Source organism: Mya arenaria, chromosome 3 (assembly GCF_026914265.1).
Source record: "Mya arenaria isolate MELC-2E11 chromosome 3, ASM2691426v1".
Taxonomy (NCBI): Eukaryota; Metazoa; Mollusca; class Bivalvia; order Myida; family Myidae; genus Mya; species Mya arenaria.
In genome coordinates this window covers 89,344,426-89,488,604 of record NC_069124.1, presented here as the reverse complement: position 1 = coordinate 89,488,604, position 144,179 = coordinate 89,344,426, and the positions used below count along the sequence as shown (strand labels likewise).

Sequence of the window (144,179 nt, the reverse complement as noted above, 5' to 3'; positions counted from 1 at the left end):
ATAAAAACTAAATCGAACGATTTCATTGTAATTACATAATCTAGTAGTGTGTAACACATCAATATGATATATTTTGTTGTTACGAAGATATTCATACCTTTTGATGCCCTGACAGTGTACTGGGGATAGATGAAGCAAATAAATAACTGCACAGGGGATAGCTATTAAGTCGGTGCGGGGTGATACAGGAATCCAGTGGATTTCACGTGAAATCCACTCAAAACGTGAAATCCACTCAGAACTCAGTTATTTTAATTAATAATTATTATTTTTTTCTATACATATTGGAAAGTGCCTCATGAAGGGTTTATATTTCAAATTTTATTGAAATTGGTCAAAAAATAAAGAAGTTAGAGCAATTTTTCATTTTTTTCTATTAAGTGGACTGAGGATTGTAACGAAGTATTTATAATAACGAGACTGTGATAATGATAACGGCTATTTACCTATACGCGAGCTCGAGGGAAATTGTTCGATGTTGTCCATATCGAGGGATGGGAGCAAAAACTTGTTGTTGTTTTTTGTATCTGTATGCACTTAAAACTGTTTCATTCATACATATTAGTTAATCATGATGTGTTTTTCACAAGCATCAATATCTTAATATTTGAAATACGCCAGTAATCTGATTTATTGAGTAACACAACACATATGGCCGTAGAATTTATGTGGTGTTTGCTATTCATATATATATAGTATTGCTTTGTAGATCAAGTAGGTACGTTTTTGCACACAGAAAGTCACCAGTAGGGAATGAGATATTGTGATCAAATTTGGAACACGTAAAGCTTTTTTCAAAGCTTGGGTCGATATTGGTATTACTTAGAACAGAATAATGGTCTCTGCTCGTTCACTTCACTGAGAAAGAATGTATTGTGACCAACCCTGATATTTACGCAGCTTGCATATATACGTTCATTTAGGAGGGCATGGATCAAACTCATTGTTAACTAAAGTTTGCTCAATAATTTCTTATCAAATTGTACTCTCACTTTTTGAAGATTATTTGAAAGTTCGAAATAGATATTTACATGTATATTGTATATTAACAGTGTTACTATAATTTTTGGTCCCATTTTACATGATATCACCAGGACACACATTTCTCAACTTTGAAACTATCCCCAGTACATAATACGGCTATCCCCAGTACAGTACTGTGAACATTTCTAAGGGCATGTCTTTAACAGTTTAAAAGTTACATTGCCATTTCTTACAATAAAAATAGTTTAGCTTATGCTTGTGAAATCCTTTGATTCAGATTTTTTATTTATTCGATATATTTCCTAAAAATAACAATACTTGTCGAAACTCTTTAAGTTTTGAGTTGATTATATCAGGTATTTATCATTTTCCGTTATTATTATTATTATTATTATTATTATTATTATTATTATTATTATTATTATTATTAAAAAGTCTTTAAAATAGTCCATCACGGCGGCGCTAATAACAGAAATGTATCCTACATGTATTTTCAACAGTCAAGGACATATATATATAATTAATGTTTAAGGGAGGAGAAGTAGTGACCTTATACCGGTCTCAGATTTCTCCGAAGCGTAATTAAGATTCGAATCAAACTCATTTTATTCAGTACAGTGTTTAGGTTATCAAATGTGTTGACTTAGCGTAATCATAAATAAGTTTGTCGACGGCGGCCTCATTACATTTTCGTATATATTGAAGCCTATTAACGAGGCTTATCCCGAAGATTGCCGGAGATGGCCTAGATTTTACGATTGGAGGACATTCTAGTTTAAACATATTTCGTGTACAACGATTGTGAAACAACAGTATATTAATCACTCTCGTTGGCACGATTTCACACAAGAGTGTGGTCTTGTGTTGTGTGGGAAACCGGAGAACAGACAGACAGACAGACAGACAATTTATTTTGACTTGTACAATGTACATCGTCAACAACACATACATTTGTAATGATATAACATATAATGTCAACGTGTATGTAAAGTAACAGATAATGCAAACAAATGAGCATATTTGTATATATATGCACATTTGTTTGCATTATCTGTTACACACATATATATATATATATATATATATATATATATATATATATATATATATATATATATATATATATATATATATATATATATATATATATTAGTTTATTTAATTTAATTTAATATATATATCAGAGGATCAACATTAAATAGAATTATGTTCTAACATTAATCAAAGCGGATCTTTCTTTGAGAGCATTTTTAACAAACAGACATAATTTAATCAGTTCAGCTCTATTGTTAGATTTCAACAGCTGCATATATTTAAATGCAGAAGGTCTTATAAAGTAACACTTATTGATATATTTTATTCTTAAATTGCTAAAGGATTTACAAACACAAATAAAATGATATTCATCTTCGATGTCATTAGAGTTACAACACAAACAATATCTTTGGTTGCGTACAACTTTATTTCTATTGTATCTACCAGTTTGAATATGGAGTGGGTGCACTGACAGCCGTAGTCTACACAAGAAAAAAACGTAAACTCTTTGGTAAAATATCTAAATAAGGTTCATATTCCAGACAGGTTTTAAAATGTCTATACACATCTAACACCGTGCTATTTTCTATAGTACTATACCAATCTTGTTTAAAAGTATCGTGAATTCTACATTTGAAATTTTCTATGAATGATTTAACATCAATATTGTAAATATCATCAAACACATAACTAAAACCATAATCATTTAATATCTTTTTAACATTATACACCCAATTACGGCAACCTTTATCACTATCACTCTTAGCCTGTTTGTATACAGATTTTATGATAATATTATCACTGTTAGCAACCATAAACCAATAAGACAATATAAGCACATACCTATGAATATATAATGGATATCTACCCAACTCTCCGTAAACAGTGGCAATGTAAGTGTTTGTTTTAACGTTCAATAATCTTTTACAAAATTTCAAATGAATTCTTACTAATTCCTTTGATTTAGTATAACCCCAAACCGAATAATTTAAAATAGAACCAACAAATGCGTCAAATAACTGACACATAATTTTGGGTTTTAAGTCATAATCTTGACATTTACAAAATAATACGTTCATTGCCTTAAGTGCTTTGCCATTTAAATGTTCTTGGTTCAGGTGAAAATTTCCAGTATAATTAAAAACAACACCCAAATAATTAAAATCATCAACAACTTGTATATCATGGCCATTGTAAGTCCATTTTTCATTGGGAACCCGGAGGAAACCTACTTGTCCGGCTTGGTGACCACAAACCAAACTCAAATGCGCCCAAGCCGGGAATCGAACCCGGGTCGCCTAGGTGAGAAGCGAGTGCGCTAACCACTGCGCTAACTGGACATGCTCAGAGCCAAGAAGAGAATTATGCAACCAAACATCCATTTTGACAAGAGAATAATGCCGTTTTAAACAGGAATTTTAGCTCTTAAGAGAAGTGAAATCCACTGGTGCAACCTGTGTCACACTAACTAGCGCATGCGGTCAACCTGTGTCATACTAACTAGCGCAAGCGGTCAACCTGTGTCACACTAACTAGCGCATGCGGTCAACCTGTTCACACTAACTAGCGCATTCGGTCAACCTGTGTCACACTAACTAGCCCATGCGGTCAACCTGTGTCACACTAACTAGCCTATGCGGTCAATCTGTGTCACACTAACTAGCGCATGCGGTCAACCTGTTCACACTAACTAGCGCATTCGGTCAACCTGTGTCACACTAACTAGCCTATGCGGTCAACCTGTGTCACACTAACTAGCCTATGCGGTCAACCTGTGTCACACTAACTAGCGCATGCGGTCAACCTGTGTCACACTAACTAGCGCATTCGGTCAACCTGTGTCACACTAACTAGCGCATGCGGTCAACCTGTGTCACACTAACTGCGGTCAACCTGTGTCACACTAACTAGCGCATGCAGTCAACCTGTGTCACACTGACTAGCCTATGCGGTCAACCTGTGTCACACTAACTAGCCTATGCGGTCAACCTATGACACAATAACTATAGTCTATGCAGTCAGCCTGTGTCACACTAACTAGCCCATGCGGTCAAAATGTGTCACACTAACTAGCCCATGCGGTCAACCTGTGTAACACTAACTAGCGCATGCGGTCAACCTGTTCACACTAACTAGCCTATGCGGTCAATCTGTGTCACACTAACTATAGCGCATGCGGTCAACCTGTGTCACACTGACTAGCCTATGCGGTCAACCTGTGTCACACTAACTAGCCTATGCGGTCAATCTGTGTCACACTGACTAGCCTATGCGGTCAACCTGTGACACACTAACTATAGCCTATGCGGTCAGCCTGTGTCACACTAACTAGCCCATGCGGTCAAAATGTGTCACATTAACTAGCCCATGCGGTCAACCTGTGTCACACTAACTAGACTATGCGGTCAACCTGTGTCACACTAACTAGCCAATGCGGTCAACCTGTGTCACACTAACTAGCCAAAATGCGGTCAACCTATGTCACACTAACTAGCCAATGCGGTCAACCTGTGTCACACTGACTAGCCAATGCGGTCAACCTGTGTCACACTGACTAGCCCATGCGGTCAACCTGTGTCAAACGTACTAGCCCATGCGGTCAACTTGCTAGTCCAAAACCGAGATTACTAGCCAAATGTTCAAAATTACAGCAGTGTCTTGAGCCGATGGACTCAAGTCCAAGTACTTTATCAATTATAACAAGATATGGCGTTGATTTGCGTTATTTAAAGGAAATAAAGCATTTTTGCAGCCGTCGTTTTATTTACGGTCGCATTTTTTTTCTCGCGTTTATGCTGTATACTGTCCAAAGATTTGTATCAACATAATATATGAGACTAGAAGCGCGACAATGCGTCGAAACCAGGTTATTCATACGGGCAATTAGAAATTAATCAATGGACATCCAGATGTTGTCTTTTTATTTCCTTCCCTAACCATGAATCCAATGATGTAGTTGCACGACATATATATGATATCGATAATCGAATTGTTTATTAAAATTCTTCATACCGTTTAACGTGATTTTTGAACAGGGTTGTTTTCAACCCTATTCAGTGTAGCCACAAACTCGACACTCACAACAGAAAAATCCTATTAATAGTAACAAATGTCGCCAGCCGATTTACCACCAAACATATAGTTTGAGAAAGTGCAGACTATTTTAATTGCAAGCTATGTTTCAAATAACCGAGGTAGATTTGACCAAGCAAGAAGCTATCATAACGCAATATCTATTTAAATAATTTAATCTGTTGAACTTAAATAAAGATAACATTAAAGTAGTATCCCTGCACCAAAAGATGAATGAACATCGAAATGTAAACAAAGAATTACTATCCACTTTAAGCGCATCATTCAATCACGTGACCCAATGATGAAGCCAAGTGAATTTACATTCGAAGAGAGATAATCCTGTTATGAGATAATGCAGTAAGTTAATCAGATTTCTCTGCCTTGCCTTTGTAAAGAAGAAGCGGGAAATCCAAGCTTGATTGATTGTCGTGCACATTTGAAGTCTACAGAGATGTTTGTTTTACTTTGTTTTAGAAAACTTGATTGTTTTACTTGGAATCTGATGTTCTGATGGTTAGTATCGATTTGCATTTGTAGTCTTTTGTGTTTGTCTTGGGTTAGCAATGGATTGGAATGATCATTATTTCATTCAGCTGCATTTATTTAGTTTTGTCATGTATGTTTACGACATCAGCAGATTTTGTATTTAAACCGAGAATGGCAGTTCCGTGATATTCTTTTAGCCTCTTTCCATATACTAATATATGTGGGTTTGGTTACTGATGATAACATGCATGGATAACAGAAGTCACCATGGGAGTACGAGGGAGTAGGAGTGTTTGATTCCATAAGTCAGTAAGTTGCATGTCAATGATGTACTGTATTGTTGTTGTTGTAACTGCTTGTATTTTATGTGTGTTTTATATGCTTTAGCCATTTAATTTAATCTGCCACTGCACACGATTAAATCATACCTGGTATAAGACATAAGACTGTTTACGATGTTAACTTATAAACATGTTATTATTCATTATCTTATGGTTGTTTATATTTATATTTTCATGACGCTCCGATATTATATCTACATTCGATAATGTTGAATATAGAGATATTGAAGAACACTGTGTTTGTTGTTTGAATTTTAACTGCTACATATGGTAACCTGGACAAATAGACCCACCCTCGCTTAGGAATTACAAATGTATTCTCATCTTAAAACCTGGAATGACCTAGAAAGCAACAATGGTCTCATTGATCTCAATTATCACACAGTTTCCCTGCTTAAAACATCACGTGATAGCCCACGTGAGAATAACAAACATGCTAAAATGCTGACGACTTACCTGATGATATAGAAATAGAAGAGAGTCGCTGACCATATAGACAATGAAGGAAAAAAAGTTTTGAAATTAAAGATTTTATGCTAACTTTATATGATGTATATATATATCTACAATTGTTTGAAATCAATTATTTAATTTTTCATCATTTTAATTAAGAAACCATTTCTCTTATTCTGTTTTAAAGTTGTTTTGTGAATAACAAGGCAAACATAGGCAAATTCTTTCTAATGAGTAAAGTTTGATTAGTATATATATACTCATATGTAACACCATATGATGGAGTTCTGCTCGGATTGGTTACGTTCTCCATCATTGTTTGCCTTCTTACACAGCGACATTAATTTTATTGTCAATAAAATATTAATTTTTCATTTACCATCATGCTTCAATAAACCTGGGGTTGTTTTACACGCGGACTCTTAGATTCACTGTGCGACATATCAGCACCTTATTAATACACACATGCTCGTAAATCATAATGGTGAAAACCCGTATACAGTCATGATCGTAAATCATAATGGTGAAAACCCGTATACACACATGATCGTAAATCATAATGGTGAAAACCCGTATACACACATGATCGTAAATCATAATGGTGAAAACCCGTATACACACATGATCGTAAATCATAATGGTGAAAACCCGTATAAAACCCTGTTCATACAGCGCTATCAGCGCTTTGATATTCAATGCCACGGCATGTATTTTTAATAACATACTAAGTATGTACAAGTGCATTGGAAGGCACGCAGTATCGCATTCCATTTAGGTGACAGTTCAAGGTTTTAAAACCAGTCTTTGTATATTATTCACGGATTGTGACAAATGGCACGGTACCACCAGATTACCGCAAATTCATATTATGAGGCTGGTAAATCTCTCGTAAGTAATATGTTTTGTACTATTGTAAGAAAAAAGAATATACACACACATGGAAAACGAATATATTCTGAAAAATCGGTCATCCCAGTTGTTCGAAAATGATTTCACTCGTTAAAACGACATGAAGTGAATTTAATATTTTAACATTAATTATAATGCAGTGAAACGTTCATTAGGTGGCATTGTTTCATTGACTTTTTTTAAATTACACAATGTTTACATTTGGACAAAAGTTTACCAGTTAATATTGGTTAACATTTGGTTCGGGTTACCCGACCCTACCTACGGAATAGGCGCCGACCCTACCGTTTTTATAGTCAGTTTGAAAAAAAATAATTTTTTAATTGCTTTTCAATATGTAGTTTAAACCTTAAACGCTTATACAGAAGATAGCTTTAACACCATTCTCCTATGATGAAAATGATATTCTTATATAAAGCCTAATAAAAAAATAAAATAAAAAAAAGCCTACCTACCCTACCTATTTTTGAAAAGGATGTAACCCTAACCAAACAATTTTTTTTTTAGGCCTTAGATAGATAGATTTATTCGTGCATATATATGTCATAGTAACAAACCAAATATCTTATAAAGTTATAACACAGAATATCAAAGCGCTGATAGCGCTGTATGAACAGGGTTAATATCTATTGGTTTAGATATGCATTTTGTATTTCAAATATGGCACAATATAATAGTGCATAGTAGGTCATTTTGTCGTTGCTTATATATGTATTGAATGTTGATAGTACAGCTAATTTAAAGATTAAAGAAGTATGATATGAAATATTTGAATTAACAGTAGTTAATTTGGTATATTAATAAAACAAAAAAACAAATATGTCATAATTGATAATATCATACTTATTTCTATTGACCATGTTATCGTTGTACATGTGGATATGTTTTTATTGGAAAACAACTTATAATGTATGGATACTATGGAATGAGGAGCTCATATGCGTTCAAATTACTTAATGAATGTGTTGATTTTTTAATCTTTTAAAACCGTTCTCAACATGAGTTTGAAACTGAACCCTTTAATAATTTATGTTGCCAGTGCAATTAGATAAGGCTGGTAAGTATTCACTTTTGTCACAAGTAACATGCTTGCAACATTGAGATTCCTGCTGCTTGTTTTGATTGGTTTATGTAAGAGCAAGCCAGTACATAGCACACATAAAAAAGCACATCTGTTCGTTAACCAAGACTGATTGATTGGTGACATTCAGATTTTTATATTCATCACTTGTCGATATTTGTTTTCGTCCGTGTAAATGGCGATATATATTTTTATTTATTCATTCGGGCATCTGACTGAGATATCGTAGCAATTTCAGGGTTCATTAAAAGCCAGCGAAATAAAGCGTGTGCTTGGAGACTACAAATCGTCCGACTTCCGTTGCGCAGTGCTCCGCTATCTCGCCACTGAAGAGGGCCAACGTCAGTACAAAGAGTTAAACAACACAGTGCGCATGCGCTGTGCAGAGTACGTAGACGAGCTTCAGGGAGTGGCCGACGGTTCCGACTGTGACTACAATGATGTACGGCTTCTATGTTTGCCATTACGCTTTGTTGTGATATAAAGACTTTGTGTACATAATTTAAAGAACAAGTGCGCCCTTGTCACGTGTCACTCACTGTATCTTATCACCCGATTATGCGAAATGTATATTCTTCCTGTCTTGTAGCTGTTCGAGATGAACGTCGATTGCGAGATGACGGCCGCCATTGAGCTGGTCCCGGTCGCCAGTCACGGCGTCAGCTACTTGGCTTACATGGACGGCTGTACAAACGTATCCATACAGACCCCGGGTGGCAACGTATGTTATCACATGATTAAGACGTATTTAGATGATAATACCTCTACACTGTTGGTTACGCCACCTAGTGTTACTTTGTATTTCCACGGATTATCTTTATTGGGGTATCTCTTATTCTAAACTTATGTAGAAAACAATTGTCACGTGTCGTCATCCATATTCTCTGTTCAGGTCTACTTTGGGCATACAGAAGATATTTCGCCTCAAATAAAAGACCTATCCTGCATGGTTACCATGGAAATAAGAGACGGAAACAACCAGGTCATCGAGCACTGGACGGACTTCGTGGTGCCAGGTCCACATTTATATCGTTTCAAAGTACATTTCGGTCATCTCATATTAGTTAAACAGACATTTCCAATAAAACAGTTTATGTTAATTAGCATGTTTAATAGTATTATAGTGGGAAGCAATTAATTCCATATAATAATTGGCAGGTCTGTTGCCGGGATCCAAGTTCGGTTTCAACAAACACGGCGTGATGTTTGGCCATAACAACGTCTACCAGCAGGGATTGAATGCGGCGGGCATACGTACGTCCTATTAATATTTACATTCACACTTCGTTCCTTAACGATGGTTGTTGTTTATCAATTGCACTTTATTTCTGTATAAAGTGCAATGGCATTTCCCATCGATATCACGTGCGTTTGTTCGATACTTCTGTCCTGTCATTGGGCGCAATAATACCAAGGGGCGGGGCATATTTACTACGGAACTATTTTTTTTAATGAAATCGTAGTACAATTATTGGCAACATGCAAAATTGAAATCTGCAGTAAAGCAGTTAAAACAAAATAAGCAACGATTATTTGATTGATTTTAATGTAGATAATTTCATGATGGATGGAACAGTTGAAGAAACGTTTATGTTTAAAAATGCTGTTAAATGTCACGAAAATGCAAAAACAGTTAGTTCAAAATAATCTCTTTAACGGGTGCTTGTATGACGTCATGGGTGATGTCATTGAAAAAGTTTTACATTAAGCTCGATTCGGGCCGCAACATAACTCGGCAGCTGCATTTTGTTTCGACGCCATTTTTTGCAGTGTTCATTCGTTTTGAAAGTGTTGTTTTTCGAAAATTGACTGGATTACTGGGATTATTTACACACAATACCTATTGGGTAATCAATTAATTACCTATTCAGTCCTACTTTAACCATTATTTGTTTTGATAACTAATTCAAGCCTGAAAATTTTGTAAACATGTTCTTGATAAAATGTACAGCATCTTCAGCATCAGAGAAAAAAAATATTTGAAATTTCTTTGTTTATTGCATACGACATAGTGGAATCATGTCCATATAAGTCGTATGTTCTGAATAAAATCGACAGAAATAACTAAAAGTTCGGAGGAGTTAGTCGTTTTAGACATAATTTAGTGCTTTTAATAGTCAAAACAACTGCAGAAAAAAACTATTTTGGTAAACACATCAGCTTGCCATGAAAAGACAACTCAGCAGAAAATATGTAAGTTATATGACTTTTGTGGTTTATTTCCTGTTTTGGTATTTGTATGCAGCTACATTATATATTCTAAAATATGTTTTTGTGCAAAAGTTTGCATCGTTGACCAACTTTCGGTCAGAAACCAGGTCGCTCAGCCTTCATTGTTATGATGCGGGCCCTGAAAGCGCATATGTAAAACAAAAAAACGGCACGTGAATTTACTGAATAATGACCGTTTTCTACCGATAACGCCCGGGTTTTTGCGTTTTAATACACCACGATAACGGACCGAAAACACACATTGTATGCAAAAATACGTATTCATAATATTCTTGACCTTGAAAAGATAGAAAATAAACATATAAATAAGGAACTATTTTATCTGTGCATTCATTGTCGTATACAATTAGGTTACGATAGCTGTTCTAATTTACCCACCGTTGAGAACAACGAGAGAAAGAAAAGAGAAAATGCTCTTGAATAATCAATTTATTTTAGCAGAAATGTAGATTTAAATGAACGTAAATATAAGTATTAAAATTCGACATGTTGCATTTTATCGGGGTATGGTATGCAATGGGGCTGTTCAAAATGGGTGGAGTCCGAAGGACTCCACCAACATTTTGAACTGCGCCATTGCATACCATACCCCGATAAAATGCAACATGTCGAATTTTAATCCTTAAATGTATCGTGTAAATCATATGACTTGGATGACGTTAGGACGTCGTTTTTTAAATTCTCAATTCGTTTATTAGTAGAATCATGGTCAGAAATGTAAGCAGTAAACCAGAGTATAGTTATATATACTAATGGCCAAAAGTCTTGTCCGGTCTACAAAAACTACAATATCTGTTTTGTTTTATATCGCACGCTCATAAATTTGGTATCGATGGAAAGAGGACATTAATATGCATTTCATGAAAAATGAATTTTGGAATTTGAGCCAGTACTGTCGGTACAGTAATGTGATGAAAATTGACATTGAGGATTTGCAAGGCACAACTGATTGCGTTGAGTGTGTTTTAAATTCAACGGCGTTTTCAATAGTGTGTATGACCCCCATTAATCCGAGTGAGTTCAGTGCACCTTTTACGCATTGACGCTACAAGTCTGTGCAGGAATCTAGCCGGAAGTAGGCCCCATTCCTGAGCAATGGCGTACGTAATTGATGGACGTTGTACACGTTACGTGCCCTAATCCTCCGTTTCATGTAGTCCCAAACGTGTTCGATTGGATTCATATCCGGCGATAATGCCGGCCATGGCAACGTTTGGACATTGTTTGCCGCCAGGAAGTTTTGAGTCAGCCTTGCAGCATGGGGCCGGGCGTTGTCCTGCTGTAGGACAGTACCTGGATGGGCAGTAAGGAATGGGAGAACCATCGGCTGCAACACCTGGTCTACGTAACGTTGTGCAGTTAAGCCATTACCGCGTCCTCGACCATATTCGAGGAATACAAGTTGGGTTTTATGATGGTGTGTAAACCCTGCCCAAACCATAACGCTCGGCCCACCCCAGCGGTCATTCTCAATGACACAGGCGTTCGTAAACCTCTCACCAGAGCGTCGATAGACATGTTGACGTCGGTCGTTTGAATCAACGTTAAATTTACATTCATCCGTAAACAGAACGGTTTGCCATTGATTCAAGCGCCATCTTCGATGACGTAACGCCCATGCTACCCACAGACGCCTGTGATTGGGAGTTAATCTTGCTCCACGATATGGCCGTCGGCAACGTAACCCGACTGCCTTGAGACGTCGCCGTACCGTTCTGGCACTTATGCGAGGTCGATGACGAGCAAGTGTGTTTCGTGCCGTGTCATTTGGAGCGGCAAAACGATGACGTAAGTGTGTCAGCTGAATATGCCTATCCTGACGTAACGTCGTTTCACGCGGCCGTCCGGAACGTGGGAGATCTGCCACGGTGCCATGCCTTGCGAATTTTGTACGTAATCGACGAATGGTTTTCTCATTAACCCCGAAATGACGGGCTACATTTGCGGCAGTTGCACCAGCCTCAAGTTGGCCTATAGCGCGCGCACGCTGCTCATTTGAAAGCTTCATTTTATAATGAAAATCAATATTTTCTTTAAATATTCTGAAGTCTTCCGACCCGGATATCGTTAGACAAGAGGATAAGGTAAATCATTTTATCCAATTGGTCACAATTCTGTATACATGAGGGAGCACGTGAAAAACGTCGCCGGTAGTTTATCTCCATTGTTAGAGCGCAGACGACTATCAAAACTCAGAAACCGGTTTGAAATACACGCGGTATAAAGTAGGCAAAATTTCAAGGTCTTAACTTCACGCGTTTAAAAGATATTATGGAAACCCATACCGGACACGACTTTTGGCTATTAGTATATATATGTCCCTTCCCTAGCATCAAATATGTATGAATGTAAATAATTCTAAATTCTAAAACACGTAAGTACTGAAGATGTAAAAAGTTAAAAACATTATCTTGACATGTTGTTAAACCCACTGTCACACATACCGCGTTGCCACTGCGATTGCACGGCGTTGTTAAATTTCCTAGAGCGCCGTGAAATCGCTGGAATAATTAATATCTTTCATGAAGATGGCGATATCCCGGCGTTCTCACGGTGACCTTGGCGTTTCTACGGAATTGTATGGCTTTCTACTGCGTTCCTTATGGAGTTCTAGTTGGCGGTTGTCTGCGCTCTCTAGGCGCTCTCACGGCGTTATCTCTGCGTGCATTGAACTGTTACGACGCGCACTGCGTGTGCAATGCGCTTTCACAGCGCACAAACTGCGCTGTCAGCGTGTTATTTTGCAGTGCCTACAAAACGATATCTCCATCAATTCTCCATTCTTCCATTTGCTCTTGAACAATTTGAGACCATGCTGCAACCGTCTGCATTCGTACAGCCATGGTCGAACCAAAAGCGTCCTACGCCTTGGGGCCCTTCTCCATCGTCATCTCAGAATGAGATCCAAATCGTCTGCATCATACTGGATCTGCTGGAACTGCATATAGGCAAGCAGTAGCTCTGCTTGCTGTTGCAGATCAATCATGTGAAATGAATGTTTATTTGCAAATAAACACTATTGGGTTGGTTCATAGTCATGCAAACGCCGATTTTGGAGCGCAATGATCGCCTTAGCGGCTCCGTACAATTGTCCAAGAGCGCAGTATGAAAAATAAAACTCATTGTAAGCGCCGTAGACGCGCCATATTAGCGAGATAGGGACGCAGTGTCATCTCAGAGAACGCCGAACGATCGGCGGGCAAGCGCCACCGATAACCATTGTGTTCGCACTGCGACCTCTGTCCGCACCCGTTGCGTTGTTTGGGACCTAACTGCGTTGCTATGGCAACCACACGGCGATCTCACTGCGCCATACCAGAGCGCCGAGCGACGGCGTATGTTTTGGGCATGCTGCACGTGTGAGCCGTCGCTCGCCGTTCTGTGTGATAAACCCGCCTTCACTGGCGATGCCACTGTGTTTCCACGGCGATGCTTGCGATTCCACTGCGCGCAGATCGGCGTCCTGTTTTTTCTTGAACGCCGTGGGAACGCGGTCGTAGTGTGACAGGAGTTTAATCTGCACCGTTTCAGCCCGCAAGTTTATGGGCCGCTCACTGCTGAAGGCTCGGAGCACGGAAGACGCTATTGCGATTTTGAAGACTCCCCCGGGTAAAATACACATTAAGAGCACTATTTAATAATATTTATGTTATCATATAATGTATGTCACTGACAAACACCACATATTTAATATATTAGCAGCATTTCCACGAAACATATTAATATTTGCATAAGAATCAACTATTAAATTGTATTGCAATTTATCGGCAATATGAAGCGGACACGAACGGTTGGCCAGAACAAATTGTGACATTGACATGGCGATGTTTGAACGTCGATTATGCCCATGTTCTTGATGAGTTGAATAAGGCCAAATGTAAATCCCTCAATTCATGTTCAAGGTAACAAACATGATATGAAAGGACTCATGATTGGCGGAAAGTGAATAACATTCTTAAACCCTCCTCTTACCTAGTAGATGCGGGGATATCAATAAAAACGCGATAGTTCTGTTTCTTCTCAGAAAAAAATAGATCGCATTATTTACATATTGGTATCATATTACAGCTAACATCCCTTTGAATATTTTTTTTCACTTTGACAGGTATTGCAAGTGCCTACAGCTTTAACTTTCTGGAACGAACAACAAACGGCTTTCATGTCAAAAACACTTTAATTGAGGCAGCGGGATGTTCCTCCACTGAACCAATGGTGGCCGTGTTTAAACCACGGGGCTTCTATCACCACTGTAACATGTAAGCTTAAAGGCCTAGTTTAAGCCTTCTATAAGTTACCCCCCCCCCCAAAAAAAAAAAACAAAAAAAAAACAACAACAACAACAACAACAAAAACCTATGTTAATTGATCTTAACCTAATTGCCTATTTGTCCTATTAGATGTCTGATGTGAGTACCCTGCGGTGCAGTTTGGGATGTTTTATGATTAAAAATGGACCTGGCCCTGAGCCAATAAACGAATACACAGGAAATTGGCCCCTACTGTGACACCAGTGCAATTACCAGGAGATGCACAACGGGGGATTATCCAATCGGAACCCCTCGGCCATTTTTATCGAAAGCAACCGAGGTTGTTTCGATAAAAATGGCCGAGAAGCTCCGAATGGGGATTATCATGCCAAACATTCCTAAAACCAGGCCTTCAACCAAATCAGGACCACCCGATTATCGTTTATCACTATCTGATTAGAGAAAAGTAATACTAATAACAGCATAGGGGATATTATGATTGACGAGACCGCAGGTCGAGACGGATACATGATTACTTACCGAACGAGACAGATCACCAGAGAAGCGTTTTATCGTTATATTCCTTTTATTGTAAACCTGCCGATTTAATTATTCCTTTTTATTTTTCGTTTTCAATTTGATTTAAATTTACCGCCATCTGTCAAATTCGCCTATAAATTCGAATGTGTTACGAAGTTTTGTGTATTAAATGAAGTCAAGGGATGCTACTACAGCGAATCGAAGTCAGAAGTGACAGAATTAACTTAATTGAACAATATAAGAACAAAATAGTTTGTGTTTTAGCAAAATTAACAAATTGCTAATACGAGAACAATTATTGAATGTCACAGCACACAAAAACAACAACAAAAAACGGTACTTATTTTACGAGTATACACTAATCGTCATTTCCTGTAGACGTAACGCGGCCATTTTTAACAACGTAAATATTCGTGGGATTTTTTGACGATCATAATATGCATAATTGAGGGAAGTTCATGAGTCAATCGCTATTTCTATCGATGACGCGAATTCGCCTTTTTCTCTGTATTGCCGAGTTGCTCATATTTATGATAATAAACATGGATAATGCAACTTCAACTTCGAAATGGCAAACAACTAGTTCACTTAAGTAGCTGTCTAGATAGATTGGAAGACTTTAGTGTTCTCTGCTTAATTCTTGCTTATCCTCATGGTTCTTTGAAGTACATGAGAACCATGTTCCTGAATATTTACATGCTTCTGTGGCGTGAGTAAAGTTAGATAATTTAATGTATTTAAAAGTTGACAGGTTTTACCAGTTTTTTGGTCACGCTATTTCTAGCAACGCGAAAGTAGCTTCGAGATTACACATGGTACTCGCATGATACGGAATCAGAAAACGACAGTTTCATGATACGGATTTTTCAATACGGCGTGCTGTATTTTCGCTGTTGGATATGGGAAAGGAATTGGATATGTCTATAATAAATAGGGGATATTATGATAGGACGCTTTTCTGGTGACCTGTATCACGTCGAGTTCGGTGTGTAAACACGTATCCGTCGAGACCGCAGGTCGAGACGGATACATGTTTACTCACCGAACGAGACGTGATGCAGGTCACCAGAAAAGCGTTTTATCGTTATATTCCATTTATTATATACCTGCCTAATTACTTATTCCTTTTTATTTTTCGGTTTCAATTTGATTTAATTTTACCGCCATCTGTCAAATGCGCGTATGAACTCGAATGTGTTACGTAGTTTTCTGTGATGAAGTCAAGGGAGGCTTTTACTGCGAAACAAAGTCAGAAGTAACAGAATTCACTTTATTGAGCAAAATAAAAACAAAATAATTTGTGTTTTAGAAAAATTAATAAGTTGCTAATAAGAAAACAATAATTAAATATCACTGCCCAAAATACAGAACAACAAAAAAAGCGGTACTTATTTTACGAGTATACACTTATCGTCATTTTCTGTAGACGTAACGCGGCCATTTTAAACAAAGTAAATATTCGTGTGATTTTTTAACTATCATAATATGCAGAATTGAGGGTATTTCGTGAGTCAGTCGCTATTTCTATTTCGATGACGCGAATTCTCCTTCTTCGTAGTATTGGTTCGAAATGACAAACAACTTGTTCACTGAAGCATGTGTGAAGTAGCTGTCTAGATAGATCGGAAGTGTTTTCTGCTTCGTGCTTATCCTATGGTTCTTTGAAGATCATAAGAACAATGTTCCTGAATATATACATTCTTATTGAGCGTGAGTAATGTACTTAAAAGTTGACAGGTTTTACCGGCTTTTTTGGTCACGCTATTTTTAGCAATGCGGAAGTAGTTCCAAGATTACACAAGGTACTCGCATGATACGGAATCAGAAAACGACAGTATGGTGATACGGATTTTTCAATACGGCGTGCTGTATTTTCATTGTTGGATATTGAAAAGGAATTTGATAGGCATATAATAAAATGAAATATCTCTGATCAACAGGTTTCAGCATCTCGATTTCCCCTGTCACCCGGAAGAGAGCTCCATTCACCGAGCTGCCACGCTCGCGAACTATGTCAACGTGTTCCAGGTCAACCACCTCGATCCCGACAGAGACGCTTGGGAGAAGAGGTCACCGGGCACTGCCACCACACAGAACTCAGGAGGCGGTCTTAATGACCTGCTACGGCAGATCCTGTCTGACACGCACGATGTCAAGTTTCCGGTGTACAGAAGTGGACTGGAACCGGATTATCTTGCGACGGCCGGCACCGGTTAGTCATGACAATGCAAAAGTTTACCTTTTGTATTGTTTGAATTTCACTGCACACCACCTGGAAGCAGTCTTCTACTACATGTTCGTATGTTTTCAGGTGTATACAACGTAGCTGCTGGATCGTGCGACGTATATTTCAATATGGCGTCTGACGGACCGCCGGATTTCTCATTTACTGTTCCGAAGTCGACTGTTTGTGTGCCAAACTAATGTCTTTTGAGCTCCTCATAGGAATGGACATCGCAGCACTCTATTGGAAAATCATTTACAGTACAAATAATAGAGTACATTACAATTTGTGATATTGCTATCCAATAACTTGTTAAAAATTAAAAGTATTTTTTTTTAGTTTCATGCCAGAGAATAAAAGCAAATTACCCGTTTTCATATCCATAACTGCTCTCAAAGGAGAAATGATGCTACTTTAATTGGTTTTATTTGATTTACTTTAATCTAACCCTAACCCTTTGATTGGACGAAAGGTGTCAATTGAATGTCACAGATACGAACAAAAAACACACTCCGTCATAATGTGATAACAAACGTGTACATGTTGTGAGAAAACGTACAAAAAGTATATATTGAAATACATTGTACTATGGTTTGGCAGCAAAATGTAGCGCTTCGAAAATTAACGCATAAGCGGAACTATGTCGCAATATGAGTTCACAAACGTTTGCAGGTGTAACAATAAAATTTGACACCATGCCATTTTTTTGCAGTAATTGGGTCATGTTTAAACAGTTAACATACTTTAAGGTAATCCTCAGAGATCAATCGTCCATAGGAGACAAAAACCCAGATTACGTTGAAAAGTTCCAGCGACTTGCTAGCTTCTCTTCATGAACTCGCAATGCCAAGCGCGAACTCGAACCTAAAGCTTTCTAAATTGCGGTTGATACAAAAACCTCATGAAGTTAAATGTCAAAGGCAAGAAACCCTAGCATTTAATCTTTGTAGACAGGGAGCGACGGATGATACAGCGGACATTTGACTATACATGAGTCAGGTAAGGAGATTTTAACAGGCACGTCGTGTACTGAGTTTTCAGTTTCACAAATCGAAAATATTTTTATGCCAATATCGAAGAATAAAAAGTTATAAAGCACGCTAAAAACGCACCATTTTAGACAAGATTTGTTAAAATATACCATTAAACATCATACTCACAGAGTTAAGTCTACTCCAAAAAATGACGGTTTGTGCATCTTATTGTTTCATATGTCCCAAATGTCCCTTGTCCTAACAACTGTAAGAACTATAACCGGATTCCCTTCCATCGATTGGAGGACATGCTCAGAGACAAGAAGAGAACTATGTAACCCAACATCCGTTTTGACAAGAGAATAATGCCGTTTTAAACAGGTATTTTAGCTCTTAAGAGAAATGAAATCCACTGGTGCAACCTGTGTCACACTAATTAGCCCATGATGTCAACCTGTGTCACACTAACTAGCCTATGCGGTCAACCTGTGTCACACTAGACCATGCACTCAACCTGTGTCACACTAAAGGGGCCCATGCGGTCAACCTGTGTCACACTAACTAGCCCATGCAGTCAACCTGTGTCACACTAACTAGCGCATGCGGTCAACCTGTGTCACACTGACTAGCCAATGCAGTCAACCTGTGTCACACTAACTAGCCCATGCGGTCAACCTGTGTCACACTAACTAGCCAATGCAGTCAACCTGTGTCACACTAACTAGCGCATGCGGTCAACCTGTGTCACACTAACTAGCCCATGCAGTCAATTTTTGTCACACTAACTAGCCAATGCAGTCAACCTGTGTCACACTAACTAGCGCATGCGGTCAACCTGTGTCACACTAACTAGCGCATGCGGTCAACCTGTGTCACACTAACTAGCCCATGCAGTCAATCTTTGTCACACTAACTAGCCTATGCGGTCATTTGCTAGCCCGAAACCAAGAATACTAGCCAAATGTTCAAAATTAGAGCCGTGTCTTGAGCCGATTGACGCAAGTCCAAGTACTATTTCAATAGTAACAAAACGTGGCATTGCTTTGTGTTGTCGAAAGGAAATTAGTAAAGTCGTTTCAATCAAGGTCGCATTGTTTTAATTTGATGCTGTATACAGTATTGTAAAAGAGTTTTATCAACATAATATATATGTGACAAGACCATGAACCATGAATCCAATTATGTAGGTGCACGACATGATATCGACAACCGAAATGTTTATTTAAATTCTTCATACCGTATAATGTGAGTTCATTTAATGCCACAATCTAATCTCTACTTTTATCAAACTATGAAATTTAGTGGAATAAGCTTATCGTAGGAATAAAAGTGACTGTTTACCAAGACAGTTTGCACGTAAGATATTTAAATACAATAAAGCAATTCACGGATTTTGACAAATGGCACGGTACCACCAGATAACCGCAAATTCATATTATGAGGCTGGTAAAACTCTCGTAAGTAATATGTTTTGTACTATTGTAAGAAAAAAAGTATAAACACACAAATGGAAAACGATTATATTCTGAAAAAATCGGTCATCCCAGTTGTTTGAAAATGATTTCACTCGTTAAAACGACATGAAGTGAATTTAATATTTTAATATTAATTATAATGCAGTGAAAAGTTGGTGACATTGTTTCATTGTTTTTTTTTTAATTACACAATGTTTACATTTGGTACAAATAGAAGAAGCCGTCTCCTAAGAAGAGCTCGTTCCATAGTTCATTGAGTATCTTTTTTTTACAGTTAATATCTATTGATCTAGGTATGCATTTCTTATTTAAATATGGCATAATATAATAGTGTATAGTGTATAGTAGGGCATTTTGTCGTTGCTTATATATGCATTGACTGTTGATAATACACCTAATTTACATTTATATGAAATATCTAAATTAAGAGTTGTTCATTTGGTAGCTTAATTAACTATAACAAATAATATGTTATAATTGATAATAACATACTTATTTCTGTTGACCATGTAATCGTTGTACCATAACATACTATGTATGTCAATACTGTAGAACAACTTATAATGTATGATTATCAGGAGCTCATATGCGTTCAAATTACTTAATGCATGTATTGATCTTTAATCTTTCAAAATCGTTCTCAACATGAGTCTGAAATTGATCCCTTTAATAATTTATGTTGTGCAACAAGATAAGGCTGGTAAGTATTCCCTTTTGTCACATGTAACATGATTGCAACATTGGAGATTCCTGTTACTTTTTATTGTTATAAGTGAAGAGCAAGATACTTTAAACATTTTCCAATACAGCCAGTACATAGCACAGCTAGAAACACACATCTGTGCGTTAACCAAGACAGATTGATTGGTGACATTCAGCTTTTTATATTCATCACTCGTCGATATTTGTTCTCGTCTGTGTAAATAGCGTTTTATTTTTTTATTTTTTTTATTTATTTACTCGGGCACCTGACTGACATATCGTAGCAATTTCAGGGTTCATTAAAAGCCAGCGAAATAAAGCGTGTGCTTGGAGACTACAAATCGTCCGACTTCCGGCGCGCAGTGCTCCGCTTTCTCGCCACTGAAGAGGGCCATCGCCAGTACAAAGAGTTAAACAACACAGTGCGCATGCGCTGTGCTGAGTACGTAGACGAGCTTCAGGGAGTGGCCGACGGTTCCGACTGTGACTACAATGATGTAGGACTTCTACGTTTGCCATAATGCTCTTTCGTGATATAATTAAGACTATGTGTACATACTTACAAGAACCTGTGCGCCCTTTCGAATATCACGTGTCACTCACTGTATCTCATCACCCGAGTATGCTAAATGTATATTCTTCCTGTCTTGTAGCTGTTCGAGATGAACGTCGATTGTGAGATGACTGCCGCAATTGCGCTGGTCCCGGTCGCCAGTCACGGCGTCAGCTACTGGGCTTACATGGACGGCTGTACAAACGTATCCATACAGACCCCGGGTGGCAACGTATGTTACCAAATGATTTAGACTTATTTAGATGATAATACCTCTACACTGTTGGTTACGCCACCTAGTGTTACTTTTTATTTCCACGGATTATCTTTATTGGGGTATCTCTTATTCTAAACTTATGTAGAAAACAATTGTCACGTGTCGTCATCCATATTCTCTGTTCAGGTCTACTTTGGGCATACAGAAGATATTTCGCCTCAAATGAAAGACCTATCCTGCATGGTTACCATGGAAATAAGAGACGGAAACAACCAGGTCATCGAGCACTGGACGGACTTCGTGGTGCCAGGTCCACATTTATATCGTTTCAAAGTACATTTCGGTCATTTCATATTAATTAAACAGACATTTCCAATAAAACAGTTTATGTTAGATAACATGTTTAATAGTATTAATTCCATATAATAATTGGCAGGTCTGTTGCCGGGATCCAAGTTCGGTTTCAACAAACACGGTGTGATGTTTGGCCATAACAACGTCTACCAGCAGGGATTGAATGCGGCGGGCATACGTACTTCCTATTAATGTATCGTGTAAATCATATGACTTGGATGACGTTAGGACGTCGTTTTTTAAATTCTCAATTCGTATATTACTAAAATCATGGTAAAAAATGTAAGCAGTAAACCAGAATATATTAACGGTGTGCCTTCCCTAGCATCAAATATGTATGAATGTAAATAATTCTAAATTCTAAAACACGTTAGTACTGAAGATGTAAAATCATTGTCTTCACAGGTTGTTAAAACCCCTGTCACACATAGCCGCGTTGCCAATGCGATTGCACGGCGTTGTTAAATTTCCTAGGGCGCCGTGAAATCGCTGGAATAATTGATATTTTTCATGAAGATGGCGATATCCCGGTGTTTTCACGGTGAACTTGGCATTTCTACAGAGTTGTATGGCTTTCTTCTGCGTTCCTACTGAGTTCTAGTTGGCGGTTGTCTGCGCTCTCTAGGCGCTCTCACGGCGTTATCACTGTGTGCATTGAGTTGTTACGATATGCACTGCGTGTGCACTGCGTTTTAACAGCGCACAAACTGCGCTGTCGGTGTGTTATTTTGCACTGCCTACAAAACGATATCTCCATCAATTCTCCATTCTTCCATTTGCTCTTGAACAATTTGAGACCATGCAGCAACCGTCTGCATTCGTACAGCCATGGTCGAACCAAAAGTGTCCTACGCCTTTGGGCCCTTCTCCGTCGTCATCTCAGAATGAGATCCAAGGCGTCTGCATCATACTGGATCTGCTGGACCTGCATATAGGCAAGCAGTATCCCTGTTTGCTGTTGCACATCAGTCATGGTGAAATGAATGTTTATTTGCAAATAAACACTATTGGGTTGGTATATTGTCATGCAAACGACGATTGACGCGGTAGAAGAACATTGGGAGTTCAATGCTCACCGTAGCGGCTCCGTAATATCGAAGAAGAGCGCAGTAAGAAAAATAAAACTCATTGCGAGCCGTCGCTCGGCGTTCTAGCGATACAATCGCCTTAACTGGCTATGCCACTGTGTTGCAACGGCGATGCTTGCGATTCCACTGCGCGCAGATCGGTGTTCTTGTTTTTCTTGAACGCCGTTGGAACGCGGTCCTAGTGTGACAAGAGTTTAATCTGCGCCGTTTCAGCCCGCAAGTTTATGGGCCGCTCACTGCTGAAGGCTCGGAGCACGGAAGACGCTATTGCGATTTTGAAGACTCCTCCGGGTAAAAATACACATTATGAACACCATTTTTGTTATCATATAATGTATGTCACTGACACATATTTAATATATTAGCAGCATTTCCATGAAGCATATTAATATTTGCATGAGAATAAACTTTTAAATAGTTTTGCAATATATCGGCAATATGGAGCGGACACGAACAAACGGCCAGAACAAATTGTGACATTGACCTGGCGATGTTTGAACGTCGGTTATGCCCATGTTATTGATGGGATAAATATGACCAAATGTAAATCCCTCAATCCATGATCAAGGTAACAAACATGATTTGAAAGGACTCATGATTGGCGGAAAGTAAATAACATTCTTAAACCCGCCTCTTACCTAGTAGATGCGGGGATATCAATAAAAACGCGATAGTTCTGTTTCTTCTCAGAACAAAAAGATCGCATTATTTACATATTGGTATCATCTTACAGCTAACATCCCTTTGAATAATTGAACTTTTTTCAATTTGACAGGTATTGCAAGTGCCTTCAGCTTTAACTTTCTGGAGCGAACAACAAAAGGCTTTCATGTCAAAAACACTTTGATTGAGGCGGCGGGATGTTCCTCCACTAAACCAATGGTGGCCGTGTTTAAACCACGGGGCTTCTATCATCACTGTAACATGTAAGCTAAACCAAATCAGGCCATTGTAGTACAGTGGTAACTCACATAGCCTTTTTAATGACCACCCGATTATCGTTTATCACTATCTGATTAGAGAAAAGTAATACTAATAACAGCATAGGGGATATTATGATAGACGAGACCGCAGGTCGGGACGGATACATGATTACTTACCGAACGAGACGTGATACGGATCAACAGAGAAGCGTTTTATCGTAATATTCCATTTTTATATACCTGCCTATTTAATTATTCCTTTTTATTTTTTGTTTTCATTTTCAATTAAATTTACCGCCATCCGTCAAATTCCCGTATAAATTCGAATGTGTTACGTAGTTTTGTGTTATGAAGTCAAGGGGGCTTCTACAGCGAATAGAATTCAGAAATGACAGAATTAACTTAATTGAGCAATGTAAGAACAAAATAGTTTGTGTTTTAGCAAAATTAACAAATTGCTAATACGAGAACAATTATGCTATGTCACAGCACACAAAAACAACATCAACGAACGGTACTTATTTTACGAGTATACACTAATCGTAATTTCTTGTAAACGTAACGCGCCCATTTTTAACAAAGTAAATATTCGTGGGATTTTTGACGATCATAATATGCATAATTGAGGGAAGTTCGTGAGTCAATCGCTATTTCTATCGATGATGCGAATTCGCCTTCTTCATTGTATTGGCGAGCTGCTCATATCTATGATAATAAACATGGATAATGCAACAATTCTTCAACTTAGAAATGGCAAACAACTAGTTCACTGAAGCAGCTGTCTAGATAGATTGGAAGAGTGTTCTTTGCTTAATTCATGCTTATCCTCATGGTTCTTTGAAGAACATGAGAACAAAGTTCCTGAATATTTTATATATGCATGCTTCTGGAGCGTGAGTAAAGTTAAATACTTTAATGTATTTAAAAGTTGACAGGTTTTACCAGTTTTTTTGGTCACGCTATTTCTAGCAACGCGGAAGTAGCTTCGAGATTACACATGGTACTCGCATGATACGGAATCAGAAATCAGACAGTTTCATGATACGGATTTTTCAATACGGCGTGCTGTATTTTCACTGTTGGATATTGAAAAGGAATTTGATAGATATATAATAAAAAGAAATATTTCTGATCAACAGGTTTCAGCATCTCGACTTCCCCTGTCACCCGGAAGAGAGCTCCATTCACCGAGCTGCCACACTCGCGAACTATGTCAACGTGTTCCAGGCCGACCACCTCGATCCCGACAGAGACCCTTGGGAGGAGAGGTCACCGGGCACTGCCACCACACAGAACTCAGGAGGCGGTCTTAATGACCTGCTACGGCAGATCCTGTCTGACACGCACGATGTCAAGTTTCCGGTGTACAGAAGTGGACTGGAACCGGATTACCTTGCGACGGCCGGCACCGGTTAGTCATGACAATGTCAATGATTACCTTTTGTATTGTTTGAATTTCACTGCACACCACCTGGAAGCAGTCTTCTACTACATGTTCGTATGTTTTCAGGTGTATACAACGTAGCTGCTGGATCGTGCGACGTATATTTCAATATGGCGTCTGACGGACCGCCGGATTTCTCATTTATTGTTCCGAAGTCGACTAAGAACGTTTGAGCTGCTTATAGGAATGGACGTCGCAACACTTTTTTGGCGTGCAGGGTAGTTAAGAAGACGCAATTAAGCGGCATGCACAGTGCAGACGCTACGACTCGTGCATAAACAGATTATTCTACGTTTAAATTTTAATAAATACTTGATTTTATATGGCATTGGTACATTTCAGTTTGCGTGTAAATGATACATCGAAGGACAATATTTTATAGTGAAAGTAAAACAGCACATTACGTATTGTGGCATTGCTGTCCAATAACTTGATAACATTTAAGATCCATTCCAGAAAATAAAAGCAACTTACCCGTCCTCAAATACCCATAACTGCTCTGAAATAATATGATGCTAGTTGAATTGGACGAGTTGAAAAAGTGTCCATTGAATGTCAGAGATACGAAGAAGATACGATAGCAACCATGTACTGTAACAGGTCATAAGAAAACGTTCAAATATATGATACTTAAAGGTTAGTATTGAAATGCTATGCCTGACTTGGCAGCAAAATTTTGTGCATCGAGAATTCGTTTAGAGTTCAAAGTTAATCAACATCAAAGGTGTTATTTTTATCTTGGACTAGTATCATAGATTTATGGCCCTTGTTTTTGAATTTTCAAGTATTTTCAGCTTCTGCCACACCTAACATTTAATAGTTATAAGTTATACAAACTGTCTATCAATTCTAATTTGTACTACTAGTATATGGTAATAAGTAACTTTGATGTCAGTTGTCAACGTTTAAAAATGGCCCGGCAACAGTTGTGGTTTTCAATATAGGCCTTATTTGGAATATTGATGTAGCTAACCGGATTGCGTGATATAAATAACCAACATGTACAATGAACAAAGTCAATGATGTAAGGCCATAGGAATGACTTAGTTTCATATTAAATAACGACCTATAAGCAGTTTTCAACTAGGGTCAACGTTCACGCGATGAAGGGTCGTTAATTAAAGCTCGAATTCATTTTTCAGCGTTAAACATCTAGAAGCCATATGTGTTACGAGCCAGACGTAACAAGAAAAACAAAGCCAGCAACAAACTTTACAAAATTTATTATGTTAAAGTTACAATGTTGAAATACAATTTAAATACCTGTTTTGCATTTCCAAATAGCTTAAATAATTCCAATCCTGGTTTATGTCCTTTTTCCAATTTTAAAGTCCAAAAAGCTGAATGTTTTTGAGCACTTATAATTTAAATAGTCCACACAGTAAACTTCCAAAGAATAATCCAAATGTAAATTTGTATTTTTGAATTTATGAATGTCACAACAGATAACCAAAGTTCCCCCTCTAACTCTGCTATACCTTATATATATATATATAGTCAAAGATCTTTCTAGAATAATCTTCTTCTAGAATATACTTAATAAGTAACAAACATTCCAGAAGTTTCCATACTATTCTATAACTTTATTAAAGCACAATGTTCCAGAAGGTTCCAAATGTAAAAACATGTATAATTTGTAACAATAAACATCATTCTAAAATTAAAGTACAAAGCAAGTGCATAATACATAGATAAGCCGCCTACATAACATATGTTGAATAATTACCTCTTACCTACGGTATTTATTAATAAACAAAATCTTATTTCAAGATCAACAGATTATAAATAGTGTGTTTTGTCGTTGCAAATGATATAAACAATGTGACAAACATGGTACGTACAATAAATACAGAAAAAGGTTATACATGTGATAGGGATTGTTGAACCAGTACTATTTTCAAGCAGGGCTTTGCCGAGACAAAACATAAGGCTATGATTTATACAGATTTAATTGGAATCATGCACAGAGAAAGTTTGGCATTTTTTATTTTATGACAGCGCCATGGCTAAAACGTTTACTGACAAGTTGGTGTATGAAACGATCACTTGACATGCAAGTTGTTCGAAAATAACACCGCGATATTTTTCACCGGTGAAATTCAGCATAGACAGCGTGTGGCGATTTTTCTATAAATCATGTAAAATTATGTTTTATCGAACACATACTAGCTCGTATTGAAAATTCTGGGCTTATTTTGAGGAAATATTGTATTTGCCGATTTGACACCATCTGGTGTCTAATCCCTTCAAATCATTGAGAGTTTTACTTTATTTTTCCAAGACTGCTTGGAAGGCAGGAAAGGTTCCGTTAAGTAACTAATACGGTACTTGTGTAGGATGGCAAATACATCTGGCACAAAACCTAACTGTACCAGCATTTTGTCGGACAGGAATAAGATATATTATTTTATGAATATAAAGTTTGTCCGTAGACGATCTGGGATAATATTTTTTATATGAACATTAACTCCCGAGCTATGCATGTGAACTCATAGCATAGATACAGCTCTACTGTACCCGACCGTGTTGAGAAAGACAAACATTGAATACGTTCACTTTAAGGTTCGATTGCTGCAGTTTTCCTTGAGGAACGGTCACGGATAATACTGTCATATAAATCAATTATAAGATTTATTCGGGTATTAACATGCATTATGAAAAAATGATTTAATTAAAAGCATATTCATATATTTTATATGTGATCGTAATTTAGATTACCCGACATTGCATTCCCTAGACTAAAACATAAGTATATTCCATGGCCAAGAGTGTAAGATAGGTTCATTCCGACCCGAGCGTACTGTGTTTTGCCGAACCTCGTTTCCGCATAACACACTGCGCGAGGGTTGGGATGAACCTATCTTACGAGCGGCTATGGTAGATGCTTTTTCTCCCACCTCAGTTAAACAAATTTTAGTAAAAATGTATTTTTTTTTGCTGGAACTCTTTTGTGCGTTAAAATAAATGCGTATGGATATGTGATAATTCGTGGTGGTCATGGATATGCGCGCAGTGGTTCAGATTATGTTAATACTGAAATCGGTCTTTAAATAGTTCTGCGGAGAGTGAAGCATTATTTCTTGAATGGTGCGTGACAACTTTTTTATGGTGACATTTGAAGCGAGAAATAATTAAAAAGCATTCTAAATTTTGCAACAAGACAAGGTTTCTATGATGCTATAAACGACAGGTAATTACAATGTGATGAGCATTAAAAAGGAGTTTCATACGGGCGTTTTATTTTAGCCCGTGGGCAAGATAAGAATTTCTAGCAGGTTAAATTTTTCGATCTACTTATCTGAGGTGGGAGAATATAAGTATCTTCCATGGCCGAGAGTGTAAGATAGGTTCATTCCGACCCGAGCGTAGGGTGTTTTGCGGAAACGAGGTTTACCGAGTTTCCGCAAAACACCCTGCGCGAGGGTCGGGATGAACCTATCTTGCACGAGCGGCTACGGTAGATGCCTTTTCTTCCACCTCAGTTAAACAAAATTAAGTAAAAATGTATTTTTTGCTGGAACTCTTTTGTGCTTAGTGAAAATAATTGCGTATGGATATGCGATAATTCCTGGTTGTCATGGATATGCGCGCAGTGATTCATATTATGTTAATAGTCAAATCGGTGTCAAAAAGTTCTAAGGAGAGTGAAGCATTATTTCTTAAAAGGTGCGTGCAAACTGTTTTATGGTGACACTTGAAGCGAGATATAATTAATTAGCGTTCTAAATATTGCCACAAGACAATATTTCCATGATGCTACAGACGACAATTTTTTAAAAGGGAGATAATTACAATGTGCTGACCATTAAAGAGTTCCATACTGGCATTTTATCTTCGCCCGTGGGTAAGATAAGAATTTCTAGCATGGTAAAATTATTGGATCTACTTATCTGAGGTGGAAGAAAACGTTTTTCTAATACATGTATAGTGTTTTTTTCTGAATTTAATTAACATAGACCTTGACCTTGATCTGGGTGCTTCATATTCAAACTTAATATAGAGGCCTAGTTTAAGGAATGTTCGGCATGATAATCCCCTGCTGTCCATATCCTGCTAATAGCACTGGTGTCACAGTAGGGGCCAATTTCATGTGTATTCGTTTATTAGCTCAGGGCCTTTAGGGTCCATTTGTATAATAAAACTTCCAAAAATGCACAGCAGGATACTCAGGATCGGAGATCTGATAAGAGGGATCGAGGCAAGTAGATAAAGATCAATGAACAGAGGTCATTTCAATTCAATTCAAATAATTTATTTGATAAAGGCCACCGGCCCAAAACAATCATTATGTACAAACAAACACAAATGAGACAATTACAGGTGAATGGTGAACACAAGTTACATGTGAAAATTATTTGGCATAGAATATATGTAGTGATAAATGTGCATATAATACCATGTACAAAGTAGAACAACCATATATATAGTTATGAATAAATATATATCAGTATGGTGTTTTTCAACACTGTTATGGTAAATTATTATTTACAAATTCTTCCCGTAATTTTAAGGCATAGAAGATAAACATTGCTAAGTTATTAACAGTGCTATCTGTTGTTGTGTTCAGTAAGAGATGAAATTTATGCATGTTCGGATTATTGTAATACTTGCTGGGGAGATATTTGATCCTCAGATCATTAAAAGTAGTGCATTTCATTATAAAATGGTACTCAGTCTCAACCTCTAATTGACATATTTTACAAATTCTATTTTCATAGGGAGTATTATAATATCTGCCTGATTCAACTTTTAAATTATGGGCGGACCACCTAAGCTTAGCTAAAGCACTTCGGAACTTTCTTATTTTTACATTATTTAAGTATGGTGCATGTCTATAATCTGTGTTCAGATTTCTGAATAGGCTAAGTTTATGAGATTCTGATATTAACCTTGTCCAATCTTGCATGTATTGGTCTTTAAGTCTTTGCACAATGTTAATCAAGAATATATTTTAAGAATATATTTTCATTTTGGACCAGTTGATATATCCATACATAGCTTTACCCCGTCACATTTATTATATGTTTAACCCGTGTTGTCCAATTAGCTGTGCCCAAATTCGTCCATATATTTGAGCATATTATAAACAAGGCGCACAAATCTATCATTTGGCATATGTAGTATCTTAAGCCAATATTTTATTACTTTTTTCATTGTTTGTATATACATCGGAAATCTTCCACAATCACCAAGAACTGCTATGTTTGTTGTTTTCTGAGGGACACACATATATCTTTTACACGCGTATATTTGGACAGATTCAATTGTGTTACGTATTTCAGTACCCCATAATTCTGAACCATATGTTAATATTGGCGCTATTTTTGTATCAAAAATCTTAAAATACGATTTTTGGTTAAGTTGGCCAAATTTGTATAGTTTTGATAGCAACGAAATAAGTACTCGCTTCCCAGCAGTTGCCTGTTCATTTGCCATTCTTGGGAATGATAGTTGTTGTGAAAGGAAAACACCAACATATGGGAATCCGTTTACAACTTCCAATCGTTCCTTATTAAAGTACCACTTTTCAGTCTTCGAAAGTGTGCCCCCATTTTTGTAGACCATGACTTTGGTTTTCTTAGTATTGACTGTAAGGTTAAACTAAAGGTAAAATCTGATAGTTTGTTAAGTATTCTTTGAAGGCCTACTACAGTGTTAGCCATTAAAGCTAAATCGTCTGCGAATAGTAGGCATAATATTTCTCGCCAATCAGGGAAGAGCTGAATCCCTTTTAGTTCGCTATTCTCTATTTGTTTAACAAACTCATTGACAAAGAATACGAACAATATCGGAGAGCAAAGGCAACCTTCTTTTAAACCGGTTGGGCAATCAAATTCATTTGACTTGATGTTATTATTAGATCGGACTCTGGCTCTAACTTTAGTATACATTGCTGTTAGGGATTTATATAATCTACCGTATACACGATTAGATGAAAGGATTTCAAACAATTTATGTCTACTGACTAAGTCAAATGCCTTTAGAAAATCGACATATGCTACGTACATTTTACCCCCCTTTCTGCTCAATTTATTTTCAATCAAACCCTGTAAAGTAAACGCGTTATCAATTGTACAGTACCCCTCTCTAAAACCAGCTTGAGGCTCTCTTATTTTGTCAAAAATATTCGCAAAAAAGTCAATCTTCTATTAATAATACTTGTATAAATTTTCCCTAACACGTTGAGTAATGATATACCTCTATAATTGCCGGGGGATGTGCGTTCCCCCTTCTTGTATATAGGTACGATTATTGATTCACACCATTGATCTGGGAACTGGCCCTCCGTAAATAATTTGTTAAAAATTGTCCGTATAATCGGTAAAATTAAATCAATTGAATGAATATAGAACTCTGGGATTAATAAATCATTTCCACCGCTTTTACCCCGTTTTAGGTTTTTTACTTAATATTTCATCATCAGTAATTTCATCATTAAACAAAGTATCTGCTATATCATAGCTGAACTCAAGATTGGTTGGTTCAGGCAAGACATTTTCTTCATTTATATTACTTTTAAATAGGTTTTCAAAGTGCTCTTCCCATTGTTATATAGGGTTACCACATTCGGTCTGAGTTGTCATTCGTTTAAGTTTTACCCAAAAGTACTTTAGATCATCGCATTTCGATATAAGTTCATTTAATTCTTTATCATAGAATGTGTTTTTTTCTTGTCGCATGTATTTCTAAACGCCCGTTTTGCTTCTGAGTATTTATTTAGATTTGCAATTATGTTATTTCTTCTGAATAATCGCAATGCTTTATTTTTTTAGGTATTTCATGGATACACATTCGTAATCAAACCATTGGGGTTGTTTAGTATTTCGTTTAACGAGCTTTTTTGCACAAACGTCGCCGCATCTTTTAAGATCAGCATTAAAATCGTTTATTACCCTAGATATGCTTTTATGCGTGTATGTATTGTTGGGTATAATCTTGATTAAAGCAATTTGTAATCTGATTTCTAAATTCTAATGGGTTACCCTCACTAAAGTTGAACTTCTTAAATGGTGTAGAGTCTATGTTGACCTCTTGTATATATGCCTCACATTTAAATGAGAACATCAGCGGCATATGGGCTGAATTACTCTGTTCACTTATATAGAAATTGCTAATAGTGTTAAAAATGTCGTCAGAACAAATAACGTAATCGATAACACTGCATCCATTTGGACCAATGTATGTGTAATCTCCCTTGAATTTATCAGCAAACAGTCTACCGTTGATTATCTTTAAACCAAACGTTTTGCAAAATTCTATCAATTTAAGGCCAAAGTAATTAGTCTTAGAATCTAGTGAAGATCTAGCAGGAATGTGTGAATCATCTAAAATATCTTCATATGGTTCTAAAATGTTAATATGTGGGTTAAAATTTAGTGTTTCTGTTAACAAACCAGTACGTGCATTTAAGTCTCCCGCAATAATTAAGTTATTACCAATGTCAATGTTATACTCGTAAAGAGTTTGTTCTAACATATCTATACCTTTGTTAAATTTGCCTTGGTAATAATTTGACTGCTCTGGTGGTAGGTATGCAAAACATATTATCATGTCAGTATTCCTATTAATGACCGTTTTATCTATCTTTATAAATATAGCAAAATCGCAAGTATCGAATATTCTTGATACATATTTTGAAACTCTCTGATTAATGTATACCACAATACCTGACATTGCTCTACCAAACACAGATCTTCTAATAGCTTTACAAAAAAGACAATGAAAATTTGTAAACAGTTTTGGTAAGTTATCCTCTGATTCTATCCAGGTCTCTAAAAATGCAAATATGTCTAAGCTAACTAAAAACTTAAATAAATCGTTGTCAAAAACAGTGTTGGATAAACCATCTATATTCCAAACAACTATCTGTAATTCTCTTTTATACGGGCCTTGACCTTCTTCCTATTTAGTCAGATCTGGTTTATCAGGCACAGGTTGAGCGTCTGTGATGACTATAGTGTCCATGTCCATTTCCTCATTCTGTGTGTCATGCTCATTTGCTTCCAGGTTTGCTGTCCCATTCAGTGGTCTGTGTGCTGTCTTAATTACGCGTTCGCTCTGTTTAGTCTGATGCGTGTATGTTTCGTCGACGAATTTCAATTCACCCCTGTAGTAATAAGCCTTTTGGCATTGGCTGCGAAGAGCGTTCAGTTTTAGTCGCTGCTTTTTCGTCAGATCGTTACCAATACGAATGTTGTCTTGTCGAAGCTTACTTCGACCCTTGAAAACCCTCATCTTGACATCATCCTGTCGTAGAGTAACACTTGTCAGTGGTTGCCTTCCCTCTTTCACCTCGCCTACCCACTTAACGTACTTTATATCATCGTCATACCATTTCTCGTCCGGGCATACCACTTTTAAAATATTATCTTTAAGAAATCGTTCTGGTTCGTGTTTTGCTTCTACGGTTACTGGCATGTTAAAAATTCTCATGTTTGCTTTTGTAGAATCCTGCTCTAGCCTCTCTATCTGGTCATCAAGTTCAGAAATATGGTCCTCATTTCTATTGATGTTAACATGAAGTTGTTCATTATCAAGATAGAGGTTTTCCTGGCGATCTGTCAGGTCCGAGATTTCAGATTTAAGCGAAGATATATCTCTCTTAATAGAAGTTTGGTCCGATTTAAGATCCGTTATATCATCTGATATTTTATCTATATTTGTACGTATTTTGCTGATTTCCAAGTGAACTTCCAGCCATGAATATTGTAGAAAGATGTTTGGTTTGGGCGTCCAAGTGTAGGTCATAACATGTTGAATCTGAGGTGGTAACATATTTGTTACCAATGAAATAAATTCCATGTGTAATTACTACCATTATCAAACAGGAGGTCATCGATGAAACATTCGCAGATGAATATCTGAGCCTCTAGTGTATGGGTTATATTTTGATTTGCCTTGCAGAGGTTGTGAACTGTACACATTTTTTTTTGGGGGGGGGGGGGGAGTTCACCTAAAGAAGGCTTAAACTAGGCTTTTAACCCAAACGATGCCTATCAACTAAGCATTTTCAAGATCTTGGTAAAACTGACCATTTCTATTTTTAAAAACAGTCGAATAAGCATAATCTGGTTCCATAAGCAAAACCAAAAAACTGAAAAATATACTTTTGTACATTCTAAAACATATCCCCAGTGGCATTAAAATCCCTTAATTTATGTTGGAGATAAATATATATATAGCATCCGCAAACTATACGCTCAAACCCATGACCTAACATTGTGACCACTACACGTCAACAGGTAGTGGACACGAAACAAGAAAGGCCCAACTAGTTCACCTAGATCTGGCGAGGTTTCAAAGCATTCTTGATGAGTTAAATAAGCGGCCCAGTATTCATCATTTTATTGGTGTAAGATATATGGAGCGTATACGATTGTGTTATGGACGGGCGCAAGGTCGGGCAGATTGACGGACAACCCCGTCCCACGTAATATACATATATTGACGGAGGAATTAATATAAAACGCGAAACTACTGTTTCTTTGTAAAAGACAAAATGGAACGAGTTTCATGTTGGTAACAGACAACAGTGAACCTCTCAAAGTATCAAATATTATTTTCAAACTTACATGTACATGTATAATAAGTGCTTTAAGTTTCATCTTTTTAGAGCGAAACGCCGGCATAAAGGCAGTGAGATGTTCCACCACTAAACCTACGGTGGGCGTGTTTAAACCAAGAGGCTACTGTCACCACTGTAGCATGTTAGCTAAAACGCATCATCCATTGTAGTCTTAGCCTTATTAATGACCTATTACGATTTGATTAGTGAAAAGAATTAAAGTTTGTCCTTATATAAAAAAAAATAGTAAAAGCACCTCGGCTTTCCCTGCCACCAGAGGAGAGCTCCATTCACCAGGCGGCCATCCTCTAGTACAACGTCAACCTGTTCAAGACCGACCACCTCGACAGAGACTCTCGGTGCCCTTACTCAGAAGTCAGGAGGCGGTGCCCTTACTCAGAAGTCAGGAGGCGGTGCCCTTACTCAGAAGTCAGGAGGCGGTGCCGTCACTCAGAAGTCAGGAGGCGGTGCCCTTACTCAGAAGTCAGGAGACGGTGCCGTCACTCAGAAGTCAGGAGGCGGTGCCGTCACTAGAAGTCAGGATTTGGTGCCGTCACTCATAATACAGGAGTTGTTGCCGTCACTCAGAAGTCAGGAGTTGGTGCCGTCACTCAGAAGTCAGGAGGCGGTGCCGTCACTCAGAAGTCAGGAGTTGGTGCCGTAACTCAGAAGTCAGGAGTTGGTGCCGTCACTCAGAAGTCAGCAGTTGGTGCCGTCACTCAGAAGTCAGGAAGCGGTGCCGTCACTCAGAAGTCATAGGGCGGTGCCGTCACTCAGACGTCAGGAGTTGGTGCCGTCACTCAGAAGTCAGGAGGTGGTGCCGTCACTCAGAAGTCATGAGGCGGTGCCGTCACTCATAAGTCAGGGCGAGACCGTCACTCAGAAGTCAGGAGTTGGTGCCGTCACTCAGTAGTCAGGAATTGGTGCCGTCACTAAGAAGTCAGGAGTTGGTGCCGTCACTCAGAAGTCAGGAGTTGGTGCCGTCACTCAGAAGTCAGGAGGCGGTGCCGTCACTCAGAAGTCAGAAGAGGTGCCGTCACTTAGATGTCAGGAGTTGGTGCCGTCACTCAGAAGTCAGAAGAGGTGCCGTCACTCAGAAGTCAGGATGCGGTGCCGTCACTCAGAAATCAGGAGGCGGTGCCCTTACTCAGAAGTCAGGAGGCGGTGCCGTCACCCAGAAGTCAGGAGGCGGTGCCCTCACTAAGAGCTCAGGAGGCGGTGACCTTACTGAGAAGTAAGGAGGCGGTGCCGTCACTCAGAAGTCAGGAGGCGGTGCCCTTACTGAGAAGTCAGGAGGGGGTGCCGTCACTCAGAAGTCTGGAGGCGTCGCCGTCACTCAGATGTCAGGAGGCGGTGCCGTCACGCAAAAGTCATAAGGCGTCGACGTCACTCAGAAGTCAAAATGCGGTGCCGTCACTCAGATGTCAGGAGGCGGTGCCGTAACTCAAAAGTCAGGATGAGGTGCCCTCACTCAGAAGTCAGGAGCTGGTGCCGTCACTCAGAAGTCAGGAGGCGATGCCGTCACGCAGAGATCAGTAGACGATGCCGTCACGCACTACCAACTACCTTCCAACTTTACTGTCAGGTCATACAAGTGCGATTTCAAATTTCCGGAATCAGCCTGGAACCGGACTACATTGCGACGGCCTGCACCGTTAAGTCATAATACTTTTCATCGAGGAAAGACATTCGCTACACATCACCTGAAAACAATCTCGTGCGACGTATATTTCAATATGAAGTCTGACGGACCGCCGGATTTCTATATACTGTTCCGAACTCAACATAGTGTGTGCCAAACTGTGAACTCCTCGTAGACACAGACGACGCATCACTAAACAAAACATACTTAATTGTCTGGCGTGCGCTTGCAAAAGCTAGGACATGCACGTTCATAGTAAACATAACTATTCTACGAGCTATTTTTAATTCAAAGGTTTGTTTTTCAGTTTTATTTACATTGTTTAAATGTTCGAGTACATGATACATTGCAGGACAATTTTTTATAGAACATGTAAAAAGGTACATTACAAAATACAAATAGTGATAATGCTATCCAATAACTAAATACAAACTCTGTAGTTTCAATCCAGTTGACAATAGCAAATAATCCGCCTTCAAATATTTGAACAGCTCTCAAACGTAAAATGGTCCTACTTTAATTGGACGGGTGAACAAAGGTGTCAATTGAATGTTACATATACGAACATAATATCTCCCATATACCGTGATAGCGAATATGTACATGTCATGAGAAAGTGTACAAATATATAATACTTAAAAGTAAATATTTAAATGCTATAATTTGGCAGCAAAAGGTCGCACAAGCTGAAACACATCGAAATATAATTTAATAAATTGTTGCCGCATAGAGCACGGCATACGCTAAAATACCATCCTTAGTCTTGTCATATCTGCAACGCCCACAAACGACATTGCTTACACACTGTGTACAACTGTGACATCTAGATATACATGTATATGGCATTGGTATTGGTCCCAGCTAACATCTTGCCCGTAGTTGTGTCGACCACAGACACCCACTTATAAGTTCGCCGTTGTTTATGCACGGTACGAGTATCCCAAGTAGTTCTTGGCGGGGGAGGGGTCGCGTCTGCTTGCCCGCAGCTCCTCATTTCGGCTCATTTCCTGGATAACAGGCTCTACCGACTCCTTTTCGTGGTTCCGGTCTTTAAACTGATGAGATAACACAAATGTTTTATTTAAAGATTGCAGTGATTTAGAGGAAAAACTTGTATTCAAGCATACACAAATATTTTACTTATTTTCACATGATCAGAGGGCATATAACTCGACAATTAAGAGCCAGAATGATGGGCCTTTGCTCCACTCATGCGATTGTCATACTTAAAACAAATACGCGTTATCTTCATTCATTTTAATGTCGGAAAAGTTGCACAAAATAATGACTTTGAAGTAACCATACAGAATACAACAATTTAAAGATGCACTCTTACTCCCAAGTAAGATTTACCACATTTAATAATATTGTTTAAATATTCCAAAAAGCATTGTTAAATGTCAAAAACAATTGTTCTTATGAAGGATACCGATTTTAATTTGAAAGAAATGTGCATACAACACGGTATTTCTACCTTATGTGAAATATTAGATCATAGTAATTTTTTTAGCATTCACCAATCATTTAATATTTTTGCGTTTTCTGTAATTAAATACAGGCCGTCCTGGGTAACACCTTGTTATCAGTAATATTTGTTTCCATAATACATTATATAGCAAGTAGTTCAAGGTTTATCAGTCCAAATTGAAGTTTGTTATACATGCGTATGTATTGATTTTAAATAAGAGTATCACTTTAAATTACAGCATATACACTGAAAAACGCAAACTTGTTGTGTGCAATTAAAAATGCAAGAAAACTTTCTCGATTTGGGATATGACAGACTTTTACCGTTGGGTCTACGTGCACATGGTAACATGTGTTCTTATTTACATGTGAACATTTTGAAAGAGTTTATATAATGGACAACGAATAAAGTTTGAGCACGCCTCAGACGACGACCTATCACCCTAATCTGCGTATTCTATATAATATATGTGCAGTATTAACACTAGGTGTCACATTTTATCTGGCAATATGCATGATTTGATATCAAATATCAAAACAGTTAAAGTGAAAAATTACATGGTTTATAACAATCTAACCTTGAAGCATAAGATGATTTGCATGGTGACGACGGCCAAAACCCCAGCCGCCAGAAAAGCGGCGCCCGCGAAATAGTACACGTTGTCCACGCCCCCATCCTTCTTACGTAACTCCTCTGAAATATACGTTGATTATTTTTTGTGTTATTTTTTTCAAGGATTTAATAAAATTGCATAGATTGAATTTTTAATATGCATATTATTTGATGTGAAAAGCTTAGTGAAAAGTAACCGAAAACAACGCGGACCATCTACGACGGTTATATGTGAAGAAAGACTTCCGGCCTGACAATCGGACGTTAAGCAAACCGAGTTTGCAGTTGGTTAGTTACAAACAAGTCTTAGTCTTACTGGCTATGAAGTTGTTTGCGATGGTGGCACCCCCTGCAGCCAGCCCAAGCAGTCCCTCCACCCACCGGATGTACTGTCTCCCGAACGCGATAGGAATCACATACCGCAGAATTGACTCGAACATCACTAAAAGAAAAAAATAACGCATTCTCATTTTCACATTATAACTAATGAATCTCGAAAACTCATCCAACTTCATTTGTTTCGTCAAATGAGATTACAAGCGTTCCAAGAGTCTCATTAAATCCCTAAAGCTGCATTCATAATGCATTGGTCTATTGGTCCCATCTTGGTGTGTGTAGGAGGGCATAGGAAAAGGAAGGAAAATAAAGACATAGCACAGGTCCGGTGAGACATCCACCCGGAAAACGCACTTGGTCGTTTTTTTCCTAAGGATTTGTTCAGCCTGTTACAACTGCGACCCAGTTACTTTGACACATTTTCCTTCTCTGGGGGAGTGGAGTTCGTGTTTATACGAAAAAGGTTAACAAATAATAATAATAAACAGCAACATGTGTATGTGTACAAATGACCTTGTGAGGCGGCGAACACGATCGTGTATGTGCAGAGATAGGAGGTGTAGGGTGCCGTGAACACCGGAAGTTGAAGGGTGAGCAGCCCCATCAGCAGGCACAGCAGTCCAAGCCATAACATCGTGTCGTAAAACTTCTTCTTCTTGGGCCTGACAGAGAGAAACATATAATACAGAATTGTATTTGCCTCACGTACATCTGCTACAACGTGCATATTACAGTAATGTATGGAGCATCAAATATATACATACATGTATTATATTTTATATGAAATAATATAGAAATACTTTTAAAAAAGTTCGTATATGAATTTAATTTGTGAATAAGAACACACACACAAAATACGTTTTCCTCAGTCGATTAAAGTGCACAGCTCGACAATTATTGAAACCAGAGTTATGGGCCTTGCTTCACATATACGAATTGCCATTTGTTACGCGTGTACTAAACTTCAAGTAACTGGGTTGATCAACTAAAAACAGTTTTGTGAGCCGTGGACGACGGTATCCAGGGTTATGCCAATACCGCGATCGTTGATTTCGGAGAGATTTAAACATAGCCCTTTTTTCAAATTATTTGTGTTACAATTAATTAACGGTAACCTACCAGAAGATGAGGAGAAGGTATCCGAGAAGAACGCCACTGGCGAGTGCGAACAGTATGCCGAGCGTGTGTTCCCCGGAGAAGCCCTCCTTAAACAGCCAGTCTACAAGCTCCGTGGCAGGCAGGGACTCCCCTATAAGAATCAATGGTAAAGTGCCGGGATGTTAACCCACATCTGTTAATATATAAAAGTTATTAATTATGTTCATGAAATGATACAACAGATGAGAGTATTTTTAATGAGATAAAAAAAAATTGTAAATCAAAACCGGTATTAAGTTACCGGGACATTTGTTTTTGTAATTTGAAATGTAGAAGGTAACCGAATGCTAGTCTTACAAAATAAAACGCATGTTTTTACCGAAGTAGTAGATGAAATAGACGAAGAGAAGGAATATAAGCATCCCTCCCCGGCATACGCGTGTGTCGCGGACCCGGAGGAACACCTCACAGCCATCCCCGCGTCTTGCGGTTGCAAGGGACAACGGACGGATAAATAGCGCCGCCACAAATGCCACACCTGCCATGGCGCATTGACACCGGTAGTACACCTTCCATGACGTCATATCTGTGATGTCAGTCTCCGTGGCGTCGCTCTGCAGAATAATATTTTAAGACAATATGAACTACACTCATGTTTTTGGATATTATACATCACCATGACCTTTCACGAATTGATTCCAGAATCAATAGCGGTCATCTACTGACCACGACCATCACGTCGTTCAAACTTATTGGTCGGAAACCAAGGTATGACGCCGACGACAACGCTGACTAAGACACCGTTAAAGTAGTCCCTTTATATCTGCCATGTATCGCAGGGGACACAAAAATTTATTTTGGAATTAAAAGTTATATACAGTCACTGTTTTAACAGGGCGTGGCTAAATGACATACATCAGGCCAGAGTTGTTCCAATGGACGCGCAAGAATGCCATAACCGGCGAAGATGCCGACGACGCGTCCCATTCCTGACAGGATGATTGCGGCCATCCTGTGACGCCGGAAGTACTCCATCACAGCGACATAAGCTGCGAACCGCCAGAATGACACGCCAATACCTGCAAGGTCATAAGTTGAATACAGAGTGTAGAAGAATTGTGTTTCATCCCATGATGAACTAATACCAGGTATGCACGAACATGCAATCATGCTCCTGGTGTATGGGGCTACACGATGTTTGCATTCGTTGAAATAAAAACCAAAAAAATGTATTGAACATCTGTGCATCATGCAATGTTTTCCTTGTAAATATACTCCTCAAAATAATTAAAGCACCACATTCCGTTATGGTTATTTATTATATCGTTTGAAAGTCACTCAAATACATTTCGATAAAATGGTGTTTATGATTAAAACTAGAATGATAACTATCACAGGGAAAGAAAATCCACGACCAATGACAGTAAAACATTTATGTACCGAAAAAAAACAAGGAGTTTAACCATATGGGCAGGGTATAAGTAATTTTCAATTGTCCAGTAAAACTATAGGGCTTCGTTCAAAACGGATTTAATTTGGCATAGTTGATAGTTTTATATGTATTAAATATACGTATGCTCACTTTTGTGAATGAGACGGATACGATATTTTGCATGCATCATGGTGGTTAAAACAGAACGACGAGTTCGACTCCATTGTAACACAACACCTACAGAGGTCTTACCATTGTTGTGACAAGAGATAATAAGAATTGGATTTCAAGGACAATAACCTAGGCTGATCGGTATTATATGGCAACTATTGCCAAGCAACAGTGACCAGAGATTGTAAACTACTTATATGGACAGTTTCTACACGCTGGTTTTATAGCTGTGAGGTATAGAACGAGATAACACTGAACTGTGTGGTAGAGAACAAGATATGAGTGAGCGGTGAGGTAGAGAACGATATATGAGTGAGCTGTGAGGTAGAGAACGAGATATGAGTGAGCTGTGAGGAAGAGAACGAGATATAAGTGAGCTGTGAGGTAGCGAACGAGATAACACTGAACTTTGTGGTACCAAACGAGATATGAGTGAGCTGTGAGGTAGAGAACGAGATATGACTAAGCTGTGTGGAAGCAAACGAGATATGACTAAGATGTGTGGTAGCGAACGAGATATGACCAAGCTGTGTGGTAGAGAACGAGATACGAATAAGCTGTGTGGTAGAGAATGAGATATGAATAAGCTATGTAGTAGCGAACGATATATGACTACATGGGGAGGTAAAGAACGAGATATGAATAAGCTGTGTGGTAGAGAACGAGATATGACTAAGCTGTGTGTCAGCGAACGAGATATGACTAAGCTGTGTGGAAGAGAACGAGATATGACTAAGCTGTGTGGTAGCGAAAGATTAATGACTAAATTATGAGGTAGAGAACGAGATTTGACTAAGCTATGTGGTAGAGAACGAGATATGACTAAGCTATGTGGTAGAGAACGAGATATGACTAAGCTATGTGGTAGAGAACGAGATATGACTAGGCTGTGTGGTAGAGAACGAGATATGACTAGGCTGTGTGGTAGAGAACGAGATATGACTAGGCTGTGTGGTAGAGAACGAAATATGACTAAGCTATGTGGTAGAGAACGAGATATGACTAGGCTGTGTGGTAAAGAACGAGATATGACTAGGCTGTGTGGTAGAGAACGAGATATGACTAAGCTATGTGGTAGAGAACGAGATATGACTAGGCTGTGTGGTAGAGAACGAGATTTGACTAAGATGTGTGGTGGAAAACGAGATACGACTAAGTTGTGTGGTAAAGAACGAGATATGACTGAGTTGTGTGGAAGCGAACGAGATATGACTAGGCTGTGTGGTAGAGAACGAGATATGACTAAGCTATGTGGTAGAGAACGAGATATGACTAGGCTGTGTGGTAGAGAACGAGATTTGACTAAGATGTGTGGTGGAAAACGAGATTCGACAAAGTTGTGTGGTAAAGAACGAGATATGACTGAGTTGTGTGGAAGCGAATGAGATATAACTAAGCTGTCTGGTAGCGAATAAGATATGACTAATCTGTCTGGTAACCAACGAGATATAACTAAGCTGTCTGGTAGCGAACGAGATACGAATAAGCTGTGTGGTAGAGAATGAGATATGAATAAGCTATGTGGTAGCGATAGATATATGACTACATGGGGAGGTAAAGAACGAGATATGAATAAGCTGTGTGGTAGAGAACGAGATATGACTAAGATGTGTGGAAGAGAACGAGATATGACTAATCTGTGTGGTAACGAAAGATTAATGACTAAATTATGAGGTAGAGAACGAGATTTGACTAAGCTATGTGGTAGAGAACGAGATATGACTAAGCTGTGTGGTAGAGAACGAGATATGACTAAGCTATGTGGTAGAGAACGAGATATGACTAGGCTGTGTGGTAGAGAACGAGATATGACTAGGCTGTGTGGTAGAGAACGAGATATGACTAGGCTGTGTGGTAGAGAACGAGATACGACTAAGCTATGTGGTAGAGAACGAGATATGACTAGACTGTGTGGTAGAGAACAAGATATGACTAGGCTGTGTGGTAGAGAACGAGATATGACTAAGCTATGTGGTAGAGAACGAGATATGACTAGGCTGTGTGGTAGAGAACGAGATATGACTAGGCTGTGTGGTAGAGAACGAGATATGACTAGGATGTGTGGTAGAGAACGAGATTTGACTAAGATGTGTGGTGGAGAACGAGATACGACTAAGTTGTGTGGTAAAGAACGAGATATGACTGAGTTGTGTGGAAGCGAATGAGATATAACTAAGCTGTCTGGTAGCGAATGAGATATGACTAAGCTGTCTGGTAGCGAACGATAAAACTAAGCAGTCTGGTAGCGAATGAGATATAACTAAGTTGTCTGGTAGCGAATGAGATATGACTAAGCTGTGTGGCTGCGAACGAAATATGATTAAACTGTGTGGTAGCAAACGAGAGATGACTAAGCTGTGTGGTAGCAAACGAGATATGACTAAGCTGTGTGATTGCGAACGAGATATCACTAAGCTGTGTGGTGGCGAACGAGAAAGTAGAATCAAATGAAAGGACCGGCTGTACCGGATTGGGTGCATTTTCTTCTAGTAAACTTTTAAACATGTACACAATACAAACTTACACTGTCCGAACAATATGACTGAGATCATTCGATGTGTATCCACTTTATAAATATACTTTGCTTCACCCACAAGAATAACACCTTTCCATGCTGATCCAATATACAAACCTACTATGCCCCACCCACATAGGAAACAGTTGGTTCAATATTCAAATCATGTTCATGTTATGAATGAAAATAAACATTGTATGCGTGCTTCATATACCAATTAAAGCTGCACTCTCACAGATTGACCATTTTTACAACTTTTTTTTATTTTTTTTGTCTTGGAAAGAGCAAATTTCTGCGTTAATATCTGCAAACCAATGATAAATGATTGCTGACAAAAAATCAGATTGTAGATGTTCATATTTCCGTTCGAAAAATAATGTTTTATGGCTTAACCCGTTACTAACGGTTTAAGAAAACTGCATAAAACATCAATTTTTGAACTTAAATATAAAAATCTGCGATCTGATTTTTTGTCAGCAGTCTTATATAACTTCCTTCCATGGATTTTCGCAATTATTGGCTTATTTCCAGACAAAAAATAAAAAAAGTTGTCAAAACGTTCAATCTGTGAGAGTGCAGCTTTTTAAGGTTCATTCCGACCCGAGCGTAGGGTCTTTTGCGGAAACGAGGTTTACCGAGTTTCCGCAAAACACCCTGCGTGAGGGTCGGGATGAACCTATCTTACACGAGCGGCTATGGTAGATGCTTTTTCTCCCACCTCCCACAAAATTAAGTAAAAATGTATTTTGTGCTGGAACTCTATTGTGCTTAGTGAAAATAACTGCGTATGGATATGCGATATCACGTTGTTGTCATGGATATGCACGCAATGATCAAGTAAATGTCGATAGACAAATCGGTCTTTTTAAATAGTTCTAAGGATAATGAAGCATTATTTCTTAAATGGTGCGTGAAAACTGTTTTATGGTGACATTTGAAGCGAGAAATAATTAATTAGCGTTCTAAATATACCATTAAACAAGATTTCCTTGATGCTATTGACGACAGTCTTCAACAAGGGAGGTAATTACAATGTGGTGACCATTAAAAGGAGTTCCATACGGGCATTTTATCTTCGCCCGTGGGCAAGATAAGAATATCTAGCATGGTTAAATTATTTGATCTACTTATCTGAGGTGGGAGAAAAACAGGTCTCTTTGTGTGGCCTTATTTTGAAGAGTATAATCATAATGTTATCTCCACTCAATATAACTTTACATGCAAATCTTCAGGATGCAAATTACACTTCTACTCTTTTTTATATATATTTCAGGTATATTTCAATGGGCTGGGTGTGTTCACGATAATCCGAAATTCGCAGCACATTAAAGGCAGTACTCCCTGTTTTGCCCTTTACATTTGTTTATATTTATGAATTGTGCATATCGCTGAGTCAATTGGGAAGAAAAAGGTAAAAAAACGCTTTAAAATGTTGAAATTTTCTTGCGGGAATACATCCGAACCCCACTGCTTATTTTTAAACTATTGCAATTTCGGTCCGTAGGGAGGAGCAAAATGTCAAAAGGTCGTGCCCTTAGTTGTGCCCCCTCTGACGTCAAGTTGTGGATCCGCCCCTGAGTAGCAGGTGTGTTTTAATGAGGAATTCATTTCACCACCTTACTACTGATAGCAAAAACTGTTAACAAAATTAATTGCTTTGTCCTTAAGTATAATCAAGCAACCCGACTATAGCAACCCTCAGTTGTATTTGCCTCCAGTGGTGTAATGAATATGGTCCAAGACTGCAGACCTACAGTAACCGGGTTCGAGTCCTGTTGCCGACACAATATGCATTTTGTAGTATCATTTTTAATATTTTCTAATATCTTTTTATAGTTATTTTAATAAAAATAAGTTAGTGTTTTAACTTACAGACGTGATATGATTGTGTTCTCTTACTTTCAGAAGTGTTTTGTATTTAATAACACAACATAATTGCTTAAATGAGCCTTTAAATTTGGTTGAATTTATGCCCAGTTATAAATGAATTTCTGTAAAGAATGTGAGCACGCAGTGTCCTTACCACCGAGGAAGCCGACGAGGAACCCCACGAGTTCTATCTCTTCACTAGGCGCGACGAACGAGGCGCCCAGGAAGCCTCCCAGCACACAGAAGGCCCCCGCCGCCGCCACCACCCTGTAACCGATGAACACGGAGAAAAATGCCGCCACAATCTCTGCAATGGGAGTGCCATGGTATGAGTAATCACATGTGGTACAGCATTTTAGTTTCATTATAGGCAAATGGGATTTATGAAGAATACTGAAACGTGAGAAGTGCTGTAACATCAACCATTAAAGTAACCATAGCAACGATACAGGTGGGTCGCATTTTATGTCTTGATGGTAAGGTTTCATGAGGTTCAATTCATATAAAGTATCATATCTCTCAAATATCTGTTCACTTAAGTATAATGTACCACAACCGAAAACTAAAAAGATTGTCATTAAACATTGCAATACTTGTATGTGGAACAATACATTCAACAAATCATTGTCTTGACGCCGAATAACATTGTTGAAGCAGTTAGTATTAGTGAAAATATTTTTTCATAAAAGTATATATTATTATAAAATATTTCATGCTTCTAAAACTACCCCTCGGGACAAATTTGGACACCAAAATTGCCACGTAAAATTCATCAAAATTGTTTATTACCAGTATTAACACTGAAACTAACCTTTTTCAACATTCACTGTTAAATTTATCAAACACCCGTATAATTATGCATTGTCTGCTAGGCAAATTTAAGACATGATAAGCATTGTAATTATACTGATTTAGGTTTCTTATTACATTTAACACAAAGCGCGAGTCACGCCCATTGATTGAGATGATAACTGTTGCGGTCATGTAAACAAGAAAACGTACTTGAAAAACATACCTTTATTGCCAACTTAAAACCATGCGAAAAAATGAGAAAAAAAGAGTATGTTCTCGTAAAGGATACAGCCATATAAATGCTTTGATTCTGAATGGATCATTCAAAACCACGTGCCACTTGGTTTGAACTTTAGGTGGACATTGACAGAATAGCTGCAGTACACAAAGAAGAAGCTTTAGACGAACCTCCGGTGAATCTCACATTCTCGAACACCATGAACTCGCCGTAGAAGTCCGTGGGTGTTTTGCCGAGTCCTGCGAGGCGCAGGTTCCGGTACTTGTTGATCACGATAGTGTCATAGAAGACAAAGTATACAAGCTCGCTGCATACATGGAGGAGGGCGGCTGCGAGCACCACTACCCAGGCCCACATCCCACCGTCTGGTGGAATCTCCACACTCCATCGCGCCCGAGAGTCAGAGCTGCTCGAACTGCTCGACTCCTGAATTAACAGAGAATGACAGGGCGTTTGCACTGAGAATGATAGGGAATGACCGGGGCGTTTATACGGAGAATGACAAGGGCGTATAAACAAAGAATGGCAGGGGCATTTATACAAAGAATGGCAGGTGCGTTTATACAAAGAATGGCAGGGGCATTTATACAGAGGATCACAGGGGCGTTTATACATAGAATGACAGGGGCATATATACAGAGAATTATAGGGGCGTTAATACAGAGAATGACAGGGGCGTTTATACAGAGAATGACAGGAGCGTATACACAGAGAATGACAGGGGCGTATATACAGATAATGACAGGGGCGTTTATACAGAGAATGACAGGGGCGTATATACAGAGAATGACAGGGTCGTTTATACAGAGAATGACAGGGGCTTATATACAGAGAATGACAGGGGTGTATATACAGAGAATGACGGGGGGGGGGGCGTATATACAGAAAATGACAGGGGCGTTTATACAGAGAATGACAGGGGCGTTTATACAGATAATGGCAGGGGCATTTATACAGAAAATAACAGGGGCATTTATACGGAGAATAACAAGGGCGTTCATACAGATACTGACAGGGACGTTTATACAGAAATTGACAGGGGCGCTTATACAGAGAATGATATGGGGCATTTATACAGAGAATGGCAGGGGCGTTTATACAGAGAATGGCAGGGGCGTTTATACAGAGAATGACAGGGGCGTTTATACAGAGAATGGCAGGGGCGTTTATACAGAGAATGGCAGGGGCGTTTATACAGAGAATGACAGGGGCGTTTATACAGAGAATGGCAGGGGCGTTTATACAGAGAATGGCAGGGGCGTTTATACAGAGAATGGCAGGGGCGTTTATACAGAGAATGACAGGGGCGTTTATACAGAGAATGGCAGGGGCGTTTATACAGAGAATGGCAGGGGCGTTTATACAGAATTAAGAGGTTACGGCAAAATAGAGGTGACACAAACTAATTGAAAGTTTTACTTAAAATCAGATGAACAGCCTAAACTGACAAATAAATGTTTTATTTGAAAGAGAAATTATAACATGTACGTGAAGTTGGCCGGCCAGGCCGCAATACCGATATTTATAAATAATATTTAAAGTTTAAGTAAACTCTAAAAATGTAAAATATCATGGAATTCAAAGTACATTCATTAGATGGTTTAAACCCGTATTTAGCTGTTTACTCAATATAAATGCAAATGCATTTTCTGCAGTATTAAAGGTAACATTTGCGAACAATGGTTACCACGAAACGTTCGGTAGGAGACGTCACAATCTTTATTTTGCGATGTATTAAATGCAAATGTTACCGCTACATTATAAGAAAAAATAGTACACTAGCACGCTAGGATAAGGAAGCCATGCAGCTAACTTTACTTTCGAACTAGAAACTATTAAAGCCCACATGCCAACATTTTAAACCAAATAATATCTGGTTCAGCGCTCTTATGTAAAGCCCCCTCTAAAGACAAATCCTTGATCCAACCCTGCAGCTTGTGACCATTATACATCGTTTACTCTAAAAAACGATAAAAAAAACACTGAAGCCTTACCCTGCGTCTCTTATTGTAGCGATCATCTCTCTCCGGACGACGGCTATACTCGTACCCGGGCTGGGGTGGGGGCGGCATGGATCGCCCGTACCAGTCCGCCGCAAACCCTCGGTTATCCATCCTCGATTAACGCGCCGAACGCAACTTTGATGTAGAGGATTGTGGTGCCCCCTCAACTAAATTGAGGAATAAGCCTCGCCCTTCTCTTAATAATCCAAGCAGGTCACGTTAAAAGCGTTAATCCAGATTTACAGCGGAGTACTTGCCTTTCCTTTTTCGGGGTATCGCGTTCAACTTAAAGCAAGTGCTTTAATAGAAGGTTACGGGCTTATTGGCTGCACATACAGATGAATTACTTAAAGAAGATCGCCGAAAACTATTGTAAACATTCCACAGTGTGTACTGGTCACGCAATGCTAATTCTTCATAGTAAAACCTGTAATCGGATTCCTATTGAAGACGACGTCTTGCGGCGATTTATACGGTAGCCTTTGTATTTTAAAACATAATAACATAGTTGACAGCTCGCTGCCTAAAGTGTAAAAAGTAACTAGTTATTCATAAATTGTGTATTAAAGGTGTCACCATTTGTGACATAAGACGATCCACCAGTTTCCAAGGTTATTTTGCAACTATATGTATAATTATGTAAATACAAAAGCCATGATTTTAAATACCTTCTTGGCTTCCATTATGCATGGTTTGGGTGATGAAATCGTATTTAAAGCTTTATATAAACCAGAAAAGAGAATTCATTTACCCCAAACTGGATGACAGAGCTGAATAATTTATCGCGAGCAAGAACTTGTACAATGTGTTGCGATTTTATGTTACAACCTTTCTCGACAAATGTAAGAATGGTTATATTTGGAAATTAAAAGTATCATCTCATATATGATAAAATGAAGCAGGTAGATGGCATAGACCTGAACCTTAAACCTACCAAGATAGAACATGTCTCGTGTGCTATGCATAAGAACTTAAATATATTATGTATGTATACGCAGTCAATAGATCAGTGCAATATTAGTGATATGCATATGAAGATGCTGAGATATACAACTTTGCATGGATAACAATATCAAATGAGTATTATAAATAAATTATAAATACATCCTGGGCACTCCATATTTTATTCATAACCTGTATGATGAGGTTATGAATACGTTGGGGTGCCGAGATGTATATATAGAGATATAGACAATACTAAACATGTCAATATATCAAGTATGTCAGAGCGAGAGATCAGCGTGCATTAACTTAAATACATAATAACCATACACGGCTAATTTTCATTCACTTGAAAAATTTCGGATTGCATTTATTCAACGTACATTTGGTCTTGTCCAGTAATATTTATCAATGTATGTCTTTCTTATGTCATTATACAGTGGGCATTCGAGAATAAAATGAAATTTATCTTCTAGATGTATATCTTTTCACAAATATTTACTCAGGGCATTATGAGTACATGTATTTCTGAATAAATTAAACATATAAAAGCCTCATTGACTTCACTATTATTTTAATAGTAAATGGTCTTGATCTTTCTTTATCTTTCGGTAACATATGCTACGAGCAGTATAGAATATACTCAGTAGCGAATCCAGGGAGAGTGCGTGCGCACACGCCCTTACCACCCTTCCACTTAAATTATTTGTATTGTTATTCATTTCAATAAAGTAGAAACAATCGGGCATAAATCACACCAGCATGCACAATTCAAGACAAAAAATAGTCAAACTTTCCAGGCAAAGGTCCCTACACCCCCATACAACGTTTAAGTGCTGCTGTTAGTGCAAACTATTAACATATATCCAATGACCCGATTGTTCAGAACTCTGTGAAAGTTAACAACGGGATTAACGACAGCGTTGTTAACTTTTATATATAAAATAGTTAATGATGTGACCATATATTTATATAAAACAAGTACAGCTGAAACAGTTGTCTCAACTCATGTTAGAACTTCTGCAGATTATAACTGCCCAGCCCGGACCCAACACGGCACCAGAACGGATGAAAACGGATCAATACGGATCCAACACGGATTACCCGGTACCAACCTGGACCAGCACGGGAATGTGGTTTCAACACGGATGACAACCTGAGCCGTCCTGGACCATTCCGGACCAGCTATGGACTGTTCAGGACCCAGGCCCTGGGTAGATCCGTGTCCAACACGACATGTTGGATCGCCTATGATCAACACTATGGACCTCCCCGGAGCCAACACGGTCGCTACACGGACCTTCCCGGAGGCAACACGGTCGCTACACGGACCTTCCCGGGGCCAATACGGTCGCTACACGGACCTTCCCTGAGCCAACACGATCGCTACACGGACCTTCATGAATTTCCCCAAGTGAAAACTCCTGAAAGGTAGGGGATACCTTTTCCGGAACAGCCCGGACCCAATACGGATCCAACACGGATCTTATCTCGGATCGGCCAAATTTCAGTCCGGGACGATCCTGGACAGTCCGGGAGGTCGGTGGGACAAGTAATGCTCACATCTAACACATGTGCGGGATGAGCTTCAAACGGTCTTATATTGCATGTCTAAGAAACTACCTCTGAACGCATGTTGCAATTCCAAATCACCCTGAACAAATATCTGGGTAAGGTAAAAAAAAACGAAATATGAACATGATAATTATTTGCTCAGAACAGTTTTTATTACATTTCTAGAATGAAGTATAACTCAGTTGTAATAGTCATATCAGAAATGTTGTATAAGGAAATAAATATGGAAATTAAATATCGTTATACATTATTTAGCACATGATAAGTACACTCTCTAACACTGTAGGTTCGTGTATCATTCGCGAGTGTCCGGATATCTGCCACAAGTGTCACTGTTTCTGCCACTGGGGTTTCAGGCAGATATCATCCTCGGGTTGGGCTTTACTCGGCTGGGACGCCTAAAACAACCAGGGAATGCTTTGAATGACAATGTATACACGAATTGTTTATTATTAACTGCATGTCTTTATACAGACGGCCACATTGTAAAATATTATGTTTTATAGTCAATACTTTAATTAGATAATAATGTGTTATCTTAAAATAAAAGTACTGGTTATTAAAAATGAGAACAAGAGCCGTCGTAAGGCTCCACTACGAGGCTTTGACTTAGACGTGAATACAATAATGATGTCATATCTGCCTGTCAAAAGCAGTAAAAATCAAATTAAGAATCGCTATGTGACAAAACCAGGTTATTAATGATTGGCAGAAGAGATTCAGTTTCAACTGCTTTCTTCTATTTTTTAACAGTGACCTTGATCCTAGGGGCTCCAAACGCAATCCCATGGAAGTCCTCCATAAACTATTCCTACATATCAAGTTTAGTCATAGTATGTCAACCATAATTAAAGTCATTCAGTACCAAACACTAATCTAATTTTAGTAACAGTGACCTCTATAAACTCTTCATATATACCAAGTTTGGTCGCAATAGATCGACCCTTACTTAAGTTATTCAATACCAACCATTTTTCTATTAATAGTAGCTTTGACCTTGACCTTGATCCTAGGGGCCTCAAACGCAAACCCATGAAAGGTCTCCGTAAACTCTTCCTATATACCAAGTTTGGTCACTAAACGTCAAACCCACCTAAAATTATTGGATACATAAGGTGACTTTGACGCTGCCCTCCAACCAGCCCGCCCGAACAATGACGCAAGTCATTCTAATAACTTGTTTTCCCTTTTTGAAAACCTGGTTAAGAATATAAAAATGTGCCTGTCAAAAGAAATAAACAGATTTTTTTTAAAGTCAATCAAGGGCCATAATGTGTATTTAGGGTTAAAATTTAGTTATGTAACCTTATTGTAAAATGGTCGTCATTTACTGTGCAAAGTATTAAGTCAATTAAATGAAGGCTATAGAAGTTTTTTTTATTAAAATCCCAACTGGCCCTAAAACTTTAACCTGTCCTAAAATTTGAACCGAAGTTCTTTAGTCAATCAGGGGCCATATTTTGTACAAAGGATTATATAGAGTTCTAACCTGATTGTGTGATGGTCTTGATCAACTGTGTGAAGTATTAGGTTCATTGAATGAAGGATATAGAAGTTATTTATAAATATTCCAACCTGCCCTAAAACCTTAATCTAAGTTCCTAAGTCAATCAGGGGCCATAACTTGAATTAAGGATAATATGGTTATCTTACCTCATTATGTGATGGCCCTGAACAAAAATGTGAAGTATTAAGTGAATTGAATGAAGGGTATTGGAGTTATTATTGAAAATCCCAACTTGCCCTAAAACTTTAACCAGACGCCGACGCCGACGCTGGGGCGAGTAATATAACCCTCCTTGTTCTTCGAATAGTCGAGCTAAAAACGACCTACATACACACCCAGTTTCCAAATTACTATATCAAATTATAAACAGAGATACGTAATACTGTATTCCACAGTTACTGAACGAGCGGCAGTACGTACAAGGAGGATGCCGGGCTGCTTATCCTTAAGCTGCAGGAGACCCGGCCCATGCTCAACCACTTCCGCCTCTATGTCACTCTCCGACAAGTCCTGACTCACTGACGTGTCGCTTTCCCCAGTCGCAGATGGCTGCATGGTAAACGTGTAAAACATAGTAAACAAGCATTTTCAGTGAAAAGATATCCCCGCCAACGATGGCTTGTTTGTGTTTGATGGCTTGTTTGTGCTTGATGGCTTGTTTGTGCTTGAAGGTTAAAAAAATCTCAGAAAGAATAAGATAAGCCCATTGGTTTTACTGAGAAACGGCTGCAAACAATGATTTTTTAATAAATCAAGGGCAATTACTCTAAGGAAAATTGACCAATCCAAAAGAAAAATAGACAGGCATCATCACAGTATGTTGGTTCTTATTTAATCCAAGTGTCATGAAATTCTACCAGCTAGTTGCATAGAAAAGGCTGCAAACATGGATCTTTTAATAAATCAAGGGCAAATAACTCATATAGAAATTACACAATCCAAAATATAAATAAACAGGCATCATTGCAGTAGGTTGGTTCATATTTATTTCAAGTTTCAAGAATTTCTACCAACTAGTTACTGAGAAATGGCTGTAAATGAGAGTTTTTCAAAAAATCAAGGGCAATAACTCCAAGTACATTTGACCAATCCAAAAAAAAATGAACAGGCATCATCTTAGTATAGTAATTCATATTTATTTTAAGTTTCATGAAATTCTGCCATCTAGTGACTGAGAAATGGCTGTGAATGTGCTTTTTTCAAAAAATCAAGGGCAATAACTCCAAGGACAATTGACCGATCAAAAAAAATTTGGACGGGCATCATTCCAGTATAGTGGTTCATATTTAAGTTTCATGAAATTATACCGGCTAGTTACTGAGAAAACGCAGGTGACGGACGGACGGACGGAAGGAAGGACGGACGGAAGGAAAGACGGACGGACGGAAGGACGGACGGGCAACGCCATTTCAATATCCCCCTCCCTATTTCATAGGCGGGGGATAATAAAATGTACATATGTAGCCGGAATACTGTGAAGGCGAGTGACTTGCGCTGAGAGACACCTTCAATGTCTGGCCATAGGGTTGCTTGCGGTAATAAGTGACTAATTACTACACCTAGCTTTAATCATTTATATAAATCACATTGTCCCGTCTCCGTGGCCTCATGGTTAAGGCGTCCGCCTACGGAGCGAGAGGTCAAAGGTTCGAATCTCACACGAGGCTTGTTCTGAAATGGCCGGTTGCCGTTAGTTATATATAATGCTTGCTGGCTGATTTGACACTCGTCAGAGCCTCGATATTCTCGTAACGATATTTTGACTTGCATGAGACGTTATAATCTATAAATGGCTCAAATCAAAATAATATTTTCACGTTATTTTACTCTGTTTGTATTCTGTTGTTTAGATTATTAATCAGTCTCATATATTATAATTGGCTATTATCAAACAGACACCACCATTCGCTTACCTACCTGATAGTCCGGGTCATCGTCAGAGTTGTAGTTGTTGAAGTCGAAGTTATGCAGGTCCTCCTCGCTGGCCGAGCCCGGGTCCGACACAATGTCGTCGTGCTTCCGTTTCCTCTCAGCCTCGCCTAACCCGCCAGTACCTGTAATTTTACGGACACGGTGTGTATAGTCATGATATCGAACGTGTGCAAGTCCGGTCACGTATTAAACATGTACCACAGACGGTATGAATATCGTACTTTCGGAAACAATCAATGCTGCCAACCAAAGACAACATTTCTGTGTCATAAGGAACGGTAAAATATTGCCTCAATATTTTAAAACTCGCCTCCTACCTTTTCCCAGGTCGACGAATCTGCTCGCCTTGTATCCGAGGAGCTTGCTGGTCAGGCGTCCTATCAGGGATGTCGGTGTCTTCTTCCGAGGAGATATCTGTATATCAGACCAAAACAAGAGATGTTTGTCAAACATTATGCCCCCCCCCCCCCCCCCCCCCTGAGCGCCATGTTGTCAGGATTATATGGACAATTGAATGAAATATGCATGGACCGAAATGACAGCTGATTTGTCGCTGACATTGTATGCCGTTGAGGCAGTTTTAAGATTATGACCATTCAAAGTTTGAGGATTGAGTGTGTTATGACCATGACCTTTGACTCTATGACCTCAAAATCCATAGTAGTCATCAGCTGGTCACCAAAAATCTAAATGTTAAGTTTGAGGGCCATGGGTGCAGGCATTGACAAGTTATCACACAGACAAGCATTTTTCGTTCAAGGTCACTGTAACCTTGACATTTGACCCAATGACCCCTTAAATCATAAGGGGTCATTTACAGGTCAGACACAACTCCAAGTCAAGTTTGAGGGCCATGGGTGCAGGCATTGTCCAATTATCACTTGAAACATTTTCGCATTCAAGGTCACTGTGAACCTGACCTTTGACCCAATGACTCCTGAAATCAATAAGGGTCATCTCCTGGTCAGGCCCAACTTACTTGTCAATTTGATGATCATAGATTCAGGCATTGTTGAGATATCACTGGGAGAAGATTTGTTAACTTTTTTGCGTTAAAGGTTACTGTGACCTTGACCCCCAAAGTCAAGAGGGGTCATCTACTGGTCAGGCCCAACCTTCATGTCAAGTTTGATGACCATAGGTCCAGGAATTGTCGAGTTTGCTTTCAAGGTCACTGTGACCTTGACCCTTGACCCCTTAAATCAATAGGGGTCATCTACTGGTCAGGCCCAACCTCCAAGTCAAGTTTGAGGGCCATGATCGCAGACATTGTTGAGTTATCACTTGGACATCCTTTTACCATTCAAGGTCACTGTGACCTTGACCTTTGGCCTGATGACCATAACAATAGGGGTCATCTACTGGTCAGGCCCAACTTCCATATCAAGTTTGATGACCATAGGTCTAGGCATTGTTGAGTTATCACTCGGACAAGCTTTAAAATTATTTTACCATTAAAGGTCACTGTGACCTTGAACTTTGACCCGATGAGCCCTAAAATCAATAGGGATCATCTTCTGGTCAGGCCCAACCTTCATGTCAAGTTTGATGACCATACGTCCAGGAATTGTTGAGTTATCACTCGGACAAGCTTTGGTCTACCGACGGACCGACCGACCGACCGACCGACATACCGACATGCCTGTGCAAAGCAATATACACCTCTTCTTCGAAGGGGGGCATAATTAATACACTTAACTTATAGTGGTTTATCCAGCTTCTACGAGCGACAAAAAGTTTGCAAACAATGGACCTAAATTGCGGTGCAGATCTTTGATTTAAAGAAACAGACTTTTTGCAAAAGGTAACCTTACCTTTCAGTAAGAATGTGTGTATATATAAGTGAATGTACTCTTACATTGCCAGGCAGAGCAGACTTTATTAAGCAATTGAATGCTCATTAAATCGTCAGGAATATGAAATCCTAAATAACTTGGAACATATCCAATAGACACCGCTACTTCTTGGATGACCTTAACTGGCTTAAAGCCTTTTATCTCACATCAACTCACAATTTCAATTATATTTTACGATGTGTACATGCCTACTTCGACTAAAATACGCGTAAGCGGCGTAATACCGTTTACCACTACGACAGTAGCTGCGTTGCTTATTAATTAGTTCTAATTATTGTTCCGGATCCCGGATTTGATTAATATAAACTAATACACTGAACTGCATATCAACATATTGCCGTAACAAGAGCGCCATTTATCGCGAAATACGCCCGTCTCTTTCAGGCCACCGATTATGGTAATAAATGGTTGTACGACACGCAAATTTTAGAGAGCATTCACTTTTGATACTTTTTTCCAGAGTTTCAAAACCCTGGAGTGACGGAGACGACAACGGTTGGTTATCTAAACTGACAGAGATATTCTGCCCATACACATTCTGACAAATTTAGTGATAATCGGACAAAGGTTTCTAAAGTTATTGAGCTGGCGAGACGGATATAAGGTAGTTTACATAAATAAAGGTCGATTACTCTTTGGTGACTCGAGCGATATGGGTGGTTTACGACATATTATCCCCATACATATTCTGGCCAAATTAGGTGATGATTGGACAACGTCTTCTTAAGTTATTGATCGGACAAGATCAAATTAGGTAATTTCTATAATTAAAGGGCGATAACTCTCGAATGGCAAAAGCTGTCCGAGATATTCTGGTTTCTGTTTTGTATTGCCCAAATGTTTATTCATACAAACATTTATAAATGACATATATATGTATACCATTTAATACAAACCGTTATACTAAATAATATCAATGTGAACAAATAAATATTGATCTAACTCTTTGTTTGAAAACTCCTATTAGCGTTTGGGACTTGTTTTTCTAAAAAAAAAACTAGACAAAAAAAATTAAAAAAATGGAAGAGGTGGTGTGTATTTGATGTTTCGGAATAGTGTTCCTAACATAAATGTTAAATTTAAAAATGAAAAAAAAACCCACTAACTTTAAAAAACCTACTTACTTAAAAAAAAATGAATCTTATAAAGTACAGTTCTTTGGTGGATATTTCATTCAAATGCGCTTTACAATACTACTATATACTGGAGCTGTTTTACTAAGATAATAAGTGTTCTAATTGTTGCCATCGTCTATTATAGGTGTTGATTTTATTCTTCATTGTTGCTATTGTTTTCTCTATTTTTAGTCGTTTATTGAGATATTGGACAAACATGGCACCTGTTGGTATCTTTCCTTCACATTTTGATATAAAAATGAAATAATTTCCTAGAAGTATCATAAAATTTATTTGATAACCAAATTTTTCTTTGTTTGGCATTAAATCACAAAAGCTTATGGTTTAATATGATATTCTCTAAAGCTCACTTTATTGAAAGAATTTGTTATGAATGTTCTAAATTCACCCCAAAACGTCTGCGAAATATGACATTCCCAAAACATATGGATGTTTGAGTCGATGTTCATTACACAAAAATCACATAACCTTGATGCAACAATATTGTACGTGTATATTATGCCCATACACATTCTGACCAATGCTGATGATGATTAGACACAGGCTTCGAAAGTTATCGATCGGGAAACATATTGGACGCTGACCGACCTCCCGCCAGCCCGACCGCCGCAGGTAAAACTTTAATACCTCCGGTTCTATGGACGGGCGTATTCATGATCACCTTTAATTTCGCTTCGTAGAGATGGTTAAAGCACTACTGTGTATGTGCCATACATGATGCAACTTCTGATGATATGCATACATAGTATTCCTATAAACAGCTTGAAAAACCCTTCTTTCAGTTACTTTGATAAGTATTACAGTCATAAACATGTACTATCAAAATTACTATTGCAAATTATAATGATGGCCCACTATATGATCAAAAGGAATACACACTAGACAGTTGTTTTTTGTAATCACAAACTGATGTCTCCCTCTACGAACATCCTCGAAATATTTTGAATATATTCATATGACCTGTGACGTCTAAGTGTGGCGTCATCTCAATAAGGTGAATATTCCTTCAAACGGTTCAAGAGATACAGAGCGGACACAAAATATAGTCATATGACCGCTGACCAGATAGTGTGACCTTGACCTCCAACCGAGCTCCGCACATTATTCGAGCGATTCAAAAGATACGGAGCGGGCACGAAATGCTGTCATATGACCGCAGAACTTAAACGGAGCTGTTTGTAACACGAGCTCCGCACATCGTCTCAGTACGGTGAACATTTGTGGACAGACAAACAGACAGACTCATTTTATGGAGGGAGACATAATTCTAAAATTTATAGCATTTACTGTACATATGTGTAACTATAAATAAGTTCAATACGTTTTGTTTACTATGTTTGCTGCGTGTATTTGTTCTATATTGCTCAGTGTTTAAGCATAAACCCATTTAAAATCCTTTTCAATTTGAAAATGTACGTTACCCTGCGTCTGTTTCTTATTTCCCGCTCCTTCTCCGGGGACATGCCAACCCTGGCTGGCCGCCTCCGCTTGCCACCGACGTACCGCCGCACGTATTTCAGGCGGCTCACCTGGAGACAATCGGCACTTTCGTTACTCAATTGGTATATAGTTATAATTTATAACAAATTCTAATCATTGTCTGTACCTCTCAAATCGAGATACTCTTGAGGCGTCAAGCACACAATAAAAATGCATTGTCGACTACACTTACCAAAAATTCAATAACTTCCAAGGCCTTTCCGCGGAGTCCGCGTGGCTGCGGTCTTCGGACAACCCGTGTCTGTAATGCTTTATCTGACGTTCGGGCGCTGCCGTCACCCTCGCACGCGCCACTGTCCTCGGATGCATACTTGGGCTCAGACTTCAAAGGCTGCTGTGAATAATAGTAACGCTAATGTAAACTCACCGTCTAAATAAGGCATCCATAAAATGTATGTGGTGTACATAATCGAATTATGTATAAATAGAACTACAACGTAAACAGAACTAACGCGAGCCTTTAAAAATATAAATTCTTGCGAAACTTGACCAACCCTTTTGACGGCCGCCCTGGTTCCGGGTAATTTCCGGGGGCTCTTGTCCCTGGGAAGGAGCTGCCGCATCACGCCCTCCCCGGCGTCTATGGCTAAATCAAGGCCGCCCATGAGGAGGCGCCCGGGCACCGTCTTCATCACCCACCGTACCGCCGTTCGCGCGGTCAGCTGCGCCTGGCTCTTTAGCTATAAGCAAACACTGGATATTAATTTGCGATCTTGTAAAAGATATATATACCTATATATACCTATCTATATATATAAAGATAACGCATGAAAGTACAGATAATCGTTTTCAGTACCACTAATTTAATCACATTCAATATGTTCGTAATTGCTAGTATTTCTTCATAAAATATCTTACAGGGCGTGGAAAGCGCTGCTTACCTCCTCTGGTGGCTCTTGCAGTGCGGGGTATTTTTCCTTCAGCCTACATACGCTCTCTCCGGCTAACTCATCCACGCGATGTGCTGAAGCAAGATTTAGATTATAATGGCAGGGAAAACTTATTATCTCATTTACTTTAGTACTTCTGCTAAAAAACAGGATGAAATGTTCATGTCAAGGTAGCAATACATTAGTGTGTAAACGACCCAGTATCTCAGTCGTAGGTAAATTCGCTTTGCCAATGAGAGGTCCCGGGTTCGAGACCTAGGCTAGACCTGGTCTGGGTTGGGGGGTTTTGCACTGGGTCACATGGATATATGCATGTCCATTTGGGTCGATTCAAAAGCAGAGATTAAATAAAACATTGAATTCGAAAGCGGCTGTCAATGCGTGTCCGTCAAAAACTATTCAAGCAGAGAAATGGGACTGGTTATATACACGAGTTTATTGTTCTGTTGTTATAATAGTGAACTTGTATTCCAAATTTAAGGCTTAATAATGATGACGACAACGACGACACCAACGAGGATAAACTCTAGGCTAAGAAAATGCGGGCTGTAAATACTTATCTTCGACATTCCTTAAAATGTCCGGACATACCAATGACAGAGTCCGTATCGAATTTGCCGGCCACGCTAGAGATGCCGTACTCGACGATGGCTAGGCCGGTACTCAGTATCCGGGAGCTATTCTTGCTGCTGGTGTACAGCTCCCCGGCCGCTTGCATCACCGGGAGTCCCCGAATCTCCTTAAAGAATGACGCCGGCTTCTTGTACTCGTGATACATTGCTGACTTTTGGAAGTTGATGTATATTTGTGGCGTTTTCCAGCCTATGATTACAGCTAACACAAACTTTCCAATTTCCTAAATATCCCACACTCCTGCGACACAGCAACAAGCTGATATCACAGATTAATTGCAGAGAGACGAGTGCACGAGGAAAACGGAGTTTAGACTAGAAGGGTCAATGTACATTGTGTAACCAATCAAAACTGACATGCCTGAGTGCACTATTTAGCTGTATTTACCTTCAGGGGGTGACTGAATTTGGTTTTAAGTTTTGATACGTCTTTACGGAGAGGCCCAGTAATGACGTACACATGCATGTGCCAAGCAACATGATAATCATATATGGAGCACGACAAAATGCGCTTAGGTTTAAGAACGTTGGCTTTATATATACATGCTTATTTAAGGTTTAAATCGGTGTTTCAGCACACATATATAAGATATACAAGTGAAATATTTTCTTAACATGTAAACATGACATAAACGTTTGTAAAATTTTGAATAAACTATAGCTGTTCATGTTATTGTAGTGACTAAATTCCTTTTAGCTGGGTTTTACTAGGACAGCTCTCGGATTGGCCCAAAACATAACGAGTCATTTGTGTCAAGTCAAAACATTATTTTTCATACTGTTCTATAGCTTCCGAGTACCCAGAACTCGCCATGTTCATTAAGTCTCCGCAAGTGCTCTCAAATGTTAATTCATAGTGCATTTTTCTCATCGGAGGCAAATACTATGGGCGAATCTTTTGAATCTAGGATGATACGCAGAGAAGCAAAGTCCCCACAGTCTAAATTCTGGGCTTAACCTTGAAATCTATTTGATAAGAGGGCTTCACATTGCACAAAAATTCATTTATAATTCTAGCTCCGTGGTTCTTCGCGCTTGATCATCACAGCTATGCGCCTTGGTTACCAGTGCATATACGAGACCTGTTTCTTATTGAAAAACAACATCCCGGAGTTGCTGAGCATTTCAGCAATGAAGCATTTGTAATGAATAAAACGCACCATGCGTTTTCTGGTATCGCTTAAGATCATGCCCACGAACAGACCAATAAGTTTCTGAAGAGTGAAGGGGGAGCTGTAGGTTTATTTGGCTAATTCAACTGGCATTGTTGTATAGAAATACATATTACTGTCTATTAATATGACTATTTGGTATGCCAATTGAAGTATTACCTTCAAATGTACTGCAAAAATGACATTGTAGTGACAAATTTTAATTTAGGTAATATGTATTTTTCATAGAACACGCCTTTTCTGGCGGCCATTTAATACTGCAGGCTCATATTTGTGGTAAAATATACAAAAACAAACAATTTCTACGCGTATGTATAAGAAAATTGTATTATTCTGTAGAAAACAATTGCAAAAAAGAAATAAAATACTATACAGACCAAATAAATCAAAGACTTTGTACGATTTTATCGTATTTTGGCGGCCATTTTGAAAATGGCCGCCACGGCGGCCATATTGTCCGATACTTCCGGGGTCTCGTACTTTTTGAATTCTGTATGGTAAATAGAACCTATCTGCAAAGTTTCATGCTTTTCCCATGATTTGCACAATTTTTCACCATATTGCAGTACTAATGTAGATAACAGTAAAAAGACAAAACACGGAAAATGTGGTAGGAATAAATTAAATGGGTTTTTTAATATCATTTCTTTCTGTATGAAATTCTCTTCTAGAGTCAGTTTTTTTCTTAGATAGCTTTTCACACGATGATGAAAACGTGAATAGATAACGCATGCATGCAAGTACATTTAAAATCCGGGAGTGGTTCTGCTGCACCGGTAAAGATCACCATTTAAGAAATGTGGACTTCTGGTAGATAATAGGCCACGTGGATCACCGGTAGATAATAGGCCACGTGGATCCCTGGTAGATAATAGGCCACGTTGATCACCGGTAGATAATAGGTCACATGGATCACTGACAGATAATAGGTGACGTGGATTACCGGTAGATAATAGGTCACCAGGATCACTGGTAGATATTAGGTCACATGGATCACTGGTAGATAATAGGTCACATGGATCACTGGTAGATAATAGGCCACGTGGATCACTGGTAGATAATAGGTCACATGGATCACTGGTAGATGAAAGGTCACATGGATCACTGGTAGATCATAGGCGACGTGGATCACTGGTATCTAATAGGTCATATGGATCACCGGTAGATAATAGGCCATGTGGATCACTGGTAGATAAAAGGTCACGTGGATCACTGGTAGATAAGAGGTTTCGTGGATCACTGGTAGAAAATAGGTCACATGGATCACTGGTAGAAAATACGCCACGTGGATCACTGGTAGATATTAGGTCACATGGATCACTGGTAGATAATAGGCCATGTGGATCACTGGTAGATAAAAGGCAACGGGGATCACTGGTAGATATTGGGTCACATGGATCACTGGTAGATAATAGGTCACGTGGATCACTGGTAGAAAATAGGCCACATGGATCACTGGTAGATAATAGGTCACATGGATCACTGGTAGATAATAGGTCACATGGATCACTGGTAGATCATAGGCGACGTGGATCACTGGTAACTAATAGGTCACATGGATCACCGGTAGATAATAGGCCATGTGGATCACTGGTAGATAAAAGGTCACGTGGATCACTGGTAGATAAGAGGTCTCGTGGATCACTGGTAGAAAATAGGTCACATGGATCACTGGTAGATAATAGGTCACGTGGATCACTGGTAGATAATAGGTCACGTGGATCACTGGTAGATAATAGGTCACGTGGATCACTGGTAGATAATAGGCCACATGGATCACTGGTAGATAATAGGTCACGTGGATCACTGGTAGATAATAGGCCATGTGGATCACTGGTAGATAATAGGCCACGTGGATCACTGGTAGATATAAGGCTACGTGGATCACTGGTAGATAATAGGTCACGTGGATCACTGGTAGAAAATAGGCCACATGGATCACTGGTAGATAACAGGCCATGTGGATCACTGGTAGATAATAGGTCACGTGGATCACTGGTAGATAATAGGTCACGTGGATCACTGGTAGATAATAGGTCATGTGGATCACATGTAGAAAATATGCCACGTGGATCACTGGTTGAAAATAGGCCACGTGGATCACTGGTTGATAATAGGCCATGTGGATCACTGGTAGATAATAGGTCACGTGGATCACCGGTAGAAAACAGGCCACATGGATCACTGGTAGATAAGAGGTCATGTGGATCACTGGTAGAAAATAGGCAACATGGATCACTGGTAGATAATAATCCACGTGGATCACTGGTATATAATAGGCGATGTGGACCACTGGTAAATAATAGGCGACGTGGGTCACTGGTATATAATAAGCCACGTGGATCACTGGTAGATAATAGGCGACGTGGACCACTGGTAGATAATTTGTTACGTGAACCACTGGTAGATAATGTGTTACGCGAATCACTGGTAGAAAGGAGGTCAAGTTGATCACTGGTAGATAATAGGCGACGTGGACCACTGGTAGATAATTTTTTACGTGAACCACTGGTAGATAATGTGTTACGCGAATGACTGGTAGATAGGAGGTCACGTGGATCACTGGTAGATATAAGGCCACGTGAGTCGCCGGTAGATAATAGGCGACGTGGGTCACTGGTAGATAATAAGCCACGTGGATCACTGGTAGATAATAGGCGACGTGGGTCACTGCTAGATAATGTGTTTCGCGAACCACTGGTAGATAATTTGTAACGCGAATCACTGGTAGATAAAAGGCCACGTGGACCACTGGTAGATAATTTGCCACGTAAATCACTGGTAGATATAAGCCACGTGGATCAGTGGTTGATTATAGGCCATGTGGATCACTGGTAGATAATAGGCAACGGGGATCACTGGTAGATATAAGGCTACGTGAATCACCGGTAGATAAAAAGCGACGTGGATCACCGGTAGATAATAGGCTACGTGGGTCACTGGTAGATAATAAGCCACGTGGATCACTGGTTGATAATAGGTCACGTGGATCACTGTTAGATAATAGGTCACGTGGATCACTGGTTGATAATAGGCCACGTGGATCACTGTTAGATAATAGGTCACGTGGATCACTGGTAGATAATAGGCTACGTGGACCACTGATAGATAATAGGCTACGTGGACCACTGATAGATAATTTGTTTCGTGAATCACTGGTAGATATAGGCCACGTGGATCACTGGTTGATAATAGGCCATGTGGATCACTGGTTGATAATAGGTCACATGGATCACTGTTAGATAATAGGTCACGTGGATCACTGGTTGATAATAGGCCACGTGGATCACTGTTAGATAATAGGTCACATGGATCACTGGTTGATAATAGGTCACGTGGATCACTGGTTGATAATAGGCCACGTGGATCACTGTTAGATAATAGGCCACGTGGATCACTGTTAGATAATAGGCCACGTGGATCACTGGTAGATAATAGGCCATGTGGATCACTGGTAGATAACAGGCCACGTGGCTCACTGGAAGATATAGGTCACATGGATCGCTGGTAGATATAGGTCACATGGATCACTGGTAGTTATAGGCCACGTGGATCACTGGTAGTTAATAGGCCACGTGGATCACTGGTAGATAATAGACCACTCGGACCACCGGTAGATAATTTGCCACGTAAATCACTGGTAGATATAGGCCACGTGGATCACTGGTTCATAATAGGTCGTGTGGATCACTGGTAGATTGTGGGCCACGGAATCACTGGTAGATAACAGGCCACGTGGATCACTGATAAATATAGGCCACGTGGCTCACTGGAAGATATAGGTCACATGGATCGCTGGTAGATAATAGGCCACGTGGATCACTGGTAGATAATAAGCCACGTGGATCACAGGTGAATACTCTGTTAACAGTGAGTCACGTGATTTATTGGAAGACAATTTGTTTCGGAAGACAGAAACGTTAAGACTCGACTTGAGTGTCCTTTACGCACAATCGAGTTAAAAAGACTAGATACTAGAACTACAGCCCTCGAACATAGCACAAACTGCAGACACTGTCAACTACTTTTACAACTACGTGTAATTCAGAATTATGAGACACGAATCACAGTTCACCATGTTCTCGTGTACATAATGTTGCCGATTTTCAGCGGACTTTTCATTGAAAGCACCTGTAATGTTCCAGAGAGGTCTGGGGTGCTGGAAACAGGCAGGACGGCGCGGGCCTGTAGCTTGGAGCGGTAACACAGCACCTCATAATGGTCCGTCCGGTGCTGCCGACCCCGCCACTCTACATAACAGAGACCCGTTGACGGCCGGAATGTGCCTGCAAAATGGTTTAAAACAAATAATTATAAAGTGAATATCGTAAACACTTTTGTGGTGCGAACACCGTATATTTAAACGTCTTGCAACTTTTTGTTGTACGTGTTTATAAAATATTGATCGAAAAACTAAACTGTACTGTATTAAAAACAACAATAAAAAGTTGAAATCTTGCCTATGCAAAGTTTCATAGCTGGGTTGAGTGTTCGAGCAATGTAGAGAGGTTCCCCGGATCTCGTGTGGCCGCCCTTCACCGGCCTAATAGGCATCTTCAATGAATAATGGATTAATTCTTAATTTTGTTAAAACAATTACTTGTTAGATGTTACTGTAACACATCAAATGCTTAAGTTGAACGGTTCGCATTCGTGCATGCAAAAATAAAACTATGTGCACATTTCTACCTGTCCATCCGCGCAGGCGATCCAGTGGAGGCCCTGTAGATGCCATTGGTTGACGAGGTCGTGGTAGGCGGGATTGGAGGCGTCACATCCTAGCCATGATGCGTGGTCGGCGCTCCAACGCGGGGTGACGGGACGGGGCGTTGATTGCTTTTCTCGAAATGTCCCAGGCACGGCTGCGGAAGATGCGAATATAATAATATATCGTTTGAGTCATCGTTATTGGCTAATTGCGAAAGCACCGGTAATATTATGCACATGATGTTTTTAAAGCCAGAAACTCGATATTAAATGAAAACAAAATAATTCTTGAAACTGATGTAAAAGCCGCCCTACCTGATTTACAGGAACAGAACAGTTTCCTGGAGGCGGGTCGAGGGGTAGCGGACTTCGACCTCAAAACGGGCCTCGCTGTCTGTACTCCTGCGGGTAACGTGCTGGTCATTGTCGTGACAAAGGCTGCAATGTTTCATGTAGACATGATATAAACATCGGTCTCCCAGAAATGCGTACCATAAACAAGTGGCGAGTTCACGTTAGGGAAATTCGAACAAATCAAAAGCATGCATACTCTCCTAAAAACTTTTATAATTATAGAAAGCGATTTGAGAAAAAAGCTATCTTGAATAGTTCCGGATGTGCCATCTCACACAGAGGCAAGGGGCCATATCACCAAGAGGCAACAGGCCATCTTAGCAAGGGCCTTGTCACCAAAGGCTATCTCACCAAGGAGCCATCTCACCAAGAGGCAAGGGGCCATCTCAGCAAGCGGCCATGTCACCAAGACACCATCTCACCAGGAGAAAAGGGGCCATCTCACCAAGGGGTCATTTCACCAAGAGGCAAGAGGCCATCTCAGCAAGGACCATGTCACCAAGGGGTCATCTCACCAAGAGGCAAGGTGCCATCCCACCAAGGGGTCAACTCGTCACGGCGCCATCTCACCAAAGGGACATCTCACCAAAAGGCAAGGGGCCATCTCACCAAGCGCCAATATCACCAAGGAGCCATCTCGCCAAGAGGCAAAGGGCCTTCTCCGCAAGGGTCATGTCACCAAGAGGCAAGGGGCAATCTCACCAAGAGGCAAAGGGTCATATCACCAAGGGCCATCTCACCAAGAGGCAAGGGGCCATCTAACCAAGAGGCAAGTGGCCATCTCACCAAGAGGCAGGTGGCCATCTTACCATAACCCAAGTGGCCATCTCACCAAGAGGCAAAGGGCAATCTCACCAAGGGCCATCTCACCAAGAGGCAGGGGGCCATCTCACCAAGAGGCAAAGGGCCATCTAACCAAGAGGCAAGTGGTCATCTCACCAAGAGGCAAAGGGCCATCTCACCCAGGGTCATCTCACCAAGAGGCAGGGGGCCATCTCACCAAGAGGTAACGGGCTATCACAGCAAGGGCAATCTAACCAAGAGGCAAGAGGCAATCTCACCATCGAACGTGCGGCAAAATGTTGTCAGATCAAGACTTTCTAAATTCATTTTTTTGAAGAAATCAAACAAACTTTACCTCGACTGATCGATAGATGTATTAGTTTTGAAAGATTTATTAGAACATGCTACATGAAGTTTGCGGCCTAGCGCATGTCACAAATTAAATGGAAATGTTTACTTGAAACTCAACAACTAAGAAAGATCAATTCGACATATTAGCCACCCTATGATATCAGCAGGTCTATAGCGGCAATGATAATAACGCGGCTGTCGTAATGCCCATTTAAAACGTATAGTATCATCATTAGTATTATAAGAAAAGAAACACCTACCTAGAATGGTGTTATAAGTTGGAATTATATTCCTTCCGATCGGTTCCTTGATGGCATATGCAGTTGAGTGTTGCCATGTTGGGGCGCATTAACATCTTGATAGAATCCCAAGTCAAGTGAATAATTGTCCACAATTATAGAAACAAACTTATCACTACACTGGATTGATCAAGATTACTGAATTAATGAACGTACGTGTTTCAAATTTCGACGTTGTTTGTTGGACTAATCCAGTGTGTTTTGAAGAAATGATAACATGCATCTGAGCTAAAAGATAATTTAAATTATCGTAAAATCTGATTCAGCGATAACAAAATAAGACTGCATGTTAGAATAAACGCCGAAAATCTCTTTATTGATTACAAAATCAGCTAGTAATCTTGTAGAACCACGTATTGAGTGGTCGGTATCGACTGTTTGATTATTGTATTGAATTATGACATTTCAATATTCACTCAACTGAACAGTGCACAAATATTATACTAATAGGAACTCCACAGGAAATTTCATAATGCTACTATTGAACATGTCAAGGGTGGCTTACATACCTGGTGTTACTTTACAGGAGTATTATCCAAAATACAGCCACATTTTACAATCAAAGGGTTATAATATACTTCCAACATAAAGAAAAAACCTTTCAATGGAAAGGTCATTAATATCGTTATATATATTATACTCCGCAGTGGTTTAACGGTCAAACACGAAAGTGCCCCAAAATAATTACCAAGTATAACATATATTGACTAGAGATGTCACACTAAGTGACGAATGTCCCGGATGAGTCATCCAGTTTAATGGATTATGCAATTGGTAATTAATATGTCTACATTCAGAAAGAAGAAACTTTAAGCATACACCACACCCCATACTGGTCGACTTAAATTGTGGGGGAGTGAAGAAATGAAGAATACATCACATCCCGTGATGGTTGACATCAAGTGCGGGGGGGGGGGGGGGGGTCGAATGAAGTATACACAACCCATAATGGTTGATTTAAAGTGTGTGGGGAGATGAAGAAGTGAAGCATACACCACACCCCATAATGATTCTTAACGTGTGGGGAGTGATGAAGTGAAAATAAAACCGCAACCCATGATGGTTGACAAGTGCGGAGGGGGGGGGGGGGGGGGGGGTGGGGGGGGGAAGAGAGAGAGGAGGTGAAGAAGCGAAGAATACACCACACCCCATGATGGTTGACATAAAGTGTGGAAAGGCGAAGATGTGAAACATACACCGCACCCCATAAGGGTTGACTTAAAGAGTGGGGGAGCGAAGATGTGAAACATACACCACACCCCATAATGGTTGACTTAAAATGTGAGGGAGTGAAGAAGTGAAGCATACACAATACACAATGATGGTTGACTTAAAGTGTGAGGGGTGATTAAGCAAAGCATACACCACACCCCATTTAGATTGACTGAAAGTGTGAGGGAGTGAAGATGTGAAGCACACAACACACCCAATGATAGTTGACTTAAAGTGTGGGGGGAGTGAAGAAGTGAAGAATACACCACACCCAATAATGGTCGACTTAAAGTGTGGGGGAGCGAAGATGTGAAACATACACCGAATCCCATAATGGTTGACTTAAAGTGTAGGGGAGTGATCAAGCAAAGCATACACCACACCCCATTTGGGTTGACTTAATGTGTGATGGAGTGAAGATGTGAAGTATACACAATACCCAATGATGGTTGACTTAAAGTGTGAGGGAGTGATTAAGCAAAGCATACACCACACCCCATAATGGTTGACCCAAAGTGTGAGGAAGTGAAGAAGTGAAGCATACACAATACCCAATGATGGTTGACTTAAAGTGTGAGGGAGTGATTAAGCAAAGCATACACCACACCCCATTTAGATTGACTGAAAGTGTGAGGGAGTGAAGATGTGAAGCACACAACACACCCAATGATAGTTGACTTAAAGTGTGGGGGAGTGAAGAAGTGAAGAATACACCACACCCCATAATGGTCGACTAAAAGTGTGGGTGAGTGAAGAAGTGAAGCATACACCACACCCCATAAAAGTCGACTTAAAGTATGTGGGGTGAAGAAGTGAAGCGTACACCTCAACCCATAATGGTTGACTTAAAGTGTGGGGGAGTGAAGAAATGAAGAATACATCACATCCCGTGCTGGTTGACATCAAGTGCGGGGGGGATCGAGTGAAGAATACACAACCCATAATGGTTGATTTAAAGTGTGTGGGGAGATGAAGAAGTGAAGCATACACCACACCCCATAATGATTCTTAACGTGTGGGGAGTGAAGAAGTGAAGAATACACCGCGACCCATGATGGTTGACTTCAAGTGCGGGTGGGGGGGGGGAAGAGGAGGAGGTGAAGAATGAGGAATACACTACACCCCATAATGGTTGACTTAAAGTGTGGGGGAGTGAAGAAGTGAAGCGTACACCTCAACCCATAATGGTTGACTTAAAGTGTGGGGGAGTGAAGAAATGAAGAATACATCACATCCCGTGATGGTTGACTTCAAGTGCGGGGGGGGGGAGAGGAGGTGAAGAAGCGAAGAATACACCACACCCCATAATGGTTGACTTAAAGTGTGGAAGAGCGAAGATGTGAAACATACACCGCACCCCATAATGGTTGACTTAAGTGTAGGGGAGTGATTAAGCAAAGCATACTCCACACCCCATAATGGTTGACTTAAAGTGTTGGGGAGCGAAGATGTGAAACATACACCGCATCCCATAATGGTTGACTTACAGTGTAGGGGAGTGACTAAGCAAAGCATACACCACACACCATTTGGGTTGACTTAAAATGTGATGGAGTGAAGGAGAGTGAAGCATACACCACACCCAATGATGGTTGACTTAAAGTGTGAAGAAGTGAAGTATACATCACACCCCATAATTGTTGACTTAAAGTATGGGGGCGTGAAGAAGTGAAGCATACACCCCACCCCATAATGATCGACTTAAAGTATGGGGGAGTGAAGAAGTGAAGTATACACCACACCCCATAATTGTTGACTTAAAGTATGTGGAGTGAAGAAGTGAAGTATACACCACACCCTATAATTGTTGACTTAAAGTATGGGGGAGTGAAGAAGTGAAGCATACACCACACCCCATAATGATCGACTTAAAGTGTGAGGGAGTGAAGAAGTGAAGTATACACCACACCCCATAATGGTTGACTTAAAGTATGTGGAGTGAAGAAGTGAAGTATACACCACACCCCATAATTGTTGACTTAAAGTGTGAGGGAGTGAAGAAGTGAAGTATACACCACACCCCATAATGGTTGACTTAAAGTATGTGGAGTGAAGAAGTGAAGTATACACCACACCCCATAATTGTTGACTTAAAGTGTGAGGGAGTGAAGAAGTAAAGTATACATCACACCCCATAATTGTTGACTTAAAGTATGTGGAGTGAAGAAGTGAAGTATACACCACACCCCATAATTGTTGACTTAAAGTGTGAGGGAGTGAAGAAGTGAAGTATACATCACACCCCATAATTGTTGACTTAAAGTGTGAGGGAGTGAAGAAGTGAAGTATACATCACACCCCATAATTGTTGACTTAAAGTGTGGGGGAGTGAAGAAGTGAAGAATACATCACACCCCATAATGGTTGACTTAAAGTGTGTGGGAGTGAAGAAGTGAAGCATACACCCCACCACATAATTGTTGACTTAAAGTGCGAGGGAGTGATGTAGTGAAAGATACACCACACCCTATAATGGTTCACTTCCGAGTGCGGGGGAATAATGAAATGAGGGGAAATCACGTGGGTCTTACACGCACCAGATTTTAAATTCCATCAGTCCATGACAGAGTAACAGCCCTTACACTTGAACTATACTCTATGTTCCAAAATGATTAAACTCTAATTTTGACCATAAACTTTGAAGCAGGGTCATGAGTATTGCACTCTACATATTGCCTTTATGTACCGAACACATGTGCCAATTCATTTTAAAATCCCTACGTTCATAACAATTATAACAGCTCTAATACGAATACTTTGTGAATATATGCTGTATTCCATAATGATTAGGCACTTAAGGATGACCGTGGAATTTGAGGTAGGGTCATGAGTCTTGCATACGGCACTTAGACATTATGTATACATAACGGATGTGTCAAGTAGTTTTAAAATCCCTTCATGTATGAAAAAGGTTACAGCTCGGACACTACCAAACATACTTTTTGTGCATATATGCAGCGTTCCATATAAATGCTTAAACTCTAGATGTGAACTTGAACTTTGAGGTAGGGATGCGAGTCTTGCATGCGACATGTCTTAATGTACCAAGTTATTTTAAAATCCCCCCTGCATGAATAAGTTACAGCTGTGATATGGGAAAAGGGACAGATAAACAAATAAATCTGAGATTTTATGTTACCATGATGCACACGATTCTCGCATGGAAGAATGACAACATGTACATCTTTATGTATTATTTATTTTAGGCTGCAAACATACAACAACCTTAGTTTAATATAAAAAATATCAATACTAACAAAACATTAAACTATATCACAATAAATAAAAAAATCAACTGGCTGGAACAGATGACTATGTGGGCAATATTTAATATTGCAGTCAGTCTATTATGCAAAATGCACAAATGTAAAACATGTCTATGAATGATTTATATGTCAGTATGTTTAGATGACATGCACATTGACAAAACAAGAAAAACAGCTACCAATAGATAGTTCATGGCAAACCTGAGGAATCAAGATTCATCATTGATATTCTTATCTGTTTGTGTGTTGTTTTTATTCAACTTAAAAACAGAGAATAAGTTCCGATTAAAACAGTACAGTACCATTCCATAGGAAATTCAGTGAAACCCACTGAAATGTAGAGGTGTATACAGGTATCGTAACTAATAATGTTAATAACTTGTGGTCCAACCTTTCTGCATATTAAACTATTATTTAAATTTGGAATCAATCCATATAAATCATAATTTTTTTGTATGTTTGTCATTATTTTTTATCTGTATACATGGTCAATAGTTTTTTATTATGACGTATGATTAGAAGAGCACTGCAGAGTGAATGCAAAAGCTTTCCTGTTGCTTTTTTCCTGGTCGAACAAAGGGCACAACTCAATAATGATTAAAGCATGAGTTATTGACCTTTCTGAACATATGTATATTACCTTTAACATTATGTTAAAGTTACCAATATACCAAGTTTCATACAAGAACTTGAACTGTTTTTGAGATGTAGCTTTTGCACTAAGATGTCACAGATGCCAACAGTAAGGAAACTAAGGCTATCACAATACTCACACAGTTTTTCTTAAAACAACAGGTATCTGTTAGGAAAGGAAAAGTTTGTCACGTGATAGTCTAAACCTTGAAAATATGATTACGCCATATTAAAATAGCTCATACAATCTCTGTACTCTGTACTCACAATTAACAATATCTTAAACCACAACTTGAGACAACAAAACTATCACAGTAAACAGTAAACAATATACCGGTAGAACAGATCAATATAGAACAGATCAATATAGAACAGATCAATATAGAACAGATCATAGCATCAACAGATAGGACAGAAATGAGGTTACTCGAAAAGAGATGATATGTTACATAAATGTTGGCCATGGACAGGCTACACAAGGAAATATTAAATTCATTTTGTTAAAAGACTTCGAATAAACATAGAATTGCATTTTTTTGAAGTGCAAATAAAATATTAAAATAATTGAAACAAAAACATGGCCAAGACAGGTATTGTTCTTGGAATCTATTACTAGTCAATTTTGATCATCACAAATAACTTCAAACAATAACTTTTAAAAAACAAAAACATTTTAATTACAAAATCACAACTTTTAATAAGGGACTATTAAATTACTATTATACTATTAAATTAAAATGTCAACCGCTTCACCTCATTTTTGAATATGAACTGCAATAAGAAAAAAAATATTATCTTTAATATTTGTTAGCTTTAAGCATAATGCCAAATGTTTTAAATAAAAAGAAGAACATATAACCTTGACAGGATAGTTGACCTTCTAGTCACCCAATGGGCACCACAATTAAGTATCCAGTGACATCTTATATGGATTTTAAACATTAAGAAATTCAAATACCAGGATAATACCAACCATCTTAAAATAAGTAACGTTACGTTACACCTCTGTCCTTATAAGCAGCTTACATGTACATATTCTTGGAAACATGAAAAATGAAGTCAAATTTATAAGTTGACCAGAATAAAATGTCCCTTAAAATGAATGTGATGAATCTATATACAACATAAACCTTTTAAATATTCATGATCTAGCTAAGGATTTCAAAAACTCTCTTTATCTTTTAATACTTCCCTTTCTTTCTATCCTTTAACCTCCAAACCCTTGTTCTAGCGAACTATTTCCACGTTTAAGATTGAACATTTAGCTGCACTGACACTTTTCATATTGGTATAAGCCGGGGATGTTTGTCTACAAAATCACATCCAATCACTAAATATCTGAGATATGAGCACTATAAACAACGATGTCCTCTGCGTATGTGTCACACTGTTGTAACCTACCCTCCTATATCTTGTCAAAGTCCCCGGTGTTTCTCCCCTGGGCTAACAGCATCTTATTGTAAGTGTCAAAGCCCTTCACAATGCTGTCCTTATCTTGGAGCATACAGCCTTGGATCGCCCAAGGTCGAGTTAAATTACCAAGATTCAGTAGATTTACGACCTGCAATGTAAATTAACAAATTAAAACTTTACTTTAGTACAGTCAACATTTTAGTTTTTATAGGAGTGATGACTAAGCAGTCATGATAACTTCATATGACAACACAATTAAATTACAAAATAAAAGTAGATTAGCCAGTAAAAAAAACTACAGCCAATTGTATAAAACCTTTTACATATTTGGTTTGGTTCAAGTTTGTCGAAATGTTCAATGATTGGTCAATATCAATCAAAAAATGACTGTTGACCAATAGAATTGCTTGTATATTCAAACTAACCAAACAATAAACTGTGGATAGGTTATCCAGTTTTATACAATTGGCCCCTCGTAGATAAATATATGAGAGCCAATGGCAATAGAAGCTGGACGACCACTAGGTATAGATGGACACAGTCAGTATGTCAATAACAAGCTGTTACACGTAATACTTTAAGGCAAGAACAAGAACGGAAAGAACAACTTATGTTTTATCATGCTCACCTCGTCTTCCCTGCGTGCTCTGGGTTTGTCCTGAAAGTTGGCCAGAACGAGCAGGGGGAGACCGTCCAGCTCCGGATGACTGAGAGCCTCGTCAAATGCTGCAAGGCACTTGTCCATGGTGGAACTATCAGCAGAGCTGTCCACCACAAATATCACGCCCTGGGAGCCACCGTAATACCTGTTCCAGTAAGGCCGCACATTGTCCCCACCTTGTTGAGATATAAAGCTAGGTAGATGCGCTACATTTAAATATACATGTGAAACAATACACTCATGGAACAATATAATTGAAGCATAGATTTAGGCTATTGCCATAAAGTTTCATTGCATCATCTAACTACTTCACAAACGACCCCCACACCTCCCCCAAATGCCCCCCTACTTCCCCTTAATGCCCCCCATTGCCCCTCTCCCATCATCCCCTATGTTTATAACCTGATTTACTGGGAAAAGTTTATATAACAAATTGGAGGAAAAACTATCATGTCTACTATCTGCATTGTATACTGCATAAGGTAGAGAGTTCTACTGGTACAGGTACGAGTCTCCCATACAACATGTTGTCCGTCCCTAACCCCACCAGGAGCAGATATAGCCTCTCAAAAAGGAATATAATACTGGTTTCTACCCAGGAATTAACCTTGAGAGTGAATCATATTCGTCAAAGTCCAAAAAATAATTGAGAATAAACCCAACACAGTATGGTAGACATACCTCCTAGTTCCTTGACATCAACAAAACATGAGTCAAACATCAAAGCCTTTATGCTGAAACCTGAAAAATACAAAAAGATACAAATAGTAACATTCATAATTATCACTATTTTACATAAAAAATAACAAAAACTAACAATTTATAATGATGAGAAACATCGACGTTATTTATATTGATACTCTTAATCAAAATCAATACATACACATGTATAACAAACATAAATTTTGAGTGATGAACCTTTAACTACTTACTAAATAATGCATTTATGGAAAATATTAATTACTGATAACAAAATTGTAATCGTGTATTTAAAAGCTGAAAACGCAAAAATATTAAATGATTGGTGAGTGCTAAAAAGATTTACTGTGATCTACTATCGTTTTAAAAAAGGTAGATATGTTTTCTGCACCTTTCTTTCTTTCCAATCAAACTCGGTATCCTTCATAAGAACCACATTTATTCATCGTTTTTGCTATATCAAAACACTTCCTTCTTTCTTATTTGGGAGTAAGAGTGCATCTTTATATTTAAAATGATAAAACACAATCAAACTTTATATATTATATGTGGTCACCAAGCATCCCAAATTCCTATTACTGAGTATCCTATATAATATCTTTAAATCATCATCATTGTACATGCAAAAAATAATTAGTTCAAGCTGGGACCAATAAAACAGCTACTATAAACATAAAAGTGGTAAACTGAAATTCTAATTCAACAAGTTTGTCAAATCTAACTGCAAAATAAACAGTTTTAGAACTGATGCAAGTTCATTATGCAACATTTCAGACTGAGCGTTATATATCCTAACAGCTTACCCACAGTTGGTTCTATTGCATCTGTCGATTCACCACTGACTTTTGCGAGAAGGGAACTTTTTCCTGAGCCTCCGAGTCCCAAACACAGGACATTAAATGTTGGCCTCGCTGGGGGAGGCCCACCACAACACAATCTTCGGAACAGCTGAAACATTTGCATAGAAGTATCTGAGATATCATCTTTATTACATGTATATCATTCAGCTGCTTATACCAAACCCTTTATCAATAAAAGACTAAAGACTTTCAATTTATGACTTTTACTGAAAAATATTTCTTAACCATTTTCATAAAAAATCACTGACAATTTTAGGACACTCAAATATTTATATGGACTACTAAAATTTATTAGAAACCGTACAACTGGAAGGTTCAGTAACAGTCACTGTCAGTGTTCCTTCCTTATAAAAGAACAATAGAGGTTTAAGGTTAACGGGAATTCCTATAATTTGGATGGTCTTTGCACCTGAACTATCTTCATTCAAAGAAGAAAGAAAACAGTACATTGTTGAAACTGTGGTAAGTAGATCTTTAAGTAGTATGTCACAGCCCAACATAAACAGTGGCTGGAAGACTTTGATTGGCCTGTTTAAAGGTAAAGTTTTTTTGCAAAAACAGATAAATGGGATATTGGACTATGAAAACCTACATGTATAATTACCCTATGCAAAAAACAATTTACAGGCAATGTTGTTTTTAACACGTTCCAATTTAGCACAGCGCATGTGCATGCTACCAAGCTTGTATAAACAATAAAATTGCATCACATTGGTCTGACAGTATTGTATGTACACATGCATTTCACCATATTTCTTTATGTAATCTTTTTTTTTTTTTTTTTATTATGAAATATTCACAAGAAAAACACATATAAAGCAGTATACAAGCAATGATAATGATGTATTTACTATTTTAACAAATATACTATGCAACTGGATCTATATGAGTTTTTGGTTGCGTTTTGGTAGAGTGATGTTATTTATGTAGGTTTTTAAATTAGTGATAATTGGTGTTACTGTTTGAAATTTGAGTATTATTATTGTGAATGATGATTAATGGACAGTAAGGAGTATGGAGCATTAAATAGTGTTGTTGTTGTTGTTGTTGTTGTTGTTGTTGTTGTTGTTGTTACTGTATGGAGCATTCAAAGATTTAAATAATTGTTCAAAAGGTTCCATTTTTTCTGATGGATATGTATTCGATTGTAAACGAGGGCAGTTTCTCGTTCTATGGTTTCTCTTAGTCTGATATAATTCAAAAAGAATGCAAAGGTTGGAATTATACCTCTATTTTTCATGTTACTAATGAAAAATTTCATTACCAATATCAAAAAGTTTACGATGTTTGAATGTTGTGACTTATCATTGTATCCGAGACTTATTATTTTTAAATCTAAAACAAGTGGAGTAATGTTTTGATTTATTAAGTTCATCAATTGTGGCCATAAGTCTTGTGATATTTTACATTCCCAAAACAGATGTTCTTGTGTTTCAATATTTTCCTGACAAAAATCACATAAATTTGATTGGGTTAATTTGCATTTATATAAGAAAGTATTTGTCGGTATGATTCTGTTAATGTACTTATATTGGAAGCTTCTTAAAGAAATGTCATTCGTCGAAGCTATATATTTTGTATACACTGACTTCCAGGGTATATCATTTATACTATTCAAATGTAAGTGTTTTATCCATTTTTCCTGTAAATGTTGGTTCATTTCACCTTTTTGTTGGATAGAGTATAAAAGCTTGTTTGGTTTTGTTTTACTGGACATAATTTTATGTTTAAGTGTGTTTGCTGTGGTATTTTCTGGTGTTTCTAAGTTCATTTTATTTTTTATTTCATGTGGAATACAAGATAAGAGTTGAAAATATGTGAGATAATCATTAGTATTGATATCGTATAAATATTTAATATTTTCAAATGAATAAAATTGTTTGGTACGATAGTCAAAAATATGTTGAAGATATTTAATTCCCTTTTCGTACCACTCATTGATGTAAAATGTATTGCAATTATTTTTAATTGATTTATTGTTCCATATGATTATTTTACTTGTTGGTGGTTTAGGAGTGTATTGATTTATTTCTGTCCAGGAACTAAGTATATCTAGAAGAAAGGGATTATTGCAGCATATCTTTTTGATGAGTTTTTCATTTAAATTGCATTCGAATACGAGGTCACCCCCGAATTTATTTAATAGAATATTATAGAATTGCTTATATTGACCTTTATAGGTATGATCCAGTATTCTTTTAACCCATGATGATTTTATCGATAAGGTGAGTTTGTATATATCAGGTAAATTCAAACCACCGGTTTCGTATTTTTCTGTAATACAAGTTCTTTTTATTTTTTCAGGCTTATTATTCCATATGAATTTATATATATCTTTGTTAATTTCATCAAGTATATTTTTTGGTGGGGTTTGCAAAACCGTTAAGGGATATATGATTTTTGGTAAAGCAAATGTTTTTATAACAGTAACTTTCCCAAGAAGTGTAAGTTTTCTATGGTTCCAGCTTTTCAAACAGTTTCTAAAGTGTTGTAATTTGGGGAGGAAATTGAGTTCTAATAATTCTTTTTCATTATTAGTGAAGGTTATTCCAAGTGTTTTAGCATTCGTGGAGGTCCAAATAAATTTCTTATCTGGGAAGTATGTTAAACTTGATTTGGCAAGAGTTCCAACTCTAAGTATAATTGATTTGTTCGAATTAAGCTTTAGGCCAGATATTCTACCGAAATTCTCTATTGTGTTTATAAGTGTAGAGAAGGATTTTTCTGTACCATTATTTACATAGGTGGCATCGTCAGCAAAAAGTGATTGTTTAATTTCTATATTATTGATGGTGAGGCCGATTATATCATTTTGATTTTGTATTGCGTTTGACAGTATATCAATGCATATAATAAATAAATATGATGAAAGGGGACACCCTTGACGGACTCCTCGTTCAATATTTATTTCCTCTGAAAAGTATCCGTTACTTGTTATAATGCTTTTTATATCATTGTAGAAGAGTTTAACCCAATTTATAAGATCTTGACCAAAATTGAAATGCCTTAGACACGATATTATGAAGTTATGGTCTAAGCTATCAAATGCTTTTTCAAAGTCAGCGAAAAATATGAGACCAGGTGTATTTGTCTTTTTGAAATGAGATATACATTCTGCTACGAGTCTGACATTTTCTCCAATATATCTGTTTTTGATAAAACCTGTTTGGTACGGGCTAATAATGCTCGGTAAAATGTTTTTTATTCTATTCGCTATGGCTTTTGTTGCGATTTTATAGTCGACATTTAGCAAACTTATTGGTCTCCAATTAGAAATTAGTTCTGAATCTTTTCCGGGTTTTGGGATGAGAGAGATTATTCCTTGCTTTTGTAGATCCGACAAGTGCCCTGTTCTGAATGATTCATTAATAGATTTTAAGTAATAATGTTTTATATTATCCCAAAAGGTTTTATAGAACTCTACTGACAGACCATCAGAACCAGGGCTTTTGTTATTTTTCATTTCGTGTATTGCTTTATGGCATTCGTGTTCGGTTAAAATACCTTCGCAAGATCCAATTTGTTCATTATTCAATTTAGTGTTGGTATAATTCAACATTGACATATCAGTTTCAATATTTTCGTTTTTCTTATATAATTTATTATAATATGTGTGTTGTTCATTGAGTATATCTTTTTGACCAGTAACTAATTTATTATTGACTCTTAGTTTATTCATAGTTTTCATTTCTGCGTTCCTTTTTTCAAGATTAGAAAAATATGCCGTGTTTTTTTCATTATTTTCAATGTGTATGGCTTTTGATCTCAAGATTGAACCGTTAACTCTTTTTAAAATAATTTCATTAAGTTCTGATTTTAAAGCCATTATCTGTTCTGAAATATTGCTATGATCATGTTCTAAGGGTATTTTTTTCTCTAGATTATCAATGTTGGTTATTATTTCTTTTTCTTTTATGTTTGTTTTCTTTTTTAGATTAGATGCAAATGCTATAGTTGTGTTTCTTATGTTGCCTTTAATTATAGCCCACAGGGTGACTGGATTAGCTTCATTATTTATGTTTACAGTGTTTTCAATAGTATCTTTAATCAATTGTTTATATTCTTGATTTAATATTAAGCTATTATTTATTTTAAAGTATCCTGGTCCTCTTTTGTTTTCTTGTGTGTTAAACTTCAAAAGTACTAAGGAATGGTCTGTTTTAAAACTTGCATTGATGTTACAGTCAATAATATAATTTTGTAACATGTCTGAAATTAGAAAATAGTCTAATCTGCAATGAATGCTTGGTTTTGTGCTCGAATGCCATGTAAATTGCTTTTTATCTGGATGTTTCAAACGCCATATATCAATTAAATTAAACGTCGACATAACATCGATTATATATTTACGGCAACGATTATGTTTGTTGATATTGCCGTTTTTCTTATCTAGATTTACATCAATTATCGTGTTAAAATCACCGCCTATGATATATCGTGTGTCTGAGTGTATATGCAGAAAATTTTCTAAAATTTTAAATATGTTTACGTCGTCCGTGTTAGGGCCATATATATTTATAATGATAAATGTTTTGGAATTGATAGAAAGTTCAATTGCTAGAATTCTGCCTAATAAAACTTCGTATTTTATTATGTCGCTAGCTGGAAAATTTGGATTAACAAGGATTCCAACGCCTTCACTGTTTGTGGAAGAACCACTAAAGTAACATAACCCGCCCCATTCTTTTTCCCATTGTTCTTTGTTTTTATTATGAAAATGTGTTTCTTGTAACAAATAAAACATATAATTCTTCTCTTTTAACCACTGGAATATTTGCATTCTTTTAGTTTTGTTTCCTAATCCTCTTACATTTATAGTACATAATGTGCAATCCATGCGGATTTAAATAAAGAAGTTTGGGCTAAATATTTGAATGCTCCTCTATTGTATAATGTGTAAAACATTGTGTATGTGTATAATGATTGGCAGATTTTATTTGCATGTACAAAAGATATAAAATCGTTGATGCGTATGGTCGTGATTGTAAACACATTTCAGAAGCTTGCCAATATGCATGTGAAAAAAATTGCAATCAATATAAAAAGGTACAACATAATGTATCTAAATATCATGTCATTCATAGCCTATACAAATTTAAAAAAAAACACAATATATATGGAAAAAAAAAACTTGTATGATATTTATATTTTATAGAAATATTTTAACTAATGTTTATAATGAACATAACAATAAATTTAATATATATTCCCACATGCACGTAATGTGCGCGTATAACAAAGAGTATCATATTCTGAACGTGTGCTTGCACGTTGTCATGAACCAAGATTTAAGCAATATTTTAACTACTGTGTGTTATATTTCACCAACATGTTCGTGTCATCTGGCACGCACGCACGCACACGCATGCACAAGCAAGCACCCACGCATGCGCACGGACACGCACACACACACACAAACACGCACGCACGCACGCGCGCACACGAGCTCACTCAGGGACGCACGCACACAAACACACATTCATGAGCATGAATAATATATATATATATTACTCATTATGTGCACGTGCAGGATTATTTTCTATTTATATGTATCAATAATAAATTATTCAAGCAACGTTATAAGTATAGCTAAACAACAAAATACACAAATTGAGAGGTATAAGATATTTCACGAGTTAAATATTAAAAATATATAGTTTGAAGTAACTATCTAAGGTCGAATTCGTATACAAAGCACATATAATATTAAAGTGTATAGAAAAGTCATAATATGTGTAGCCAAAATATATTATGTGTTTCTATAAAACACTTGTAAAATACATGAATTTTGATAAGACGATATATCAAATGATATCAACCCTTGTCAAAAAATAAAACAAGGGATATATGTTGACGCAAAGTGTTTTTAAGATGCATAGCAATGTCTATCCATGCCTTTTAACGAAAACAAAACAAAAAGGCATTGCTGATAGTGATTATCATTTTTAGATGTTTACATTTTTTTTTATTTTTTTTTTGTTATATCATAATAAAATGTCTTTCCTGTTGCGCCTTTGATTCAATATGCTTTTATTCTTATATGAAAAACACCCATGTGCTTATACAGAAGTATGCGTATTCTAAGAAAAATAAAAGATATGCATGTGTATTTAACCAGTATTGTAAACAGTTCATATACTTGAATATTTTAGTGATATCAATATATTTTGTTCATTATACACATTAATGGATTTTGAAATATGTAAAATTGAAGTGTATTCGTATAATATTTAAACAGGAATGGGATGTGTAAAGCTATATATCTTATAATATAATTAAACAATGTACAATATGCGTTTACTGCATGCTATTGACTACCTAACTTATATTTGACAAGCGGATGACCTTGATGAATAATCACGATACGTTCTAAATAGGATCAATAATAGCGCATGATATCAAATAATGTATGGACAGTTTAATCCGATGACCACTGCTACTACACTGTGCACCAGAAAGTTACGTGTTCGGCCAAGGAAGATCTAGCCAACTGTCATAATCGTCGTAGTCCACCCGAATAACCTTGCCCGATTTGTCTCTATATAGGATTTTGCCGTTCGAAATCCACGCTTGATCGACTTCGTCTTTCATCTTATGGCGGACACTCATGAATACCTCATGATTGAGTTTTGTCAGATCGTCAAACAACCATATTCCTGAACCGCGAAGACTTCTCTTATTTCTCATGACACTGTCACGCTTCATTCGTGATTTGAATCTAACGATCACATCTCGTTTTCCACGTACAGTTTTCCATAACCTGTGAGAAATATCAATGTCGTCATATACAACATTGATTTTTCTTTCACTGAGTAGTTTTACCACTTTTTCGGCGGTCTCTTCTGCTTTTTCAGCTCTCGGATTTTCGTTATTTTCCGGCAATCCTCGTATCCGTATATTATTAAGGCGTGTGTATTGCTCAAAATCATTCTGTGAGTACTCTCTTTTGGTTTCGTTTTCAATCACATCTCTCTTCAGTGTGTCTATTTCTTGATCTCTATCTTTGATATGCTTTTCTAATTGTTCTATTTTCTTGGATTGCTTGTCTTTGTCAGACTCTCTGTCAAATTGCTGACATTCGAGTTTTTCAATTCTGAGTATCGCTGACCCGAGAAGGCTTTCCTTCATATCAGTGAACATTTCTTTTATGATTTCTCTTATATTCATTCCCTCGGTATCTTTATCAATGACTTGCTCAAGCTTCTTTTCTAGTGTGCTTGTCGATTTATCGATTTTTGACACCATGCTATTTAATTTACTAGTGATCTCTTTTAGCTGCTTTTTAATTCCAGCAATCTCTTTCTCGTTTGATTTTTCTAGTTCATACTCGTCGTCTTCCATGACCGCTTCTATATCTGTGTGTTTTGTCTTTTTCTTTTTCTGTTTCTTTTTCTTAGTATCAGGAGATTTATCCTCCGTCACACTGGTTTCTATTTCACTCGGCTCACTTATGCTTTGCTTGCTTGGCTTACGCTTTTTGTCTGTATCAGCTTTATCTGCCATTATTTAATGGAACATTGAAAGATGCTCTTTAAAAGGTAGTGTATACGTTTTAATGTTCTGCAGTATACTTTGGAATTTGACCAGCGTAGTCGTTCCACGTGTGCAGGTGAAAATATAGTACACTGGACAAGGTCAGCTGTTATATCAGTTATCGATCAATAGAATTTTGTACATGCAATAAATCAGCAAATAATTCTTTTTACTGCAAACCGTTCATGGTGTCCTGTTTTCTACACAATTTACTTAATAAGTTATCCAAATTTGCACTGCAAAAAAACTTTGTTTATATCCTATTTTACTAAATTTAGTCACAAGTTTGTAAGCGGAAAAAACACTGCGTCTTTATGTAATCTTAGTGATTTTTTATTTCTGTGAATGGCTTTAATTTCGTCTTTTAAACATACAGGTATTGTGATACATCATGAGTGTTTGTAAAGTTGTTGATGTCAAAGCGGAATAATAAATGTTAAGTCAGGAATTGTTGGGCGCTACTTGTGGGAAGGATGAAGAACATATTGAAAGTTTCTGAAAGTATTAAAAAATAAATCATAATATTGATTAAGCACAATGTGCAGTTAGAAGGGATTGAACTTGTGAAGAAGAGCTCATTGTTTAAATGTTTAAACAAAAACAAAAACGGGCGGGGTCGTGGTGTGTCAAAACGAATGTAGGACTAAGTGAACCAGGACTAAGTGAACCACTTGGTGAGACGTAGTGAACCATCTGTATGTTATATAGGGAATATTGTCTTAATGTTATATTATGTTTCAGAGTTTATTTTCCTGGTTATAAATGATTATATGAATAAATTGTTAATCATTTCAAAGTGTTTAATTATTAGAATTTTGTATTTTGATATAACAATGTTTTGAAAAAAAGAAAAGAAAAATTAACAACAAAATACCTTTTTATTTAATCCTTATAATGAATATATTATCAATACATCCTACTTTGTTGAATTTTATTTCATATATCTATGTTAATAAAAATCACTATGTTTGTTATTTACACCTCAATCATGTCTCAAAAACAAACTAGAGATTGCTTTTTTGAAAAAGCGCTTGTCTCCCCTATTGTGTGGTCGTAGCTGAGAAAAAATAAATGATGGACATGAAATTTGTAACTTTGGACTGGAGACAAACCAACAGTGAAGTTTGGTTTATTCGATTATATTAAATAGTGAAGAGAAGAAAGTGTTGTTGATTAATCATGGAAAATGTAAACGAAGTTTGCATTGTATGAAGTTCCTGGGCGCAAGCGTTATTCAATTATTGATCGGAAACCATTTTTCAGCTCACAGTCATCGTGACCATGACCTTTTACCTACTGATCACAACATCAATAGGGATCATCTACATAACCAACTTGCATACCAAGTATTAAGTTCTTGGGTGCAAGTGTTCTTTAGTTACTGAGCGGTAACCATTTCTTCAACTCAAGGTCATGGCAACCTTGACCTTTGACCTACTGATCTCAAAATCAATAGGGGTCATCTACTAGTCATGACCGACTAGCGTACCAAGAATGAAGTTCCTGGGTACAAGCGTTCTTAAGTTATTGAGCAGAAACCATTTTTAAGCTTAAGGTCACCGCCAACGTATAATTTTTTACCTGAAGGTAACCTTGACCTTTGACCTTTTGATCTGAAAATCAATAGGGGTCATCTTCTAGTCATGAACAACTAGCTTACCAAGTATGAAGTTCCTGAAACCAAAGGATCTTTAGTTATTGAGCGGAAACTTTTTCTTCACTTCAAGGTCAAGGCAACCTTGACCTTTGACCTAGTGATCTCAAAATCAATATGGGTCATCTTCTAGTCATGACCAACTAGCATACCAAGTATGAAATTCCTGGTTGCAAGCGTTCTCTAGTTATTGAGCGGAAACAGTTTCTTCACCTCAAGGTCACGGTGACCTTGACCATTGACCTACTGATCTCAAAATCAATAGGAGTCATCTACTAGTCATGAACAACTATGAAGTTCCTGGGTACAAGCTTTCTTTAGTTATTGAGCAGAAACCATTTTTAAGCTTAAGGTCACTGCCAACATAACATTTTTTACCTGAAGGTAACCTAGACCTTTGACCTTTTGATCTCAAAATCAATAGGAGTCATCTAATAGTCATGAACAACTAGCATACCAAGTATGAAGTTCCTGGACACAAAGGATCTTTAGTTATTGAGTGGAAACCGTTTCTTCACCTCAAGGTCACGTTGACCCTGATCTTTGACCTAGTGACCCCAAATTCAATAGGGGTCATCTACTAGTCATGACCAACTAGCATACCAAGTATGAAGTTCCTGGGTCTAAGAGTTCTATAGTTATTGGGCGGAAACGAAGTGTGACGTACTGACTGACTGACTGACAGACTGATGGACTGACTGACAGACAGGGCAAAAACAATATGTCTCCCCATGAATGGGGGAGACATAAAGATATTACACGCAAATGATTTTTACATGGAAGGTCACCACGACCTTGACTATTGACCTTGTTACCCCCAAAACAATTGGGATCATCTAGACATCATGACCAACCTCACTTCAAAGTTTGGTGAACCTAGATCAAAGCATTCTCCTGATATTGCACGGAAATATTTTTTTACATTAGAGGTCACAGCGACGTTGACCTTTGACCTTGTGACCCCCCAAAATATAGGAGTTTTCTAAACCTCATGATCAACCTCCCTACCAAGTTTGGTGAACCTAGGTCAAACCATTCTCAAGATATTGAGCGGAAATGTTTTTTACATTGGGGGTCGCCGCGACCTTGACCTTTGACCTAGTGACCCCAAAAACAATAGGGATCTTCTACACCTCATGACCAACCTCCCTACCAAGTTTGGTGAACCTAGGTCAAACCGTTCTCAAGATTTTGAGCAGAAATGTTTTTTATATTGGGGGTCGCCGCGACCTTGACCTTTGACCTAGTGACCCCAAAAACAATAGGGATCCTCTACACCTCACGACCAACCTCCCTACCAAGTTTGGTGATCCTAGGTCATGCGGTTTTCCAGTTATCGATCGGAAACGAAGTGTGACGTACGGACGGACTACCGGACTGACGGACAGGGCAAAAACAATATGTCTCCCCCAGAGAGGGGGAGACATAATAAGTCTGGGTGTAATTAATGGATAATTGTACTTTAATTTTAATTGGCCTTATTAATTGGTAATTACTAATTAAACAGCTCACTTACAGAAGCTGTGAACAAACATAGTGACATATAACTGAAACATTCTTTAATTTGTATGAAAACCTGTATATAAGTTGACCATTTTATTAGTACATCAGTCAATATAGACCAACACCAGCCATGTCAGCTGAATACCCATGCATCGCATGCAAAATCAATGTTACCGGCAGAAGTCACGCTATACAGTGTGCTGTTTGCAAAAGATGGCAACATCGCAAGTGCAATACTGGTGTCTCACATGCCCATTATTATTAACATCAATTATTTGTACTGTAACACGTGTTGTTAATTTAATAGATTTGTAATAAATATCATATTATTTCTGCATCTCTTGTATTTATGTTACTATCATAAAGTGAAAATAGCTACTATTTTAATTGTCATGAAGCTTAAAAGTCTGCATGCCTTTTCAATTTCTAACAGCTAAATAAACATCTTTAACAGTGTAGCAAATGTGTGAAGTCTTGCATTCAAATGGCGATAATTACTGGTTATTATCATCTTTCAGGCAGTGTGCCATCACACAATAGCCACTATATGATGCAAATGTGGTTCACTTGGTCCTGAAATGGTACACTTAGGAACTGGTTCACTTGTGAAATGGTTCACTTCTTCCTGCACCGTGTTAAAACAACGCAACCTGCTCCTGTGATGACAGCTAAATTAACAGAATGGCACTTACAGAATAAACCCCCATTCTGAAAACTGCAAATATCAATTGCAAATTCTCGCACATCTTTAAATGATTATAAGTATCTTGAAAATAATTTCTTAGAAACTTGTTCAAACAAAAAATCGAAAATTCACCGGAAATGTGAACTACGTCATCAATTCCAGTGTATCTTAATTTATTTATTTTCGAATTCAAATTCGATCGTATTATCTGAAAATGTATCATACGCAGTGATATCCCCTAACAAAGGTTGTGAAAGAAACAGAACTTAAAACAGCAAAGTTAAAAAAAAATATGAGGTACAGATTAGGTAAAAAATAAAAGTAGTTAGATAACTCCCTATGCCTAGATATGTTCAATCTGAACGACAGCCGTTTTAAACTGCTCCAGGCTAGGTGGGAGGTTGTTCCACTTGAATACAGCTCTTGGGATGAAGGAGAATTTGTAATAGTCGATGGTGGCAGATACTGATCTGTGAGAATCTAATCTGTAAGAGTTTCTGTGATGGTCCCTGTGCCGGGATGGTCTTGTCAGTGGGATAAGTAGCCAGACATAGGGGTAGCTAGTAGGTCATGTGTTATTTTGTACATATTATAAGATAGAGCCTGTATAACTATTCTTCTATGATCAAGTCTACGCCACTATAGAGACTTCATCATATCTGTGACACTTGATGTGTGTCCAAAGTCATGTTTGACTCATTTTGCAGCCCTACGTTGGACGGATTTAAGGAATATGTGGGTATCAGTGAAATGACACCAACAAATTAAGGTCACCATACGTAGTGTGGAGCAATATTCAGGATGAGGACGGGAATCTTGATCTTTTTCATCATACAGCCAAATGTGTCTGTTTGCTTTCTTAGAGACACGAGTTTTGTGTATGTATGTTGCACGATATATCTGAGGACAGGTCAACACCCAGATATGTTGCTGGAGATACAAATTCTAGTAAACAATGGTGAAGAGTGCACTGTGTTTGAATTGGGGTTTTGGCCCTTGTTATAACGACTTGTCATTTAGATTGGTTAAACTGCATGTCCCATTAATGGCCCCAGTGTTTAAGTATATCAAATTATTTCTTGAGATTTTCTGATTGGGTAAATATTGAGAAAGTTAAATAAATGGTAGTGCCATCAGCAAATAGTCTGACTTTGGATTAAATATTCTGAAGAAGGCCATTAATGTTGACTAGACAGAGTAGTGGCCCCAGTACAGGTCCCTGGCGGACTCCAGATGAGACAGGTATGGGTTTTGATGGGACCCGTTAACAACAACCGTCTGTCGTCGGTTATCAAGAAACTCTTTGCCATTTTAGAGCAGAACCATGAAGTTTGAGGGCAAGTTTCTCGTGACTTTGTCGAAGCCTTGCTGAAGTCAAGCAAAATTAGATCTGTTTGCTTTTTGTAATGGATGGATTTGAATTTTTTTTGTGTGTAACATTTAGAGGTTTGATCATTGGAAGCAATATTGAGATTGTCTTCAAGATAACATTGGTAGGCATGTTTGATGGACAAGGTGGAACCCCTAGAAGTATCAGAGAGGCACTATTGATGTATTCACATGTATTACACTTGTAGAATAAATGTAGTAAAACTTTAAGTGTCTTTATTACATACCTACATTGAAACACAACAAGTTTCTAAGTGAAGATTATTTCCTGTTCTGGAGAGTTTGGAAGGGATAAAAAAAATTAAAAGGGACGTGAGAATTGAATGAAAATGTTCTCATAATTGTCAACATTGACATGAGAGTATTTACCACTTTCAAACATTTCCTGATTGTTAACTTCCAGCTATTGCTTCATCCCACCCCAATTTGTTTTCTTAAACAGTGAACTAGTCTGCGGTTTATGAGAAAGGGTTCTTAAAGAAGTGTTAAATTTAGTTTGGACAATATCATGATCACTTATGCCAGAAAGAATATTGACTCTGAATTGTTTAAAGGAAAATATTAAAATTATTATAATGAGATTCACGAGTTGGTAGAGCTTCTGATTGAGTAAGGTTGCAGTCATTAAGTGTTTCGATGATTTGTGTGTAGTATGAGGGATGTTTGCCGTCAGCGGAGGGCCCTGGTGGTCCCAATCCAGTTTGGGAAAGTTGCTGTCTTCAGAGACCCAGATGTTGCAATTTAGTTTGCTGGTTTTATTAAGCGATTTTGAGATTTCATTCCAACTATACTGGTCATGCTCATGGGGTTTATAATTAATATGCTCCGATGAGAAGAGATTTGCTACCAAATAAGTTTATTTTATCCATAGATCTTCACAATTTGATTAAAAATCTTTAATTTCTTGGGAAACTATATCATTTCCGACAGCAATGAATATTCCTCAAGTATCGTTCGTTGAATGCGGGTACTGCACTTGTGTCAAACAAGGACCTCAAGTGACTTAAATAAAACCCTTCCCGGATCGATCAAAAATGGCTAGAGAGAGAGAGAGAGAGAGAGAGAGAGAGAGAGAGAGAGAGAGAGAGAGAGAGATTTCGTAAGTGTTTTGTTTACATCTTTAAAATCAATTAGTGTTTCATATAAAATAGGTGAGATTGTTTGGCCGTGTACCCCGGTTACATATGGACAAGGCCAACCTCAATATTATAAAATCATATCGAGATTAATGAGATTGTGACACTATGTTTTACCTGTTCTTAGTTATTCGCACTGGAGAAAGACAAAGTCTGACTAATGGTACCACGTACAGCGTTGTTTCATTGTCGAAACCGAAACTATTGGACACCATTCAAGTAGCTGGGAACTAGACCCAATACGTGTTCCAGGAATTCACTTTCTAAATTAATAAAGATAGCCGGACTCAGGAAAAAATACTTTGCAAATGTTGAGACACATGACGTAAAGGCAGCCACTATACGTAAGGATAAGTGTTGTTGTTGTTGTTGTTGTTTTTGTTGTTGATGATGATGATGATGATGATGATGATGATGATGATGGTGATGGTGATGATGATGATTCTGTACTTGCAAAATAAATCGTCTCTGGCTCTACTGGGCGAGTACCTAAATCGGAACACTTTGGCCACTATTTTTGAAATATTTTAAGTTAGACTTGCACCACAACTACAAAATTTTCCACCAGCATACTAGGATTCAAGACCAATTGGTTGATATCAACGGCATTTTTCATGATACTACCAATCTGAATAAAAAGTGCTTTATTAACCGCAATGTTGAAGACTGCCATTTTCGTCCTCGGAGTACCTAAATATGGAACAGTTTTAATTCGTTATTTATTTTTATGTATTCTTTTAAAATTCTGTCTTCTTTAATTTAAAATGATTTTCACTTAAGACCCCAGTATTGTATATAAAACACTAATTGATTTTTAAAGATGTAAACACAACACTTACGAAACCTCTCTCTCCCCCTTTCTCTCTCCCTAGCCATTTTTGATCGATCGGAAGGGTTTTATTAATTCGAATAAGTTGTTCGGAAACAAATATGGCGTCCGTAACGCAAATATTCCGAAACAGATGCAGTCTTTTGACCAGAAACTTCATTCGGTAGGTTTCTCTAGAACGAAACTAATGCAGCTAGTTCGCCTCATAATTTAACTTTATATTGCAGAAACTTGAAAGTGAAACGCTTTTATTAGCGAAGAAATGTATCGTTTTATCCCAAGGACAGTTTACCCCATCCATTAAATTTAATGGCATTATCCACAATTTTTACCGTTCACACTCTTGTCACTTAGGGATACTTTTTCCCCATTCCGAATCGAAGGTTTCGGGAGGATGATATTGTTTTGGCAATGTCTGTCATTCCGTCGGTCTATTTTTGTCTGTCTGAAACCACATGATTATCGTGCTACAAATTGGTCGGATGATGTGCTAACTTGGTCAGAAAGTCCCCCTTCATCCAATCTCGACTGCTTATAAATGTGCATTACATGGGATCAAGAACTAGGTCAAACCGTTTGAACACACATATTTGGTCATATAAGTATGAAACTTTATCAGAATGTTTTCCTTCGATTAATTTGAAACTGTCATGTATGTTTTAAAAATTGGGTAACTAGGTCAAATCAATTGGTGGATTCTCGGAGATCACCTTAAATTGATTGGTTAGTGCCCAGGTTCCTTCTAGAGTTAAGTATTACACCTAGCGCAATCGTCATTCATACATATCTTCTCATTGATCGAAGCTTTCCATCTCATCCAATCACATCACTTAAATTACTGAGAAACACAATGTCATCTTGCTGAAAAAATGCGAAATTTTAAATAAACTTTTTGTAGTAGAATGCAAAATACATTAAACCGCCATGAAAACTCCATTCAAATGAAAGAAACCAATTTAAGTGGGTTTGGCTAATAAGTAATATTTATAAATGGTCACTCGCAAATTGAATCACACTATACTAGAGGCATTAGATTTGGACCACTAATAGTGTGATTCAAAAAAAAATTGTGATAAAATTATGTCATGTTCAAAATTAAACAGAATAACTCCCTTGATGAAATCTCATTGAATTTTATTTTTATTAGTTAGTGTAATCAGAATGTTTTCCTTGGTGAAATCAATGACTAGTTTGAAACTAGGTCACATAAGGTCAGAAACTATGTCACTTGGTCAAATCTTTCAAAAATCATGTCCAGAACCTAATATTGGTATTGCTTAGTCAGACTTTGTTCAAAATGTGCTCAGATTGTCAGAATGTTTCCATTGATGTTATTTTGGTAGACTCTAAAAATGGGTCGGGTAAAAATAATTAGCCGTTAGGTCAAATCTTAAAGAAAACTTCCGCTTGAATCTTCATGAAACTGATTAAAAAATGCCTCAATACAATCTTGACTTAGTTTGAAACTAGATCACATGGGGTCAAAAACTAGGTCACTAGGTCCAATGTTTAAAAACCTTGGGAACACTCTAGAGGCTATATTTTTGCAATGTTTCTGGTCCAATCTTCATATATCTTAATCAGAATATTTGCCTTTATGAAATATTTTATTGGTTTAAAACTGGGTAACATGTCAAAATCTAGGTTACTAGGTCAAATCTAAATGCTTCACTATATACAATATTCTTTTCTTTCAAAGAGTTGCTTACAAACACATCTCATATATCAAATGTTCATAGGAGTCCATCACTCTGCAGCTGTATTGTATGTCTTAGTGAGTTGGAGTTTTTCATCAACATCGATGCCATTTCCATGCCATCTACTTTGCCTGGTCTGGTGGGGGATATCAATTCAACAAATTAGCTTGTTTATCATTTTGACATTTGTTATGTTGTTTTTCCCTGTAATGCCACAATTAAAAATTGACCAAATATATTTGAAAATGATCAGAGCTAAGGGTTGGGCGATCGTCATTCTCTCCATTTTGGAAAAATTTTATGCTGACAATGATTTATTCATGATATATTTTTTTTAGATGACGTAAGCTTGCATGATCATCTATTCAGACTTTTCAGTAAATCAAGCGTATCGCGTTTGTGACATATGGGTAATTAGGGCACAGCTTTCGCGGTTTAACAATGACATCCTTAAATGATTATGGCTCTTAGTAGTAAAAGTGGAGTAATTATCGACAATTGTCACATTCTATTAGCCAGATCAAATGCTTCAGATCCGCGATAATTGCTTCGTAAAAATGGCAAGAGCGCATTTAATGATATTATTATTTCATGTATTTATGTCTCCCTCATTCATGGGAGACACACTGTTTTTGCCCTGTCTGTCAGTCAGTCTGTACGTCACATTTTGTTTCCGCTCAATAACTATAAAACGCTTAGACCCAGGAACTTGGTATGCTAGTTGGTCATGACTAGTAGATGACCCCTATTAATTTTGGGGTCACTAGGTCAAAGGTCAATGTTTCCGCTCAATAACTAAAGATCCTTTGGGTCCTTTGGGTTCAGGAACTTCATAATTGGTATGCTAGTTGTTCATGACTAGTAGATGACCCCTATTGATTTTGAGATCAATAGGTCAAAGGTCAAGGTTACCTTCTGGAAAAAAACGATATGTTGGCAGTGACCTTAAGCTTAAAAATGGTTTCTGCAAAATAACTAAAGAACGTTTGTTCCCAGGAACTTCATACTTGGTATGCTAGTTGGACATGACTGGTAGATGACCCCTATTGATTTTGAGATCACTAGGTCAAAGGTCAAGGTCGCCATGACCTTGACGTGAAGAAACGGTTTCCGCTCAATAACTAAAGAACACTTGCACCCAAGAACTTAATACTTGGTATGCAAGTTGGTCATGTAGATGATTCCTATTGATTTTGTGATCAGTAGGTCAAAGGTCAAGGTCACGATGACCTTGAGCTGAAAAATGGTTTCCGATCAATGATTGAAGAACACTTGCACCCAGGAACTTCATACAATGCAAACTTCGATTACATTTTCCAAGATTAATCAACAACACTTTTTTCTCTTCACCATTTAATACAGGTGAATAAACCAAACTTCACTGTTGGTTCGTCTCCAGTCCAAAATTACAAATTTCATGTCCATCATTTATTTTTTCTCAGCTACGACCACACAATAGGGGAGACAAGCGCTTTTTCAAAAAAGCAATCTAGTTGATTTGTCTGCTGATTTTTTGGGGCGGAACCCGGCCCCCTAGACCCCCAGCATGAAAGTGGCAATAACTTTTCAAAACCAAGAGGGAATCCTGGAGCTCAAACTAATTGGGCATTCACAGTAATCATTCTTTTCAGTGACATATTCACTTAAACAGCCACGTTTGATACATAATCCCTCTAGCTTGGATCTCCTAGATGGAAAAGTAAGTAAGGGTGGATGTCTCAGGTCTGCCACGTACTAAAATCATCAAAAGACTCCCATGACATCCATTAAAATGACTTCCCATTAGTCTACTTAATCACTACACAACCATCTAGTCCAAATAAATAAACACCAGGCCCCAATTTCTCGAAACTTCTTAAGCTTAACAAGTTAACAGGCTTAAGTAGCTTATTTCAATAAGTCAAAATACATACTTAAATTGATTATTCATAAATGAAAAATGGTTAATTGTGATTATCATCAACATAACTCCTATCTTAAGTATAAAAACTCTTAACGAAGTAAATATTATGCAAATTATTGGAAAACAAAAATAGTGAATGAGCTTAATCCTATTATAAGGGACTTAAGAAGTTTCGAGAAAATGGGGCCAGGAGATTTTCTAGGAATTTTCAATATTGACAGATTGTGGCATCCATTCTCCATGTTGTTAACTCAATGGTGATTGCAGACAATGTTTCTTCCACGGATTATATTGCTGACATAATTTAAATTCACTTATTTTGACATATTTCTTAACAGTTATCAATAGCTTTAGTTTCACTGTTTGTTTCAGGACACTGGCGGATGATTCTCGAGTGACACAGGTGCCAGTGATCGAAGAAATATCCGAGACGCACACAGAGAGGGATACCATCATTGTAGATAAACATGTGGGTGGACAATTATCTCTATAATTTATTTGATCAGCAGCGCATTTGAAAAGAAATGACCAAATGAGTTGCAATGCTCCTTTCTTTAGAAGAAATATGCATCTCCAAAATCATGTGATTACCAGTACTCCTAAGTTGGGAAGCCAACTGCATATCCATCAATTTATCTGTTAACCATGGATATAGATGTCAACAGTTTAATTTATGAAACTTTTTATGTCCTAATTTGTGTTGTTTGTCTCATAAAATGTCCCCAAAATTTTACATTTAAGACAGATGAGCCATATGCCTGTAGCTGAATTAAGTATTTGTCTGCTTTGTATTCCAACAATTTACTTTGTCCATTTTGAAGATTGATGTCGGAATTAGATTATTAGTCTCAGAAGCATAACAATAATGCAACCAGTCCGTATGTTTTTAATAAATTTATTGTATCAGTATGCTCTGTTCATTAAAAAAATGCGCAAATGGACAATTTTATATACGGTATATTTACGCAGAATATGCCTGTGTTTAAAAGCACTGGATGGAGGTTTTTTACTTTCTTTTATGAGACCTCTTTTCCTGATGACAAAGGGTAAAATGGATGCAAACTTAGCTTGACTGTTCAAAGAATAAGGACAGCTACTCTACCAGTACTCACCCTGACATGGCCTTCAGCATTGGCCACACTCCTTGTTTGTAGTTTCCGATGCAAATTAAAATATTTATTGTTATATAAGACCATATCTCAGGAACCACTTAGTGTTGATGAATTGATACTTTATACAAGGCTTCCCAGTCATCACACATTTTAAAATAACCAAATAAGACTCTACATTAAATTAATGGAAGTTATTACCTTGTTTGTCTTAGAAGCTCTGGTTAACGCTTGCAAGCATGTGCCAAAAGTGCCCAGTCATGTATTTGAGCGATAATTGATACAAAGCTTTTGAGCAATTAAACCTACTGATTAAATCAATTTGCAATCATCAATGGTCTTATGGGCAGCTGTTTTTGAATAATTGTAATGGCTTAAACTTAGTGAAGTTGACTCATTTATGTTTGTAAATCAGTCTCAATTATTCTGCAAAATTAAGTTCATGGCCACCATGTATTTGGTGAAAGCAGATCAGGTGTAAATTAAGTACATCGTAGATGTTATATCTTGAATTACATATAATGATCTTTATTTCATGGAAGAAGTGAAATTATTAAGTATTCATTAATTCCTATTTATGTGTGCATTGATTTAAACATGCCCTGTTTTTGCCCCTAGGAGCAACTGTCGCCTGTGAGCGGAGTGCCGGAGGAGCATGTGAGAACAAGGAGGATACGGATCTACATGCCTGCCAAGAATGCCATGCAGAGTGGCACATTCGGCCTCAACAAGTGGCGCATGGACTTTGATACTCGGGAACGATGGGAAAACCCTCTCATGGGATGGGCCTCTACGTAATTACCTTATTACCTCTTCTTCCTGTTTAAATACGAATATAATGTATTCTTGGAAGTACTGGTTTTTTTTAAATTTGAAGACATGTAATTTGTTACATTGTATATTAGTACCTAGTTTATGTAAAATTTATTAATTAACAATTAAAATTAACTTAGTATATAATTTTATATAAATGATTAAACTTAAAATGTCAAAATTAAATAACATAATGTGTGATTTCAGTGGAGACCCATTGTCCAACACTCATTTAGAGTTCAACAGTAAGGATGCTGCAGTGAACTTTTGTGAGAAAAATGGTAAGAAATATTAGTCATGTCGTTTAATAGTACAACAGTGGTGACTTTCTAAGCTAAAATACTACTTAAACTACTGCTCTAAAAGAATATTAAAAACACGTCAATCAGATTGTTCAATGTTCAGAAAAGTCTTATTATGAGTGTTATTTATTCAATAGATAAACAATATTTAAGGTTGTTTTGTGGAATAAAAAAAGTGAATAATTTTACTCAAACAGATGTACATTGTAAATTTTGAATATCTGACTTAGAAATTCATACGATTAAAGAGCTAAAATTAACTTGAGGTTTATATTGGATCGAGAATCAGCCGTAAACCATAATAGACCATCGGAAATAATTGGTCATGACATTTGATAAATTGTCGATTGTGTTAATGAAATCAAACAATTAAAAAAAAAAAATTCAGTGGTTAAAAAGAATAACAAGCTGTCTTTAGTTGTTGAAACAAGTTTATTAAAAATCATTGTTTTATCCCTAGTAGTAGGCTTGGTGTGCAAAACCTTGGCCATCATTTAATGACCTGTTCAAAATATTCAAATGTAACTTGGTATGTTGCTTGATACAATACAGATATATTTACAATCGCCTAGTCCTTTGTATGGATAAAACTTGGTGTTTATATTGTATACCATGCAAGGCAGTGTGACGTCATTGTTTTAATATGTCAATTATGCACTCAAATTGGACAAGTCTGACATCATTTAAGCAATGATAAACAACGTTACAAAATCAGCTATTCTTTGAAAACAAATGCTCAATGGCAGAAGATACTACTAATGTTAATCACAATGAATGTATTTTTTTTAAATGTAAATATAAGTAGTGAGTGCATTTTTTCTTGCATTTAAACTGTATGAACGCAGTAGGGCGAGCGAGCAAATGACGAAGAAGTGCTAGGGGGCTTCATGGTATTTGCTTGCATGCCCTACTGCATTCATACAGCACAAACACAAGAAAATTGCGATCAGTCCTTAAATGTACAACAATTCCCATTACCAAAGCTGTAATAATAGTTGAGAAATCCCCATTTTAGGCAATAGACGAATTTGGGCGCTTACTCTGAGTTGCTCTTGTTCTTTGAAGAACCTTTTATTTCTATTTATAGGCTGGGAATGCTATGTTGATGAACCCAAAAAAACAGCTTTCAAGGTGAAATCATATGGAGCTAACTTCAGCTGGAACAAGAAGACCCGAGTTTCCACAAAGTAGTTGAACTACTCTTTATATGAACTTAGATACTTTTAGTGTATGAGGAGTGCAGAGTGGTATGACATTTGTGAAGATAAATTATTGTTTCAGTTCTAATGTGCTTACATGCTTGTTAATAAATAACCTTGAAATTTTAATATTGTTTTGATTCTAGAAAACACTGCCAGTAAAAGAAGAGTTTAAGGAACTTTGAGTCATTCCTTTTGACATGCCATATTTTCTTTTCTAGATATATAAAGACAACAGCTGCCTATTACAGTCTAACTGGGCTTTATCTACCCATTTTGGTAAAAAGACCCTAGACATTTTGGGTAAATTCACAAAAATGCCAAAATTGGGAAATTTTACCATTAAAAGAACAAGCTTTTCAGTCTCTTGCGAATGATGAAATTATTTTATATAAGTTTCTTTTCCCCTTTAAAGACCCAAAATGGCTGATCTATCAATCCTTGGGGGTGTATTTCAATAAAACATGACAGATAATTTTTTATACTGATCTCTGAATGTGATGAAAATCAATGACTTCTGAATTCAATTTATCCCAAAAACATAACATCACATAGTTTATTAGGATGTTGAAAAACATGAGCCAGTACAGCTAAAAAAAATAAAATATTTTTATGCCCCCGAAGGTGGGCATATTAAAATCGCACTGTCTGTCCGTCCATCCTTCCGTCCATCCATCCGTCTGTGTGTCCGGCTCAATAACTCGTGTCCGGGCTGTAACTTTCCCTTGTATGGACAGATTTTAAAATAACTTTCCACATGTGTTCCACATACCAAGACGACGTGTCACATGCAAGACCTGTGTCCCTACCTCTAAGGTCAAGGTCACACTTAGTGTTTATTCACAACGGAGTGTTGCATATAAGGTCATAGAGTATAGGTTGTTGTGTCCGGGCTGTAACTTTCTCTTGTATGGACAGATTTTATAATAACTTGCCTCATGTGTTCCACATAACAAGACGACATGTCACGTGCAAGACCCATGTCCCTACCTCTAAACTCAAGGTCTTAGTGTTTATTCACAATGGAATGCTGCTTATAAGGACATAACAGTGTAGGTTATCAAGTATGGGTATTTTTTTATGTTTAGAGGCAATTTAAAAAAACTTGCCATATGTATTTGACACGTAAAGGCAAGATCAACTTTTCATGTACTGACCTTGTTCATAGGTCAATGTCACATTCGGGGGGATTCGGCACATACTGTGACAGCTCTTGTTTTTATTTAATTTTGATTGGGATTCTTTTCTTAAGATTGGGAAAAATTACATTTTGCTTTGATATGGGTCCGATAGTCGGACCCGTGGGTACTTTTGAAAATTCCCTGACAGTCAAGATGGTCAGATGTTTCTTTTAACTGTAGGGGTGACCCATCTTAAGTTGAAAGAAACATAAGACTATAGTTGTGGTAAGCAGCTGTTCTGTGAAAGGTCAAGTTCATAACATTGGTTGGTTTTCCTGAAGCACAATGTATTGTATAGCATACCAGATATGTATCACACAGATACATTCATATACATGATATGAGCACAATCATTTAGTAATGTTTAAACATATTTCGCGTATCTGCGACACAGATTGACATAGGTCAATATACTAGTATCCTCTGTTTAGCCATTCATGAGCAACATTGATTCTTAACATATTGATCATGACAGTTTTTTTTATTTTCATAACATTTCAATGTTTCAAAAGAATAACAAAAGGATTTATATCATGATTATGTAAACCAAGCTGTGGCACTGTTTACTTAGTATTAAGTCAGTGATTCCTTTTGTAATCACACAAGAAAGTCAGTAAATGTCACCAAAACCATAAAGATGAACCTTCTGAAATCTAATCATTAGGGGTCATCTACTGATCATGATCAATACCCCTACTAGGTTTGAAGTTCATAGATGAGGCATCTTTGATATTTCAAGTGGATACCATTTTATTGGTAAATATCACCACCTTAACCTACTGACCCAGAAATCAATATGTGCCATGTACTTTAACCAATAAGCATACTTAGAATACAACCTATATTTTCAGCCAATGAAATTGCTGATAGGCACTTATTAAGTAATAGACTTAATCATTAAGAATGTCAACTTTCCTACTTGTTTAAAGGTCCACCTACTGCCACTTATCTGATAGACACTCCCTGCATCAGATGTTTGACAATGTATATGCCAATGAGGTTATATTCCAAGCAAGTAAGATGACCTGAATTTTAATCTCAATGATTGCTAGCTTTGCTCACTCTGGCCATTTTAATTCATGTCATCTTACTATAACAAAAATAAGAAATCAACAAGCTCTTTAAAAGTTCTAGATTGGAAACAGTTTTTTTTCTTATATTGGGTCATTTACCCCATGCATAAAACGTTTGAGATCTCGTATGACCCAGACGCAACTTGCATGTACTAAGTGACCCAAATGTGTCTGCAATGCTTTGCAGAAGACAAAATCAAATGAGCTAAAAAACAAAAGGTTTTGCACATATTTTATTCTGAATGGTTGTTATCACAGAGTTGAAATATGAAGAATAAATTCATAACAAACAACAAAATAAGTGTACATTTCTATCACATCATGCAGGATAATTTAAAATATGTGGACAGTATCATTAGAACTGATTGTATCATAATAAACCTGGAAATGCTAGCAAATAAAGCCAGTGTTACAGAGCATAATAATTCTACATATAAAAACAAACATATATTGCATTATTTGATTAAAGATTAATATGTAACTATCAGATGTTGTTAACACAGACATGTACTTGTATAAGATGATGCAACATTAACATGAAACCCTGTACAAGTGTAAGTTTCAATATCAACTACATCAGATTGCTAAACTTAAAAAGTTTCTTTGCATGATTTTTAATAAATTACAACAATGTAAATATTTCCTGATTTCTTAAAAATCAGCCTTTTCTCATAAAAGTGTAAATGCTGTAAAGTTTCTATATACACAAAACAATCGGCAAAATGTGTACCACTGTTGGAACAATAACAGAACAACTCGTCAACATGTATCATCAGTCTTCTGGATGTGTGCCCGACGTCTATGCATTGTGACCTGTGTTGTTTTCAATTCACTGTTCCATGGCCTCCTGTGAGACCTGCATTGTGACATCACTGGTGGATATCTGGCCCTGCAGCTGATCCCCAAAGACCCCAAAGTGTGGTCCCAGCACCAGCGTGATGTCTGTCAGTGCCTGAAATATCAGCCAGGAGACCAGCCGTAACACTGGCATGCTGCATGGGGCTCGCCATTGAGGCATCATGTCCACTCTTACAGGTGGAAACCAGAAGTACACTGCCTGGTTTTACAGAATACATTTCTACACTTTATGACACAACAAACACTGGTAAGGCTCAGTTAGAGGAGTATCAAGTTAGGCAGGCTTTTTTTAAATAAATTCTCTCTAAAATTCATGTGGAATATATACAGTGGTTTTCTAGTGAAATTTTGTAATTGCTGATTAATACAACAACTACAGATCACACATGCTAGTCATTGATATCCCCTGCACAACTACTCTTCCATGTATTTCACTTTTGCTCGTTGAATTTCAAGAGAAATGTCACTAGTTGCCATGGGAACCAAGGTTTGTGTGCTGGTGTTGCCGAAGTGTTCCCCTAACATAAGGCCGATGGCTGTGAGAGCCTGTAAAAAACAAGATGGAGATTAGTTCACCTACAAGAGAAACACACCTGCCATTAGTGCAGCCTCAGTAAGCTATGTGTCCAATCTCAATATGTGCATGCAACACAGTCTGTCGTTTAACAGAGCAGATGAATTTTAGCTTCAGCTATTCCTGCTGAAAATTGAAAAGCATGCGTTAGGACAAGCAATGATGTTAAACTGAAACAGCTCTACAGTGATTTGACAACACGCACATAGTCTTATAATCTTGTTTAGCTAAACTTGATACAAGAATGTCAAAAGAGTCAGAACAATGTAATTCCAACAACAATGGAGTTCAATGAAGAAAGTATTCCAAATAAAGTTAAGATACTAGTAAGCAACTAGACAGTTGTTTTTTGTAATTAAAAAACTGTTGTCTACCCCTCTGCACATCGAATCAATATGGTGAACATTTGTGGCAAGTTTTTTTCAAACCCTTCAAGAGGTTCAAGAGATATGGATTGGACACGGAATGTAGTCAGATGACTTTTGAACTCTAATCGTGATGGTGACCTTGAACTGAGCTGGTTGTCATATGCGCTCAGCTCATCATCTCAATATGGTGAACTTTTGTGGGCAGTTATTTCAATTCCCTTCAAAGCTGTTCAAGAGAGATGGAGCAAACACAAAATATTGTCATATGACCTTTGACCTCTTAATGTGACCTTGACCTTGAACTGAGTTGGTTGTAACATGTGCACATCGTCTCAATATGGTAAACATCAGACATGAAATATAGTCATATGACCTTTGACCTCTAAGTATGACCTTGACATCATCTTAGTCTTGTGATGGACAGACAGACGGACAGACAACTGAGCAAAAACAATGTTTACCCATTTATGGGGGAGACATAATTAGAAATGGTTGGCACTCTGGTCTAAGATGATTTCGTAATGTACTCACCTTCAATTTTCTCTTAGCATTGAACTCCTTGATCTTCTTCTGTGTTTCCTCAAGGTGTTTGTCATCTGCGGCAGATCCAATCACCCACGGATGTTTCAAAGCATCCACCGCAGACAGACGGGACTTTACGTCCACTATCAGCAGCTTCCTTATGAAATCCTAGAAATATACATGTGCAGATGTTTACATCATACGGTAAAATATGACCACATTTTAATCCATCTTGTTTTAGATTTGTTTACTTAGATGAAAAGGCTTAAGAATATATGAATTTACAGCTAGATAATGCATTCTAGTTATCAATATATACGCTTGTTTAGAACTTAAAAGATGCATTATTGCTCAAATGCTTCTGTATTTTGAACAGTCAATGGTCAACAATATCATCTCCTAAATTAAGAGTGAAGAAATGCAGATCAATTACTTATCTTGAATACTTGTTAAGGCATTCATAAGACATTGGCTATATCTTCACCACCATTATGTACCTTGGCATTTTCTGTGATGTTGTCCCACCAGGGGGAGTCGAATTCATAGTTGCCCTTTAAAATCTTCTTGTACATGATAGTTTCTTCATCATCATAGAATGGCTCATATCCACATAACCTGTGCGTGCAATAAACCAAGGTCCTTATTACTGGTAAGGAACAAATCACAACAGGTTGTTATTTGTAAGAAAATCTGATCCAGCATACCAACTCTGTTAATGGATTAAACTCTTTAAATAAAGGTTGAATATATGCAAGACATCAAGTTAGAAAATAACCAAAATTATTCAAAGCCAGAATCAACCTAAGATATAAGACTGTAAGGGCAAGTTTGCTTACAAGATGTAGGCGATGACGCCAATACTCCACATGTCTACCTTGGTGTCATAGCACTTTCCCTTGACCACCTCAGGAGCTGGATAAACAAATGAAAAACGATATGAATGGACATTTAACACCAGTAAAATACAATGCATGATATGTTTTTTTCTTTCTTTTAAAAATGAATTCCTAACTGCATAACAAGACTAACAGTACCTGTTACGAACGTTCCTTTATTAAATCAAAAGTGAAGTGTTTTATTTTTAATCCTAAGTGTGTTCAACTAATCATACAATAATGAAGGTACTTGAAGTCTAACTCACCACAGTACCCCGGTGTACCACAGACTGTGTTTGTTGTTACCTGGGCTCCAATAATCTTCGATAAACCAAAGTCCGCTGAAACAGTTGCTCTGTCAATTAAAATTTAGCTATGAGAAAGAACAATACTCCATCAAAAGCGTTTTTTTAAAGCGTTAATGACATTATTGCTGTTACTCTTTTCAATGAAAAAAATAAGTGAAAAGTGTAAATATTTATATATCCTTCTATTTACCTATTTTTAACTTTGCTTTCTCTGATAAATTTTCGTACAGCAGATTTTCTGGCTGAAAAAGAGAAGAGCATCCATATTTTATCATGTGATATTTAAATTATTTATGACATCTGTACTGGTGATTTCAACCCAGCTTATCTTACTAGTTCATAAATATGTATATATTAATGAACATACATATAGTATACACTTTAATCAGATTCTACAGCAAACAGGGCCAGATGTCAAATAAGACTTCTTTTTTTTAACTATTTTTTTATCACGCTTAGTACCTGTTCATCCTACCTAGCTTTATTAATAGTGACAACTAAAATGTTCACTGTCTTAATAATAATATAGAAATTGATTTAACAAAATATAATTGATACTTAAATGACCATAGGCAAAAACTTACCTTTAAATCTCTATGCATTATGTCATTCTTGTGAAGATACTGAAACAAATCAAGGCATTCATTGTATTATTGATGTTTAAAATATGAAGTGCATGTAAACGAACATTGTGCATGTAAACAAACATTGTGCATGTAAACAAATGATGTAAACAAATGTTGTGCATGTAAACGAACATTGTGCATGTAAACAAACATTGTGCATGTAAACAAATGTTGTGCATGTAAACGAACATTGTGCATGTAAACAAACATTGTGCATGTAAACAAATGTTGTGCAAACGAACGTTGTGCATGTAAACAAAAGTTGTGCAAACGAACGTTGTGCATGTAAACAAAAGTTGTGCACGTCTCCCTAACAGCTGAATCTTACTTCAAATCCTTACAAATCTCCCTAACAGCTAAATCTTACCTCCAATCCTTCCAGGTCTCCCTAACAGCTAAATCTTACCTCCAATCCTTCCACGTCTCCCTAACAGCTAGATCTTACCTCCAATCCTTCCACGTCTCCCTAACAGCTAGATCTTACCTCCAATCCTTCCACGTCTCCCTAACAGCTAGATCTTACCTCCAATCCTTCCACGTCTCCCTAACAGCTAAATCTTACTTCAAATCCTTACAAATCTCCCTAACAGCTAAATCTTACCTCCAATCCTTCCAGGTCTCCCTAACAGCTAGATCTTACCTCCAATCCTTCCACGTCTCCCTAACAGCTAGATCTTACCTCCAATCCTTCCACGTCTCCCTAACAGCTAGATCTTACCTCCAATCCTTCCAGGTCTCCCTAACAGCTAGATCTTACCTCCAATCCTTCCACGTCTCCCTAACAGCTAGATCTTACCTCCAATCCTTCCACGTCTCCCTAACAGCTAGATCTTACCTCCAATCCTTCCACGTCTCCCTAACAGCTAGATCTTACCTCCAATCCTTCCACGTCTCCCTAACAGCTAAATCTTACCTCCAATCCTTCCACGTCTCCCTAACAGCTAGATCTTACCTCCAATCCTTCCACGTCTCCCTAACAGCTAAATCTTACCTCCAATCCTTCCACGTCTCCCTAACAGCTAGATCTTACCTCCAATCCTTCAAACACCTCCATAACAGCTAGATCTTACCTCCAATCCTTCCAACATCTCCCTTACAGCTAGGGCAGCATCTTTCTCAGAGTATTTTCCTCTATTAACAATTCTGAAACAAATATAAAAGCTGAGTGTATCAGTTTTAAATCAATATTTACATTTTCTTCTAAAACCTTAATCATTAAATATTTTAGAATTGCTGTCATCTGCAAATATGAACATTTGGTCAGTACACAGATATCGTGATCCCAAATCATAAGGTCCTTTGGACGTTACTTATTGTGCACTGACCAAATTTCTATATACACTGACTTACCGCAACACAATTATTTGAAATTTGAATGCTCCAGATCTTATTAATCTATATAAGAAATGCACTGATGTTTAATGGTTGAGTAGTTCTGAATGAAAGTCCCGAGGCTACTGCTTAAACATAAAACACAAACCTTTCAAAAAGCTCTCCTCCTGTCACTAGCTCAAGCACCAGCAGAATCTGTGTTGGTGTCTCAAATATCTCCTTCATTCGGATCTAAACATTAAGTAGTAACATGCAGTGTAGAAAAACAAAGTTCTCATTTTGCAAAGTTCTTTTTTTATCATTATGATATATATTTTTCTGAACAGCAGTTCTCCAATAACCTATTATAATTTAATGTGTTTTTTTATGTAGTAATATAAGGTGTTGAATCTATTGTGCAAAATATTCTCTTACCACATTTACATGCGAGATTTTCAGCAAAATCCCAACCTCTGTTTTCACAACTTTTCTGTCAACCTAAAACAGATGTTTAAGTCCTACAGTTTTTATGCACATATCTAATTGTGTTGTAATACAGAATGTTTCATACAATAATATGTGCAGCTTATTTGTTGATTATTTTGCTATAAAACAGGTGTTACCAATCACTTTTGATATGTATAGTTAAGTTTAACTGCTCTTGCTAGCTATTTATATTACAAGTACATGAGTTAACAATCTCAGGTTAAATTTATTAAGGTTGGTTTAAAGATCATTCGATGCTTATCAAGTAGTAAGGAAACCCAAAGGAAATTTATTCAATCAGAACATTTGAGTGTGAAAGCTTGAAAAATAATCAGTTTTGGAAAAGCATACATATGGAACAGAAATATCTTGGGTTTAAATGACAGTGTGTGGATACCATGTGCTAAAATGTGTAAAAGCAATATTTTGCTTCAAATGAAGACTTTAAACAAAGATAACTTCAATGTTTCTTCACCGTTTTAAATGAAACATAGTGCAGTCTACGCTGTTACATGATAGCTTTATCATCTAAGGGTTATCTGCCCTAGTAAGTTAAATACCTAGGCACAGCCACATGCTTATCAGTTCTAGATTAGATATCGTAAAATACATGTCGCAATAAATAGTTAGAGCACATTTAGTGTCGATCTTATATTTATATGTATTCCTCCATAACATAACATTCCTCCATAACATAACATACGCCACCCTCGGAGCCCCACCTTCAGTCCTTTACCAGAGTTTGATTGAGAGTTTAGTTTCTTAAAACACTTCCAACAAACCTTTTCACAATACTGCCGTCTGACGGAGCACTGTCAAAACATTATTTTGGAAACAGGATTGTTTAAGTGTTTGATGAAACTAATCACCTTATCAAACTCTGTAAATAAAATGATGGCTGGGCTCTTTAAGAGGCATAGACTGCCCTTTGTTTCATTTAAAATGGTGTAGTAAAAGAAAAGTTATCTTTGTTTTAAGTCCTCATTTTAAGTAAAATGTTGCATATATGACATATTTATCACGTGGTATACACACTCTGAATGTCAACCAGTACCAATGTAAGTAAAATTTCCTTTTCTACTGATTCCTCTACATTCAATCAAATTGAACAATTGGGAATTCAAACAATTGCATGCAGAATGCTGCAGAAATTTCCCATCAAGACAAGTTATGAATACCAAACACAATTCCTACCTTTTTGTTGATAACTTTTACAGCCCAGGCTTGGTCACTTCCTTTTGCATTGCACTTGTATACTTTCGAAGTGGCCCCACTTGAAAAGCAGAAATCAACAGTCATGGTCATACTATTTTCTTATTATGTAGCATATTTTGTCATCCAGTCAACTGGCATATTGAAAATGCAAATAAAAATATGTCTCACCATAGAATCTTTTAATTCATCATATAAAGTCACAAGATAATTAAATTTCCATTCCAATGGAAAGTGCCATGTAGGTAAAACGTTTAAGTAAACCTAAGAGGAAATGGGTGCCCAATGTGGGGCTCAAACCAATGACTGCTGGAACAATCACAAGGCGCCCTTACCAACTGAGCTAACCAGATGGCTGGTTCTTACCCACACAATCTACGTACGCTCCTCCTAAATAAACCTTTAAGCCCAATGTAATCACCCTTCCCTTTGAATTCTGACACCAGTACAGTAAACTTTGTAGGAAAAGTGAGCCTCATGTAAGGCTCAAACCCATGACCACCAGAACACAAGCACCGCGCTCTAACAAACTGAGCTAACAGGGTGGCTCGTAATCTTATTCACACACCCTACATTGCTATTGTGCATAGCTATCTTGCTATAGATTTTATTAAATGTGACAACATTGGCTTTGCTTTCAGTCAAATGGAAGTAGTAAATGCCATTAATATTTTCAGCACTGATCTTTGACAAAAGTCTAATCAGTTTAAAAATTAACTATTTATAATAGTGGTTACCAATGTAAACAAGTGCGTCAATTTAAAGAATTACCTTCCGAGTTCTTTACCGAGCTCGTAATAATCATCAAAAGATCGATCTTTAACACTTTCTGCAATCCAGAAGTCTGGCATAATGAAGCGTTTAGATGTAAGCGGCAAAACAAATGAATAGTTTGAGCAAGAACTTAGTTGACAACGAAAATACAAATCCCAATTAAATATACTTCCGGTGCAGTTATTCTATCAAATCGTCGCTTTCAAATAAAGGCTACATATGACTGATAGTTTCGATATCTTGAAGATAATTCCTTATCGATCACAAATTGTACAGAGGGAGAGAGAGAGAGAGAATTTCAACATTAGATATCTAATCCATTTGATTTTTTTATATTGTGTTGAATATATTGAAACTGTTTGAATAAAAAACAACAAAGAAACAGTATAGTCACGGTTATAAATTATCGTATAACGGGACATATCCGCTATTTCCCGGAAAGTTAACCCGGATAAGGGTGAATTTATTTATGTGAACATATAAGCTTCAATTATGATCAGATTTTTATGTGATTGTAAATCATACATTAGTATTAGGTTTTGTCCGGTAAGCCGCAGTGGTTAGCGCACTCGCTTCTCACCAAGGCGACCCGGGTTTGATTCCTGGCCTGGGCGTTTGTGAGTTTGGTTAGCCTGGTCAACAAGCCGGATAAGTGGGGTGGGGTTAAACAGCAACAACAGCAGCAGCAACAGCAACTATATAATATACTATAGAAAACGCCGAGAAACAAAAGGTATCTTCGGAAGTTTTGAGATTTTAACGTACGGAGTCAGTCTCCTACTTCCAGAACGTGAAATCTAACATTCCATACCGTTGTATAAAAGTAAAAGTATAAAAGTTCTGGCTCGTTTAACCGTCACGGTCTTTTGTCGTTAAATGCCCGGAACTGAAACGTGTATTTGTTTTGTCCCGTTTTATTTTTTTTTTATACATTTCGGAGAATTGGATAATTCAAGTTGTATTTCAAACGCACATTTCTTGAAGTGTCCACAAGATTAATAATTCCGTTTTCATATTTCTTGTTAAGATAAAATCATATGTTGTTTGCCAGTATAATGGATTTGCACTGGGGACTTTGTGACCACGTAGCTATAAATTGACAACCCCCGTATATAAACGCTGATATTACTTCGTTGGCATATGTTCATCTTCAAACTTAATGTTCATTAAGTGAATGTGGGATATTACCGTTTTCGCTTGTACTTTCCATTTTTTTTAATTGATTTATGCGTTAAAGTTTTTTTTCCAGGAATCATTAGATGAGTCGGGTACGTGGATTACTTCTAAATCGGCACGTGTCTAGTTTTTGGCAATTCGTGGTTAAGCAAATACGGTCTCTTCTCAAAATGAACGGATTCTTTATGTTGGGCTTTTCTTTCATTCTTCTAATATTCAAGCAGATTTTAACAGCCAATATATGATAATACAGTCTAGTTTGGAAGATAATTTTTCTCAAGACTCAGAACTTTTCAAAATGAGAATACCTTTATAAAAGTAGGGTGCTTACTGCTTAGCTTGGATCTGTTATAAGGGTCTTAACAGTGTTCAATCCAAATCTTCTGTTACCCTTAAATTAAGTGTTGTCAAGGAAATGGAGCTTATGATACAGATACATGGTGACTGAGAGGCATTATACGTCCCTGAATGAGAACAAATCCACATGTACTTCAATTGTTCCATAGCGGATAATTTAATTTATGTTTTCGTAAATGTCTTTACATTCTTCTTACCCTTTGTTCATTAAAGTAGCGTTCGACGATTCCATCCACAGCGTTTTGATGGCGCAATCTGCGGCTGTAGATTCCCGGCAGGAAGCTTGAAGCCCCAGGAAGTAGTTATTTTCGGTCACCAGGTCCAAGAACATGTCCTCATCCTCAACTCCATGGGAATTTCCTCGTCGCCGTAGTAGTGGAGCGCTTTCACCATGCACTTCATTCCGCATCTTACCCTGGACGGAGCCGTACCCCTCTGGTATGAAGGTCACGCTCCGACGCCCGTAGTTCACGTACTATGCGGAAAAAAACGTTGGCGCTCGTGTGGGTTTTCAAATCTGTCCGTGACAACTTTCCAGATCACCTTTTCACTGTTCAGAACCAGATGACTGATACAGAACATGTCACCTGAAACAAGTCTACGTATTCTTTTTGAAGTTCCGTTAACTTGTGTATCAGACTTCCTGGATTTATACCCAAGGCCTTGGCCAATAAAAACGGGACCCTAGGGCCTCGGAACATCTTTAAATCGAGATGATCTTGACAAAATCCAAGTTACCAGCACAAACAGAATATATAGCACAAAAAGAACGCTCAGATTGATACCAGAATGTTACTGAACTCAGCTTAACTAGGGTTTATCCTTCATATCGCACGCACCTCCGAATGCCGCTCACATTAACTAACAGAAGAAATATACTCGCTCCCCCACACCCATTATATAAAAGAACTATTTAATTAATTTGGTCAGTATTTTAAAAGAATCAGTCAAATGAATTTTAATGAAGTACTTCTTCGATTCAATAATTAACAACTGTTCAGAGAAAAACAAAAACGACAATACTTTAGGGCTTTTTGTTGTACATATTGATCAAACTGACAATGCATGGGCCGTATGAGGAAGAAGGCGGGACTGAATGTACAGACAGCATTAACACCGTTTATGCGAAGAAACTTCCAGGTTGCCTGTTGTTCGAGTGACCTGGCCAAATGCCTACATTATACTAGTAGTTAGCAACATGTCTACAAATAACCCTAGTAACTGAACAAGACATTTTAAAACCATTTAATCTATAAACTTTTTTTCCTTTATTGTGATATCATTGAAAAATATACACATACTCATTTATAAAACATAATTTTTACAATGAATTAGTACTGTTATACTTAAAATTTCTCAAAGAAAGAAACCAATACCAATGAAAAACACTACCATTATTCAATGTTTTGTTTAACATGAACTAAAAAATAAATTTTACTTGTACAGGTATTACATCAAATTAATATCACCTATTGTTGTGTGTTTTATACATGTTTGCCCAAGCTCAGTGGCGAACCATTTAATATCTCCTACAACTACGGGCAAATTCATGACTGCATGATCACATACTGTTATGCTTCTGTTTGCATGTCATTTGGGTAAATGATACACTAAATATACATGTAATACAATATACATCAACGAGAATTAATGCCACAAAATAATTAACAAAAGTACCTCATAACTGTAAGCTTATTACATGTGTTTAGAGTACAGATTCACCTGCACTTAAATATTTTGAATGCCATGTTTTAATTGCTTTAAACAAAGTGAAAAACAAAAAAGAAACAGTAAAAAGTGCATTCGAAGTTTCATAACAAGTGAGTGATAAAAACTCAATCCTTAAAGTTTCTTATGATGTGAATAATACCACTCCCAGTTATAAAAGATAAGATAAACAAGAGCCAGTCTTGCAAGTTAAAACTTTAGCTGTAGATGTGTTGAGTGTACAATGCACTTTATGGATCCCTGTCACTGGTACTGTATCTGCTGAGTTGAGTGGGGCAGGCATTTCAACTGACGTTTTTCAACTCCACTTCAAACACAAGCGTGCTGTTTGGTGGAATGGGGCCTGACCTCTGATTGCCATACCTGTAAATAAACAGCCTCATACTCATTTTGCATACAAACATTAACTCTTGTTACCCAAAAAAGGCTTCTTATTTAATAACTTTAATCTTTGATAAAACTACATGAAATGCCTGAAGTCAATTTTCCCAAACAGTAATGTTACACTTTTTGCTTTAATACCTGCAGACAAATGCTCATGGTAACCTCCCTATTGGATACTTACCCAGCCTGAGGGGGGACTGTCAGTCTTCGCTTTCCTCCAATCTTCATACCTGAGGAAAATACAAACATAAAATCATAAAAAATAATCCACTTATGAAAGTATTCACATACAAATCTTGCAACTTCTTTCTTGACACAGCATTACATTTGGTGAAATAAACTTCATAATACAATAACTTACAAATTCATCAGCTTAAACAGCCAAATGAACCCAGTTCAGAGTGCAGACATAAATCTATCAAACTGTATTGCACAATCATCTAGCATATTTCCCCCCCCCACACCATTTTTTTTTAAATGATCAACAATTGGGTTAGATTCTAATACAGGTAAGGTCAAAAGAAACCAAGTCAATGCAAGAAGCTTACCATCCACACCAACGTCCCAGCCCTTGATTACCTCCCCTTTGCCCAGTCGGAAGCGGAACGGCTTGCCATGGAGACAGGAGTCAAACTGGCGACCATCCTTCTGCAGCTTCCCAACGTAGTACATATGGGCCTGGAATCATACACAGTAACCAATATGTCATTATAATATGGCAATATTTAAAAGCATATTTTAATCATCAAAGTAGACAAAAAAATTATAACACATTTTTTTTCCATTTCCTTTCGACATACAAGTTTTGAATGTTAAAAGTCTGTGACTTATATGATAAGATTTTGATGGGCCAATATTATATCACGAATACAGCTTTAGATTTAGTATATATATATTTTGAGTCATACATACCATTTTCCCCTTCTTAACTGCTGGTCCATCTCCCACCCTGATCTCCTCCATTATGGTTCCTCCTGCTAACACTTGCTTCTTCGGAGTCTTCGACTGCTCCTTTGACTTCGGGGTTTTGCTCTGGCTCTGATCTAACTTTGGAGTCTGGTCAGGAAGAAATGATTTCACCATCGTAATAATAAAGCTAATAATTCAAGCCATTTAGAGTGTTGTAGGAAGTAGTGAGAGAGCATGAAGGCACAACGTTCGTCAATACAAGCTTGAGTGAACATTTATATAATTTTTTTATTAATACTTCAGAAACAACAGAGCCAGCCTCTACCTGTGCTTGTCCACCCTCTCCATTTGCCTTCGGAGTTTCTCCTGCCTGCTTGTTCTTCTTTTTCTTCTTCTTCTTCTTGGCGGATGTTGTTTCAGCATCTCCCCCGGGGGTCACAGTGGGGGTCTGTAGGGGCATTGAGACATCACATTGATACAACTGCTATTTTATACCTTTTATATTTTTGTGAAGTAGCATTATCTTTCTTTTAACAGACAAGTACAATGTTTAACAATATAAGGGTACAAATGGATTGGATACAGTATACATAATTATAACAGTAAGCATGGTCATTTTATGACACAACATCAATATATATATGTTATCATTTCTTCAGAAGTCTTGAGGGCAAATATTTTGTTGTGTGGGTCATTGAGAATACCTTCTGTTCTTCCTTGCTCTTATTCTTCGGCGTTTCCTTTCCGGGAGTCTTTTTATCCTTCTTGTCTTTAGGTGTTTTCTGCTGTTCTTTCTTCTTCTTTGCTGGAGTCACCTCTTCCTCTGAAATACATATAAGAGGACATCACTTTTAAGCTAAACAAAAACAAAATTAAACAATATGCAACTTTACACCAAGACACCAACAATACTTCAATGTACTCCAAAAGCTAATAACAAGCGAAAACAAGTATTTGACCTACAAGTATTTACATTGGTGTCAATATGGCACAATTTTTCAACGAATTAAGAAAAATATAAAATAATGTCTGTTTTCAAGTTTCAAGCTGAATTTCTACAGACAGGCAGAAGTTTAAAAGCCAATTTTTTTCAGCAATTTATACTACATTGTAAACTACAGGACAAGATCAATAGTAAAAAAAATATGATTTCATGCAGCCCATCAGAACATAAGAAGCTGATTTCAGTCAATTCAAACATTCAAACCCAGGTCAACTTGGTGGGTGGTGTGCTTGTCACTGCGATGACCAGACAACCTGGTGACCACTAACTTACCTCACATGCACCCAGGCCTAGAATCCAACAGCCTGGGCATATGTAAGGTTAATTGATGGTCACTAAGCCAGACAAGTGTTTTTTTTTTCAATTTTCCCCCACAACACAAGACCACACATTCACGCAACATCATGCAAACAAGAGTGACTTGGCACAAAATAATATAATTTCTTCAAAATTGTTGTTTAATAAATAAAGTTGAAACTTATTCAGAAATCCAACAATTATGTTCCTGCAGCCAATGAGAACTCACCCTCTGATTCCTCCTCCTCATCACTGTCCCCCTCCTCGGCCTCCATGTCCAACTGTCCAATCAAAATATAACATTCAAATATGAAACTGCATATAACATATGATAATGGTGGGTTGGTTTGGCTTTGATGCCTTTCAGCAAAAGATGACTAAAGTTAAAGACGCTTATTTTCCCTTGCCTTTCCAATTTGAACAGTTTCCAGAAAACCTGTACTACCCAGGACACTCATACTACAAAAGGAGCTGTCACAGAGACAGCGCACTCAACTATTCCATCCCTTTTAACTTTATGGATTGCAAAGGTTAGATGCATGGATCTTTGTTAAAAACCATTACATGCACAAAACCTAACTAGAATAAATTGCCATAATTTGCATTATGAGTACACTTGATTAAACAAGTTTGGTGGTTGATTGTGAATCTTTGTATAAAGTTTCAATGCAATTCATGAAGTAGTTGCTGAGATATGGACTTATGTGTGCTTCATGCAAAATCTTAACGGCAATGTTTAATTTGATTAATAAAAGTCCATAATTTGCTTTATATTCAAGATAGCGTAATGTCACTTAACTAAGTAAGTTAAAGTAAGTTGGATGGTTGGAAACACTGTGTTAAGTTCTAATGGTATACATGAGGTATTTGCTGAGATATGGAATTAAATGAGGTTACATGCAAAACCTTAACCAAGAAGTGACATTACCGAGGATGCTAGGATGAGAAGTATAGCTCTTCGAATAGTCAAGCTAAAAACTGCTTTCAACAAAATTTTGTGAAAAACATCTTACGAATGATTCATCATTCAAGAAGTCATCATCGTCATCGCCATCATCATCATCATCCAGCTCCTCATCACTATCTTTATCACTGTCATCACTAACATTGTCCTGTAAAATATAGCTCAATATTATGGCATAAAAAAACTACAAACAACAAATCAATGTTGTGATAACATCAGGGCCTTTTCTATAGTACCCACGGGTCCGCCTATCGGACCCATTCCCAAAGCAAAATATAACATATTTTTTCCCAATCTTCAAAAAAAATCCCAATCCCCAAATAAAAAAAGAAAAATTCTTTTTTTTCCAGAAATTCTTTTTACCTGTACTGGTTAATTTTCAACATCCTAATAAATTATGTGATGTGAAGTTTTTTTGGTAATTGAACTTAGAAATCATTGATTTTCATCACATTCAGAGATCTGAAATATGAAATATTATCTGTCATGATTTATTGCAATAGATATTTACACAAGGACTGATATTTCAGCCATTGTGGGTCTTTTAAAGGAAAAATAAACTAATATTTAATCATTTCCTAATTCGCAGGAGACTAGACACTTTTTCTTTTTACTGTAAAATGTTCCAATTTCGGCATTTCCACAACGTAAAATTTCCCAAAATGTCTAGGGTCTTTTTTTCAAAATGGGCAGAAAAAGCCCTGAACATAGAACAACAGTTTCTGTCAATACCAGAAAAGGAACACTTAAAGATGCACTCTTACTCCCAAATAAGATGTACCACAATTAATACAATGGTTTTTATTTACCGAACAGGATGAAAAAATATCACAAACAATGTTTTTTTATGAATGATACCAAAAGAAAGGTGCAGAAAACATGGTATTTCTATCTAAATCTTTTAGCACTCACCAATCATTTATTATATTTGTGCATTTTCAGCTATTAAATACACAGCTACAATCTTGTTATCAGTAATTAATATTTTCCATAAATGCATTATTTAGTAGTAGTGAAAGGTTTATCACTTAAAATCTATGTTTGTTATACATGTGTAAGTATACTTAAATAACAGCGTCACTTTAATAATACTGGTCAATATATTCCACTGATTTTAAGTCATATTGATAAAGAACAAAACAAAATAATTGTCAATTAATCAATCCATTTAGATTGACTTTTCCAGAATGTGAACTGTGAAAATGTAGGATTGTTAACATTACCTCCGGTGTAAGCCACTTCATCTTTTTCTTCGCCATTGTGATGTCAGGCTTCTTTTTCCTCTTCCCTTCCACCAGTTCTGGAGCTAGATATCATGGATAAAACCACAATACAGATGTAGTTGAAAATAACATCAGACATTTTCGGATTAATTGTAAGCAACAAAAAGAGTCTTGTCAACAGCCATTACAGTTTCTAACAACCATTGCATCAGGCCGTACAAAAACAATAGTTTGTGAAAGGTTACATCACAAATAATATTTTAACAAATAAACTTTATGCCAAAATTGTGGGACTGCGATAACTAGTAGGTTGGATCACCAGCCTTTCACAGCAAATAAATAAATAAACTAAATGAATCTAGTCACTTTTTTATGAGATGTGGGTCAGGTTTACATTCAGGGCTATTGTTATTTGTTTCTTTATAATCAGAAATGGAACATTAGCCTTAGCAATAGGGTCAGCAGCCTTTAAAACGTGGGGTCGGGCAATGGTTTCCAAGTTTGTTTTGTCAGGCTGTAGCATAATCACTGCCTTTTTAATGGGTAAAAAACAAGTTATTTTCCCTAGACAGTTAGTTACCTTCATCATCGCTGTCTGACACATCCTCCTCCTCCTCCTCCAAGTCGGAGGCCAGCAAGTCTTCTGCATCAAAATCTTCATCCTCATCCAGCTGATAGCCCGTCAAGTGAATGGTGCCTGGCATCAAAATTTGCCAATTCATTCTCAATATATGGTTTAAGATGATATATTCATTTAAATTGTTTCAACAGTCATTCAGACTTCTTTTTAAGATGTACCTTAACCTTACGTCTTTATATGAAAACTTTCTAATTTTAGTTTTAGAAATAAGTTTTTTTTACTTTCACCAACTGTTTGAAAAATGAACATAACATTTCCAAGGTCTTGAAGAACTGAATGATTGTGGCTTTTGCTCTGCCCAACACCATCAAGAATTGGAAATAAAGTGCAACATCTATGGTCTTGTCCATCGACTTCACACATCAAAGAAAAAACGTCCGCTGCCGTCAGTGATTCGGCATATGTTTTACGTAACACATGGAACTTACTAGACAACTAGTGAAGAGGCGGGCTCATTTAACCCCAAATCATCTATACATTAACTGTAAGCATTGATTTTTACTTCTTCTTTCCAATTAAATTTACACTCTAAACTTACAATGCGGTGACATGTAAAACTATTTGAAGAGTTGAAACATTGAGGCAGTGCAAATTCACTATTTATGGTGCAAAGCGGCATTGCAATCATGTTTTGTTTAACTGATTGACAAGCATGTTTTATCATGCTTATTTGCAAACAATAGTAACATTTAATTTAAAAATTATAACCAAAATGTAAAGCTATTCGAATTATAAAAATATTTTTGCTGTACACGATTATATTCTGTATACAATGTATCTTTAAAAGTATTGGACTCTTACTTTTGAAGACATGCAGCATATAATCATATGTATACTAACCATGTCCATTAATGAAGAAGGTGACATTTTCTCCCTCATTAAAGTTGAGGTCCAGGGCCTGCTGGAAGACAGACTTGTGATTGAGAGAGCAGAGAAGGAACTCCCCCTTGTCCGATGCTCCCATCACAGAGATGTGGCCCTTCTTCTTCTGCTCATCTGAATAGCAAAAATGGTGATGCATGTACACTGAAGGATCTGCTAGTTTCATTATTTGTTACAAAGGATAGTAGGAAATCATTATCAAAAGAAATAGTGGCACTTAACTGTCAAATTGCATGGATATTTTTCATATACAGTTCTTGGCCCTTCTTTAAATAAGCGTGTATATCTGTCTGCCAGACGTTAATGAAAATTATTGCACTGATTTGCGGAAACTACAGTACACTCCACGCGGAACTACCACTTTCTGTTTTCCTCGGCGGATTTTGGTCATCGCGGACACGACATCCAATTGATCATAATCCTCTTTCCTCGGCGTTTTTACTCGTTCACCCACCGAGGCTGATCAGTGGACCGTATAATAACAATCGCCGCGTTACTCGGATGTAAAAACACCGCGAAACTCGGAGGAAAACCGATAAGAATCTCCCACTGAATCTAATTTTGTTTAATTTATTTGATAATTTTTGCTACACCCGTAATTGTTTATAAAAATAATTTATTTCGCGTACCTTATTTTCGGACACCCAAAGGACATCAATCATAACTTTCACACTTACCAAGTATCACAGACGGAAGATTATTGATTTTCATCTTTTATCCTGGCTAGATTACCTTAACCGTATAGTACACCACTGTGACAAGTTAATTAGTAAATGCCCATCTTAAACGATGTATTGCATGCAGAAAGAGAAAGTGTGAAATATTTATTGGAGGATTAAATAAACAACAAGGGCAATCATGGGTTTAAGAAAACAAAGACATGACATTTTTGTAAAACAATCTGCCAATAAACTTTAAAACGTATACCACACTTATAGACTGTATGAAGCAATTATGTACAGTTATACTTATTGAATCATCAATAAAAGTCAACACATTCAATGATATAGGTAACTAATTAATGTGATGAATTAAAGTTGGAAATGCAATACTCCAGTTACATTCGAAAACACCACTCAAGACACATTAATCCTGCATAACAATATACATGCTCTCCATGAGATCCTCGTGGGTAAAACTGTGAGTTATGTGACGTCACACAGAGTGACTGTTTGATCTAAAGCCGATAGAATGTGTTATTCATTTCAATCCATGTATAAAATGGTGTTTAATGGGATTTTAATTAACTTGATGAAGTATTTACACTTATATGCGAACTATAAATAAGTTTAGAACCATTGATAAGTATGGATAAATTAATAAGTCAGGTAAAATGCAAATTAGGAAAAAAAGACCGAAAAATATTTACACTTACAAAGTTCTCAACACCTTCATTACTCCAATCTAATTTAAGTTCTCAACACCTTAATATAGTAAGAGAAAGATGACAATAACAAACACAAACGCACGCTATGGTATATCTTTCAATTACATAATGTGAAAAACAACAGTTGTTAGACGATGCTGATGAAAATTTTCGATAATTGTTTTTAAAAAGAAACTTACTGTACTTTGAAAAATTAATTATCTAATTATTCAATACTGTTTTAACAGAAGCAATGTTCTGTAGTAGCTATGCACAACACGCGGAGTTCCGCGATTAGGTCAATAAATCGATTCGATCACCGGCGCTACCGGCAATAAAACCCTCCATAGAAAACGATTAACTCGCTGCAACTCGGCGAAATTTAGCGAGGAAAAAGGTTGCGTACTCGGCGGAAATCCGCGATAAATTAAAAACGCCTCCAAGTCACCGAGGAAAGTGGTAGTTCCGCGTGGAGTGTACTGTAGATTTGATCATTGGTGTTATTTTCTGATTTTTAAATGAATTTGCCATAGTTACCACATAAGTCAAGACAAACTAGACAAATTTGGTTTTTCAGGGTCACACAGTACACACTTTTCTACATATGTTCAATACCATGAGATTTTTTTGTATCCAAGTTTTCGTAGTAAAAGAATTGTAAAATCTGTGATTACCGGTAATATGATAGATATTGCCATAATCAATGGTTTTACACTAGCCGTTTTGACTAAATGTTAAACCGGTTTGTTAAAATGGAATCACTATCGTACGCAACGTGTGTAATTGTAAGGGGACGCCATGGGACGTAACCGCTGCATAGCATTTTTTTATCCATTCTATTCTGTGTAAATCAACTTACACAAACTTGAAATGTTGCTCAGCAAATTAAACCGGACTTTTAATTTGCTGGGCAACATTTCAATTTTGTGTAAGTTCTTATATATGTGCTTTAAAGGGTTATTTAATAAAATAAGTCATTCATAATTTTTATATAATGAACCAGTACACTTGAATGAATGACCCAAAGGTGTATCATACACTTGACTAGATTGCATAAGGGTGTAAAATACACTTTAAGTAAAAAAGTTATCTGTAGCACTGAGGGTAATGAACATTTTTTTTTTTGATCCCTGAAAATTATGCTTTGCAACTGTGACTATTTTCAGATGCTAAGTACCTGTACTGTCACCTGCGTTCCTATAATTTGGATAGGCAAACTATTTCAGCTCGCATTATTTTGTTATCATTTCAGTAAGAATATCAACTCACCTCAAGACAAGACGAAAAAAATTGTTTGTTAAGTAAATCTGTTAGAATTACCTGCATCATTAGACAATTCGAGAGCCGCCATGCTTATGTGGAAACCTTTCTCCACAGTTTGACTGTATCTTTGCCCTGATTCAAGCACTAGCGCTGTCGAAAACAATACGGCTCTTAAAACATTTTCATCAGATATCAAAATATCAATTTATCTTTAAATAAATAATCGAGTTGATCTTTACAATCTAGATTTTTAATTCTTTTTTTATTAACCTGAACATCGCGAAAACATATTACTTTAGTATATCATGCAAACTTCTTATTATTCTGTCACTGATTTATTAGCTATATCAAAAATATAATTATGATTCATATAACTGTTTACTTTCAAGTTAAAATAAAAGCATATAGTACCCCAAAACATGTTTTCAGCTTCTTTTAAAATAACCATTTGTTACACATGCGGAGCCGAAAATTGTTCCTTCAAAATTTCCCGCATTCCAATGAATGTCGTAAAATGTTGGGAGCAGGCAATACTTTCTTTTCAAATAGACGCCTGTCTCTATGTAGAGCAAAAGAGTAAACAGAATGAAAAAAAACAACAATTCTTCATTTCATTCTTATAATTAAGATTTCTATATCCTATTAAGTCATTGAACACATCATCTTCAGAAACGTTATGCCACATTTTGATGGGTCGGTATAAAACGCAGCTATTTGCGCAGCCAATAGGTACATACAGGGAAAACGCAGCCAATATACATGTAACAAAGGGTAAACGCAACAAATAAAGACATAATATGTACTGGTTAATCAAATCCACTTATTTTGATTAAGGTACACTAATTAATTATTATCGACACAGTAGGGAGATGAACAAACAAACTATTTAACTCTTAATCAAATTCGTTTAGAGCGGTTTACTAAGATTTACTAACAAAAAATGTTCTTTATTCTTAAGGTATCCAGATTCTTACAGTTTAAAACTTCTCTAAAATTCAGGACAGTAGGTCTTGAGATGTGGTATAGCATTTTGTCCCCATCTTCCGACTTCTACAAAAAATCTATGATTGCTTGTACGGAAATGCAAAAATCTAAACGTAGAGATTTGGGTAAGATATTAAGGTACTCTTCAAAGTTTACATCGGACTTAAACAGTGAATACATTCTACCCTTCGACGAAATATTAAATTGTTCAAAACAACTTTTCTGAAACTGGTCTACAAGATTAGATTCCACCAGTTTACTTACATGTTTTGTAGGTACTCTTGTTTGGTTACGCAAAACGTATGAATAACCCGTTGAATCGAGAATTGACTTGATGAAATTGGCCCAAACTGAATTGTTGCTATGTAACATGTATTTATAGCTCAAGAAACTTATTTTCGAGTCATGGGATGAAAAGAGTTTACTCCGATAACTAATCATTCTGGTTTAACTATAATATTTAGTTCCGAGTAGAGCATGTAACGTGGAGAACTCCTTCTGGTACATGTAATCCGGCACAAACAATTACAATGAAGTTGCTCCAACAGATTAAGGTTTTAAAAGCCCAGACTTCACATCCGTACGTTAGAATGGGAACAATGGTAGCATCAAAAGGTTTCAGTTGTATGTAATTAGGCAAGTCTAGGTTATTAATTCTAAGAAATAATTCTAAGAAATGCATTGTTTTTTGAGCCTGGCTAATAAATATTTACGGCAGTAATAGACTCCTAGATTTACAAGATTAAGACACCTAGATATTTGTATTCCTTAATGATCTCTATTACTTAGTTGTCAATGTTAAATTATTTTTTTTGATTTCTGGCACCAAAAACAATGATTTTAGTCTTTAATACAGTCATTTTGATTACCTTTGTTGAAAACCAAGTTCATTGTATTCAAAGGGTACAGTGTCGTCAGCGGTCGGCGGGGGGGGGGGGGGGGGGGGGGGGGTAATTGAAGGTTCACCATAAAATTTGACTCAAAAGGTACAATGTCGTCAGCGGTCAGGAGGAGAAGTGATTGAAGGTACACCATTGTCTCAAAGGGTACAGTGTCGTCAGCGGTCAGGAGGAGAAGTAATTGAAGATACACCATTGTCTCATAGGGCACAGTGTCGTCAGCGGTCAGGAGGAGAATTGATTGAAGGTACACCATTGTCTCAAAGGGTACAGTGTCGTCAGCGGTCAGGAGGAGAAGTGATTGAAGATACACCATTGTCTCAAAGGGCACAGTGTCGTCAGCGGTCAGGAGGAGAAGTAATTGAAGATACACCATTGTCTCAAAGGGTACAGTGTCGTCAGCGGTCAGGAGGAGAAGTAATTGAAGATAAACCATTGTCTCAAAGGGTACAGTGTCGTCAGCGGTCAGGAGGAGAAGTAATTGAAGATACACAATTGTCTCAAAGGGTACAGTGTCGTCAGCGGTCAGGGGGAGAAGTGATTGAAGGTACACCATTGTCTCAAAGGGTACAGTGTCGTCAGCGGTCAGGAGGAGAAGTAATTGAAGATACACCATTGTCTCAAAGGGTACAGTGTCGTCAGCGGTCAGGGGGAGAAGTGATTGAAGGTACACCATTGTCTCAAAGGGTACAGTGTCGTCAGCGGTCAGGAGGAGAAGTAATTGAAGATACACCATTGTCTCAAAGGGCACAGTGTCGTCAGCGGTCAGGGGGAGAAGTGATTGAAGGTACACCATTGTCTCAAAGGGTACAGTGTCGTCAGCGTTCAGGAGGAGAAGTGATTGAAGGTACACCATTGTCTCAAAGGGCACAGTGTCGTCAGCGTTCAGGAGGAGAAGTGATTGAAGGTACACCATTGTCTCAAAGGGCACAGTGTCGTCAGCGGTCAGAGGGAGAAGTGATTGAAGGTACACCATTGTCTCAAAGGGCACAGTGTCGTCAGCGTTCAGGAGGAGAAGTGATTGAAGATACACCATTGTCTCAAAGGGCACAGTGTCGTCAGCGTTCAGGAGGAGAAGTGATTGAAGATACACCATTGTCTCATAGGGCACAGTGTCGTCAGCGGTCAGGAGGAGAAGTGATTGAAGGTACACCATTGTCTCAAAGGGTACAGTGTCGTCAGCGGTCAGGAGGAGAAGTGATTGAAGGTACACCATTGTCTCAAAGGGTACAGTGTCGTCAGCGGTCAGGAGGAGAAGTGATTGAAGGTACACCATTGTCTCAAAGGGTACAGTGTCGTCAGCGGTCAGGAGGAGAAGTGATTGAAGGTACACCATTGTCTCAAAGGGCACAGTGTCGTCAGCGGTCAGGAGGAGAAGTGATTGAAGATACACCATTGTCTCAAAGGGTACAGTGTCGTCAGCGGTCAGGAGGAGAAGTGATTGAAGGTACACCATTGTCTCATAGGGCACAGTGTCGTCAGCGGTCAGGAGGAGAAGTGATTGAAGGTACACCATTGTCTCATAGGGCACAGTGTCGTCAGCGGTCAGGAGGAGAAGTGATTGAAGGTACACCATTGTCTCAAAGGGTACAGTGTCGTCAGCGGTCAGGAGGAGAAGTGATTGAAGGTACTCCATTGTCTCATAGGGCACAGTGTCGTCACCGGTCAGGAGGAGAAGTAATTGAAGATACACCATTGTCTCAAAGGGCACAGTGTCGTCAGCGGTCAGGAGGAGAAGTGATTGAAGGTACACCATTGTCTCAAAGGGTACAGTGTCGTCAGCGGTCAGGAGGAGAAGTGATTGAAGATACACCATTGTCTCAAAGGGTACAGTGTCGTCAGCGGTCAGGGGGAGATGTGATTGAAGGTACACCATTGTCTCAAAGGGTACAGTGTCGTCAGCGGTCAGGGGGAGAAGTGATTGAAGGTACACCATTGTCTCAAAGGGTGCAGTGTCGTCAGTGGTCAGGAGGAGAAGTAATTGAAGATACACCATTGTCTCAAAGGGTACAGTGTCGTCAGCGGTCAGGAGGAGAAGTAATTGAAGATACACCATTGTCTCAAAGGGCACAGTGTCGTCAGCGGTCAGGGGGAGAAGTGATTGAAGGTACACCATTGTCTCAAAGGGTACAGTGTCGTCAGCGGTCAGGAGGAGGAGTAGTTGAAGATACACCATTGTCTCATCTGCTTCTACTTCAATATAAACACCTGAACATGTTCTTTTAAGGAATTCGTTTAAATCGTTAAGGTAAATACAAAGTAAAATCAAAGAAAGATTTTCTTCCTGGCGGACTCCATAAAAAAACTAGGCAACATGGGAGATAGTTGCCCATTGACAATAACAGGCGCGTAGGAAGGAAATTGACATTGGAGCCGCGGAAGGGGTGGGCTCGGGAGGGGTGCCCCTACCGTCGAGATTTTTTTCAATTTTAAGCATTGAAAGACTCGATTTCCAGTGAGTTCAGGTTTTATTTTCATGTTTTTAGCTAAACCTTTTTTGGTTAAAATGGTTGATAGATATAAAACTATTATCGTTTAGTAGCATTTATTCATATTTGCACAGCCTCACAATGTATGTTAAATAACAAATTAGCACAGTTTACCTCTTCATATATAGTGAAGCCACGAGTGACTTTGGAACCATTGCGAGTTGAATGCCATGTGCTCAGTATTTTTAGTGCCAAAAGATCTCTTTGGAAATTTAAACTTTTTAGGCTGATTTGGAACGTCCATTTTAATGTCAGACTTTAATGTGACGAGTTTGAAATAATACATATTGCTGGCTATTTAATGACAATTCTATGCAATGCAATTATCAAAAACGATTCAAATAATTATTGTCTTATTGCCTCTTCTTCCACTTGCCCGTCTTTAATAATCCGCCGACTGTTTTCACGCCATTCACACGCCAATTAACTAGATGGTCACAGGTTTAATTATAACATGGTGACCTGTTTATTCAATATCTTGCCAGACTGGTATTGATCAATAATTTACCGGTATGCTCGTAGCTTTATTTAAAATACGATTATTAAGAAAATCGGTATCAAATATTCGCGGCCCCATTGCCGTTACTAGCCAGAATATTGGGGCCGCGGCCGCGGCCCCTGCGGCCCCAGCTCTTTCGCGCCTGCGGTTATTGAATAACGCATGATTTTATATCATTGTACATATTTTTAAAACTGTAGGAATTTTGCCCTGTTGTAAACCAGATTGAATTAGCTTATGCCACAGACCACCTCGCAAGACAGAGTCAATTGAGGCCGAAAAAAATCAATATATTAGCTAAACAGATTTTTTTCTGGGCTCTAAGTTTACTTAATAAGGACATGCAATGTAAGTTGAATAATTCCAGAATTCGCGCGGAATCCGACTTGGTTCTCGTTTAATAAGTTATTATCATAGAGGATTGTGTTGATGCGTTTATTTAGGATAGACGCGAATAATTTGCCTAAACAAGAACAAGAAACAAGAAAGGTATTTCGGGGATCAGTAGAACCCTTGTTTTTTTTAAAAAAATGCGTTTATTGTCCCAATAAGCCAAACGTCCGGGAGTGTCAAGGTTTGAATGGAAAAGTGTACAGAAGGTTGGGACAATATCGACGCGCGAGGCTTTAAAGTATTCATTGATAATTTTATCAAACTACTTCGTCATGTTCTTTTGGCCTACTCAACACATCAGTTTCAGCGCCTGAGAAGCAAGGATGGTAGTTAACCGGTATATGATCATTCAAGTGAACGAATTTATTGATATTTTAAAGTAATAATATAGTTTACTTACAGGGGCGACTTATGTTTAGATACGTTCACTTTGTTCAAGTGGTTCTAGTAGTCTTTTTGATATTTTGAATGGAGTTCTCGCAGTTTGTATTCTGCTTTATGCTGATGTTTTGCGACATACGTATCCATTGTAACTTTATAATGCCCACTCGCAGTGTGCAATCTTCCTTTATTTGCAGTCGATTTATTTATATGATAAGCTGTGTTATATTTTATAACGACCGCGCCTTCTTGCACTGTAGACCAAACCATGGTCTGTTATAATCTTAAACAATAAGTGAATGGCACCAATGAGGATCTATTCGCACTACCTTCAAAATTAGAAAATAGGTGTGGTCGTTTGCCTAAAAGTTCAAAGTGTGGTCGTTCTTCTAATTGTTGTTTTTTTATTTCCGTAAAAAGATCAACACGCAAAAGAAATTTTAATGTTATATAATAACATATCCATTCCTTTTCTTTTTTCTTTTGATTACATTAAAAGTATATACTATTAAAAACATACGTTTCGTCGTGTCAGAGATTTGGAAGTCTCAGAGAAGCACTTGGAAAACCGATTAACAGAAACAGCACGAACTTGCAACATGAGCAAAGTATGTCTAGGTTACAACATGCTTTACAGAGTATAAATGGAAGTTACAGATGTGGTCAACTGGCCGAGGAAAAACTGAGAAAAATCAGAAACATCTACCTGTTTGACATCCCCATTTACAGGATTTGTCTTAATACCACTAAATGTCGGGCCTCATCACCAGTAAGCTCCTTAACAATGGTGTATAGAAAATATGAATTTACATGATTCATGTATACGTGCGAAGTCGAGTTGTATACATGTATATCATATCTCTATGATCTTCGTAGACAAATGAATACAAAATTGATTATTCATATGATGAACTTACATAATATAGCAAACTATAAACCATAAAAAAAATTCTTGTAAATTTTAACAATCAATTAAACCGATGTGAACGTATTGGTTCCCAAAAGCTGAATGCCTTTACATTCATATGCGCACGAATCATTCGTGCTTATAAATGTTACTTCTTTTTACTCAAACGTAGACCATTATATTGTTCTACGGCGGTTTTATAAAGAGCATTGTGCATGCTCAGAGACATCTGCAATCTGCTTTTAACTCCAACATGTTCGGCATCTATACACGTTCCAGTAATCTCTCCTCTCTTTCGATAAAAGAATCTTATCAATTCGCTAAGAAGAAAATCTTCTACTGTAAATTATGAGATACATTTCCTCCAAATTTCATGGAAAATGTTTTTTTCTTCTAATAATAGTCGGTTTTCAGCATGAAATATTGTTACAGTACAACACATTTATGAAACCCATATGCTAATTTTCTGAGTTAAATTAATTATCGCTATACTGATGGAATTCGCTATTCAACACGACGTTGCAAAAATAACCATTGGCCATTCCGGTTAGTCCAAATAATTGTAAGTGGACGTTTACGATTTTTTATTAAGGGATTAGAAGAATTCCGTTTTTAGCGTCTTTTATTGAAGACTTCTATTTCGGTTTGGAAACCTGAGTAATCGACGGCACTCGGAGTGGGGATCGAATCCCGGACCGTCTGATCACGAGGGGGTATGCAAACCACTCGGCAATAGCCACCTATACCAAAGCAAAAATTATCAAAATACGAAACATTTTCGAAACTAAAAATTCATGAGCAAAATATCCACAAAGAGTTTGTGACGTGATCGCGGTCCATTTGCCTTGAACGTCTGTTATATGTACGTGTGCTTATAGCTTGGTTGTATGACAATTCATATTTCGACTCATATCTTCTGTCTTTGTCAGTCAAACGTTACTTTCTTTCATATATAACCGATAACTTGTTTTTTGAAGTCTTCCTTAAACTGTATGCTGCTTGACAGCCAATCGATCATAAAGACAATCATTTATATTCCCGAATCACGATTATGGTTGTTTTTGAATATAAAATTGATTTAATGACTATATTACGCTTTTTTCTGTAGTATTATTGCTATAATTATTGACAAAACATCAGCAAATAACAATCCCTTTGATCTTATAATACCTGTATGAAGCAATTTCGTGAGTCTGAATAGGAACTGTTTTCGTAAATTTGTCTGGGAAGAAAGACCAATGTTGCAATATTCATTACAAATTACTATTAAAATCGATGAGTTCGATGGCTATCAGCTCGGAATAGCGTACGCCTTCACGGACCAGTGTCGCCACAATGAGGCTGTTCATATCAAGTTGTCCGATTTCTTCAACGATAACCAAACTAAATGGATCATGTCGCGATGTTTTCCCAAATAACTACCGGTTGAAACCATTAGCTGCATGTCGAAAATATGTTCATTGGAAAATTAAAAAAATGCACATTCGATGATGCATACATGTCATTGATCTTTGTAGTTTTCTTTGCTAATTATTCGCACTGATTGTACAGTTTTGAATATCATTTGTATTGGAATACAGGGTGAGGTTGCGGGTCCTCCTTGTTGTCGTGGTCCACGAAACATTAAACAAAGTACAGCCCTACACTCTCCTTGTCCTATCTTAATTAAATCTATTGCATGCCTAATGAAAAGGCCTCTGACGAAGGAAACGAGGCAAACCATTCCGCTACAAACGTTTGCTCAGACCCAATAACCGATACTATCTCTTCACAAAGATGCAAGGAACAGTTTTACTTATCACGCTCTTTCACAAGAAATAGTCTAAGATGTTCCTTTGATAACAGATACCAAGACTTTATTACCTGTGTAAAATTTAGTTCGTAATAAAACTGTTAAACAGCTAGATGCTGTGGATGCGTCACCATGAATGACATTTTCAATCGTTTAGAAGTCTGTGGTATCCTAGATTTATTTATTCATTTCGAGAAAACATACGTCTATCGTTAGCACAAATGTAGAAAAGTACAGAGCTTATGTGTCTTGTAAAAGCCTTTTAATGTAAAACGATGTCACTAGAAATAGAGTCAATCACTATTGTTGCAACTTAATTCCTATGCTCTACAAAGATGATATGGAGATCGAATATTTCGAGAATAGCGTTATCAAAATATATAAAGCGTAATTAGCTTAAAGATGGCATTAAGATAAGTGAGTTTGACAACTTCCTTACTTAAAGCTAGAGATATGAAGACAAAATTATACACATTTCATAAAGCATGGAGGAACGTGAGTAATGGTGTAAGCTTAAAATGATCTTCAATCGATTGTCAATGATAACGGGAGTGTTGCAATAAAGCCGTAATAACGAAATTCTCTTGATATTGTTAAATATAAAAGTTCTCTTTCTCTTTAATTCCTGGTGCAATGACGTATATTTTTTTATATGATATTAATAATGTAAATCACAGAAATGCGCATCTGGACTAACGGTCAATAGTCGAAACGACTCGTTCAGTGGCAGTCCTGGATCGCTTAGCTTGATGGGTCGGTGTAAAAGTCCAGACCATTATGAATGATATATATATTATACATGCATTTGGCTACGAATATGTTAATGTTTATGCCTAATAAAAGTTCTGTTCAGTTCTGTTCTGTTCTGTTCTGATATATCGTCAGTGGCAAACACTGCAAACATAACTGCTATTAATGCTACCGTTTTTTCCTTTTCTATCAGGTTGAGACGGTAGCCTTGGTGCTCCTACATCAGATTGAGACGGTAGCCCTGGTGCTCCTACATCAGGTTGAGACTGTAGCCCTCGTGCTCCTACATCAGGTTGAGACGGTAGCCCTGGTGCTCCTACATCAGGTTGAGACGGTAGCCCTGGTGCTCCTACATCAGGTTGAGACGGTAGCCCTGGTGCTCCTATATCAGGGCAAGACGGTAGCCATCGTGCTCCTCTACCAGGTTGAGACGGCAGCCATCGTGCTCCTATATCAGGTTGAGACGGTAGCCCTGTAGCTCCTATATCAGGTTGAGGTGGTAGCCCTCGTGCTCCTACATCAGGTTGAGACGGTAGCCCTGGTGCTCCTACATCAGGTTGAGATGGTAGCCCTCGTGCTCCTATATCAGGTTAAGACGGTAGCCCTGGTGCTCCTACATCAGGTCGAGATGGTTGCCCTGGTGATCCTACATCAGGTTGAGACGGTAGCCCTGGTGCTCCAACATCAGGTTGGGACGGCAGCCCTGGTGCTCCTATATCAGGTTGAGACGGTAGCCATCGTGCTCCTCTTCCAGGTTGAGACGGCAGCCATCGTGCTCCTATATCAGGTTGAGACGGTAGCCCTGTAGCTCCTACATCAGGTTGAGATGGTAGCCCTCGTGCTTCTACATCAGGTTGAGACGGTATCCCTGGTGCTCTTACCTCAGGTTGAGATGGTAGCCCTCGTGCTCCTACATCAGGTTGAGACGGTAGCCCTCGTGCTCTTACATCAGGTTGGGCTGGTAGCCCTCGTGCTCCTACATCAGGTTGAGACGGTAGCCCTGGTGCTCCTCTATAAGGTTGAGATGGAAGCCATCGTGCTCCTCTATAAGGTTGAGACGGCAGCCATCTTGCTCCTCTACCAGGTTGAGACGGTAGCCCTGGTGCTCCTCTATAAGGTTGAGACGGCAGACATCGTGCTCCTCTACCAGGTTGAGACGGCAGCCATCGTGCTCATATATCAGGTTGAGACGGTAGCCCTGTAGCTCCTATATCAGGTTGAGATGGTAGCCCTCGTGCTCCTACATCAGGTTGAGACGGTAGCCCTGGTGCTCCTACATCAGGTTGAGATGGTAGCCCTCGTGCTCCTATATCAGGTTGAGACGGTAGCCCTGGTGCTCCTACATCAGGTCGAGATGGTTGCCCTGGTGCTCCTACATCAGGTTGAGACGGTAGCCCTGGTGCTCCAACATCAGGTTGGGACGGTAGCCCTGGTGCTCCTATATCAGGTTGAGACGGTAGCCATCGTGCTCCTCTTCCAGGTTGAGACGGCAGCCCTCGTGCTCCTATATCAGGTTGAGACGGTAGCCCTGTAGCTCCTACATCAGGTTGAGATGGTAGCCCTCGTGCTCCTACATCAGGTTGAGACGGTAGCCCTGGTGCTCTTACCTCAGGTTGAGATGGTAGCCCTCGTGCTCCTACATCAGGTTGAGGCGGTAGCCCTCGTGCTCTTACATCAGGTTGGGCTGGTAGCCCTCGTGCTCCTACATCAGGTTGAGACGGTAGCCCTGGTGCTCCTCTATAAGGTTGAGATGGCAGCCATCGTGCTCCTCTATAAAGTTGAGACGGCAGCCATCTTGCTCCTCTACCAGGTTGAGACGGTAGCCCTGGTGCTCCTCTATTAGGTTGAGACGGCAGCCCTGGTGCTCCTCTATAAGGCTGAGACGGTAGCCATCGTGCTCCTCTACCAGATTGAGACGGTAGCCCTCGTGCTCCTCTATAAGGTTGAGACGGCAACCATCGTGCTCCTCTACCAGGTTGAAACGGTAGCCATCGTGCTCCTATATAAGGTTGAGACGGTAGCCATCGTGCTCCTCTACTAGGTTGAGACGGTAGCCATCGTGCTCCTCTATAAGGTTGAGACGGCAGCCATCTTGCTCCTCTACCAGGTTGAGACGGTAGCCCTGGTGCTCCTCTATTAGGTTGAGACGGCAGCCCTGGTGCTCCTCTATAAGGCTGAGACGGTAGCCATCGTGCTCCTCTACCAGATTGAGACGGTAGCCCTCGTGCTCCTCTATAAGGTTGAGACGGCAACCATCGTGCTCCTCTACCAGGTTGAAACGGTAGCCATCGTGCTCCTATATAAGGTTGAGACGGTAGCCATCGTGCTCCTCTACTAGGTTGAGACGGTAGCCATCGTGCTCCTCTATAAGGTTGAGACGGCAGCCATCGTGCTCCTGTATAAAGTTGAGACGGTAGCCATCGATCTCCTCTATAATGTTAAGACGGCAGCCATCGTGCTCCTCTACCAGGTTGAGACGGCAGCCATCGTGCTCCTCTATAAGGTTGAGACAGCAGCCCTGGTGCTCCTCTATAAGGTTGAGATGGTAGCCATCGTGCTCCTCTATAAGGCTGAAACGGTTGCCATCGTGTTCCTATATCAGGTTGAGATGGTAGCCATCGTGCTCATCTATCAGGTTGAGACGGTAGCCCTGGTGCTCCTACATCAGGTTGAGATGGTAGCCCTCGTGCTCCTACATCAGTTTGAGACGGTAACCCTCGTGCTCCTATATCAGGTTGAGACGGTAGCCCTCGTGCTCCTACATCAGGTTGAGATGGTAGCCCTCGTGCTCCAACATGAGGTTGGGATGGTATCCCTCGTGCTCCTACATCAGGTTGAGACGGTAGCCCTGGTGCTCCTCTATAAGGTTGAGACGGCAGCCATCGTGCTCCTCTATAAGGTTAAGACGGTAGCCCTGGTGCTCCTCTATAAGGTTGAGACGGTAGCCATCGTGCTCCTTTATCAGGTCGAGACGATAGCCATCGTGCTCCTCTACCAGGTTGAGACGGCAGCCATCGTGCTCCTCTAAAAGGTTATGACGGCAGCCCTGGTGCTCCTCTATAAGGTTTAGATGGTAGCCATCGTGCTCCTCTATAAGGCTGAAACGGTTGCCATCGTGCTCCTATATCAGGTTGAGATGGTAGCCATCGTGCTCCTATATCAGGTTGAGACGGTAGCCCTGGTGCTCCTACATCAGGTTGAGATGGTAGCCCTCGTGCTCCTACATCAGTTTGAGACGGTAACCCTCGTGCTTCTACATCAGTTTGAGACGGTAACCCTCGTGCTCCTATATCAGGTTGAGACGGTAGCCCTCGTGCTACTACATCAGGTTGAGATGGTAGCCCTCGTGCTCCAACATCAGTTTGGGATGGTATCCCTCGTGCTCCTACATCAGGTTGAGACGGTAGCCCTGGTGCTCCTCTATAAGGTTGAGACAGCAGCCATCGTGCTCCTCTATAAGGTTAAGACGGTAGCACTGGTGCTCCTCTATAAGGTTGAGACGGTAGCCATCGTGCTCCTTTATCAGGTTGAGACGGTAGCCATCGTGCTCCTCTACCAGGTTCAGACGGCAGCACTCGTGCTCATCTATAAGGTTGAGACGGTAGCCATCGTGCTCCTATATCAGGTTGAGACGGTAGCCCTCGTGCTCCTCTACCAGGTTGAGACGGCAGCCATCGTGCTCCTATATCAGGTTGAGACGGTAGCCCTGGAGCTCCTACATCAGGTTGAGATGGTTGCCGTGATGCTCCTACATCAGATTGAGAGGACAGTCCTCGTGCTCCTCTACCTCGTTGAGACGGTAGCCCTCGTGCTCCTCTATAATGTTGAGACGGCAGTCCTCGTGCTCCTATATCAGGTTGAGACGGTAGACCTCGTGTTCCTCTATAATGTTGAGACGGTAGCCCTCGTGCTCCTCTATAATGTTGAGACGGTAGCCCTCGTGTTCCTCTATAAGGTTGAGACGGTAGCCCTCGTGTTCCTCTATAATGTTGAGACGGTAGCCCTCGTGTTCCTCTATAAGGTTGAGACGGTAGCCCTCATGCTCCTCTATTAGGTTGAGATGGTAGCCCTCGTGCTCCTATATCAGGTTGAGACGGTAGCCCTCGTGCTCCTCTACCTCGTTGAGACGGTAGCCCTCGTGCTCCTATATCATGTTGAGACGGTAGCCCTCGTGTTCCTCTATAAGGTTGAGACGGTAGCCTTAGTGCTCCTATATCAGGTTGAGACGGTAGTCCTCGTGCTCCTCTACCTCGTTGAGACGGTAGCACTCGTGTTCCTCTATACAGTTGAGACGATAGCCCTCGTGCTCCTATATCAGGTTGAGACGGTAGCCCTCGTGCTCCTCTATCAGGTTCAGATGGTAGCCCTCGTGCTCCTCTATCAGGTTGGGACAGTAGCCCTCGTGCTCCAATATCAGGTTGAGACGGTAGCCCTCGTGCTCCTATATCATGTTGAGACGGTAGCCCTGGTGCTCCTCTATCAGTTTGGGACGGTAGCCCTCGTGCTCCTCTATCAGGTTGAGACGGTAGCCCTCGTGCTCCTCTATCAGGTTAAGGCGGTAGCCCTCGTGCTCCTATATCAGGTTGGGACGGTAGCCCTCGTGCTCCTACATCAGGTTGAGATGGTAGCCCTCGTGCTCCCATATCAGGTTGGGACGGTAGCCCTCGTGCTCCTATATCAGGTTGGGACGGTAGCCCTCGTGCTCCTATATCAGGTTGGGACGGTAGCCCTCGTGCTCCTATATCAGGTTGGGACGGTAGCCCTCGTGCTCCTCTACCAGGTTGAGACGGTAGCCCTCGTGCTCCTATATTAGGTTGGGACGGTAGCCCTCGTGCTCCTATATCAGGTTGGGACGGTAGCCTTCGTGCTCCTACATCAGGTTGGGACGGTAGCCCTCGTGCTCCTCTACCAGGTTGAGACGGTAGCCCTCGTGCTCCTATATAAGCTTGAGACGGCAGCCCTCATGCTCCTATATTCGGTTGGGACGGTAGCCCTCGTGCTCCTCTACCATGTTGAGACGGTAGCCCTCGTGCTCCTCTACCAGGTTGAGACGGTAGCCCTCATGCTCCTCTACCAGGTTGAGACGGTAGCCCTCGTGCTCCTCTACCAGGTTGAGACGGTAGCCCTCGTGCTCCTCTACCAGGTTGAGACGGTAGCCCTCGTGCTCCTCTACCACGTTGAGAAGGTAGCCCTCGTGCTCCTCTACCAGGTTGAGACGGTAGTCCTCGTGCTCCTCTACCAGGTTGAGACGGTAGCCCTCGTGCTCCTCTACCAGGTTGAGACGGTAGTCTTCGTGCTCCTCTACCAGGTTGAGACGGTAGCCCTCGTGCTCCTATATCAGGTTGAGACGGTAGCTCTGGTGCTCCTCTATCAGGTTGGGACGGTAGCTCTGGTGCTCCTCTATCAGGTTGGGACGGTAGCCCTCGTGCTCCTATATCAGGTTGAGACGGTAGCCCTGGTGCTCCTATATCAGGTTGGGACGGTAGCCCTCGTGCTCTTATATCAGGTTGAGATGGTAGCCCTCGTGCTCCTTTATTAGGTTAAGACGGTAGCCCTCGTGCTCCTAAATAAGGTTGGGACGGTAGCCCTCGTGCTCCTCTACCAGGTTGAGACGGCAGCCATCGTGCTCCTATATCAGGTTGAGATGGTAGCCCTCGTGCTCCTTTATTAGGTTAAGACGGTAGCCCTCGTTCTTCTATATAAGGTTGAGATGGTAGCCCTCGTGCTCCTATATCAGGTTGAGATGGTAGCCCTCGTGCTCCTTTATTAGGTTAAGACGGTAGCCCTCGTGCTCCTATATAAGGTTGAGACGGTAGCCATCGTGCTCCTATATCAGGTTGAGATGGTAGCCCTCGTGCTCCTTTATTAGGTTAAGACGGCAGCCCTCGTGCTCCTATATAAGGTTGAGACGGTAGCCATCGTGCTCCTCTACCAGGTTGAGACGGTATTCCTCGTGCTCCTATATAAGGTTGAGATGGCAGCCCTGGAGATCCTACATCAGGTTGAGATGGTTGCCGTGATGCTCCTACATCAGATTGAGACGACAGTCCTCGTGCTCCTCTACCTCGTTGAGACGGTAGCCCTTGTGCTCCTCTACCTCGTTGAGACGGTAGCCCTCGTGCTCCTCTACCTCGTTGAGACGGTAGCCCTCGTGCTCCTCTATAATGTTGAGACGGCAGTCCTCGTGCTCCTATATCAGGTTGAGACGGTAGACCTCGTGTTCCTCTATAATGTTGAGACGGTAGCCCTCGTGCTCCTCTATAAGGTTGAGACGGTAGCCCTGATGCTCCTACATCAGGTTGAGACGGCAGTCCTCGTGCTCCTCTATTAGGTTGAGACGGTAGCCCTCGTGCTCCTATATCAGGTTGAGACGGTAGCCCTCGTGCTCCTATATCAGGTTGAGACGGTAGCCCTCCTATAAGGTTGAGACGGTAGCCCTCGTGCTCCTATATCATGTTGAGACGGTAGCCCTCGTGTTCCTCTATAAGGTTGAGACGGTAGCCCTAGTGCTCCTATATCAGGTTGAGACGGTAGTCCTCGTGCTCCTCTACCTCGCTGAGACGGTAGCCCTCGTGTTCCTCTATACAGTTGAGACGGTAGCCCTCGTGCTCGTATATCAGGTTGAGACGGTAGCCCTCGTGCTCCTCTATCAGGTTGAGATGGTAGCCCTCGTGCTCCTCTATCAGATTGGGACGGTAGCCCTCGTGCTCCAATATCAGGTTGAGACGGTAGCCCTCGTGCTCCTATAGCATGTTGAGACGGTAGCCCTGGTGCTCCTCTATCAGTTTGGGACGGTAGCCCTGGTGCTCCTCTACCAGGTTGGGACGGTAGCCCTCGTGCTCCTTTACCTTGTTGAGACGGTAGCCCTCGTGCTCCTTTACCTTGTTGAGACGGTAGCCCTCGTGCTCCTCTACCAGGTTGAGACGGTAGCCCTCGTGCTCCTCTACCAGGTTGGAACGGTAACCCTCGTGCTCCTTTACCTTGTTGAGACGGTAGCCATCTTGCTCCTCTATCAGGTTGAGATGGTAGACATCTTGCTCCTATAACAGGTTGAGACGGTAGCCCTCGTGCTCGTTTACCTTGTTGAGACGGTAGCCATCTTGCTCCTATACCAGGTTGGGACGGTAGCCCTCGTGCTCCTTTACCTTGTTGAGACGGTAGCCATCTTGCTCCTATATCAGGTTGAGACGGTAGCCCTCGTGCTCCTTTATCGGGTTGGGACGGTAGCTCTCGTGCTCCTGTATCAGGTTGGGACGGTAGCCATCTTGCTCCTATATCAGGTTGAGACGGTAGCCCTCGTGCTCCTTTATCAGGTTGAGACGGTAGCCATCTTGCTCCTATATCAGGTTGAGACGGTAGCCCTGGTGCTCCTATATCAGGTTGGGACGGTAGCCCTCGTGCTCTTATATCAGGTTGAGATGGTAGCCCTCGTGCTCCTTTATTAGGTTAAGACGGTAGCCCTCGTGCTCCTAAATAAGGTTGGGACGGTAGCCCTCGTGCTCCTCTACCAGGTTGAGACGGCAGCCATCGTGCTCCTATATCAGGTTGAGATGGTAGCCCTCGTGCTCCTTTATTAGGTTAAGACGGTAGCCCTCGTGCTCCTATATAAGGTTGAGATGGTAGCCCTCGTGCTCCTATATCAGGTTGAGATGGTAGCCCTCGTGCTCCTTTATTAGGTTGAGACGGTAGCCCTCGTGCTCCTATATAAGATTGAGACGGTAGCCATCGTGCTCCTATATCAGGTTGAGATGGTAGCCCTCGTGCTCCTTTATTAGGTTAAGACGGTAGCCCTCGTGCTCCTATATAAGGTTGAGACGGTAGCCATCGTGCTCCTCTACCAGGTTGAGACGGTAGCCCTCGTGCTCCTATATAAGGTTGAGATGGTAGCCCTCGTGCTCCTATATTAGGTTGAGACGGCAGCCCTCGTGCTCCTATATAAGGTTGAGACGGTAGCCCTCGTGCTCCTATATAAGGTTGAGACGGTAGCCCTCGTGCTCCTATATTAGGTTGAGACTGTAGCCATCGTGCTCCTATATTAGGTTGAGATGGTAACCCTCGTGCTCCTATATTAGGTTGAGACGGCAGCCCTCGTGCTCCGATATAAGGTTTAGATGGCAGCCCTGGAGCTCCTACATCAGGTTGAGATGGTTGCCGTGATGCTCCTACATCAGATTGAGACGACAGTCCTCGTGCTCCTCTACCTCGTTGAGACGGTAGCCCGTGTGCTCCTCTACCTCGTTGAGACGGTAGCCCTCGTGCTCCTCTACCTCGTTGAGACGGTAGCCCTCGTGCTCCTCTATAATGTTGAGACGGCAGTCCTCGTGCTCCTATATCAGGTTGAGACTGTAGACCTCGTGTTCCTCTATAATGTTGAGACGGTAGCCCTCGTGCTCCTCTATAAGGTTGAGACGGTAGCCCTGATGCTCCTACATCAGGTTGAGACGGCAGTCCTCGTGCTCCTCTATTAGGTTGAGACGGTAGCCCTCGTGCTCCTATATCAGGTTGAGACGGTAGCCCTCGTGCTCCTCTACCTCGTTGAGACGGTAGCCCTCGTGTTACTCTATAAGGTTGAGACGGTAGCCCTCGTGCTCCTATATCATGTTGAGACGGTAGCCCTCGTGTTCCTCTATAAGGTTGAGACAGTAGCCCTAGTGCTCCTATATCAGGTTGAGACGGTAGTCCTCGTGCTCCTCTACCTCGCTGAGACGGTAGCCCTCGTGTTCCTCTATACAGTTGAGACGGTAGCCCTCGTGCTCGTATATCAGGTTGAGACGGTAGCCCTCGTGCTCCTCTATCAGGTTGAGATGGTAGCCCTCGTGCTCCTCTATCAGATTGGGACGGTAGCCCTCGTGCTCCAATATCAGGTTGAGACGGTAGCCCTCGTGCTCCTATAGCATGTTGAGACGGTAGCCCTGGTGCTCCTCTATCAGTTTGGGACGGTAGCCCTGGTGCTCCTCTACCAGGTTGGGACGGTAGCCCTCGTGCTCCTTTACCTTGTTGAGACGGTAGCCCTCGTGCTCCTTTACCTTGTTGAGACGGTAGTCCTCGTGCTCCTCTACCAGGTTGAGACGGTAGCCCTCGTGCTCCTCTACCAGGTTGGGACGGTAACCCTCGTGCTCCTTTACTTTGTTGAGACGGTAGCCATCTTGCTCCTCTATCAGGTTGAGATGGTAGACATCTTGCTCCTATAACAGGTTGAGACGGTAGCCCTCGTGCTCGTTTACCTTGTTGAGACGGTAGCCATCTTGCTTCTATATCAGGTTGAGACGGTAGCCCTCGTGCTCCTCTATCAGGTTGAGATGGTAGCTCTGGTGCTCCTCTATCAGGTTGAGATGGTAGCCATCTTGCTCCTATACCAGGTTGGGACGGTAGCCCTCGTGCTCCTTTACCTTGTTGAGACGGTAGCCATCTTGCTCCTATATCAGGTTGAGACGGTAGCCCTCGTGCTCCTTTATCGGGTTGGGACGGTAGCCCTCGTGCTCCTCTATCAGGTTGGGACGGTAGCCATCTTGCTCCTATATCAGGTTGAGACGGTAGCCCTCGTGCTCCTTTATCAGGTTGAGACGGTAGCCATCTTGCTCCTATATCAGGTGGTGACGGTAGCCCTCGTGCTCCTCTATCAGGTTGGGAAGGTAGCCCTCGTGCTCCTTTACCTTGTTGAGACGGTAGCCCTCGTGCTCCTCTAACAGGTTGGGACGGTAGCCCTCGTGCTCCTATATCAGGTTGAGACGGTAGTCCTCGTGCTCCTATATCAGGTTGAGACGCTAGCCCTCGTGCTCCTTTATCTTGTTGAGACGGTAGCCATCTTGCTCCTAAATCAGGTTGAGATGGTAGCTCTGTTGCTCCTCTACCAGGTTGGGACGGTAGCCCTCGTGCTCCTTTACCTTGTTGAGACGGTAGCCATCTTGCTCCTATATCAGGTTGAGATGGTAGCTCTGGTGCTCCTCTACCAGGTTGGGACGGTAGCCCTCGTGCTCCTTTACCTTGTTGAGACGGTAGCCATCGTGCTCCTCTATCAGGTTGGGACGGTAGCCCTCGTGCTCCTCTACCAGGTTGAGACGGTAGCCATCTTGCTCCTATATCAGGTTGAGATGGTAGCCCTGGTGCTCCTCTATCAGGTTGAGACGGCAGCCATCGTGCTCCTATATCAGGTGGTGACGGTAGCCCTCGTGCTCCTCTCTCAGGTTTGGACGGTAGCCCTCGTGCTCTTCTGTCAGGTTGGGACGGTAGCCTCGTGCTCCTCTATCAGGTTGAGACGGTAGCCCTCGTGCTCCTCTATCAGGTTGAGACGGTAGCCCTCGTGCTCCTCTATCAGGTTGGGACGGTAGCCCTCGTGCTCCTATATCAGGTTTGGACGGTAGCCCTCGTGCTCCTCTATGAGGCTGAGACGGTAGCCATCGTGCTCCTATATCAGGTTGAGATGGTAGCCCTCGTTCTCCTCTATCAGGTTGAGACGGCAGTCCTCGTGCTCCTGTATCAGGTCGAGACGGCAGTCCTCGTGCTCCTATATCAGGTTGAGATGGTAGCCCTCGTGCTCCTGTATCAGGTCGAGATGGCAGTCCTCGTTGTCCTGTATCAGGTCGAGACGGCAGTCCTCGTGCTCCAATATCTGGTTGAGACGGTAGCCCTCGTGTTCCTCTATCAGGTTGAGACGGTAGCCCTCGTGCTCCTCTATCAGGTTGAGACGGTAGTCAACAAATACAGTTTGCTTAGTGGCGCAAAACTGAAAATAAAACGGACAACTAGACACACGCGGGCGACATATTTTAATATAAGTGTTGTGTGTGAATGTTATCTTGTGCCGCTATGTGGTTATTGTCGGGATTCTGCTTGGCTTCGATCGTATGCCTTATTTAATAGTTCATAGTTAACCTTTAGGCCGGTGGACTTGACCCTGTAGTTTCTTTGTTCTTTGATGGAAGATACCATTTTTACCAAGTTCGTGTTTGTTTTATTGTAAGAATTGTGTTGTTTCTTTTGAACTCGTGCAATTACTTCAGAATATTTACGTCCGTTCAGTCCAAAAAATATCTATGGGCATTCAATCCATAACGATATTCTTGTTATCAAGGCTAACATAGCACGAGGTGTTACCACGCGAATCGAACACGGTTAGCAACATCTGCTATGAAATCATTCCATGGAATTTCACTGCTACATGGCAAGGCGTTACAAAGATAACTTTGCAAATTATGATATTGCTTTTTTGTGTTCGCATTCTGAAAATTGTCTGAATTTACATTATAAAGGAGGGGAAATTAAAGCCTGTATTTGGAAAAATGATGACAGTGTCATTATGTATTGATAAATAATAGGGGTTATTATATTTCAATATGTCTGAAAAACCACGTCATTAACGATCGCCAGATACCAGACAATACTGTCTTTTTGCTTGTAATAAGTTCCTTCTTTTACTTTATTAGTAATTTTCAAACATCATACTATGAGTTGACTGAGTTTTTTTGAATTTCTAGAAAATACGCAATTCACACGAAACGTTTTAACAACCATGCCGTGTGAATTAGGGACATGGTTCTGCTTTTTAGCACATGTGCATGCTAAGCATAGCAATTAAAACTTGTCCTATCCCGTATGCTCAAAACATACCGGGCCTCAGGGTCAGATAAATGTCACATCAAAAGATCTCATACTAAATTTACGATGTTTGTCCCAAAACAATACATTCCCGGGTAGCCCGGTTAGTAATGTGTAATGTTAAGAGTGTCTCTAGAATTAATTAAATTACATTGTGTATAAGTTAAATAAAAATGAATGAAATATAAGTTGAATAAAAAATAAATGAAATGCAATATAAGTAATTTTATGGTAGTCACAACTCTTATTATCTTAAAGACTTTTATCATTTAGAAACTGTTTCAGAAGTTTGTTGGATGTACTCATTTTTTCGCATTCAGAAAATTTGATTTTAAAATTTCATCTCAGTATTTTAGATTTAAGCCTCATATGTTTATTGTTTTGAAAAATGAAGGACAAGAGTAAACAAATTATAAATATTGATGTACGTGAAGTTAGCGGCCTAGCGGCCTAGCGGCGTGAAGTCAGCGGCCTAGCGGCCTAGCGGCGTGAAGTTAGCGGCCTAGCGGCCTAGCGGCCTAGCGGCGTGAAGTTAGCGGCCTAGCGGCCTAGCGGCCTAATATAGTATCTTATTTCAAAGTAGGAATATATGCTTTTTCTTATAAACAATGATAAATTAAATGTTTTTGTGCACGAAATATCAATTTCAAGCGATTTTCAACAATTTTTTCAAAAAAGTCGATCAAGCGATCTAGCTATATATTATATGATTCTGGGTTAATAAAATTTCATATTGCCTTGATTTGAATTATTGAGTAGTAACTGCGTCAAGAAGCGCCTTTGATCGTATTGTACCTGCTAAATGTACTGAAAATGTATTTCCTCATACTAGTCCGGCTTGTATCGATTCAGCTACAGTAACGAGATACCAGATTCAATTAAAAATCAAACGTCCCGATTCAAACCGTAGTGGTTGCACTATTGTATTATGATTTACATATTAAACTAAATATTACAGTTACAATTAAAATCATACTTGAGAAAGTCGCGGGTCGGGACGACAATGTATAAGTTCAGAAGCGGTATACCTATTTAAGCTAGGGTCCTTTATAGCTCGCATCAAGACATTTTTCATAAAATTCACTCACTGATTAGCATCTACCAATCACAATGTGTGTATACCACGTGATAAATTACGTCATATATGCTACGTCGGAAGGCAATATTTTGCTTAAAATGAAAACTTAAAACAAAGATAACTTTTCTTTTACTACACCATTTTAAATGAAACAAAGGGCAGTCTATGCCGCTTTAAGAGCACCGCCTTCGTTTTATTACCGGAGTTTGATAAGGTGATTAGATTCATCAAACACTTCGACAAACCTATTTCAAAATAAGGTTTTGACAGTGCTCCGTCATACGGCCGAACTGTGAAAAGGTTTGTCGAAGTGTGTAAAGAAACTAAACTCTCAACCAATCTCTGGTAAAAGCCCGAAGGCGGGGCACCATAAGCGGCGTAGACTGCGCAACGTTTGATTTAAAATTGTGAAGAAAAAGTGAAGATATTTTTGTTTAAAGTCTTCATTCGATGCACAATGTTGCCTTCCGACGTAGCATTTATAACGCAATTTGTCACGTGGTATACACACACTGAATCAGAGTGACGGAAACTGACAACATCTATCTTTGGTTTGGTCAAAAAGCACACACATCCCCCCACACACCCATTAACCATCGTCAGATACCCCCGATATACTACTGCGCTGTGCTTCGTTGTGTACCATGGGCGATTTGACTAGGAAAGTCTCATAGTTATGAATAATTAATGAAGCAGTTTCATTGTTTCCGCGAGGTACCAATTCGGAAATATGCACAAACACATCTACTAATGTTTTCCCGTAGCAAAGGTACTCATTCGGAACTCCTCGGCCATTTTATCGAAAACAACCTAGGATGTATTTGGACGGTTTACATACTCAA

The 144,179-nt window shown here is 38.7% G+C and overlaps 9 protein-coding genes across 12 annotated transcripts; 3 read left to right on the top strand and 6 right to left on the bottom strand.

Annotated features, from left to right (window-relative positions):
* The first annotated feature begins 7,125 nt into the window (after window positions 1–7,125).
* Window positions 7,126–17,979, top strand: LOC128225555 (uncharacterized). 2 transcript variants are annotated; one of them, XM_052935418.1, is made up of 9 exons: window positions 7,126–7,262; window positions 8,603–8,806; window positions 8,954–9,085; window positions 9,257–9,380; window positions 9,523–9,618; window positions 14,128–14,205; window positions 14,702–14,852; window positions 17,324–17,595; window positions 17,695–17,979. In XM_052935418.1, the coding sequence occupies exons 1-9, from the start codon at window positions 7,206–7,208 to the stop codon at window positions 17,805–17,807; spliced, it is 1,227 nt and encodes a 408-aa protein (XP_052791378.1). In that variant the 5' UTR covers window positions 7,126–7,205; the 3' UTR covers window positions 17,808–17,979. The 2 variants fall into 2 exon arrangements, with proteins under 2 accessions (XP_052791378.1, XP_052791379.1); XM_052935419.1 differs by lacking the exon at window positions 14,128–14,205.
* An 870-nt stretch (window positions 17,980–18,849) lies between these two features.
* Window positions 18,850–25,658, top strand: LOC128229369 (uncharacterized). 2 transcript variants are annotated; one of them, XM_052941253.1, is made up of 9 exons: window positions 18,850–18,962; window positions 21,052–21,255; window positions 21,412–21,543; window positions 21,715–21,838; window positions 21,965–22,060; window positions 23,184–23,261; window positions 23,746–23,896; window positions 25,033–25,304; window positions 25,404–25,658. In XM_052941253.1, exons 2-9 carry the CDS (start codon window positions 21,187–21,189, stop codon window positions 25,508–25,510), a joined length of 1,029 nt encoding a protein of 342 aa, XP_052797213.1. In that variant the 5' UTR covers window positions 18,850–18,962; window positions 21,052–21,186; the 3' UTR covers window positions 25,511–25,658. The 2 variants fall into 2 exon arrangements, with proteins under 2 accessions (XP_052797213.1, XP_052797212.1); XM_052941252.1 differs by lacking the exon at window positions 18,850–18,962 and adding an exon at window positions 19,856–20,038.
* Window positions 25,659–36,839: 11,181 nt separating this feature from the next.
* On the bottom strand, window positions 36,840–49,484 carry LOC128229221 (uncharacterized). Its single transcript, XM_052940970.1, has 10 exons — window positions 49,070–49,484; window positions 47,246–47,501; window positions 46,200–46,352; window positions 40,974–41,137; window positions 40,438–40,672; window positions 40,080–40,209; window positions 39,474–39,622; window positions 38,941–39,066; window positions 38,590–38,705; window positions 36,840–37,599 (listed from the first exon to the last, which is right to left on the bottom strand). The coding sequence occupies exons 1-10, from the start codon at window positions 49,187–49,189 to the stop codon at window positions 37,465–37,467; spliced, it is 1,584 nt and encodes a 527-aa protein (XP_052796930.1). The 5' UTR covers window positions 49,190–49,484; the 3' UTR covers window positions 36,840–37,464.
* A 2,294-nt stretch (window positions 49,485–51,778) lies between these two features.
* Window positions 51,779–61,194, bottom strand: LOC128226405 (uncharacterized). Its single transcript, XM_052936281.1, has 9 exons — window positions 61,008–61,194; window positions 60,408–60,490; window positions 60,021–60,206; window positions 59,699–59,860; window positions 59,448–59,555; window positions 55,352–55,448; window positions 55,020–55,156; window positions 53,523–53,651; window positions 51,779–51,993 (listed from the first exon to the last, which is right to left on the bottom strand). Exons 1-9 carry the CDS (start codon window positions 61,192–61,194, stop codon window positions 51,925–51,927), a joined length of 1,158 nt encoding a protein of 385 aa, XP_052792241.1. The 3' UTR covers window positions 51,779–51,924.
* Window positions 61,195–65,012: 3,818 nt separating this feature from the next.
* LOC128226902 (uncharacterized) lies at window positions 65,013–69,062 on the bottom strand. Its single transcript, XM_052937014.1, has 5 exons — window positions 68,676–69,062; window positions 67,243–67,365; window positions 66,910–67,082; window positions 66,681–66,774; window positions 65,013–66,506 (listed from the first exon to the last, which is right to left on the bottom strand). The coding sequence occupies exons 2-5, from the start codon at window positions 67,349–67,351 to the stop codon at window positions 66,292–66,294; spliced, it is 591 nt and encodes a 196-aa protein (XP_052792974.1). The 5' UTR covers window positions 67,352–67,365; window positions 68,676–69,062; the 3' UTR covers window positions 65,013–66,291.
* Window positions 69,063–73,109: 4,047 nt separating this feature from the next.
* LOC128228571 (ADP-ribosylation factor-like protein 15) lies at window positions 73,110–88,982 on the bottom strand. Its single transcript, XM_052939953.1, has 5 exons — window positions 88,841–88,982; window positions 77,402–77,546; window positions 76,581–76,640; window positions 75,867–76,075; window positions 73,110–75,386 (listed from the first exon to the last, which is right to left on the bottom strand). The coding sequence occupies exons 1-5, from the start codon at window positions 88,892–88,894 to the stop codon at window positions 75,231–75,233; spliced, it is 624 nt and encodes a 207-aa protein (XP_052795913.1). The 5' UTR covers window positions 88,895–88,982; the 3' UTR covers window positions 73,110–75,230.
* Window positions 88,983–92,230: 3,248 nt separating this feature from the next.
* On the top strand, window positions 92,231–99,339 carry LOC128228242 (NADH dehydrogenase [ubiquinone] iron-sulfur protein 4, mitochondrial-like). The gene is made up of 5 exons (XM_052939419.1): window positions 92,231–92,350; window positions 96,160–96,256; window positions 97,515–97,690; window positions 97,917–97,990; window positions 99,099–99,339. Exons 1-5 carry the CDS (start codon window positions 92,289–92,291, stop codon window positions 99,200–99,202), a joined length of 513 nt encoding a protein of 170 aa, XP_052795379.1. The 5' UTR covers window positions 92,231–92,288; the 3' UTR covers window positions 99,203–99,339.
* A 2,343-nt stretch (window positions 99,340–101,682) lies between these two features.
* LOC128226593 (calcium/calmodulin-dependent protein kinase type IV-like) lies at window positions 101,683–109,546 on the bottom strand. 2 transcript variants are annotated; one of them, XM_052936545.1, is made up of 12 exons: window positions 109,376–109,546; window positions 108,587–108,665; window positions 107,342–107,404; window positions 107,076–107,158; window positions 106,666–106,738; window positions 105,554–105,592; window positions 105,160–105,211; window positions 104,928–105,002; window positions 104,623–104,698; window positions 104,284–104,401; window positions 103,796–103,954; window positions 101,683–102,868 (listed from the first exon to the last, which is right to left on the bottom strand). In XM_052936545.1, exons 1-12 carry the CDS (start codon window positions 109,453–109,455, stop codon window positions 102,737–102,739), a joined length of 1,029 nt encoding a protein of 342 aa, XP_052792505.1. In that variant the 5' UTR covers window positions 109,456–109,546; the 3' UTR covers window positions 101,683–102,736. The 2 variants fall into 2 exon arrangements, with proteins under 2 accessions (XP_052792505.1, XP_052792506.1); XM_052936546.1 differs by having other exon boundaries at window positions 101,683–102,416.
* A 2,618-nt stretch (window positions 109,547–112,164) lies between these two features.
* Window positions 112,165–122,060, bottom strand: LOC128226769 (46 kDa FK506-binding nuclear protein-like). Its single transcript, XM_052936815.1, has 13 exons — window positions 121,982–122,060; window positions 121,628–121,720; window positions 118,900–119,055; window positions 118,000–118,116; window positions 117,420–117,502; window positions 116,246–116,344; window positions 115,462–115,513; window positions 114,637–114,755; window positions 114,258–114,380; window positions 113,936–114,079; window positions 113,572–113,701; window positions 113,205–113,253; window positions 112,165–113,002 (listed from the first exon to the last, which is right to left on the bottom strand). The coding sequence occupies exons 1-13, from the start codon at window positions 122,016–122,018 to the stop codon at window positions 112,924–112,926; spliced, it is 1,281 nt and encodes a 426-aa protein (XP_052792775.1). The 5' UTR covers window positions 122,019–122,060; the 3' UTR covers window positions 112,165–112,923.
* Between the last annotated feature and the right edge of the window lie 22,119 nt (window positions 122,061–144,179).

Bases quoted from the DNA above. Each gene is read 5' to 3' on its own strand.
- LOC128225555 (XM_052935418.1), top strand. From the start codon at position 7,206: ATGGCACGGTACCACCAGATTACCGCAAATTCATATTATGAGGCTGGT. The intron at 7,263-8,602 runs GTAAGTAATATG...TAGCAATTTCAG, and splicing joins ATGAGGCTGGTAAATCTCTC to GGTTCATTAAAAGCCAGCGA. The intron at 9,619-14,127 runs GTACGTCCTATT...GCACCGTTTCAG, and splicing joins ATTGAATGCGGCGGGCATAC to CCCGCAAGTTTATGGGCCGC.
- LOC128229369 (XM_052941252.1), top strand. From the start codon at position 19,982: ATGGCACGGTACCACCAGATAACCGCAAATTCATATTATGAGGCTGGT. The intron at 21,256-21,411 runs GTAGGACTTCTA...CCTGTCTTGTAG, and splicing joins CCGACTGTGACTACAATGAT to CTGTTCGAGATGAACGTCGA. The intron at 25,305-25,403 runs GTTAGTCATGAC...GTATGTTTTCAG, and splicing joins CCTTGCGACGGCCGGCACCG to GTGTATACAACGTAGCTGCT.
- LOC128229221 (XM_052940970.1), bottom strand. From the start codon at position 49,189: ATGGATAACCGAGGGTTTGCGGCGGACTGGTACGGGCGATCCATGCCG. The intron at 39,067-39,473 runs GTCATTTGTACA...TTTTTCTTTTAG, and splicing joins CGTGTTCGCCGCCTCACAAG to TGATGTTCGAGTCAATTCTG. The intron at 37,600-38,589 runs GTTAGATTGTTA...TTATCTCATCAG, and splicing joins AAATCATCTTATGCTTCAAG to TTTAAAGACCGGAACCACGA.
- LOC128226405 (XM_052936281.1), bottom strand. From the start codon at position 61,194: ATGTATCACGAGTACAAGAAGCCGGCGTCATTCTTTAAGGAGATTCGG. The intron at 53,652-55,019 runs GTAGGTAAGCGA...TTTACCATGCAG, and splicing joins ACGATGACCCGGACTATCAG to CCATCTGCGACTGGGGAAAG. The intron at 51,994-53,522 runs GTACGTACTGCC...TGGTTGTTTTAG, and splicing joins AGCAGCCCGGCATCCTCCTT to GCGTCCCAGCCGAGTAAAGC.
- LOC128226902 (XM_052937014.1), bottom strand. From the start codon at position 67,351: ATGACCAGCACGTTACCCGCAGGAGTACAGACAGCGAGGCCCGTTTTG. The intron at 67,083-67,242 runs GTAGGGCGGCTT...CATCTTCCGCAG, and splicing joins GTTCTGTTCCTGTAAATCAG to CCGTGCCTGGGACATTTCGA. The intron at 66,507-66,680 runs GCAAGATTTCAA...ACCATTTTGCAG, and splicing joins AGCTATGAAACTTTGCATAG to GCACATTCCGGCCGTCAACG.
- LOC128228571 (XM_052939953.1), bottom strand. From the start codon at position 88,894: ATGTGCGAGAATTTGCAATTGATATTTGCAGTTTTCAGAATGGGGGTT. The intron at 76,641-77,401 runs GTAAGCTGTTAG...TGTATTTTTCAG, and splicing joins TGCAATAGAACCAACTGTGG to GTTTCAGCATAAAGGCTTTG. The intron at 75,387-75,866 runs GTGAGCATGATA...TTTACATTGCAG, and splicing joins GAGCACGCAGGGAAGACGAG to GTCGTAAATCTACTGAATCT.
- LOC128228242 (XM_052939419.1), top strand. From the start codon at position 92,289: ATGGCGTCCGTAACGCAAATATTCCGAAACAGATGCAGTCTTTTGACC. The intron at 92,351-96,159 runs GTAGGTTTCTCT...TGTTTGTTTCAG, and splicing joins TTGACCAGAAACTTCATTCG to GACACTGGCGGATGATTCTC. The intron at 97,991-99,098 runs GTAAGAAATATT...TTCTATTTATAG, and splicing joins GAACTTTTGTGAGAAAAATG to GCTGGGAATGCTATGTTGAT.
- LOC128226593 (XM_052936545.1), bottom strand. From the start codon at position 109,455: ATGCCAGACTTCTGGATTGCAGAAAGTGTTAAAGATCGATCTTTTGAT. The intron at 107,405-108,586 runs GTAGGAATTGTG...CATCTGTTTTAG, and splicing joins TAAAAGTTATCAACAAAAAG to GTTGACAGAAAAGTTGTGAA. The intron at 106,739-107,075 runs GTTTGTGTTTTA...TATTTGTTTCAG, and splicing joins GGAGGAGAGCTTTTTGAAAG to AATTGTTAATAGAGGAAAAT.
- LOC128226769 (XM_052936815.1), bottom strand. From the start codon at position 122,018: ATGGTTATTTTAAAAGAAGCTGAAAACATGTTTTGGG. The intron at 113,702-113,935 runs GTATGTATGACT...GTATGATTCCAG, and splicing joins CAGTTAAGAAGGGGAAAATG to GCCCATATGTACTACGTTGG. The intron at 113,003-113,204 runs GTAAGTATCCAA...GTTTATTTACAG, and splicing joins ACAGTCCCCCCTCAGGCTGG to GTATGGCAATCAGAGGTCAG.